Below are 141,955 nucleotides of genomic sequence, written 5' to 3'. Positions count from 1 at the left end.
TCATGGCACATCTGACTATATACAGTCCACTGGACAGGAAAAAAAGATATATATTTGGATGCTGTTTAGGCCAGCAGAGAAGGCCTTGCTGGACCTGACGGCCCACCACCTGTGGAAAACCTGTAGAAACTGAAATATATAGAGTTGTACAGTCAGTTTGAGCTCACAATCCTGAAAATTGTGATAATAATACAGAAAAGCTCTGAGAAACAGGCCAAGTTAAAGAGACAATCAAAAGATATTTTGATTGTATTTAAAATAACACATGAGCCTAAAAGAAAAAAATAAGCATGGGGAGTATTAAGGAGAACAAAGACTTAATGTAATCAATTGGTGCAAAAGCAGCTCGTGATGGTTTTGTGCATCTCAGCTGATCTGTCAGGGAGCGACGGGGACGCGTCATGGCACATCTGACTATATACAGTCCACTGGACAGGAAAAAAAGATATATATATTTGGATGCTGTTTAGGCCAGCAGAGAAGGCCTTGCTGGACCTGACGGCCCACCACCTGTGGAAAACCTGTAGAAACTGAAATATATAGAGTTGTACAGTCAGTTGGAACTCACGTGTGTGTGTGTGTGTGTGTGTGTGTGTGTGTTTGAAAGGGGAAATGGTCTGCAGCCTTCCTCCTTATCCATATTTTACATCTGACAGGATCTACGCACAGAGACTCACTAAACGCTCACAAAATGTACCGAGGTCTCTGGCACGCAGCTCTTGAGCTGTCATGGTAGTAACATCTAAGTAGCATTGAGTCACCGGCTCACGCCCACCGTGATGTAATATGGGGAGTGTGATTTTATTTCTGAATAAACTAATACTCCCACGTTGTGTCACATGGGGGTCACGTGACCTTTGCAAGTGTTCATTAGGATTAGCTGATTCCTTGTGACTTAAGTGGGAACACCTTGTGATGTGTTTCCCGCTCATCTCCACTTGAGAGCGAGCACCTCTCACGCACCAGCATCTGCTCATGAATTTAGAATGAATCTTTGGTTCACGATTAAGTGCTTTCTTTCACCTTCACATGACGGAAAAAAAAAGAAGGGTAGTGTTTTTTCACATATACAACTCAAGTAGTCAAAAAAGCAGGCCGCGCCCCAGGCCAGTTATGAGTGGACGTACGCTCCCAAGACTCACTACGGAAGGTGTTTAGGCCAGCAGAGAGGGCCTTGCTGGCTGTGATGGTTTTGTGCATCTCAGCTGATCTCTCAGGGAGCGACGGGGACGCGTCACGGCACATCTGACTATATACAGTCCACTGGACAGGAAAAAAAGATATATATCTTGATGATGTTCAGGCCAGCAGAGAAGGCCTTGCTGGCCCTGACGGCCCACCACCTGTAGAAAACCTGTAGAAACTGAAATATATAGAGTTGTACAGTCAGTTTGAGCTCACAATCCTGACAATTGTGATAATAATACAGAAAGGCTTTGGCTTTTCACACAAAAATGATATAAAACAGAACATTATTCATACGTATGCAGTGCCATAACTACCCCTGTTACGTTCATGACAAACCAAACCGTTTCCAAATCGGCTAAAAATTGAGCAAGTTATTAATATTACAAGTGCATGCACCACTAAAAACGTCTCTCTGATCTCTCAGGGGGCGACAGTGACGCGTTATTCCACGTCACTGGTTGGGATCGCGATTCTCTTACTTGGCCCAGCGGTTAGCACATCAGCACAGACTGTGGGGCCTCACTGCGCATGCGCACTCGCTCGGAGTTTTGGGAACGCGGGTTCGGTTCCCGATAAATATATAATAAAGGCTAGATGTCTCGTCCGCTTTGTGGAGGTGCGGTCCGATTTAGAAGCTTACTTTTGCCGCGATCCATATTCCCTCGCGCATGCTGTGGACACACATGGTTGGACAACTCAAGTTGGCAAAGCCAGTGTGTGCCAGTGGCGAAGGAACCCCTTTCGCGCCCGTGGCAGGCTTTGAAGCGTCGGTGTCGGGCGACCGCACCTTGCTCGGAAATATATAGACGTCATACTGGTTCCCGATAGAGACCATGGATTCATAATAAAGGCTAGGTCTCTCGTCTGCGTTTTCAACCGAGACCAAACGGTTTTGTTTTGTCCTCAACGTGCAACATGTAGTTATGGCTCAGCATACATAATATGAGTAATGGTTTTATGTTGTAAAAAAAAAAAAAAAGAAATTCTAAAAAAGGCACACGGTTTCCCTTTAGAAATGTGCATCAGGAAATGCTGCATGTTGAAATCCCCACCCTGTACAGAGATGTATGTATTGGTGATACTTATGAATGGGTATAACCATGGCTTTTCACACGAAAATGATAGTGAACAGAACATTATTCATACGTATGCAGTGCCACAAGTAGACCTGTTACGTTGATGACAAAGCAAACCGTTTCCAAATCGGCAAAAAATTGAGCAAGTTATTATTATTACAATACCACTAAAAACCCAATCAAGTCAGTAAGTAGTCAAAAAATGCAGTACGCGCCTGTTATGTTAGTGGACGTGCGGAACGATCCAGAGGCGTAGTTGCAACGCTCCATTTACCCTCACACACCTATTGGCCACTAGGTGTGTGAGCGAACGGTCACGTGCAGACTACGAGACCGCCGCACCACACTGGGAACTACGCTGGGGCGCCATCCGCTAAATGAACTTGGAACTCGAGAGGTATTTAAAGCCCTCTGGGCAAGTCCTTGTCTCAGTCAAGGTGCAGTACATTTTTGGGGGGCGATTTTGACGTCTGGGAGACTGTGCTTGGCTCGGTGACGCCCCAGAAGCCGTTTTCCAACTTGCAAATTGCTTTAGCTTTTACGTTATTGGGTCTGAAAGAGGCCAAAACTGCCCCAGATGCATTGTGGGTAATCTCCAAAACCGCTGCGGAATATGAAATATCAAGACATATTCATAAAAAAAGTCACTTGTATCATTGTATGTGCTGATTGGTGGGATGACCCTAGGGCTACGTCACATTTGTCTTAGCCACAGGGCTCATTATACCACTGATTAGGTGTTCTACTTGTCGACAGGACACACCGGCCAATCGAGCTCTGTCATTTTGAACCATCACGTTGTGGCGAGTGGAATTCTAGGACGGAGTGGAATTCGGATGGATGCAGGGTTCAAGCAAGAGCAGGTGCAGTACCGTTTTCGGCCAGCATGGCGTGCCAATGGGTAGGTGGCGCCGTTCCAAACTATATGGATAGATATATTACACGGTACTTTCTGTGAGGGTAACGGAAATAAGTTTGTTTAACTTTTATCCACAAAACAATTCTGTTTTGTAATTGTGGAATTTGCACTGCAACACAAGCTACAGCACATGTAATTTGGCAAAATAACACACATAACATATAGCATATTACACATCTCATGAACACCAACAAGATGTTTGTCTTTTTCATTTTAAGTGGACCAAATCGCTTATATTAAAAGTAAACTAATGAAAATTGCTGCTGTGATTTGATTCTTTTAATAAAGCATGTAACTTGATGATCCAAGGTTTTGAACAGGTGTGATGTGTGTGGTCACAGCGCGCACATCTGATGTTGCTCACAGTGGTCCTCCGTGTGCTCAGGGTGCATTTGGTGTGCCCAGACACGTGAAAAATCAGAGGGAACATTGCTGGCAACCTGACCCAAGAGGGATTTTAAATAGCGGACTTATCCTGAAGAAGCGGAATACTCTTCAGTCGTAAAGGAAGACTCACTACGGAAGGTGTTTAGACCAGAAGAGAGGGCCTTGCTGGCCCTGACGGCCCACCACCTGTAGAAAACCTGTAGAAACTGAAATATATAGAGTTGTACAGTCAGTTTGAACTCACAATCCTGACAATTGTGATAATAATACAGAAAAGCTCTGAGAAACAAGCCAAGATAAAGAGACAATCAATATGATTGTATTTAAAATAACACGTGAGCCTAAAAGAAAAAATAAATATGAGGAGGATTACGGAGAACAAAGACTTAATGTAATCAATTGGTGCAAAAGCAGCTCGTGATGGTTTTGTGCATCTCAGCTGATCTCTCAGGGAGCGACGGGGACGCGTCATGGCACATCTGACTATATACAGTCCACTGGACAGGAAAAAAAGATATATATATTTGGATGCTGTTTAGGCCAGCAGAGAAGGCCTTGCTGGACCTGACGGCCCACCACCTGTGGAAAACCTGTAGAAACTGAAATATATAGAGTTGTACAGTCAGTTGGAACTCACGTGTGTGTGTGTGTGTGTGTGTGTGTGTGTGTTTGAAAGGGGAAATGGTCTGCAGCCTTCCTCCTTATCCATATTTTACATCTGACAGGATCTACGCACAGAGACTCACTAAACGCTCACAAAATGTACCGAGGTCTCTGGCACGCAGCTCTTGAGCTGTCATGGTAGTAACATCTAAGTAGCATTGAGTCACCGGCTCACGCCCACCGTGATGTAATATGGGGAGTGTGATTTTATTTCTGAATAAACTAATACTCCCACGTTGTGTCACATGGGGGTCACGTGACCTTTGCAAGTGTTCATTAGGATTAGCTGATTCCTTGTGACTTAAGTGGGAACACCTTGTGATGTGTTTCCCGCTCATCTCCACTTGAGAGCGAGCACCTCTCACGCACCAGCATCTGCTCATGAATTTAGAATGAATCTTTGGTTCACGATTAAGTGCTTTCTTTCACCTTCACATGACGGAAAAAAAAAGAAGGGTAGTGTTTTTTCACATATACAACTCAAGTAGTCAAAAAAGCAGGCCGCGCCCCAGGCCAGTTATGAGTGGACGTACGCTCCCAAGACTCACTACGGAAGGTGTTTAGGCCAGCAGAGAGGGCCTTGCTGGCTGTGATGGTTTTGTGCATCTCAGCTGATCTCTCAGGGAGCGACGGGGACGCGTCACGGCACATCTGACTATATACAGTCCACTGGACAGGAAAAAAAGATATATATCTTGATGATGTTCAGGCCAGCAGAGAAGGCCTTGCTGGCCCTGACGGCCCACCACCTGTAGAAAACCTGTAGAAACTGAAATATATAGAGTTGTACAGTCAGTTTGAGCTCACAATCCTGACAATTGTGATAATAATACAGAAAGGCTTTGGCTTTTCACACAAAAATGATATAAAACAGAACATTATTCATACGTATGCAGTGCCATAACTACCCCTGTTACGTTCATGACAAACCAAACCGTTTCCAAATCGGCTAAAAATTGAGCAAGTTATTAATATTACAAGTGCATGCACCACTAAAAACGTCTCTCTGATCTCTCAGGGGGCGACAGTGACGCGTTATTCCACGTCACTGGTTGGGATCGCGATTCTCTTACTTGGCCCAGCGGTTAGCACATCAGCACAGACTGTGGGGCCTCACTGCGCATGCGCACTCGCTCGGAGTTTTGGGAACGCGGGTTCGGTTCCCGATAAATATATAATAAAGGCTAGATGTCTCGTCCGCTTTGTGGAGGTGCGGTCCGATTTAGAAGCTTACTTTTGCCGCGATCCATATTCCCTCGCGCATGCTGTGGACACACATGGTTGGACAACTCAAGTTGGCAAAGCCAGTGTGTGCCAGTGGCGAAGGAACCCCTTTCGCGCCCGTGGCAGGCTTTGAAGCGTCGGTGTCGGGCGACCGCACCTTGCTCGGAAATATATAGACGTCATACTGGTTCCCGATAGAGACCATGGATTCATAATAAAGGCTAGGTCTCTCGTCTGCGTTTTCAACCGAGACCAAACGGTTTTGTTTTGTCCTCAACGTGCAACATGTAGTTATGGCTCAGCATACATAATATGAGTAATGGTTTTATGTTGTAAAAAAAAAAAAAAAGAAATTCTAAAAAAGGCACACGGTTTCCCTTTAGAAATGTGCATCAGGAAATGCTGCATGTTGAAATCCCCACCCTGTACAGAGATGTATGTATTGGTGATACTTATGAATGGGTATAACCATGGCTTTTCACACGAAAATGATAGTGAACAGAACATTATTCATACGTATGCAGTGCCACAAGTAGACCTGTTACGTTGATGACAAAGCAAACCGTTTCCAAATCGGCAAAAAATTGAGCAAGTTATTATTATTACAATACCACTAAAAACCCAATCAAGTCAGTAAGTAGTCAAAAAATGCAGTACGCGCCTGTTATGTTAGTGGACGTGCGGAACGATCCAGAGGCGTAGTTGCAACGCTCCATTTACCCTCACACACCTATTGGCCACTAGGTGTGTGAGCGAACGGTCACGTGCAGACTACGAGACCGCCGCACCACACTGGGAACTACGCTGGGGCGCCATCCGCTAAATGAACTTGGAACTCGAGAGGTATTTAAAGCCCTCTGGGCAAGTCCTTGTCTCAGTCAAGGTGCAGTACATTTTTGGGGGGCGATTTTGACGTCTGGGAGACTGTGCTTGGCTCGGTGACGCCCCAGAAGCCGTTTTCCAACTTGCAAATTGCTTTAGCTTTTACGTTATTGGGTCTGAAAGAGGCCAAAACTGCCCCAGATGCATTGTGGGTAATCTCCAAAACCGCTGCGGAGTGTGAAATATCAAGACATATTCATAAAAAAAGTCACTTGTATCATTGTATGTGCTGATTGGTGGGATGACCCTAGGGCTACGTCACATTTGTCTTAGCCACAGGGCTCATTACACCACTGATTAGGTGTTCTACTTGTCGACAGGACACACCGGCCAATCGAGCTCTGTCATTTTGAACCATCACGTTGTGGCGAGTGGAATTCTAGGACGGAGTGGAATTCGGATGGATGCAGGGTTCAAGCAAGAGCAGGTGCAGTACCGTTTTCGGCCAGCATGGCGTGCCAATGGGTAGGTGGCGCCGTTCCAAAGTATATGGATAGATATATTACACGGTACTTTCTGTGAGGGTAACGGAAATAAGTTTGTTTAACTTTTATCCACAAAACAATTCTGTTTTGTAATTGTGGAATTTGCACTGCAACACAAGCTACAGCACATGTAATTTGGCAAAATAACACACATAACATATAGCATACTACACATCTCATGAACACCAACAAGATGTTTGTCTTTTTCATTTTAAGTGGACCAAATCGCTTATATTAAAAGTAAACTAATGAAAATTGCTGCTGTGATTTGATTCTTTTAATAAAGCATGTAACTTGATGATCCAAGGTTTTGAACAGGTGTGATGTGTGTGGTCACAGCGCGCACATCTGATGTTGCTCACAGTGGTCCTCCGTGTGCTCAGGGTGCATTTGGTGTGCCCAGACACGTGAAAAATCAGAGGGAACATTGCTGGCAACCTGACCCAAGAGGGATTTTAAATAGCGGACTTATCCTGAAGAAGCGGAATACTCTTCAGTCGTAAAGGAAGACTCACTACGGAAGGTGTTTAGACCAGAAGAGAGGGCCTTGCTGGCCCTGACGGCCCACCACCTGTAGAAAACCTGTAGAAACTGAAATATATAGAGTTGTACAGTCAGTTTGAACTCACAATCCTGACAATTGTGATAATAATACAGAAAAGCTCTGAGAAACAAGCCAAGATAAAGAGACAATCAATATGATTGTATTTAAAATAACACGTGAGCCTAAAAGAAAAAATAAATATGAGGAGGATTACGGAGAACAAAGACTTAATGTAATCAATTGGTGCAAAAGCAGCTCGTGATGGTTTTGTGCATCTCAGCTGATCTCTCAGGGAGCGACGGGGACGCGTCATGGCACATCTGACTATATACAGTCCACTGGACAGGAAAAAAAGATATATATTTGGATGCTGTTTAGGCCAGCAGAGAAGGCCTTGCTGGACCTGACGGCCCACCACCTGTGGAAAACCTGTAGAAACTGAAATATATAGAGTTGTACAGTCAGTTTGAGCTCACAATCCTGAAAATTGTGATAATAATACAGAAAAGCTCTGAGAAACAGGCCAAGTTAAAGAGACAATCAAAAGATATTTTGATTGTATTTAAAATAACACATGAGCCTAAAAGAAAAAAATAAGCATGGGGAGTATTAAGGAGAACAAAGACTTAATGTAATCAATTGGTGCAAAAGCAGCTCGTGATGGTTTTGTGCATCTCAGCTGATCTGTCAGGGAGCGACGGGGACGCGTCATGGCACATCTGACTATATACAGTCCACTGGACAGGAAAAAAAGATATATATATTTGGATGCTGTTTAGGCCAGCAGAGAAGGCCTTGCTGGACCTGACGGCCCACCACCTGTGGAAAACCTGTAGAAACTGAAATATATAGAGTTGTACAGTCAGTTGGAACTCACGTGTGTGTGTGTGTGTGTGTGTGTGTGTGTGTTTGAAAGGGGAAATGGTCTGCAGCCTTCCTCCTTATCCATATTTTACATCTGACAGGATCTACGCACAGAGACTCACTAAACGCTCACAAAATGTACCGAGGTCTCTGGCACGCAGCTCTTGAGCTGTCATGGTAGTAACATCTAAGTAGCATTGAGTCACCGGCTCACGCCCACCGTGATGTAATATGGGGAGTGTGATTTTATTTCTGAATAAACTAATACTCCCACGTTGTGTCACATGGGGGTCACGTGACCTTTGCAAGTGTTCATTAGGATTAGCTGATTCCTTGTGACTTAAGTGGGAACACCTTGTGATGTGTTTCCCGCTCATCTCCACTTGAGAGCGAGCACCTCTCACGCACCAGCATCTGCTCATGAATTTAGAATGAATCTTTGGTTCACGATTAAGTGCTTTCTTTCACCTTCACATGACGGAAAAAAAAAGAAGGGTAGTGTTTTTTCACATATACAACTCAAGTAGTCAAAAAAGCAGGCCGCGCCCCAGGCCAGTTATGAGTGGACGTACGCTCCCAAGACTCACTACGGAAGGTGTTTAGGCCAGCAGAGAGGGCCTTGCTGGCTGTGATGGTTTTGTGCATCTCAGCTGATCTCTCAGGGAGCGACGGGGACGCGTCACGGCACATCTGACTATATACAGTCCACTGGACAGGAAAAAAAGATATATATCTTGATGATGTTCAGGCCAGCAGAGAAGGCCTTGCTGGCCCTGACGGCCCACCACCTGTAGAAAACCTGTAGAAACTGAAATATATAGAGTTGTACAGTCAGTTTGAGCTCACAATCCTGACAATTGTGATAATAATACAGAAAGGCTTTGGCTTTTCACACAAAAATGATATAAAACAGAACATTATTCATACGTATGCAGTGCCATAACTACCCCTGTTACGTTCATGACAAACCAAACCGTTTCCAAATCGGCTAAAAATTGAGCAAGTTATTAATATTACAAGTGCATGCACCACTAAAAACGTCTCTCTGATCTCTCAGGGGGCGACAGTGACGCGTTATTCCACGTCACTGGTTGGGATCGCGATTCTCTTACTTGGCCCAGCGGTTAGCACATCAGCACAGACTGTGGGGCCTCACTGCGCATGCGCACTCGCTCGGAGTTTTGGGAACGCGGGTTCGGTTCCCGATAAATATATAATAAAGGCTAGATGTCTCGTCCGCTTTGTGGAGGTGCGGTCCGATTTAGAAGCTTACTTTTGCCGCGATCCATATTCCCTCGCGCATGCTGTGGACACACATGGTTGGACAACTCAAGTTGGCAAAGCCAGTGTGTGCCAGTGGCGAAGGAACCCCTTTCGCGCCCGTGGCAGGCTTTGAAGCGTCGGTGTCGGGCGACCGCACCTTGCTCGGAAATATATAGACGTCATACTGGTTCCCGATAGAGACCATGGATTCATAATAAAGGCTAGGTCTCTCGTCTGCGTTTTCAACCGAGACCAAACGGTTTTGTTTTGTCCTCAACGTGCAACATGTAGTTATGGCTCAGCATACATAATATGAGTAATGGTTTTATGTTGTAAAAAAAAAAAAAAAGAAATTCTAAAAAAGGCACACGGTTTCCCTTTAGAAATGTGCATCAGGAAATGCTGCATGTTGAAATCCCCACCCTGTACAGAGATGTATGTATTGGTGATACTTATGAATGGGTATAACCATGGCTTTTCACACGAAAATGATAGTGAACAGAACATTATTCATACGTATGCAGTGCCACAAGTAGACCTGTTACGTTGATGACAAAGCAAACCGTTTCCAAATCGGCAAAAAATTGAGCAAGTTATTATTATTACAATACCACTAAAAACCCAATCAAGTAGTCAAAAAATGCAGTACGCGCCTGTTATGTTAGTGGACGTGCGGAACGATCCAGAGGCGTAGTTGCTAACGCTCCATTTACCCTCACACACCTATTGGCCACTAGGTGTGTGAGCGAACGGTCACGTGCAGACTACGAGACCGCCGCACCACACTGGGAACTACGCTGGGGCGCCATCCGCTAAATGAACTTGGAACTCGAGAGGTATTTAAAGCCCTCTGGGCAAGTCCTTGTCTCAGTCAAGGTGCAGTACATTTTTGGGGGGCGATTTTGACGTCTGGGAGACTGTGCTTGGCTCGGTGACGCCCCAGAAGCCGTTTTCCAACTTGCAAATTGCTTTAGCTTTTACGTTATTGGGTCTGAAAGAGGCCAAAACTGCCCCAGATGCATTGTGGGTAATCTCCAAAACCGCTGCGGAATATGAAATATCAAGACATATTCATAAAAAAAGTCACTTGTATCATTGTATGTGCTGATTGGTGGGATGACCCTAGGGCTACGTCACATTTGTCTTAGCCACAGGGCTCATTATACCACTGATTAGGTGTTCTACTTGTCGACAGGACACACCGGCCAATCGAGCTCTGTCATTTTGAACCATCACGTTGTGGCGAGTGGAATTCTAGGACGGAGTGGAATTCGGATGGATGCAGGGTTCAAGCAAGAGCAGGTGCAGTACCGTTTTCGGCCAGCATGGCGTGCCAATGGGTAGGTGGCGCCGTTCCAAACTATATGGATAGATATATTACACGGTACTTTCTGTGAGGGTAACGGAAATAAGTTTGTTTAACTTTTATCCACAAAACAATTCTGTTTTGTAATTGTGGAATTTGCACTGCAACACAAGCTACAGCACATGTAATTTGGCAAAATAACACACATAACATATAGCATATTACACATCTCATGAACACCAACAAGATGTTTGTCTTTTTCATTTTAAGTGGACCAAATCGCTTATATTAAAAGTAAACTAATGAAAATTGCTGCTGTGATTTGATTCTTTTAATAAAGCATGTAACTTGATGATCCAAGGTTTTGAACAGGTGTGATGTGTGTGGTCACAGCGCGCACATCTGATGTTGCTCACAGTGGTCCTCCGTGTGCTCAGGGTGCATTTGGTGTGCCCAGACACGTGAAAAATCAGAGGGAACATTGCTGGCAACCTGACCCAAGAGGGATTTTAAATAGCGGACTTATCCTGAAGAAGCGGAATACTCTTCAGTCGTAAAGGAAGACTCACTACGGAAGGTGTTTAGACCAGAAGAGAGGGCCTTGCTGGCCCTGACGGCCCACCACCTGTAGAAAACCTGTAGAAACTGAAATATATAGAGTTGTACAGTCAGTTTGAACTCACAATCCTGACAATTGTGATAATAATACAGAAAAGCTCTGAGAAACAAGCCAAGATAAAGAGACAATCAATATGATTGTATTTAAAATAACACGTGAGCCTAAAAGAAAAAATAAATATGAGGAGGATTACGGAGAACAAAGACTTAATGTAATCAATTGGTGCAAAAGCAGCTCGTGATGGTTTTGTGCATCTCAGCTGATCTCTCAGGGAGCGACGGGGACGCGTCATGGCACATCTGACTATATACAGTCCACTGGACAGGAAAAAAAGATATATATATTTGGATGCTGTTTAGGCCAGCAGAGAAGGCCTTGCTGGACCTGACGGCCCACCACCTGTGGAAAACCTGTAGAAACTGAAATATATAGAGTTGTACAGTCAGTTGGAACTCACGTGTGTGTGTGTGTGTGTGTGTGTGTGTGTGTGTTTGAAAGGGGAAATGGTCTGCAGCCTTCCTCCTTATCCATATTTTACATCTGACAGGATCTACGCACAGAGACTCACTAAACGCTCACAAAATGTACCGAGGTCTCTGGCACGCAGCTCTTGAGCTGTCATGGTAGTAACATCTAAGTAGCATTGAGTCACCGGCTCACGCCCACCGTGATGTAATATGGGGAGTGTGATTTTATTTCTGAATAAACTAATACTCCCACGTTGTGTCACATGGGGGTCACGTGACCTTTGCAAGTGTTCATTAGGATTAGCTGATTCCTTGTGACTTAAGTGGGAACACCTTGTGATGTGTTTCCCGCTCATCTCCACTTGAGAGCGAGCACCTCTCACGCACCAGCATCTGCTCATGAATTTAGAATGAATCTTTGGTTCACGATTAAGTGCTTTCTTTCACCTTCACATGACGGAAAAAAAAAGAAGGGTAGTGTTTTTTCACATATACAACTCAAGTAGTCAAAAAAGCAGGCCGCGCCCCAGGCCAGTTATGAGTGGACGTACGCTCCCAAGACTCACTACGGAAGGTGTTTAGGCCAGCAGAGAGGGCCTTGCTGGCTGTGATGGTTTTGTGCATCTCAGCTGATCTCTCAGGGAGCGACGGGGACGCGTCACGGCACATCTGACTATATACAGTCCACTGGACAGGAAAAAAAGATATATATCTTGATGATGTTCAGGCCAGCAGAGAAGGCCTTGCTGGCCCTGACGGCCCACCACCTGTAGAAAACCTGTAGAAACTGAAATATATAGAGTTGTACAGTCAGTTTGAGCTCACAATCCTGACAATTGTGATAATAATACAGAAAGGCTTTGGCTTTTCACACAAAAATGATATAAAACAGAACATTATTCATACGTATGCAGTGCCATAACTACCCCTGTTACGTTCATGACAAACCAAACCGTTTCCAAATCGGCTAAAAATTGAGCAAGTTATTAATATTACAAGTGCATGCACCACTAAAAACGTCTCTCTGATCTCTCAGGGGGCGACAGTGACGCGTTATTCCACGTCACTGGTTGGGATCGCGATTCTCTTACTTGGCCCAGCGGTTAGCACATCAGCACAGACTGTGGGGCCTCACTGCGCATGCGCACTCGCTCGGAGTTTTGGGAACGCGGGTTCGGTTCCCGATAAATATATAATAAAGGCTAGATGTCTCGTCCGCTTTGTGGAGGTGCGGTCCGATTTAGAAGCTTACTTTTGCCGCGATCCATATTCCCTCGCGCATGCTGTGGACACACATGGTTGGACAACTCAAGTTGGCAAAGCCAGTGTGTGCCAGTGGCGAAGGAACCCCTTTCGCGCCCGTGGCAGGCTTTGAAGCGTCGGTGTCGGGCGACCGCACCTTGCTCGGAAATATATAGACGTCATACTGGTTCCCGATAGAGACCATGGATTCATAATAAAGGCTAGGTCTCTCGTCTGCGTTTTCAACCGAGACCAAACGGTTTTGTTTTGTCCTCAACGTGCAACATGTAGTTATGGCTCAGCATACATAATATGAGTAATGGTTTTATGTTGTAAAAAAAAAAAAAAAAGAAATTCTAAAAAAGGCACACGGTTTCCCTTTAGAAATGTGCATCAGGAAATGCTGCATGTTGAAATCCCCACCCTGTACAGAGATGTATGTATTGGTGATACTTATGAATGGGTATAACCATGGCTTTTCACACGAAAATGATAGTGAACAGAACATTATTCATACGTATGCAGTGCCACAAGTAGACCTGTTACGTTGATGACAAAGCAAACCGTTTCCAAATCGGCAAAAAATTGAGCAAGTTATTATTATTACAATACCACTAAAAACCCAATCAAGTAGTCAAAAAATGCAGTACGCGCCTGTTATGTTAGTGGACGTGCGGAACGATCCAGAGGCGTAGTTGCAACGCTCCATTTACCCTCACACACCTATTGGCCACTAGGTGTGTGAGCGAACGGTCACGTGCAGACTACGAGACCGCCGCACCACACTGGGAACTACGCTGGGGCGCCATCCGCTAAATGAACTTGGAACTCGAGAGGTATTTAAAGCCCTCTGGGCAAGTCCTTGTCTCAGTCAAGGTGCAGTACATTTTTGGGGGGCGATTTTGACGTCTGGGAGACTGTGCTTGGCTCGGTGACGCCCCAGAAGCCGTTTTCCAACTTGCAAATTGCTTTAGCTTTTACGTTATTGGGTCTGAAAGAGGCCAAAACTGCCCCAGATGCATTGTGGGTAATCTCCAAAACCGCTGCGGAATATGAAATATCAAGACATATTCATAAAAAAAGTCACTTGTATCATTGTATGTGCTGATTGGTGGGATGACCCTAGGGCTACGTCACATTTGTCTTAGCCACAGGGCTCATTATACCACTGATTAGGTGTTCTACTTGTCGACAGGACACACCGGCCAATCGAGCTCTGTCATTTTGAACCATCACGTTGTGGCGAGTGGAATTCTAGGACGGAGTGGAATTCGGATGGATGCAGGGTTCAAGCAAGAGCAGGTGCAGTACCGTTTTCGGCCAGCATGGCGTGCCAATGGGTAGGTGGCGCCGTTCCAAACTATATGGATAGATATATTACACGGTACTTTCTGTGAGGGTAACGGAAATAAGTTTGTTTAACTTTTATCCACAAAACAATTCTGTTTTGTAATTGTGGAATTTGCACTGCAACACAAGCTACAGCACATGTAATTTGGCAAAATAACACACATAACATATAGCATATTACACATCTCATGAACACCAACAAGATGTTTGTCTTTTTCATTTTAAGTGGACCAAATCGCTTATATTAAAAGTAAACTAATGAAAATTGCTGCTGTGATTTGATTCTTTTAATAAAGCATGTAACTTGATGATCCAAGGTTTTGAACAGGTGTGATGTGTGTGGTCACAGCGCGCACATCTGATGTTGCTCACAGTGGTCCTCCGTGTGCTCAGGGTGCATTTGGTGTGCCCAGACACGTGAAAAATCAGAGGGAACATTGCTGGCAACCTGACCCAAGAGGGATTTTAAATAGCGGACTTATCCTGAAGAAGCGGAATACTCTTCAGTCGTAAAGGAAGACTCACTACGGAAGGTGTTTAGACCAGAAGAGAGGGCCTTGCTGGCCCTGACGGCCCACCACCTGTAGAAAACCTGTAGAAACTGAAATATATAGAGTTGTACAGTCAGTTTGAACTCACAATCCTGACAATTGTGATAATAATACAGAAAAGCTCTGAGAAACAAGCCAAGATAAAGAGACAATCAATATGATTGTATTTAAAATAACACGTGAGCCTAAAAGAAAAAATAAATATGAGGAGGATTACGGAGAACAAAGACTTAATGTAATCAATTGGTGCAAAAGCAGCTCGTGATGGTTTTGTGCATCTCAGCTGATCTCTCAGGGAGCGACGGGGACGCGTCATGGCACATCTGACTATATACAGTCCACTGGACAGGAAAAAAAGATATATATATTTGGATGCTGTTTAGGCCAGCAGAGAAGGCCTTGCTGGACCTGACGGCCCACCACCTGTGGAAAACCTGTAGAAACTGAAATATATAGAGTTGTACAGTCAGTTGGAACTCACGTGTGTGTGTGTGTGTGTGTGTGTGTGTGTGTTTGAAAGGGGAAATGGTCTGCAGCCTTCCTCCTTATCCATATTTTACATCTGACAGGATCTACGCACAGAGACTCACTAAACGCTCACAAAATGTACCGAGGTCTCTGGCACGCAGCTCTTGAGCTGTCATGGTAGTAACATCTAAGTAGCATTGAGTCACCGGCTCACGCCCACCGTGATGTAATATGGGGAGTGTGATTTTATTTCTGAATAAACTAATACTCCCACGTTGTGTCACATGGGGGTCACGTGACCTTTGCAAGTGTTCATTAGGATTAGCTGATTCCTTGTGACTTAAGTGGGAACACCTTGTGATGTGTTTCCCGCTCATCTCCACTTGAGAGCGAGCACCTCTCACGCACCAGCATCTGCTCATGAATTTAGAATGAATCTTTGGTTCACGATTAAGTGCTTTCTTTCACCTTCACATGACGGAAAAAAAAAGAAGGGTAGTGTTTTTTCACATATACAACTCAAGTAGTCAAAAAAGCAGGCCGCGCCCCAGGCCAGTTATGAGTGGACGTACGCTCCCAAGACTCACTACGGAAGGTGTTTAGGCCAGCAGAGAGGGCCTTGCTGGCTGTGATGGTTTTGTGCATCTCAGCTGATCTCTCAGGGAGCGACGGGGACGCGTCACGGCACATCTGACTATATACAGTCCACTGGACAGGAAAAAAAGATATATATCTTGATGATGTTCAGGCCAGCAGAGAAGGCCTTGCTGGCCCTGACGGCCCACCACCTGTAGAAAACCTGTAGAAACTGAAATATATAGAGTTGTACAGTCAGTTTGAGCTCACAATCCTGACAATTGTGATAATAATACAGAAAGGCTTTGGCTTTTCACACAAAAATGATATAAAACAGAACATTATTCATACGTATGCAGTGCCATAACTACCCCTGTTACGTTCATGACAAACCAAACCGTTTCCAAATCGGCTAAAAATTGAGCAAGTTATTAATATTACAAGTGCATGCACCACTAAAAACGTCTCTCTGATCTCTCAGGGGGCGACAGTGACGCGTTATTCCACGTCACTGGTTGGGATCGCGATTCTCTTACTTGGCCCAGCGGTTAGCACATCAGCACAGACTGTGGGGCCTCACTGCGCATGCGCACTCGCTCGGAGTTTTGGGAACGCGGGTTCGGTTCCCGATAAATATATAATAAAGGCTAGATGTCTCGTCCGCTTTGTGGAGGTGCGGTCCGATTTAGAAGCTTACTTTTGCCGCGATCCATATTCCCTCGCGCATGCTGTGGACACACATGGTTGGACAACTCAAGTTGGCAAAGCCAGTGTGTGCCAGTGGCGAAGGAACCCCTTTCGCGCCCGTGGCAGGCTTTGAAGCGTCGGTGTCGGGCGACCGCACCTTGCTCGGAAATATATAGACGTCATACTGGTTCCCGATAGAGACCATGGATTCATAATAAAGGCTAGGTCTCTCGTCTGCGTTTTCAACCGAGACCAAACGGTTTTGTTTTGTCCTCAACGTGCAACATGTAGTTATGGCTCAGCATACATAATATGAGTAATGGTTTTATGTTGTAAAAAAAAAAAAAAAAGAAATTCTAAAAAAGGCACACGGTTTCCCTTTAGAAATGTGCATCAGGAAATGCTGCATGTTGAAATCCCCACCCTGTACAGAGATGTATGTATTGGTGATACTTATGAATGGGTATAACCATGGCTTTTCACACGAAAATGATAGTGAACAGAACATTATTCATACGTATGCAGTGCCACAAGTAGACCTGTTACGTTGATGACAAAGCAAACCGTTTCCAAATCGGCAAAAAATTGAGCAAGTTATTATTATTACAATACCACTAAAAACCCAATCAAGTAGTCAAAAAATGCAGTACGCGCCTGTTATGTTAGTGGACGTGCGGAACGATCCAGAGGCGTAGTTGCAACGCTCCATTTACCCTCACACACCTATTGGCCACTAGGTGTGTGAGCGAACGGTCACGTGCAGACTACGAGACCGCCGCACCACACTGGGAACTACGCTGGGGCGCCATCCGCTAAATGAACTTGGAACTCGAGAGGTATTTAAAGCCCTCTGGGCAAGTCCTTGTCTCAGTCAAGGTGCAGTACATTTTTGGGGGGCGATTTTGACGTCTGGGAGACTGTGCTTGGCTCGGTGACGCCCCAGAAGCCGTTTTCCAACTTGCAAATTGCTTTAGCTTTTACGTTATTGGGTCTGAAAGAGGCCAAAACTGCCCCAGATGCATTGTGGGTAATCTCCAAAACCGCTGCGGAGTGTGAAATATCAAGACATATTCATAAAAAAAGTCACTTGTATCATTGTATGTGCTGATTGGTGGGATGACCCTAGGGCTACGTCACATTTGTCTTAGCCACAGGGCTCATTACACCACTGATTAGGTGTTCTACTTGTCGACAGGACACACCGGCCAATCGAGCTCTGTCATTTTGAACCATCACGTTGTGGCGAGTGGAATTCTAGGACGGAGTGGAATTCGGATGGATGCAGGGTTCAAGCAAGAGCAGGTGCAGTACCGTTTTCGGCCAGCATGGCGTGCCAATGGGTAGGTGGCGCCGTTCCAAACTATATGGATAGATATATTACACGGTACTTTCTGTGAGGGTAACGGAAATAAGTTTGTTTAACTTTTATCCACAAAACAATTCTGTTTTGTAATTGTGGAATTTGCACTGCAACACAAGCTACAGCACATGTAATTTGGCAAAATAACACACATAACATATAGCATACTACACATCTCATGAACACCAACAAGATGTTTGTCTTTTTCATTTTAAGTGGACCAAATCGCTTATATTAAAAGTAAACTAATGAAAATTGCTGCTGTGATTTGATTCTTTTAATAAAGCATGTAACTTGATGATCCAAGGTTTTGAACAGGTGTGATGTGTGTGGTCACAGCGCGCACATCTGATGTTGCTCACAGTGGTCCTCCGTGTGCTCAGGGTGCATTTGGTGTGCCCAGACACGTGAAAAATCAGAGGGAACATTGCTGGCAACCTGACCCAAGAGGGATTTTAAATAGCGGACTTATCCTGAAGAAGCGGAATACTCTTCAGTCGTAAAGGAAGACTCACTACGGAAGGTGTTTAGACCAGAAGAGAGGGCCTTGCTGGCCCTGACGGCCCACCACCTGTAGAAAACCTGTAGAAACTGAAATATATAGAGTTGTACAGTCAGTTTGAACTCACAATCCTGACAATTGTGATAATAATACAGAAAAGCTCTGAGAAACAAGCCAAGATAAAGAGACAATCAATATGATTGTATTTAAAATAACACGTGAGCCTAAAAGAAAAAATAAATATGAGGAGGATTACGGAGAACAAAGACTTAATGTAATCAATTGGTGCAAAAGCAGCTCGTGATGGTTTTGTGCATCTCAGCTGATCTCTCAGGGAGCGACGGGGACGCGTCATGGCACATCTGACTATATACAGTCCACTGGACAGGAAAAAAAGATATATATTTGGATGCTGTTTAGGCCAGCAGAGAAGGCCTTGCTGGACCTGACGGCCCACCACCTGTGGAAAACCTGTAGAAACTGAAATATATAGAGTTGTACAGTCAGTTTGAGCTCACAATCCTGAAAATTGTGATAATAATACAGAAAAGCTCTGAGAAACAGGCCAAGTTAAAGAGACAATCAAAAGATATTTTGATTGTATTTAAAATAACACATGAGCCTAAAAGAAAAAAATAAGCATGGGGAGTATTAAGGAGAACAAAGACTTAATGTAATCAATTGGTGCAAAAGCAGCTCGTGATGGTTTTGTGCATCTCAGCTGATCTCTCAGGGAGCGACGGGGACGCGTCATGGCACATCTGACTATATACAGTCCACTGGACAGGAAAAAAAGATATATATATTTGGATGCTGTTTAGGCCAGCAGAGAAGGCCTTGCTGGACCTGACGGCCCACCACCTGTGGAAAACCTGTAGAAACTGAAATATATAGAGTTGTACAGTCAGTTGGAACTCACGTGTGTGTGTGTGTGTGTGTGTGTGTGTGTGTTTGAAAGGGGAAATGGTCTGCAGCCTTCCTCCTTATCCATATTTTACATCTGACAGGATCTACGCACAGAGACTCACTAAACGCTCACAAAATGTACCGAGGTCTCTGGCACGCAGCTCTTGAGCTGTCATGGTAGTAACATCTAAGTAGCATTGAGTCACCGGCTCACGCCCACCGTGATGTAATATGGGGAGTGTGATTTTATTTCTGAATAAACTAATACTCCCACGTTGTGTCACATGGGGGTCACGTGACCTTTGCAAGTGTTCATTAGGATTAGCTGATTCCTTGTGACTTAAGTGGGAACACCTTGTGATGTGTTTCCCGCTCATCTCCACTTGAGAGCGAGCACCTCTCACGCACCAGCATCTGCTCATGAATTTAGAATGAATCTTTGGTTCACGATTAAGTGCTTTCTTTCACCTTCACATGACGGAAAAAAAAAGAAGGGTAGTGTTTTTTCACATATACAACTCAAGTAGTCAAAAAAGCAGGCCGCGCCCCAGGCCAGTTATGAGTGGACGTACGCTCCCAAGACTCACTACGGAAGGTGTTTAGGCCAGCAGAGAGGGCCTTGCTGGCTGTGATGGTTTTGTGCATCTCAGCTGATCTCTCAGGGAGCGACGGGGACGCGTCACGGCACATCTGACTATATACAGTCCACTGGACAGGAAAAAAAGATATATATCTTGATGATGTTCAGGCCAGCAGAGAAGGCCTTGCTGGCCCTGACGGCCCACCACCTGTAGAAAACCTGTAGAAACTGAAATATATAGAGTTGTACAGTCACTTTGAGCTCACAATCCTGACAATTGTGATAATAATACAGAAAGGCTTTGGCTTTTCACACAAAAATGATATAAAACAGAACATTATTCATACGTATGCAGTGCCATAACTACCCCTGTTACGTTCATGACAAACCAAACCGTTTCCAAATCGGCTAAAAATTGAGCAAGTTATTAATATTACAAGTGCATGCACCACTAAAAACGTCTCTCTGATCTCTCAGGGGGCGACAGTGACGCGTTATTCCACGTCACTGGTTGGGATCGCGATTCTCTTACTTGGCCCAGCGGTTAGCACATCAGCACAGACTGTGGGGCCTCACTGCGCATGCGCACTCGCTCGGAGTTTTGGGAACGCGGGTTCGGTTCCCGATAAATATATAATAAAGGCTAGATGTCTCGTCCGCTTTGTGGAGGTGCGGTCCGATTTAGAAGCTTACTTTTGCCGCGATCCATATTCCCTCGCGCATGCTGTGGACACACATGGTTGGACAACTCAAGTTGGCAAAGCCAGTGTGTGCCAGTGGCGAAGGAACCCCTTTCGCGCCCGTGGCAGGCTTTGAAGCGTCGGTGTCGGGCGACCGCACCTTGCTCGGAAATATATAGACGTCATACTGGTTCCCGATAGAGACCATGGATTCATAATAAAGGCTAGGTCTCTCGTCTGCGTTTTCAACCGAGACCAAACGGTTTTGTTTTGTCCTCAACGTGCAACATGTAGTTATGGCTCAGCATACATAATATGAGTAATGGTTTTATGTTGTAAAAAAAAAAAAAAAAGAAATTCTAAAAAAGGCACACGGTTTCCCTTTAGAAATGTGCATCAGGAAATGCTGCATGTTGAAATCCCCACCCTGTACAGAGATGTATGTATTGGTGATACTTATGAATGGGTATAACCATGGCTTTTCACACGAAAATGATAGTGAACAGAACATTATTCATACGTATGCAGTGCCACAAGTAGACCTGTTACGTTGATGACAAAGCAAACCGTTTCCAAATCGGCAAAAAATTGAGCAAGTTATTATTATTACAATACCACTAAAAACCCAATCAAGTAGTCAAAAAATGCAGTACGCGCCTGTTATGTTAGTGGACGTGCGGAACGATCCAGAGGCGTAGTTGCAACGCTCCATTTACCCTCACACACCTATTGGCCACTAGGTGTGTGAGCGAACGGTCACGTGCAGACTACGAGACCGCCGCACCACACTGGGAACTACGCTGGGGCGCCATCCGCTAAATGAACTTGGAACTCGAGAGGTATTTAAAGCCCTCTGGGCAAGTCCTTGTCTCAGTCAAGGTGCAGTACATTTTTGGGGGGCGATTTTGACGTCTGGGAGACTGTGCTTGGCTCGGTGACGCCCCAGAAGCCGTTTTCCAACTTGCAAATTGCTTTAGCTTTTACGTTATTGGGTCTGAAAGAGGCCAAAACTGCCCCAGATGCATTGTGGGTAATCTCCAAAACCGCTGCGGAGTGTGAAATATCAAGACATATTCATAAAAAAAGTCACTTGTATCATTGTATGTGCTGATTGGTGGGATGACCCTAGGGCTACGTCACATTTGTCTTAGCCACAGGGCTCATTACACCACTGATTAGGTGTTCTACTTGTCGACAGGACACACCGGCCAATCGAGCTCTGTCATTTTGAACCATCACGTTGTGGCGAGTGGAATTCTAGGACGGAGTGGAATTCGGATGGATGCAGGGTTCAAGCAAGAGCAGGTGCAGTACCGTTTTCGGCCAGCATGGCGTGCCAATGGGTAGGTGGCGCCGTTCCAAAGTATATGGATAGATATATTACACGGTACTTTCTGTGAGGGTAACGGAAATAAGTTTGTTTAACTTTTATCCACAAAACAATTCTGTTTTGTAATTGTGGAATTTGCACTGCAACACAAGCTACAGCACATGTAATTTGGCAAAATAACACACATAACATATAGCATACTACACATCTCATGAACACCAACAAGATGTTTGTCTTTTTCATTTTAAGTGGACCAAATCGCTTATATTAAAAGTAAACTAATGAAAATTGCTGCTGTGATTTGATTCTTTTAATAAAGCATGTAACTTGATGATCCAAGGTTTTGAACAGGTGTGATGTGTGTGGTCACAGCGCGCACATCTGATGTTGCTCACAGTGGTCCTCCGTGTGCTCAGGGTGCATTTGGTGTGCCCAGACACGTGAAAAATCAGAGGGAACATTGCTGGCAACCTGACCCAAGAGGGATTTTAAATAGCGGACTTATCCTGAAGAAGCGGAATACTCTTCAGTCGTAAAGGAAGACTCACTACGGAAGGTGTTTAGACCAGAAGAGAGGGCCTTGCTGGCCCTGACGGCCCACCACCTGTAGAAAACCTGTAGAAACTGAAATATATAGAGTTGTACAGTCAGTTTGAACTCACAATCCTGACAATTGTGATAATAATACAGAAAAGCTCTGAGAAACAAGCCAAGATAAAGAGACAATCAATATGATTGTATTTAAAATAACACGTGAGCCTAAAAGAAAAAATAAATATGAGGAGGATTACGGAGAACAAAGACTTAATGTAATCAATTGGTGCAAAAGCAGCTCGTGATGGTTTTGTGCATCTCAGCTGATCTCTCAGGGAGCGACGGGGACGCGTCATGGCACATCTGACTATATACAGTCCACTGGACAGGAAAAAAAGATATATATTTGGATGCTGTTTAGGCCAGCAGAGAAGGCCTTGCTGGACCTGACGGCCCACCACCTGTGGAAAACCTGTAGAAACTGAAATATATAGAGTTGTACAGTCAGTTTGAGCTCACAATCCTGAAAATTGTGATAATAATACAGAAAAGCTCTGAGAAACAGGCCAAGTTAAAGAGACAATCAAAAGATATTTTGATTGTATTTAAAATAACACATGAGCCTAAAAGAAAAAAATAAGCATGGGGAGTATTAAGGAGAACAAAGACTTAATGTAATCAATTGGTGCAAAAGCAGCTCGTGATGGTTTTGTGCATCTCAGCTGATCTCTCAGGGAGCGACGGGGACGCGTCATGGCACATCTGACTATATACAGTCCACTGGACAGGAAAAAAAGATATATATATTTGGATGCTGTTTAGGCCAGCAGAGAAGGCCTTGCTGGACCTGACGGCCCACCACCTGTGGAAAACCTGTAGAAACTGAAATATATAGAGTTGTACAGTCAGTTGGAACTCACGTGTGTGTGTGTGTGTGTGTGTGTGTGTGTGTTTGAAAGGGGAAATGGTCTGCAGCCTTCCTCCTTATCCATATTTTACATCTGACAGGATCTACGCACAGAGACTCACTAAACGCTCACAAAATGTACCGAGGTCTCTGGCACGCAGCTCTTGAGCTGTCATGGTAGTAACATCTAAGTAGCATTGAGTCACCGGCTCACGCCCACCGTGATGTAATATGGGGAGTGTGATTTTATTTCTGAATAAACTAATACTCCCACGTTGTGTCACATGGGGGTCACGTGACCTTTGCAAGTGTTCATTAGGATTAGCTGATTCCTTGTGACTTAAGTGGGAACACCTTGTGATGTGTTTCCCGCTCATCTCCACTTGAGAGCGAGCACCTCTCACGCACCAGCATCTGCTCATGAATTTAGAATGAATCTTTGGTTCACGATTAAGTGCTTTCTTTCACCTTCACATGACGGAAAAAAAAAGAAGGGTAGTGTTTTTTCACATATACAACTCAAGTAGTCAAAAAAGCAGGCCGCGCCCCAGGCCAGTTATGAGTGGACGTACGCTCCCAAGACTCACTACGGAAGGTGTTTAGGCCAGCAGAGAGGGCCTTGCTGGCTGTGATGGTTTTGTGCATCTCAGCTGATCTCTCAGGGAGCGACGGGGACGCGTCACGGCACATCTGACTATATACAGTCCACTGGACAGGAAAAAAAGATATATATCTTGATGATGTTCAGGCCAGCAGAGAAGGCCTTGCTGGCCCTGACGGCCCACCACCTGTAGAAAACCTGTAGAAACTGAAATATATAGAGTTGTACAGTCACTTTGAGCTCACAATCCTGACAATTGTGATAATAATACAGAAAGGCTTTGGCTTTTCACACAAAAATGATATAAAACAGAACATTATTCATACGTATGCAGTGCCATAACTACCCCTGTTACGTTCATGACAAACCAAACCGTTTCCAAATCGGCTAAAAATTGAGCAAGTTATTAATATTACAAGTGCATGCACCACTAAAAACGTCTCTCTGATCTCTCAGGGGGCGACAGTGACGCGTTATTCCACGTCACTGGTTGGGATCGCGATTCTCTTACTTGGCCCAGCGGTTAGCACATCAGCACAGACTGTGGGGCCTCACTGCGCATGCGCACTCGCTCGGAGTTTTGGGAACGCGGGTTCGGTTCCCGATAAATATATAATAAAGGCTAGATGTCTCGTCCGCTTTGTGGAGGTGCGGTCCGATTTAGAAGCTTACTTTTGCCGCGATCCATATTCCCTCGCGCATGCTGTGGACACACATGGTTGGACAACTCAAGTTGGCAAAGCCAGTGTGTGCCAGTGGCGAAGGAACCCCTTTCGCGCCCGTGGCAGGCTTTGAAGCGTCGGTGTCGGGCGACCGCACCTTGCTCGGAAATATATAGACGTCATACTGGTTCCCGATAGAGACCATGGATTCATAATAAAGGCTAGGTCTCTCGTCTGCGTTTTCAACCGAGACCAAACGGTTTTGTTTTGTCCTCAACGTGCAACATGTAGTTATGGCTCAGCATACATAATATGAGTAATGGTTTTATGTTGTAAAAAAAAAAAAAAAGAAATTCTAAAAAAGGCACACGGTTTCCCTTTAGAAATGTGCATCAGGAAATGCTGCATGTTGAAATCCCCACCCTGTACAGAGATGTATGTATTGGTGATACTTATGAATGGGTATAACCATGGCTTTTCACACGAAAATGATAGTGAACAGAACATTATTCATACGTATGCAGTGCCACAAGTAGACCTGTTACGTTGATGACAAAGCAAACCGTTTCCAAATCGGCAAAAAATTGAGCAAGTTATTATTATTACAATACCACTAAAAACCCAATCAAGTCAGTAAGTAGTCAAAAAATGCAGTACGCGCCTGTTATGTTAGTGGACGTGCGGAACGATCCAGAGGCGTAGTTGCAACGCTCCATTTACCCTCACACACCTATTGGCCACTAGGTGTGTGAGCGAACGGTCACGTGCAGACTACGAGACCGCCGCACCACACTGGGAACTACGCTGGGGCGCCATCCGCTAAATGAACTTGGAACTCGAGAGGTATTTAAAGCCCTCTGGGCAAGTCCTTGTCTCAGTCAAGGTGCAGTACATTTTTGGGGGGCGATTTTGACGTCTGGGAGACTGTGCTTGGCTCGGTGACGCCCCAGAAGCCGTTTTCCAACTTGCAAATTGCTTTAGCTTTTACGTTATTGGGTCTGAAAGAGGCCAAAACTGCCCCAGATGCATTGTGGGTAATCTCCAAAACCGCTGCGGAGTGTGAAATATCAAGACATATTCATAAAAAAAGTCACTTGTATCATTGTATGTGCTGATTGGTGGGATGACCCTAGGGCTACGTCACATTTGTCTTAGCCACAGGGCTCATTACACCACTGATTAGGTGTTCTACTTGTCGACAGGACACACCGGCCAATCGAGCTCTGTCATTTTGAACCATCACGTTGTGGCGAGTGGAATTCTAGGACGGAGTGGAATTCGGATGGATGCAGGGTTCAAGCAAGAGCAGGTGCAGTACCGTTTTCGGCCAGCATGGCGTGCCAATGGGTAGGTGGCGCCGTTCCAAAGTATATGGATAGATATATTACACGGTACTTTCTGTGAGGGTAACGGAAATAAGTTTGTTTAACTTTTATCCACAAAACAATTCTGTTTTGTAATTGTGGAATTTGCACTGCAACACAAGCTACAGCACATGTAATTTGGCAAAATAACACACATAACATATAGCATACTACACATCTCATGAACACCAACAAGATGTTTGTCTTTTTCATTTTAAGTGGACCAAATCGCTTATATTAAAAGTAAACTAATGAAAATTGCTGCTGTGATTTGATTCTTTTAATAAAGCATGTAACTTGATGATCCAAGGTTTTGAACAGGTGTGATGTGTGTGGTCACAGCGCGCACATCTGATGTTGCTCACAGTGGTCCTCCGTGTGCTCAGGGTGCATTTGGTGTGCCCAGACACGTGAAAAATCAGAGGGAACATTGCTGGCAACCTGACCCAAGAGGGATTTTAAATAGCGGACTTATCCTGAAGAAGCGGAATACTCTTCAGTCGTAAAGGAAGACTCACTACGGAAGGTGTTTAGACCAGAAGAGAGGGCCTTGCTGGCCCTGACGGCCCACCACCTGTAGAAAACCTGTAGAAACTGAAATATATAGAGTTGTACAGTCAGTTTGAACTCACACAGCTCTGAGAAACAGGCCAAGTTAAAGAGACAATCAAAAGATATTTTGATTGTATTTAAAATAACACATGAGCCTAAAAGAAAAAAATAAGCATGGGGAGTATTAAGGAGAACAAAGACTTAATGTAATCAATTGGTGCAAAAGCAGCTCGTGATGGTTTTGTGCATCTCAGCTGATCTCTCAGGGAGCGACGGGGACGCGTCATGGCACATCTGACTATATACAGTCCACTGGACAGGAAAAAAAGATATATATATTTGGATGCTGTTTAGGCCAGCAGAGAAGGCCTTGCTGGACCTGACGGCCCACCACCTGTGGAAAACCTGTAGAAACTGAAATATATAGAGTTGTACAGTCAGTTGGAACTCACGTGTGTGTGTGTGTGTGTGTGTGTGTGTGTGTTTGAAAGGGGAAATGGTCTGCAGCCTTCCTCCTTATCCATATTTTACATCTGACAGGATCTACGCACAGAGACTCACTAAACGCTCACAAAATGTACCGAGGTCTCTGGCACGCAGCTCTTGAGCTGTCATGGTAGTAACATCTAAGTAGCATTGAGTCACCGGCTCACGCCCACCGTGATGTAATATGGGGAGTGTGATTTTATTTCTGAATAAACTAATACTCCCACGTTGTGTCACATGGGGGTCACGTGACCTTTGCAAGTGTTCATTAGGATTAGCTGATTCCTTGTGACTTAAGTGGGAACACCTTGTGATGTGTTTCCCGCTCATCTCCACTTGAGAGCGAGCACCTCTCACGCACCAGCATCTGCTCATGAATTTAGAATGAATCTTTGGTTCACGATTAAGTGCTTTCTTTCACCTTCACATGACGGAAAAAAAAAGAAGGGTAGTGTTTTTTCACATATACAACTCAAGTAGTCAAAAAAGCAGGCCGCGCCCCAGGCCAGTTATGAGTGGACGTACGCTCCCAAGACTCACTACGGAAGGTGTTTAGGCCAGCAGAGAGGGCCTTGCTGGCTGTGATGGTTTTGTGCATCTCAGCTGATCTCTCAGGGAGCGACGGGGACGCGTCACGGCACATCTGACTATATACAGTCCACTGGACAGAAAAAAAAGATATATATCTTGATGATGTTCAGGCCAGCAGAGAAGGCCTTGCTGGCCCTGACGGCCCACCACCTGTAGAAAACCTGTAGAAACTGAAATATATAGAGTTGTACAGTCAGTTTGAGCTCACAATCCTGACAATTGTGATAATAATACAGAAAGGCTTTGGCTTTTCACACAAAAATGATATAAAACAGAACATTATTCATACGTATGCAGTGCCATAACTACCCCTGTTACGTTCATGACAAACCAAACCGTTTCCAAATCGGCTAAAAATTGAGCAAGTTATTAATATTACAAGTGCATGCACCACTAAAAACGTCTCTCTGATCTCTCAGGGGGCGACAGTGACGCGTTATTCCACGTCACTGGTTGGGATCGCGATTCTCTTACTTGGCCCAGCGGTTAGCACATCAGCACAGACTGTGGGGCCTCACTGCGCATGCGCACTCGCTCGGAGTTTTGGGAACGCGGGTTCGGTTCCCGATAAATATATAATAAAGGCTAGATGTCTCGTCCGCTTTGTGGAGGTGCGGTCCGATTTAGAAGCTTACTTTTGCCGCGATCCATATTCCCTCGCGCATGCTGTGGACACACATGGTTGGACAACTCAAGTTGGCAAAGCCAGTGTGTGCCAGTGGCGAAGGAACCCCTTTCGCGCCCGTGGCAGGCTTTGAAGCGTCGGTGTCGGGCGACCGCACCTTGCTCGGAAATATATAGACGTCATACTGGTTCCCGATAGAGACCATGGATTCATAATAAAGGCTAGGTCTCTCGTCTGCGTTTTCAACCGAGACCAAACGGTTTTGTTTTGTCCTCAACGTGCAACATGTAGTTATGGCTCAGCATACATAATATGAGTAATGGTTTTATGTTGTAAAAAAAAAAAAAAAGAAATTCTAAAAAAGGCACACGGTTTCCCTTTAGAAATGTGCATCAGGAAATGCTGCATGTTGAAATCCCCACCCTGTACAGAGATGTATGTATTGGTGATACTTATGAATGGGTATAACCATGGCTTTTCACACGAAAATGATAGTGAACAGAACATTATTCATACGTATGCAGTGCCACAAGTAGACCTGTTACGTTGATGACAAAGCAAACCGTTTCCAAATCGGCAAAAAATTGAGCAAGTTATTATTATTACAATACCACTAAAAACCCAATCAAGTCAGTAAGTAGTCAAAAAATGCAGTACGCGCCTGTTATGTTAGTGGACGTGCGGAACGATCCAGAGGCGTAGTTGCAACGCTCCATTTACCCTCACACACCTATTGGCCACTAGGTGTGTGAGCGAACGGTCACGTGCAGACTACGAGACCGCCGCACCACACTGGGAACTACGCTGGGGCGCCATCCGCTAAATGAACTTGGAACTCGAGAGGTATTTAAAGCCCTCTGGGCAAGTCCTTGTCTCAGTCAAGGTGCAGTACATTTTTGGGGGGCGATTTTGACGTCTGGGAGACTGTGCTTGGCTCGGTGACGCCCCAGAAGCCGTTTTCCAACTTGCAAATTGCTTTAGCTTTTACGTTATTGGGTCTGAAAGAGGCCAAAACTGCCCCAGATGCATTGTGGGTAATCTCCAAAACCGCTGCGGAGTGTGAAATATCAAGACATATTCATAAAAAAAGTCACTTGTATCATTGTATGTGCTGATTGGTGGGATGACCCTAGGGCTACGTCACATTTGTCTTAGCCACAGGGCTCATTACACCACTGATTAGGTGTTCTACTTGTCGACAGGACACACCGGCCAATCGAGCTCTGTCATTTTGAACCATCACGTTGTGGCGAGTGGAATTCTAGGACGGAGTGGAATTCGGATGGATGCAGGGTTCAAGCAAGAGCAGGTGCAGTACCGTTTTCGGCCAGCATGGCGTGCCAATGGGTAGGTGGCGCCGTTCCAAAGTATATGGATAGATATATTACACGGTACTTTCTGTGAGGGTAACGGAAATAAGTTTGTTTAACTTTTATCCACAAAACAATTCTGTTTTGTAATTGTGGAATTTGCACTGCAACACAAGCTACAGCACATGTAATTTGGCAAAATAACACACATAACATATAGCATACTACACATCTCATGAACACCAACAAGATGTTTGTCTTTTTCATTTTAAGTGGACCAAATCGCTTATATTAAAAGTAAACTAATGAAAATTGCTGCTGTGATTTGATTCTTTTAATAAAGCATGTAACTTGATGATCCAAGGTTTTGAACAGGTGTGATGTGTGTGGTCACAGCGCGCACATCTGATGTTGCTCACAGTGGTCCTCCGTGTGCTCAGGGTGCATTTGGTGTGCCCAGACACGTGAAAAATCAGAGGGAACATTGCTGGCAACCTGACCCAAGAGGGATTTTAAATAGCGGACTTATCCTGAAGAAGCGGAATACTCTTCAGTCGTAAAGGAAGACTCACTACGGAAGGTGTTTAGACCAGAAGAGAGGGCCTTGCTGGCCCTGACGGCCCACCACCTGTAGAAAACCTGTAGAAACTGAAATATATAGAGTTGTACAGTCAGTTTGAACTCACACAGCTCTGAGAAACAGGCCAAGTTAAAGAGACAATCAAAAGATATTTTGATTGTATTTAAAATAACACATGAGCCTAAAAGAAAAAAATAAGCATGGGGAGTATTAAGGAGAACAAAGACTTAATGTAATCAATTGGTGCAAAAGCAGCTCGTGATGGTTTTGTGCATCTCAGCTGATCTCTCAGGGAGCGACGGGGACGCGTCATGGCACATCTGACTATATACAGTCCACTGGACAGGAAAAAAAGATATATATATTTGGATGCTGTTTAGGCCAGCAGAGAAGGCCTTGCTGGACCTGACGGCCCACCACCTGTGGAAAACCTGTAGAAACTGAAATATATAGAGTTGTACAGTCAGTTGGAACTCACGTGTGTGTGTGTGTGTGTGTGTGTGTGTGTGTTTGAAAGGGGAAATGGTCTGCAGCCTTCCTCCTTATCCATATTTTACATCTGACAGGATCTACGCACAGAGACTCACTAAACGCTCACAAAATGTACCGAGGTCTCTGGCACGCAGCTCTTGAGCTGTCATGGTAGTAACATCTAAGTAGCATTGAGTCACCGGCTCACGCCCACCGTGATGTAATATGGGGAGTGTGATTTTATTTCTGAATAAACTAATACTCCCACGTTGTGTCACATGGGGGTCACGTGACCTTTGCAAGTGTTCATTAGGATTAGCTGATTCCTTGTGACTTAAGTGGGAACACCTTGTGATGTGTTTCCCGCTCATCTCCACTTGAGAGCGAGCACCTCTCACGCACCAGCATCTGCTCATGAATTTAGAATGAATCTTTGGTTCACGATTAAGTGCTTTCTTTCACCTTCACATGACGGAAAAAAAAAGAAGGGTAGTGTTTTTTCACATATACAACTCAAGTAGTCAAAAAAGCAGGCCGCGCCCCAGGCCAGTTATGAGTGGACGTACGCTCCCAAGACTCACTACGGAAGGTGTTTAGGCCAGCAGAGAGGGCCTTGCTGGCTGTGATGGTTTTGTGCATCTCAGCTGATCTCTCAGGGAGCGACGGGGACGCGTCACGGCACATCTGACTATATACAGTCCACTGGACAGGAAAAAAAGATATATATCTTGATGATGTTCAGGCCAGCAGAGAAGGCCTTGCTGGCCCTGACGGCCCACCACCTGTAGAAAACCTGTAGAAACTGAAATATATAGAGTTGTACAGTCAGTTTGAGCTCACAATCCTGACAATTGTGATAATAATACAGAAAGGCTTTGGCTTTTCACACAAAAATGATATAAAACAGAACATTATTCATACGTATGCAGTGCCATAACTACCCCTGTTACGTTCATGACAAACCAAACCGTTTCCAAATCGGCTAAAAATTGAGCAAGTTATTAATATTACAAGTGCATGCACCACTAAAAACGTCTCTCTGATCTCTCAGGGGGCGACAGTGACGCGTTATTCCACGTCACTGGTTGGGATCGCGATTCTCTTACTTGGCCCAGCGGTTAGCACATCAGCACAGACTGTGGGGCCTCACTGCGCATGCGCACTCGCTCGGAGTTTTGGGAACGCGGGTTCGGTTCCCGATAAATATATAATAAAGGCTAGATGTCTCGTCCGCTTTGTGGAGGTGCGGTCCGATTTAGAAGCTTACTTTTGCCGCGATCCATATTCCCTCGCGCATGCTGTGGACACACATGGTTGGACAACTCAAGTTGGCAAAGCCAGTGTGTGCCAGTGGCGAAGGAACCCCTTTCGCGCCCGTGGCAGGCTTTGAAGCGTCGGTGTCGGGCGACCGCACCTTGCTCGGAAATATATAGACGTCATACTGGTTCCCGATAGAGACCATGGATTCATAATAAAGGCTAGGTCTCTCGTCTGCGTTTTCAACCGAGACCAAACGGTTTTGTTTTGTCCTCAACGTGCAACATGTAGTTATGGCTCAGCATACATAATATGAGTAATGGTTTTATGTTGTAAAAAAAAAAAAAAAGAAATTCTAAAAAAGGCACACGGTTTCCCTTTAGAAATGTGCATCAGGAAATGCTGCATGTTGAAATCCCCACCCTGTACAGAGATGTATGTATTGGTGATACTTATGAATGGGTATAACCATGGCTTTTCACACGAAAATGATAGTGAACAGAACATTATTCATACGTATGCAGTGCCACAAGTAGACCTGTTACGTTGATGACAAAGCAAACCGTTTCCAAATCGGCAAAAAATTGAGCAAGTTATTATTATTACAATACCACTAAAAACCCAATCAAGTCAGTAAGTAGTCAAAAAATGCAGTACGCGCCTGTTATGTTAGTGGACGTGCGGAACGATCCAGAGGCGTAGTTGCAACGCTCCATTTACCCTCACACACCTATTGGCCACTAGGTGTGTGAGCGAACGGTCACGTGCAGACTACGAGACCGCCGCACCACACTGGGAACTACGCTGGGGCGCCATCCGCTAAATGAACTTGGAACTCGAGAGGTATTTAAAGCCCTCTGGGCAAGTCCTTGTCTCAGTCAAGGTGCAGTACATTTTTGGGGGGCGATTTTGACGTCTGGGAGACTGTGCTTGGCTCGGTGACGCCCCAGAAGCCGTTTTCCAACTTGCAAATTGCTTTAGCTTTTACGTTATTGGGTCTGAAAGAGGCCAAAACTGCCCCAGATGCATTGTGGGTAATCTCCAAAACCGCTGCGGAGTGTGAAATATCAAGACATATTCATAAAAAAAGTCACTTGTATCATTGTATGTGCTGATTGGTGGGATGACCCTAGGGCTACGTCACATTTGTCTTAGCCACAGGGCTCATTACACCACTGATTAGGTGTTCTACTTGTCGACAGGACACACCGGCCAATCGAGCTCTGTCATTTTGAACCATCACGTTGTGGCGAGTGGAATTCTAGGACGGAGTGGAATTCGGATGGATGCAGGGTTCAAGCAAGAGCAGGTGCAGTACCGTTTTCGGCCAGCATGGCGTGCCAATGGGTAGGTGGCGCCGTTCCAAAGTATATGGATAGATATATTACACGGTACTTTCTGTGAGGGTAACGGAAATAAGTTTGTTTAACTTTTATCCACAAAACAATTCTGTTTTGTAATTGTGGAATTTGCACTGCAACACAAGCTACAGCACATGTAATTTGGCAAAATAACACACATAACATATAGCATACTACACATCTCATGAACACCAACAAGATGTTTGTCTTTTTCATTTTAAGTGGACCAAATCGCTTATATTAAAAGTAAACTAATGAAAATTGCTGCTGTGATTTGATTCTTTTAATAAAGCATGTAACTTGATGATCCAAGGTTTTGAACAGGTGTGATGTGTGTGGTCACAGCGCGCACATCTGATGTTGCTCACAGTGGTCCTCCGTGTGCTCAGGGTGCATTTGGTGTGCCCAGACACGTGAAAAATCAGAGGGAACATTGCTGGCAACCTGACCCAAGAGGGATTTTAAATAGCGGACTTATCCTGAAGAAGCGGAATACTCTTCAGTCGTAAAGGAAGACTCACTACGGAAGGTGTTTAGACCAGAAGAGAGGGCCTTGCTGGCCCTGACGGCCCACCACCTGTAGAAAACCTGTAGAAACTGAAATATATAGAGTTGTACAGTCAGTTTGAACTCACACAGCTCTGAGAAACAGGCCAAGTTAAAGAGACAATCAAAAGATATTTTGATTGTATTTAAAATAACACATGAGCCTAAAAGAAAAAAATAAGCATGGGGAGTATTAAGGAGAACAAAGACTTAATGTAATCAATTGGTGCAAAAGCAGCTCGTGATGGTTTTGTGCATCTCAGCTGATCTCTCAGGGAGCGACGGGGACGCGTCATGGCACATCTGACTATATACAGTCCACTGGACAGGAAAAAAAGATATATATATTTGGATGCTGTTTAGGCCAGCAGAGAAGGCCTTGCTGGACCTGACGGCCCACCACCTGTGGAAAACCTGTAGAAACTGAAATATATAGAGTTGTACAGTCAGTTGGAACTCACGTGTGTGTGTGTGTGTGTGTGTGTGTGTGTGTTTGAAAGGGGAAATGGTCTGCAGCCTTCCTCCTTATCCATATTTTACATCTGACAGGATCTACGCACAGAGACTCACTAAACGCTCACAAAATGTACCGAGGTCTCTGGCACGCAGCTCTTGAGCTGTCATGGTAGTAACATCTAAGTAGCATTGAGTCACCGGCTCACGCCCACCGTGATGTAATATGGGGAGTGTGATTTTATTTCTGAATAAACTAATACTCCCACGTTGTGTCACATGGGGGTCACGTGACCTTTGCAAGTGTTCATTAGAATTAGCTGATTCCTTGTGACTTAAGTGGGAACACCTTGTGATGTGTTTCCCGCTCATCTCCACTTGAGAGCGAGCACCTCTCACGCACCAGCATCTGCTCATGAATTTAGAATGAATCTTTGGTTCACGATTAAGTGCTTTCTTTCACCTTCACATGACGGAAAAAAAAAGAAGGGTAGTGTTTTTTCACATATACAACTCAAGTAGTCAAAAAAGCAGGCCGCGCCCCAGGCCAGTTATGAGTGGACGTACGCTCCCAAGACTCACTACGGAAGGTGTTTAGGCCAGCAGAGAGGGCCTTGCTGGCTGTGATGGTTTTGTGCATCTCAGCTGATCTCTCAGGGAGCGACGGGGACGCGTCACGGCACATCTGACTATATACAGTCCACTGGACAGAAAAAAAAGATATATATCTTGATGATGTTCAGGCCAGCAGAGAAGGCCTTGCTGGCCCTGACGGCCCACCACCTGTAGAAAACCTGTAGAAACTGAAATATATAGAGTTGTACAGTCAGTTTGAGCTCACAATCCTGACAATTGTGATAATAATACAGAAAGGCTTTGGCTTTTCACACAAAAATGATATAAAACAGAACATTATTCATACGTATGCAGTGCCATAACTACCCCTGTTACGTTCATGACAAACCAAACCGTTTCCAAATCGGCTAAAAATTGAGCAAGTTATTAATATTACAAGTGCATGCACCACTAAAAACGTCTCTCTGATCTCTCAGGGGGCGACAGTGACGCGTTATTCCACGTCACTGGTTGGGATCGCGATTCTCTTACTTGGCCCAGCGGTTAGCACATCAGCACAGACTGTGGGGCCTCACTGCGCATGCGCACTCGCTCGGAGTTTTGGGAACGCGGGTTCGGTTCCCGATAAATATATAATAAAGGCTAGATGTCTCGTCCGCTTTGTGGAGGTGCGGTCCGATTTAGAAGCTTACTTTTGCCGCGATCCATATTCCCTCGCGCATGCTGTGGACACACATGGTTGGACAACTCAAGTTGGCAAAGCCAGTGTGTGCCAGTGGCGAAGGAACCCCTTTCGCGCCCGTGGCAGGCTTTGAAGCGTCGGTGTCGGGCGACCGCACCTTGCTCGGAAATATATAGACGTCATACTGGTTCCCGATAGAGACCATGGATTCATAATAAAGGCTAGGTCTCTCGTCTGCGTTTTCAACCGAGACCAAACGGTTTTGTTTTGTCCTCAACGTGCAACATGTAGTTATGGCTCAGCATACATAATATGAGTAATGGTTTTATGTTGTAAAAAAAAAAAAAAAGAAATTCTAAAAAAGGCACACGGTTTCCCTTTAGAAATGTGCATCAGGAAATGCTGCATGTTGAAATCCCCACCCTGTACAGAGATGTATGTATTGGTGATACTTATGAATGGGTATAACCATGGCTTTTCACACGAAAATGATAGTGAACAGAACATTATTCATACGTATGCAGTGCCACAAGTAGACCTGTTACGTTGATGACAAAGCAAACCGTTTCCAAATCGGCAAAAAATTGAGCAAGTTATTATTATTACAATACCACTAAAAACCCAATCAAGTCAGTAAGTAGTCAAAAAATGCAGTACGCGCCTGTTATGTTAGTGGACGTGCGGAACGATCCAGAGGCGTAGTTGCAACGCTCCATTTACCCTCACACACCTATTGGCCACTAGGTGTGTGAGCGAACGGTCACGTGCAGACTACGAGACCGCCGCACCACACTGGGAACTACGCTGGGGCGCCATCCGCTAAATGAACTTGGAACTCGAGAGGTATTTAAAGCCCTCTGGGCAAGTCCTTGTCTCAGTCAAGGTGCAGTACATTTTTGGGGGGCGATTTTGACGTCTGGGAGACTGTGCTTGGCTCGGTGACGCCCCAGAAGCCGTTTTCCAACTTGCAAATTGCTTTAGCTTTTACGTTATTGGGTCTGAAAGAGGCCAAAACTGCCCCAGATGCATTGTGGGTAATCTCCAAAACCGCTGCGGAGTGTGAAATATCAAGACATATTCATAAAAAAAGTCACTTGTATCATTGTATGTGCTGATTGGTGGGATGACCCTAGGGCTACGTCACATTTGTCTTAGCCACAGGGCTCATTACACCACTGATTAGGTGTTCTACTTGTCGACAGGACACACCGGCCAATCGAGCTCTGTCATTTTGAACCATCACGTTGTGGCGAGTGGAATTCTAGGACGGAGTGGAATTCGGATGGATGCAGGGTTCAAGCAAGAGCAGGTGCAGTACCGTTTTCGGCCAGCATGGCGTGCCAATGGGTAGGTGGCGCCGTTCCAAAGTATATGGATAGATATATTACACGGTACTTTCTGTGAGGGTAACGGAAATAAGTTTGTTTAACTTTTATCCACAAAACAATTCTGTTTTGTAATTGTGGAATTTGCACTGCAACACAAGCTACAGCACATGTAATTTGGCAAAATAACACACATAACATATAGCATACTACACATCTCATGAACACCAACAAGATGTTTGTCTTTTTCATTTTAAGTGGACCAAATCGCTTATATTAAAAGTAAACTAATGAAAATTGCTGCTGTGATTTGATTCTTTTAATAAAGCATGTAACTTGATGATCCAAGGTTTTGAACAGGTGTGATGTGTGTGGTCACAGCGCGCACATCTGATGTTGCTCACAGTGGTCCTCCGTGTGCTCAGGGTGCATTTGGTGTGCCCAGACACGTGAAAAATCAGAGGGAACATTGCTGGCAACCTGACCCAAGAGGGATTTTAAATAGCGGACTTATCCTGAAGAAGCGGAATACTCTTCAGTCGTAAAGGAAGACTCACTACGGAAGGTGTTTAGACCAGAAGAGAGGGCCTTGCTGGCCCTGACGGCCCACCACCTGTAGAAAACCTGTAGAAACTGAAATATATAGAGTTGTACAGTCAGTTTGAACTCACACAGCTCTGAGAAACAGGCCAAGTTAAAGAGACAATCAAAAGATATTTTGATTGTATTTAAAATAACACATGAGCCTAAAAGAAAAAAATAAGCATGGGGAGTATTAAGGAGAACAAAGACTTAATGTAATCAATTGGTGCAAAAGCAGCTCGTGATGGTTTTGTGCATCTCAGCTGATCTCTCAGGGAGCGACGGGGACGCGTCATGGCACATCTGACTATATACAGTCCACTGGACAGGAAAAAAAGATATATATATTTGGATGCTGTTTAGGCCAGCAGAGAAGGCCTTGCTGGACCTGACGGCCCACCACCTGTGGAAAACCTGTAGAAACTGAAATATATAGAGTTGTACAGTCAGTTGGAACTCACGTGTGTGTGTGTGTGTGTGTGTGTGTGTGTGTTTGAAAGGGGAAATGGTCTGCAGCCTTCCTCCTTATCCATATTTTACATCTGACAGGATCTACGCACAGAGACTCACTAAACGCTCACAAAATGTACCGAGGTCTCTGGCACGCAGCTCTTGAGCTGTCATGGTAGTAACATCTAAGTAGCATTGAGTCACCGGCTCACGCCCACCGTGATGTAATATGGGGAGTGTGATTTTATTTCTGAATAAACTAATACTCCCACGTTGTGTCACATGGGGGTCACGTGACCTTTGCAAGTGTTCATTAGGATTAGCTGATTCCTTGTGACTTAAGTGGGAACACCTTGTGATGTGTTTCCCGCTCATCTCCACTTGAGAGCGAGCACCTCTCACGCACCAGCATCTGCTCATGAATTTAGAATGAATCTTTGGTTCACGATTAAGTGCTTTCTTTCACCTTCACATGACGGAAAAAAAAAGAAGGGTAGTGTTTTTTCACATATACAACTCAAGTAGTCAAAAAAGCAGGCCGCGCCCCAGGCCAGTTATGAGTGGACGTACGCTCCCAAGACTCACTACGGAAGGTGTTTAGGCCAGCAGAGAGGGCCTTGCTGGCTGTGATGGTTTTGTGCATCTCAGCTGATCTCTCAGGGAGCGACGGGGACGCGTCACGGCACATCTGACTATATACAGTCCACTGGACAGGAAAAAAAGATATATATCTTGATGATGTTCAGGCCAGCAGAGAAGGCCTTGCTGGCCCTGACGGCCCACCACCTGTAGAAAACCTGTAGAAACTGAAATATATAGAGTTGTACAGTCAGTTTGAGCTCACAATCCTGACAATTGTGATAATAATACAGAAAGGCTTTGGCTTTTCACACAAAAATGATATAAAACAGAACATTATTCATACGTATGCAGTGCCATAACTACCCCTGTTACGTTCATGACAAACCAAACCGTTTCCAAATCGGCTAAAAATTGAGCAAGTTATTAATATTACAAGTGCATGCACCACTAAAAACGTCTCTCTGATCTCTCAGGGGGCGACAGTGACGCGTTATTCCACGTCACTGGTTGGGATCGCGATTCTCTTACTTGGCCCAGCGGTTAGCACATCAGCACAGACTGTGGGGCCTCACTGCGCATGCGCACTCGCTCGGAGTTTTGGGAACGCGGGTTCGGTTCCCGATAAATATATAATAAAGGCTAGATGTCTCGTCCGCTTTGTGGAGGTGCGGTCCGATTTAGAAGCTTACTTTTGCCGCGATCCATATTCCCTCGCGCATGCTGTGGACACACATGGTTGGACAACTCAAGTTGGCAAAGCCAGTGTGTGCCAGTGGCGAAGGAACCCCTTTCGCGCCCGTGGCAGGCTTTGAAGCGTCGGTGTCGGGCGACCGCACCTTGCTCGGAAATATATAGACGTCATACTGGTTCCCGATAGAGACCATGGATTCATAATAAAGGCTAGGTCTCTCGTCTGCGTTTTCAACCGAGACCAAACGGTTTTGTTTTGTCCTCAACGTGCAACATGTAGTTATGGCTCAGCATACATAATATGAGTAATGGTTTTATGTTGTAAAAAAAAAAAAAAAGAAATTCTAAAAAAGGCACACGGTTTCCCTTTAGAAATGTGCATCAGGAAATGCTGCATGTTGAAATCCCCACCCTGTACAGAGATGTATGTATTGGTGATACTTATGAATGGGTATAACCATGGCTTTTCACACGAAAATGATAGTGAACAGAACATTATTCATACGTATGCAGTGCCACAAGTAGACCTGTTACGTTGATGACAAAGCAAACCGTTTCCAAATCGGCAAAAAATTGAGCAAGTTATTATTATTACAATACCACTAAAAACCCAATCAAGTCAGTAAGTAGTCAAAAAATGCAGTACGCGCCTGTTATGTTAGTGGACGTGCGGAACGATCCAGAGGCGTAGTTGCAACGCTCCATTTACCCTCACACACCTATTGGCCACTAGGTGTGTGAGCGAACGGTCACGTGCAGACTACGAGACCGCCGCACCACACTGGGAACTACGCTGGGGCGCCATCCGCTAAATGAACTTGGAACTCGAGAGGTATTTAAAGCCCTCTGGGCAAGTCCTTGTCTCAGTCAAGGTGCAGTACATTTTTGGGGGGCGATTTTGACGTCTGGGAGACTGTGCTTGGCTCGGTGACGCCCCAGAAGCCGTTTTCCAACTTGCAAATTGCTTTAGCTTTTACGTTATTGGGTCTGAAAGAGGCCAAAACTGCCCCAGATGCATTGTGGGTAATCTCCAAAACCGCTGCGGAGTGTGAAATATCAAGACATATTCATAAAAAAAGTCACTTGTATCATTGTATGTGCTGATTGGTGGGATGACCCTAGGGCTACGTCACATTTGTCTTAGCCACAGGGCTCATTACACCACTGATTAGGTGTTCTACTTGTCGACAGGACACACCGGCCAATCGAGCTCTGTCATTTTGAACCATCACGTTGTGGCGAGTGGAATTCTAGGACGGAGTGGAATTCGGATGGATGCAGGGTTCAAGCAAGAGCAGGTGCAGTACCGTTTTCGGCCAGCATGGCGTGCCAATGGGTAGGTGGCGCCGTTCCAAAGTATATGGATAGATATATTACACGGTACTTTCTGTGAGGGTAACGGAAATAAGTTTGTTTAACTTTTATCCACAAAACAATTCTGTTTTGTAATTGTGGAATTTGCACTGCAACACAAGCTACAGCACATGTAATTTGGCAAAATAACACACATAACATATAGCATACTACACATCTCATGAACACCAACAAGATGTTTGTCTTTTTCATTTTAAGTGGACCAAATCGCTTATATTAAAAGTAAACTAATGAAAATTGCTGCTGTGATTTGATTCTTTTAATAAAGCATGTAACTTGATGATCCAAGGTTTTGAACAGGTGTGATGTGTGTGGTCACAGCGCGCACATCTGATGTTGCTCACAGTGGTCCTCCGTGTGCTCAGGGTGCATTTGGTGTGCCCAGACACGTGAAAAATCAGAGGGAACATTGCTGGCAACCTGACCCAAGAGGGATTTTAAATAGCGGACTTATCCTGAAGAAGCGGAATACTCTTCAGTCGTAAAGGAAGACTCACTACGGAAGGTGTTTAGACCAGAAGAGAGGGCCTTGCTGGCCCTGACGGCCCACCACCTGTAGAAAACCTGTAGAAACTGAAATATATAGAGTTGTACAGTCAGTTTGAACTCACACAGCTCTGAGAAACAGGCCAAGTTAAAGAGACAATCAAAAGATATTTTGATTGTATTTAAAATAACACATGAGCCTAAAAGAAAAAAATAAGCATGGGGAGTATTAAGGAGAACAAAGACTTAATGTAATCAATTGGTGCAAAAGCAGCTCGTGATGGTTTTGTGCATCTCAGCTGATCTCTCAGGGAGCGACGGGGACGCGTCATGGCACATCTGACTATATACAGTCCACTGGACAGGAAAAAAAGATATATATATTTGGATGCTGTTTAGGCCAGCAGAGAAGGCCTTGCTGGACCTGACGGCCCACCACCTGTGGAAAACCTGTAGAAACTGAAATATATAGAGTTGTACAGTCAGTTGGAACTCACGTGTGTGTGTGTGTGTGTGTGTGTGTGTGTGTTTGAAAGGGGAAATGGTCTGCAGCCTTCCTCCTTATCCATATTTTACATCTGACAGGATCTACGCACAGAGACTCACTAAACGCTCACAAAATGTACCGAGGTCTCTGGCACGCAGCTCTTGAGCTGTCATGGTAGTAACATCTAAGTAGCATTGAGTCACCGGCTCACGCCCACCGTGATGTAATATGGGGAGTGTGATTTTATTTCTGAATAAACTAATACTCCCACGTTGTGTCACATGGGGGTCACGTGACCTTTGCAAGTGTTCATTAGGATTAGCTGATTCCTTGTGACTTAAGTGGGAACACCTTGTGATGTGTTTCCCGCTCATCTCCACTTGAGAGCGAGCACCTCTCACGCACCAGCATCTGCTCATGAATTTAGAATGAATCTTTGGTTCACGATTAAGTGCTTTCTTTCACCTTCACATGACGGAAAAAAAAAGAAGGGTAGTGTTTTTTCACATATACAACTCAAGTAGTCAAAAAAGCAGGCCGCGCCCCAGGCCAGTTATGAGTGGACGTACGCTCCCAAGACTCACTACGGAAGGTGTTTAGGCCAGCAGAGAGGGCCTTGCTGGCTGTGATGGTTTTGTGCATCTCAGCTGATCTCTCAGGGAGCGACGGGGACGCGTCACGGCACATCTGACTATATACAGTCCACTGGACAGAAAAAAAAGATATATATCTTGATGATGTTCAGGCCAGCAGAGAAGGCCTTGCTGGCCCTGACGGCCCACCACCTGTAGAAAACCTGTAGAAACTGAAATATATAGAGTTGTACAGTCAGTTTGAGCTCACAATCCTGACAATTGTGATAATAATACAGAAAGGCTTTGGCTTTTCACACAAAAATGATATAAAACAGAACATTATTCATACGTATGCAGTGCCATAACTACCCCTGTTACGTTCATGACAAACCAAACCGTTTCCAAATCGGCTAAAAATTGAGCAAGTTATTAATATTACAAGTGCATGCACCACTAAAAACGTCTCTCTGATCTCTCAGGGGGCGACAGTGACGCGTTATTCCACGTCACTGGTTGGGATCGCGATTCTCTTACTTGGCCCAGCGGTTAGCACATCAGCACAGACTGTGGGGCCTCACTGCGCATGCGCACTCGCTCGGAGTTTTGGGAACGCGGGTTCGGTTCCCGATAAATATATAATAAAGGCTAGATGTCTCGTCCGCTTTGTGGAGGTGCGGTCCGATTTAGAAGCTTACTTTTGCCGCGATCCATATTCCCTCGCGCATGCTGTGGACACACATGGTTGGACAACTCAAGTTGGCAAAGCCAGTGTGTGCCAGTGGCGAAGGAACCCCTTTCGCGCCCGTGGCAGGCTTTGAAGCGTCGGTGTCGGGCGACCGCACCTTGCTCGGAAATATATAGACGTCATACTGGTTCCCGATAGAGACCATGGATTCATAATAAAGGCTAGGTCTCTCGTCTGCGTTTTCAACCGAGACCAAACGGTTTTGTTTTGTCCTCAACGTGCAACATGTAGTTATGGCTCAGCATACATAATATGAGTAATGGTTTTATGTTGTAAAAAAAAAAAAAAAGAAATTCTAAAAAAGGCACACGGTTTCCCTTTAGAAATGTGCATCAGGAAATGCTGCATGTTGAAATCCCCACCCTGTACAGAGATGTATGTATTGGTGATACTTATGAATGGGTATAACCATGGCTTTTCACACGAAAATGATAGTGAACAGAACATTATTCATACGTATGCAGTGCCACAAGTAGACCTGTTACGTTGATGACAAAGCAAACCGTTTCCAAATCGGCAAAAAATTGAGCAAGTTATTATTATTACAATACCACTAAAAACCCAATCAAGTCAGTAAGTAGTCAAAAAATGCAGTACGCGCCTGTTATGTTAGTGGACGTGCGGAACGATCCAGAGGCGTAGTTGCAACGCTCCATTTACCCTCACACACCTATTGGCCACTAGGTGTGTGAGCGAACGGTCACGTGCAGACTACGAGACCGCCGCACCACACTGGGAACTACGCTGGGGCGCCATCCGCTAAATGAACTTGGAACTCGAGAGGTATTTAAAGCCCTCTGGGCAAGTCCTTGTCTCAGTCAAGGTGCAGTACATTTTTGGGGGGCGATTTTGACGTCTGGGAGACTGTGCTTGGCTCGGTGACGCCCCAGAAGCCGTTTTCCAACTTGCAAATTGCTTTAGCTTTTACGTTATTGGGTCTGAAAGAGGCCAAAACTGCCCCAGATGCATTGTGGGTAATCTCCAAAACCGCTGCGGAGTGTGAAATATCAAGACATATTCATAAAAAAAGTCACTTGTATCATTGTATGTGCTGATTGGTGGGATGACCCTAGGGCTACGTCACATTTGTCTTAGCCACAGGGCTCATTACACCACTGATTAGGTGTTCTACTTGTCGACAGGACACACCGGCCAATCGAGCTCTGTCATTTTGAACCATCACGTTGTGGCGAGTGGAATTCTAGGACGGAGTGGAATTCGGATGGATGCAGGGTTCAAGCAAGAGCAGGTGCAGTACCGTTTTCGGCCAGCATGGCGTGCCAATGGGTAGGTGGCGCCGTTCCAAAGTATATGGATAGATATATTACACGGTACTTTCTGTGAGGGTAACGGAAATAAGTTTGTTTAACTTTTATCCACAAAACAATTCTGTTTTGTAATTGTGGAATTTGCACTGCAACACAAGCTACAGCACATGTAATTTGGCAAAATAACACACATAACATATAGCATACTACACATCTCATGAACACCAACAAGATGTTTGTCTTTTTCATTTTAAGTGGACCAAATCGCTTATATTAAAAGTAAACTAATGAAAATTGCTGCTGTGATTTGATTCTTTTAATAAAGCATGTAACTTGATGATCCAAGGTTTTGAACAGGTGTGATGTGTGTGGTCACAGCGCGCACATCTGATGTTGCTCACAGTGGTCCTCCGTGTGCTCAGGGTGCATTTGGTGTGCCCAGACACGTGAAAAATCAGAGGGAACATTGCTGGCAACCTGACCCAAGAGGGATTTTAAATAGCGGACTTATCCTGAAGAAGCGGAATACTCTTCAGTCGTAAAGGAAGACTCACTACGGAAGGTGTTTAGACCAGAAGAGAGGGCCTTGCTGGCCCTGACGGCCCACCACCTGTAGAAAACCTGTAGAAACTGAAATATATAGAGTTGTACAGTCAGTTTGAACTCACAATCCTGACAATTGTGATAATAATACAGAAAAGCTCTGAGAAACAAGCCAAGATAAAGAGACAATCAATATGATTGTATTTAAAATAACACGTGAGCCTAAAAGAAAAAATAAATATGAGGAGGATTACGGAGAACAAAGACTTAATGTAATCAATTGGTGCAAAAGCAGCTCGTGATGGTTTTGTGCATCTCAGCTGATCTCTCAGGGAGCGACGGGGACGCGTCATGGCACATCTGACTATATACAGTCCACTGGACAGGAAAAAAAGATATATATTTGGATGCTGTTTAGGCCAGCAGAGAAGGCCTTGCTGGACCTGACGGCCCACCACCTGTGGAAAACCTGTAGAAACTGAAATATATAGAGTTGTACAGTCAGTTGGAACTCACGTGTGTGTGTGTGTGTGTGTGTGTGTGTGTTTGAAAGGGGAAATGGTCTGCAGCCTTCCTCCTTATCCATATTTTACATCTGACAGGATCTACGCACAGAGACTCACTAAACGCTCACAAAATGTACCGAGGTCTCTGGCACGCAGCTCTTGAGCTGTCATGGTAGTAACATCTAAGTAGCATTGAGTCACCGGCTCACGCCCACCGTGATGTAATATGGGGAGTGTGATTTTATTTCTGAATAAACTAATACTCCCACGTTGTGTCACATGGGGGTCACGTGACCTTTGCAAGTGTTCATTAGGATTAGCTGATTCCTTGTGACTTAAGTGGGAACACCTTGTGATGTGTTTCCCGCTCATCTCCACTTGAGAGCGAGCACCTCTCACGCACCAGCATCTGCTCATGAATTTAGAATGAATCTTTGGTTCACGATTAAGTGCTTTCTTTCACCTTCACATGACGGAAAAAAAAAAAGAAGGGTAGTGTTTTTTCACATATACAACTTAAGTAGTCAAAAAAGCAGGCCGCGCCCCAGGCCAGTTATGAGTGGACGTACGCTCCCAAGACTCACTACGGAAGGTGTTTAGGCCAGCAGAGAGGGCCTTGCTGGCTGTGATGGTTTTGTGCATCTCAGCTGATCTCTCAGGGAGCGACGGGGACGCGTCACGGCACATCTGACTATATACAGTCCACTGGACAGGAAAAAAAGATATATATCTTGATGATGTTCAGGCCAGCAGAGAAGGCCTTGCTGGCCCTGACGGCCCACCACCTGTAGAAAACCTGTAGAAACTGAAATATATAGAGTTGTACAGTCAGTTTGAGCTCACAATCCTGACAATTGTGATAATAATACAGAAAGGCTTTGGCTTTTCACACAAAAATGATATAAAACAGAACATTATTCATACGTATGCAGTGCCATAACTACCCCTGTTACGTTCATGACAAACCAAACCGTTTCCAAATCGGCTAAAAATTGAGCAAGTTATTAATATTACAAGTGCATGCACCACTAAAAACGTCTCTCTGATCTCTCAGGGGGCGACAGTGACGCGTTATTCCACGTCACTGGTTGGGATCGCGATTCTCTTACTTGGCCCAGCGGTTAGCACATCAGCACAGACTGTGGGGCCTCACTGCGCATGCGCACTCGCTCGGAGTTTTGGGATCGCGGGTTCGGTTCCCGATAAATATATAATAAAGGCTAGATGTCTCGTCCGCTTTGTGGAGGTGCGGTCCGATTTAGAAGCTTACTTTTGCCGCGATCCATATTCCCTCGCGCATGCTGTGGACACACATGGTTGGACAACTCAAGTTGGCAAAGCCAGTGTGTGCCAGTGGCGAAGGAACCCCTTTCGCGCCCGTGGCAGGCTTTGAAGCGTCGGTGTCGGGCGACCGCACCTTGCTCGGAAATATATAGACGTCATACTGGTTCCCGATAGAGACCATGGATTCATAATAAAGGCTAGGTCTCTCGTCTGCGTTTTCAACCGAGACCAAACGGTTTTGTTTTGTCCTCAACGTGCAACATGTAGTTATGGCTCAGCATACATAATATGAGTAATGGTTTTATGTTGTAAAAAAAAAAAAAAAGAAATTCTAAAAAAGGCACACGGTTTCCCTTTAGAAATGTGCATCAGGAAATGCTGCATGTTGAAATCCCCACCCTGTACAGAGATGTATGTATTGGTGATACTTATGAATGGGTATAACCATGGCTTTTCACACGAAAATGATAGTGAACAGAACATTATTCATACGTATGCAGTGCCACAAGTAGACCTGTTACGTTGATGACAAAGCAAACCGTTTCCAAATCGGCAAAAAATTGAGCAAGTTATTATTATTACAATACCACTAAAAACCCAATCAAGTCAGTAAGTAGTCAAAAAATGCAGTACGCGCCTGTTATGTTAGTGGACGTGCGGAACGATCCAGAGGCGTAGTTGCAACGCTCCATTTACCCTCACACACCTATTGGCCACTAGGTGTGTGAGCGAACGGTCACGTGCAGACTACGAGACCGCCGCACCACACTGGGAACTACGCTGGGGCGCCATCCGCTAAATGAACTTGGAACTCGAGAGGTATTTAAAGCCCTCTGGGCAAGTCCTTGTCTCAGTCAAGGTGCAGTACATTTTTGGGGGGCGATTTTGACGTCTGGGAGACTGTGCTTGGCTCGGTGACGCCCCAGAAGCCGTTTTCCAACTTGCAAATTGCTTTAGCTTTTACGTTATTGGGTCTGAAAGAGGCCAAAACTGCCCCAGATGCATTGTGGGTAATCTCCAAAACCGCTGCGGAGTGTGAAATATCAAGACATATTCATAAAAAAAGTCACTTGTATCATTGTATGTGCTGATTGGTGGGATGACCCTAGGGCTACGTCACATTTGTCTTAGCCACAGGGCTCATTACACCACTGATTAGGTGTTCTACTTGTCGACAGGACACACCGGCCAATCGAGCTCTGTCATTTTGAACCATCACGTTGTGGCGAGTGGAATTCTAGGACGGAGTGGAATTCGGATGGATGCAGGGTTCAAGCAAGAGCAGGTGCAGTACCGTTTTCGGCCAGCATGGCGTGCCAATGGGTAGGTGGCGCCGTTCCAAAGTATATGGATAGATATATTACACGGTACTTTCTGTGAGGGTAACGGAAATAAGTTTGTTTAACTTTTATCCACAAAACAATTCTGTTTTGTAATTGTGGAATTTGCACTGCAACACAAGCTACAGCACATGTAATTTGGCAAAATAACACACATAACATATAGCATACTACACATCTCATGAACACCAACAAGATGTTTGTCTTTTTCATTTTAAGTGGACCAAATCGCTTATATTAAAAGTAAACTAATGAAAATTGCTGCTGTGATTTGATTCTTTTAATAAAGCATGTAACTTGATGATCCAAGGTTTTGAACAGGTGTGATGTGTGTGGTCACAGCGCGCACATCTGATGTTGCTCACAGTGGTCCTCCGTGTGCTCAGGGTGCATTTGGTGTGCCCAGACACGTGAAAAATCAGAGGGAACATTGCTGGCAACCTGACCCAAGAGGGATTTTAAATAGCGGACTTATCCTGAAGAAGCGGAATACTCTTCAGTCGTAAAGGAAGACTCACTACGGAAGGTGTTTAGACCAGAAGAGAGGGCCTTGCTGGCCCTGACGGCCCACCACCTGTAGAAAACCTGTAGAAACTGAAATATATAGAGTTGTACAGTCAGTTTGAACTCACAATCCTGACAATTGTGATAATAATACAGAAAAGCTCTGAGAAACAAGCCAAGATAAAGAGACAATCAATATGATTGTATTTAAAATAACACGTGAGCCTAAAAGAAAAAATAAATATGAGGAGGATTACGGAGAACAAAGACTTAATGTAATCAATTGGTGCAAAAGCAGCTCGTGATGGTTTTGTGCATCTCAGCTGATCTCTCAGGGAGCGACGGGGACGCGTCATGGCACATCTGACTATATACAGTCCACTGGACAGGAAAAAAAGATATATATTTGGATGCTGTTTAGGCCAGCAGAGAAGGCCTTGCTGGACCTGACGGCCCACCACCTGTGGAAAACCTGTAGAAACTGAAATATATAGAGTTGTACAGTCAGTTGGAACTCACGTGTGTGTGTGTGTGTGTGTGTGTGTGTGTTTGAAAGGGGAAATGGTCTGCAGCCTTCCTCCTTATCCATATTTTACATCTGACAGGATCTACGCACAGAGACTCACTAAACGCTCACAAAATGTACCGAGGTCTCTGGCACGCAGCTCTTGAGCTGTCATGGTAGTAACATCTAAGTAGCATTGAGTCACCGGCTCACGCCCACCGTGATGTAATATGGGGAGTGTGATTTTATTTCTGAATAAACTAATACTCCCACGTTGTGTCACATGGGGGTCACGTGACCTTTGCAAGTGTTCATTAGGATTAGCTGATTCCTTGTGACTTAAGTGGGAACACCTTGTGATGTGTTTCCCGCTCATCTCCACTTGAGAGCGAGCACCTCTCACGCACCAGCATCTGCTCATGAATTTAGAATGAATCTTTGGTTCACGATTAAGTGCTTTCTTTCACCTTCACATGACGGAAAAAAAAAAAGAAGGGTAGTGTTTTTTCACATATACAACTTAAGTAGTCAAAAAAGCAGGCCGCGCCCCAGGCCAGTTATGAGTGGACGTACGCTCCCAAGACTCACTACGGAAGGTGTTTAGGCCAGCAGAGAGGGCCTTGCTGGCTGTGATGGTTTTGTGCATCTCAGCTGATCTCTCAGGGAGCGACGGGGACGCGTCACGGCACATCTGACTATATACAGTCCACTGGACAGGAAAAAAAGATATATATCTTGATGATGTTCAGGCCAGCAGAGAAGGCCTTGCTGGCCCTGACGGCCCACCACCTGTAGAAAACCTGTAGAAACTGAAATATATAGAGTTGTACAGTCAGTTTGAGCTCACAATCCTGACAATTGTGATAATAATACAGAAAGGCTTTGGCTTTTCACACAAAAATGATATAAAACAGAACATTATTCATACGTATGCAGTGCCATAACTACCCCTGTTACGTTCATGACAAACCAAACCGTTTCCAAATCGGCTAAAAATTGAGCAAGTTATTAATATTACAAGTGCATGCACCACTAAAAACGTCTCTCTGATCTCTCAGGGGGCGACAGTGACGCGTTATTCCACGTCACTGGTTGGGATCGCGATTCTCTTACTTGGCCCAGCGGTTAGCACATCAGCACAGACTGTGGGGCCTCACTGCGCATGCGCACTCGCTCGGAGTTTTGGGATCGCGGGTTCGGTTCCCGATAAATATATAATAAAGGCTAGATGTCTCGTCCGCTTTGTGGAGGTGCGGTCCGATTTAGAAGCTTACTTTTGCCGCGATCCATATTCCCTCGCGCATGCTGTGGACACACATGGTTGGACAACTCAAGTTGGCAAAGCCAGTGTGTGCCAGTGGCGAAGGAACCCCTTTCGCGCCCGTGGCAGGCTTTGAAGCGTCGGTGTCGGGCGACCGCACCTTGCTCGGAAATATATAGACGTCATACTGGTTCCCGATAGAGACCATGGATTCATAATAAAGGCTAGGTCTCTCGTCTGCGTTTTCAACCGAGACCAAACGGTTTTGTTTTGTCCTCAACGTGCAACATGTAGTTATGGCTCAGCATACATAATATGAGTAATGGTTTTATGTTGTAAAAAAAAAAAAAAAGAAATTCTAAAAAAGGCACACGGTTTCCCTTTAGAAATGTGCATCAGGAAATGCTGCATGTTGAAATCCCCACCCTGTACAGAGATGTATGTATTGGTGATACTTATGAATGGGTATAACCATGGCTTTTCACACGAAAATGATAGTGAACAGAACATTATTCATACGTATGCAGTGCCACAAGTAGACCTGTTACGTTGATGACAAAGCAAACCGTTTCCAAATCGGCAAAAAATTGAGCAAGTTATTATTATTACAATACCACTAAAAACCCAATCAAGTCAGTAAGTAGTCAAAAAATGCAGTACGCGCCTGTTATGTTAGTGGACGTGCGGAACGATCCAGAGGCGTAGTTGCAACGCTCCATTTACCCTCACACACCTATTGGCCACTAGGTGTGTGAGCGAACGGTCACGTGCAGACTACGAGACCGCCGCACCACACTGGGAACTACGCTGGGGCGCCGTCCGCTAAATGAACTTGGAACTCGAGAGGTATTTAAAGCCCTCTGGGCAAGTCCTTGTCTCAGTCAAGGTGCAGTACATTTTTGGGGGGCGATTTTGACGTCTGGGAGACTGTGCTTGGCTCGGTGACGCCCCAGAAGCCGTTTTCCAACTTGCAAATTGCTTTAGCTTTTACGTTATTGGGTCTGAAAGAGGCCAAAACTGCCCCAGATGCATTGTGGGTAATCTCCAAAACCGCTGCGGAGTATGAAATATCAAGACATATTCATAAAAAAAGTCACTTGTATCATTGTATGTGCTGATTGGTGGGATGACCCTAGGGCTACGTCACATTTGTCTTAGCCACAGGGCTCATTATACCACTGATTAGGTGTTCTACTTGTCGACAGGACACACCGGCCAATCGAGCTCTGTCATTTTGAACCATCACGTTGTGGCGAGTGGAATTCTAGGACGGAGTGGAATTCGGATGGATGCAGGGTTCAAGCAAGAGCAGGTGCAGTACCGTTTTCGGCCAGCATGGCGTGCCAATGGGTAGGTGGCGCCGTTCCAAAGTATATGGATAGATATATTACACGGTACTTTCTGTGAGGGTAACGGAAATAAGTTTGTTTAACTTTTATCCACAAAACAATTCTGTTTTGTAATTGTGGAATTTGCACTGCAACACAAGCTACAGCACATGTAATTTGGCAAAATAACACACATAACATATAGCATATTACACATCTCATGAACACCAACAAGATGTTTGTCTTTTTCATTTTAAGTGGACCAAATCGCTTATATTAAAAGTAAACTAATGAAAATTGCTGCTGTGATTTGATTCTTTTAATAAAGCATGTAACTTGATGATCCAAGGTTTTGAACAGGTGTGATGTGTGTGGTCACAGCGCGCACATCTGATGTTGCTCACAGTGGTCCTCCGTGTGCTCAGGGTGCATTTGGTGTGCCCAGACACGTGAAAAATCAGAGGGAACATTGCTGGCAACCTGACCCAAGAGGGATTTTAAATAGCGGACTTATCCTGAAGAAGCGGAATACTCTTCAGTCGTAAAGGAAGACTCACTACGGAAGGTGTTTAGACCAGAAGAGAGGGCCTTGCTGGCCCTGACGGCCCACCACCTGTAGAAAACCTGTAGAAACTGAAATATATAGAGTTGTACAGTCAGTTTGAACTCACACAGCTCTGAGAAACAGGCCAAGTTAAAGAGACAATCAAAAGATATTTTGATTGTATTTAAAATAACACATGAGCCTAAAAGAAAAAAATAAGCATGGGGAGTATTAAGGAGAACAAAGACTTAATGTAATCAATTGGTGCAAAAGCAGCTCGTGTTGGTTTTGTGCATCTCAGCTGATCTCTCAGGGAGCGACGGGGACGCGTCATGGCACATCTGACTATATACAGTCCACTGGACAGGAAAAAAATATATTTATTTGGATGATGTTTAGGCCAGCAGAGAAGGCCTTGCTGGCCCTGACGGCCCACCACCTGTAGAAAACCTGTAGAAACTGAAATATATAGAGTTGTACAGTCAGTTTGAACTCACAATCCTCACCTCACGATTGTGATAATAATACAGAAAGGCTTTGGCTTTTCACACAAAAATGATATAAAACAGAACATTATTCATACGTATGCAGTGCCATAACTACCCCTGTTACGTTCATGACAAACCAAACCGTTTCCAAATCGGCTAAAAATTGAGCTAAAAAAATTTATTAAGTTATTAATATTAGTGCATGCACCACTAAAAACGTCTCTCTGATCGCTCAGGGGGCGACAGTGACGCGTTATTCCACGTCACTGGTTGGGATCGCGATTCTCTTACTTGGCCCAGCGGTTAGCACATCAGCACAGACTGTGGGGCCTCACTGCGCATAGGCACTCGCTCGGCGATTTGAGGACGCGGGTTTGGTTCCCGATAGAAACCATTGACTTATAATTAAGGCTAGATAGACGTTTGTGTTCCACTTCCGCACATGGCGGCAGTCTTGGTACGTTCACCCTTTATATTGTGTTGGTACTTACTCAGTTTTCAACCGTGCTTGGTTTGTTCTAAACGTCAGCGATGTGGTTATACAACTTTTTTGGTAACTATTTTTTGTTTTGCAATAAATGGTAAATATCACCTATAAATTAGTATTTCTGGGGATGGTTGCTGAAATTGATTTGATAGCCCATTGTAATGCAATCTTAGGTTTGCTGCCCCTTTAGCTGGCTCGTTGTTGTTCTTTGCCATCAGGCACAGGTGGGAGTGATGTTTCGACGCAGACACACAAAATATTTTCCAGCGATGATTGTTGTTGAGGTTTGTAGTTTATTGCAGGCAATTGCATAAACAGATGAACATACCGGTTTAACGTGCTCCTATTGATAGTGGTCTGTCTTCGTGGTCTGGTGAGAACTGTCTGGTGCTACTGTGCCCTCGCTTTCTGTCACCTACGTCCCTTATGTACATGTGCACCTAATCACCGCCACCTAGTGTCCAAAGTGTCAATATAAATACAGTCTAACAAAGAAAATATACTTTGCCAACAACAACCCATAAGGGCCCCTACACCCATGAAATCTTCCACTAGCCGCCACTGACGTAAAGAACATGCTGAGGAATGATAACTAGTGTACCAACTTGTCTCAGGTAATAAATGCTGCCGAAAGGATTCTTAATAAATAAAAAACTGCAGCCTCAGCAATCTTTGAAATTAGACACCTTCACTTGAGAATTCCTATGTTATTATATATATATATATATATATAGTGAGCAAACCTGTAGAAACTGTGCGCTTCTCGTCTCGTGTAATACCGGCACCTCCCAGAGGGGTGGAGCTTAACCCCTCCCCACTGTCGGCAGCATAAATCGGTCCTGTCGCGGTGTGATCGTCACAGAGCCGAGTGACCGCTGTTACCGGATTAACCGATCGGATCAATCTGCCGGTGCAGCGGCGGTGTTCAGGTGGGGATCAGTCTCCGTTACCGCCGGGTTTTCTAATCTTCAACCTTCGAGGTCGTTTCGTGCGCTCTCCCGCTCGCACGCACGCAGCCTCCGTTGCAGACACGTCGTGCATGGCTGTTGTTGACTCTGTCAAGTGTTTTGCTCGAAGCTTCTTTTCCCTGCAGATTTCTCGTTTATTCCCTGCCATAGTTTATCGTCTTACAATGAGCCCAAAACTCGAATTGTTCTGTTCCTGCAGAATCCATGGCGAGTTCATGGTGGCTCTTACTTTATGGTTGTCAGGTTCTCGGATGTTCTGCTGTAAAAATCGCATTAGCATTTGTGATACAAACACGTTCAATATATAGAGTTATACAGCTAGTTTAAACTCACAATCCCGACAATTGTGATAATAATACAGAAAGCCTATGAGAAACAAGCCAAGTTAGAGAGACAATCAATATGATTGTATTTAATATAACACATACGCCTAAAATATAAAGATAAGCATGAGGTGTATTGAGGAGAACTAAGACTTGATGTAATGTATTGACGCAAAGCAGTTGGTGATGGTTTTGTGTATCTCAGCTGATCTCTCAGGGAGCGATGGTGTTGTATTGTGGATCTGCTTCACCTTTGCCTCTTTGCTTCTGTTACTCCAGCCAGTCACAGACTCTGGAGCAGCTCTTCTCTCCCTTCACTATGACTGAGGAAAAAGGGAAATTTGAAAAAAGAGGGAAATTTGACTTTGCCATTGACCGCGGTGGCACCTTCACCGATGTGTTTGCCCGGCTGCCCGATGGTCGAGAGAGGGTCCTGAAGCTGCTGTCCCGGGACCCCCAGAACTACAAAGACGCTCCCACCGAGGGGATCCGCAGAGTCCTGGAAGAGGCAACGTGACGGAAACAATGATTTTCTGAAATATTAGCTAGCCCTTTGTAGTTAATTTTCTCTTGCTGTTAAGAAAGCAGACTTGAATTTGAAATCCCAAATGCCAGCCTTTGCCCTTTGAATGTCTTATCTGTTACTCAATGAAAATTTCAGGTCACACTTTCAACACTATGAAATGTGCATTACTCCATTCAAGATGCATTCATCTCGATGAAGCTGATTTTAAATTTATATTTATTTAATCTTGGACCGTATATGATGTGTGTTTGATAGGAAACCGGGCGTCCCTTTCCCCGCGATCAGCCCGTTGACACGTCCCTGATTGGTTGGATCCGAATGGGCACGACCGTGGCAACCAACGCGCTGCTGGAGAGGGAGGGAGAAAGGACGGCGCTGCTAGTCACGCTGGGCTTCAAGGATTTGTTGCACATAGGCACGCAGGCCAGGCCCAAACTGTTTGACTTGGTTTGTGATGCTCGTTTTCTTTATTTCACACCCACAGATATGTACAAAGATGTTTGGTATTAAAAGGTGAAGCGAGTACAGGCGCGTTTAAGCATGTGACACGTCAACTGAAAAGCTTAAGAAGGGAGCTGATCTGCCAGGTCAGTTCAATGATGTGGTGTTAATGAGTAGCCCGGGGACGGTTCTTGTCTCTCTGCGACACAGGGTTTAGACATTATTTAGTGGTACAGATACAGGGGCGGTTCATGGAGTTTGCCCCCTTCCACACCAGTCGTACCATTTAATGGTCGAAATGGTCACTTATCTATGAAGCTGATGATTTGCTGTCAGAAATCCCCCATGTGTGTGCACGTTGCACTGTGTTGCATCCATTCTTATCACCATTGGCATTGCCATCAGATGTTGTCGGCAAGCCTGCTTTTGAACTTGCATGCCTCGTGTGTGTGTGTGTGTGTGTGTGTGTGTGTGTGTGTGCGTGTGCGTGTGCGCAGGAGGTGACCGTCCCTAAAGTGCTGTACGAAGAAGTGATAGAGGTGGATGAGCGGGTCGTTCTCAGGCAAGATGGCTGCCAGCTGCCCAGAAAAGATCCCAGACGTATTGTCACTGGTGGGAAACACAATTATGTACTTAATCGTCATCTTTTTCGTACTCTCCCCTACCCACAAATCTCCTGCTGTAGTTCGCCCACAATAAGAATATGTCAGTGCGGATGGGAATACCACAAAGGAAATGGACCGTATTATTTATTTATTTTTTAATTATATAAGGAGGAATGTAAGCTCTAGAGTCTTCTGGCACACACATGAGAGCATTGCCCAATGTGTAACATCATTTTATCTAATCCTTGTGTGCCAGGCAGCACTGGGGATTCTCTGGAGGTGTGGAGGGAGCTCGATCTTGAGCGGGTGGAAAAAGACCTGAGGGGAGTTCTGTCTCGCGGGATCACCAGTCTTGCCGTCCTTCTGCTACACTCGTACACGTCAGTAGTGCATCTGTTGTTGTTTTCTACCTCTGTGCAAGAGAAGTGTGTTTATGCAAGGTTGTCCTCTATTTTGTCCGGTAGCTTTCTCTCCTTGCCAGGCCATCTCCCCGAGCCAATATCACATTTAAACTTATTTTTATTAAGTAATTCAATTGTGCAACTCTTGCTCTTAGTCTCCCTGTCTCAGTGGGAGCCGTGATATGCTGCGCATGTCAGAGGTGACTGGTGTCCAATAGCCTGTTTCTTCATTGTGCGTGTAACCCATTCACTTTAGTGGTTGAAAGTTCATGCTTAATCCCATGCATACCTCTAAATCTATTTAAATCATTAAAATGCTTTGCCTCTAATTCCGTTCAGGAACCTTCAGGAAACCAGCTGTTAACCAACCGTCCTACTTCACAGATAGAGCTCTGAAGTGATAGGAAAACACAATCGACTGTGTAAGAGCTGTATTAAGGTTTGACTTCCATTCAAGCTCCGCCTCATTTCTCTCCCCACCCTCTTTTGTTTCCCTCCTTCAGTTGGTCCGATCATGAGAAAGCGGTGGGCCGCCTGGCGCGTCGCCTGGGCTTCACCCAGGTGTCTCTGTCCAGCGAGGTCATGCCCATGGTGAGGGCGGTGCCTCGGGGCTACACAGTCTGCGCCGACGCCTACCTCACACCCAAAATTCATCAGTATTTAAAAGGCTTCACCTCTGGGTTCAAGGCTGGACTGAAGGTGTGTTTTTATTTCATTCATTTACTTTTGAACTGACACAAAATACCACCATTTTCTTTCATGAGTTGCTTCGTGCAGTAAAATCCTATCCTATCCTATCACGTTCCCTCCTGAACCTACGGATCACAGACAGGATTTTCCAGATGTTCCAGTGGCTCGTTGTCGTTTATAAACCCACTGAACTCTGTCCTCAGCATGTGGACGTCCTGTTTATGCAGTCGGATGGCGGTCTGACTCCCATGGAGCAGTTCTGCGGTTCGAGGGCTGTTCTATCCGGCCCGGCGGGAGGGGTGGTGGGGTACGCCATCACTTCATACAGTGAAATGGAGAAAAAACCTGTGATTGGCTTTGACATGGGTGGTAAGTAGGGGGAATATTGTTCGCAACAAATACACAGGTCACAGACTATATGTGATGATCTTCTTGCCGTTGTTTTGTTGTACTTTCTCTCCAGGAACATCCACTGATGTCAGTCGCTACGCCGGCCAGTACGAACACGTGTTTGAGGCTACCACTGCCGGAGTAACGCTGCAAGCACCGCAGTTGGACATCAACACTGTGGCTGCAGGTGGAGGATCACGCCTGTTCTTTAGGTCGGTCAGTCGGTCTTGACCCATATGCTTGCATAACTTTAACTTTTGGGAAATTCTACCAAATTTCAGCATAAAAGTCTGTTTACGGGTCTTTGGAAGGAATGCTGTAAATATGAATGACAACCTCTTAAAAAGATGTATCTGCATATGTGTCTGAAAGCCAAATGGTTGCCTCGATGACTGTTGATCACTACCGTCAAAAGTGGGACGGGTTTTAAGGTTTGAGGTTTGATAATGGCCCAATACAAGAGTGAGTATCGTTCCCGGATCCAGTTGTTGTTGGTTCAAGTTTAATCTCAAATCAATCAGAATTAAGTAATGTTAAGGGTTCGGAAAGCCCTCGAGGGAGGCCCCACTCCTTTGTTCTCGTCCCGGCCGGAAACGAGGAATCGAATGAGTCAATTTGCTTGAAATCAAAAAGTATTTAATGACTAAACAACGTAATAAGGATTACAATTACAAAGTGAAATACAAAGCGAACAGTAAAATATTTCGCAAAACAGAATTTTCTGAGCAAGTCTAAAGTGACTTATCAAAGCGGCTGCAGGAAAATTCTAACAGTCCTTTCCCCGCTTTGGTCCTTTGAAAACTCTTGAGGTGTGTCTTCTTGGGTGCATTTGAATGTCATTGGCTTCTCCTTCAAAGTGTCCCCTCCTGAACTGTCCTCTTCACGTCGAGGTGTGAAGCTGTAGCCTGAAACCTCTCTGTCCCTCACATTCCAATGCATTCAATGTAGATACATTTGGCTTTATGGCTCAATGAGTGAATTTAACAAAGCATGCATAGTTTAAGTCTTCATCTTATAACTAGTACACCTTAATTACAACACATCATTAATGATCACCGTTCATCACACTTCATCATAAGATCTAAGACAGTTCATGTGTTCCAATTCTCAAGACATTTGCCTCAATCGGCGGTCTTGCATTAAGTTGTTCATTTACTACCTGACAGGAGAAAAAACTCTCAAAAAAAACTTTTTGGGGAGAAAATTGGGAGAAATCCATAAAGGACGGCAACTAGCATCCGTCCCCAGGTTTTAACATCACATTGTGACAGAATGTTAATGTGTACAGTGTTTATATGATTTAAATGACTATAAATTGTGTTTGATTCAAATTGCATTCACTTCATCTAACATGCTAATGTAATAACTAATATCTAACATCACACAAACTATAATTCTAACACTAAACATTATTACACATACTATAAATTCTATTACTAGGCATTCACTTCTACTTAAAACCCCAACAGTAATACATTTTTTTCATCGTAACCGTTTTCTCTCCTTCCTTTTTACTTTGCTCTCAGATCAGGGATGTTTGTGGTCGGACCAGAGTCTGCAGGTGCACATCCAGGACCGGCCTGTTACAGGAAAGGTAACTGACATCATTAGTCCCTTTTTTATTTATGTTTTAAAATGTCCATATTCTCTCAATGCATTGTTGAAATGTATGTTTTTCCGCAGCCTGGTAGAGGGTAAACTATAGATTTGTTGTCCACCTTTTAGTCCCTCTATAAATCATATCCAACCTCCATGTAGTCAGACACAAATGCACGCACAGAGCTGGGAGTTTTGTTTTCTTATGTCCCGCTACAGCACCACTTCTATAGATTTATAATCTGCTAGCATGTTCTCTGTAGTCGAGTTGAGTAACTCCCTTTCATACAACAAATCTCCTGCTTTCACATTTTGCATTTCAGTTACAAAACATGTTTAATTCAGTTAAATGTGTGTACTTAAGTATGGAAAAGAAACGGATTGACTCCCTGTGGGATTTTCCTAGGCGGCCCTCTGACTGTCACCGATGCTAACTTAGCGCTGGGTCGACTCCTCCCTTCCTTCTTCCCAAGGATCTTTGGGCCAGGGGAGGACGAACCGCTGTCAATGGAAGAAACCATGAAACATTTCCGTCATCTGAGCCAGGAGATCAACCTATTCTTGTCTTCTAACCAATCACAAGTAGAGTTTCAAATCATCTTAGTAATCCTGTTCAGGAGTTCTTAATAATGAAGCTAAAATGTGTTTTTCACGCTTTTCCTCCGCAGGCTGGCGCAAATGGAGCCAAACACCCACCCAGCAGCAAGTCAGGGATGAGCGTGGAGGAGGTTGCCATGGGATTCATTCGAGTTGCAAATGAGGCCATGTGCCGGCCAATCAGAGCTCTGACACAGGTCTCCAGCTTTTAACAGTCTCCGATACATCTTTGTGAAAATAGTAACGCTGATTGTTTGGTAGTTAAATGTTTTAATCCTTGTTTCTTTTCCGTTGCCCTCTCGCTCCTCCCCCGTAGGCTAAGGGCCACGATACATCCCAGCATGTGTTGGCGTGTTTCGGTGGTGCAGGTGGCCAACACGCCTGTGCCATCGCCCGAGCCCTGGGGATGAAGACGGTCTTCATTCACAAGTAAGGGCGATGATTTTTTTTTTTGTTTCCCAGTTGTGTGTGTAGGCTGTAATGTGTGTGTCTGTGCGTCGCAGATACAGCGGCGTGCTGTCGGCCTACGGCCTGGCTCTAGCCGACGTGGTGGAGGAGGTGCAGGAGCCGTGCTCGTTGCAGTACGAGCGCGGCTCTTTCGGGGAGCTGGACCGGCGGGTGGAGCAGCTCTCGAAGCGCTGCCTGGATACGCTTTGCGCGCGCGGCTTCACCAGGTCAGCACCACGTTTTTGCGGGTGACTCTCGTGCCTCTCGGATGAAGGCGTGTAAATACTCACAAGGTCATGTTCTTTACTATCCTTTTTAGCGGTCAGATAACCACCGAGGTCTTCCTTCACCTGCGTTACAAGGGCACGGACTGCGCTCTCATGGTCACCGCTGCCGGTTACCCCGCCGACGCCAAGTCGTGTCTTGCCGGAGACTTCCGCGGGGCCTTCACCGAGCGGTTAGCTCGCCCTCTTTCCTCGTTGGCTCGATGATTTGCTGATTGATTCGTCAACAGAACTGTTCACTTCACACGCATTTACACTTTTGCTCCTGTGTTCCTTTTTTTGGCCTTTCAGTTATCTGAAGGAGTTTGGATTCACCATCCCAGACAGAGCGATCATTGTTGATGACATCAGAGTGAGGGGTTGTGGGAAATCTGGTATCAAGTCAGTGTTCAAAACAAAGACGGCGCTCGGACAAGGCAAACCAGTCAAGGTACACAGGCCTTCTCACACAGTGAATATTAAGATGGATAATAGTGGAAATTCAAAGTAATGAAACTTCAAAATGCTACCTTGTGGCACTCTGTCCTTCTTCCTAGATGACCAAGTGTTACTTTGAGGAGGGTTACCTGGACACCAGTGTGTATCTGTGGGAGGAGCTGCCACGTGGTCACAGCATCTGGGGACCAGCCATCATTATTGACAAAAACAGGCAGGCATTTCCCCTCACTGCCATTATCAGCTTTCCAATCGATGTCAATGAAACATTTTGTTAGTGCTGTAACGAATCAATCAGGTCAATATCCCGGCATATTTAAATGGATCGGTTTCTTAACCTTATCACCTCGCCTCAATTTCATGAGTCACATACTCTCAATTAAACTCATTGAATGTGTCGGATAGATATTTAGTACAGTAAATGTAGCCGACAGAGCTGGAGAATCTCCCTACTTTTAAATTTGTTTCAGTCAACATTAAGTATCTGACTATTTCTCAGACAGAGAGAGTGAATACAGGTATATTCAAGTGAACCCCAAAATACGAGTATGAATATGATACTTTTTTTTCTTCTACCCTCTCCTCCTTCAGCACCATCCTGGTGGAGCCGAGCTGTGAGGCCCGTCTAACAGAAGGGGGCGACGTTTGTATGACTGTGAGCTCCGACCCTCACTGCGCCCTGGGCACTGAGCTCAACACCGTGCAGCTCTCCATCTTCTCCCACCGCTTCATGAGCATAGCAGGTACACCAACGGCCAGAGCTGAGGCGAGAGGGTGGAGAGGAGACCGGAGTTAAGCGGTGTTGGCCAGTGATTGTGGGTCATTATATTTGTAATGCTAAGTTGGGTACCCCCCCATCTCCTCCTCTACAGAACAGATGGGTAGAGTCCTGCAAAGAACCTCCATCTCCACCAACATCAAGGAACGTCTCGACTTCTCCTGCGCAGTGTTCGGACCAGACGGGGGTTTAGTTTCCAATGCACCCCATATACCTGTCCACCTGGGGGCCATGCAGGAGACCGTCCAGTACCAGGTGCAGGAAGTGTACTGTTTTGTTTTTTTTGGGGGGTGGGATGAACCTCACAGTGAAAACAAAGGATCTTCGCTTTCCTCTTTCATCTGCAGATCAGATCATTGGGGACCGAGCTGAAAGAAGGCGATGTGATTTTGAGCAACCACCCGTGTGCCGGGGGCAGCCACCTGCCCGACCTCACAGTCATCACGCCGGTCGGTCCCTCCCACTGATGTCTCCCTTCTCTCCTCATCACTTAAGGCTTCATTTTCACCACTTGGCTTTTTCACTTTACTCCGTTGTCTGTTGCCCTTTTCCTCCCAGGTGTTTAGGAAAGGAGTGAGCAGACCAGTGTTCTTTGTCGCCAGCAGAGGGCACCACGCCGACATTGGAGGCATCACACCGGGCTCCATGCCGCCCCACTCCACCTCCCTGCAGCAGGAGGGGGCCGTCTTCGTTTCATTTAAACTCGTCACCGGTGGCGTCTTTCAGGAAGAGGGTAAGAGAGGAGGACACAACCCAGGCATCGGTGTGAAGGACAGATGAAGTGAGGGAAGGCAGATCTCTGTCTGATCTGCTGTCTCGATAAAAAACAAATGTATATTTGGGAGTGTTATCTATACGCGACACATATTGGGAAACATAACTGCGTAATTTTCCAAATCATAAAAAATGTCCTAATGTTGAAGAACTGCCATGTTTGGAAGCTTTCAAAATAATAACCTTCATTTCGCATTCACCTAACTTTCTTCAAGCTTTTCTCTTTTCCTGTCTCCTTTTCCAAACTCCATTCCTCTCGTGCTTGTTCCCTCTGTATCTATTAGCTCTGACTGCAGCTCTGATGGCTCCGGCCCAGTACCCAGACTCCTCTGGGACTCGTAATCTCCACGACAACCTGTCAGACCTGCGGGCCCAGGTGGCGGCCAATCAGAGAGGCAGCCAGCTGGTGGGGGAGTTGATTGACAGCTACGGGTTAGCTGTGGTCCAGGCCTACATGGGATACATTCAGGTAACTGTGGCTACATGCGAATTGTGTGTAAGTGAACAAGCAAATACTGTAATACTGCGGCCTTTGGGTTAATGTTTCAGAGTAATGCGGAGCTGGCAGTGAGGGACATGCTCAAAGACTTTGCACGTCGTCGACGGCAACAGACCGGTTCTTTGGAGGTGGAGTCGGAGGATTTCATGGATGACGGGACGGCCATCAGACTGCGGGTTCAGATTAATGAGGAAGAGGTGGGGCGGGGAGGACCTCCTCGTGATAATCCAAACATTTTGTCTCGCCCAATAAACAAACGTCACATAAATAAAACCTTCGCAGGGAAGTGCGGCGTTTGACTTCACGGGGACGGGAACAGAGGTTTGGGGCAACTGCAACGCTCCGCGCGCCATCACGCTCTCTGCCCTCATCTACTGCCTGCGCTGCATGGTGGGACAAGACATTCCCCTTAATCAGGTAAGCAAGCTTATTCTGGGTTTAGGGCACATGTTTGAAGTTACTCGCTCGTCATCCTCGCTGCATTTTAGAAATGAATCCTCTTTTCATATAATTTGTAGAATTAAGGTGTACCCTTTTCTTATTTCCAGGGATGCCTTGCACCAATCAAAATCATCATTCCCCCTGGATCAATCCTCCAGCCTTCCCAGAATGCCGCTGTGGTGGGAGGAAATGTACTCACATCCCAGAGAGTGGTTGACGTCATATTTAGGGCATTTGAGGTGTGCGCTGCTTCACAGGTGAGAAAATCTGTATTTGAACATTAAAACAATCCATATTAACTCTCCTGAAGCGTCATGTTATTTATATATATATATATATATATATATTTTTTTTTTGTCATTCCTATTCCCATCAGGGCTGCATGAACAACATTTCATTTGGCAATGACAGTGTAGGTTACTATGAGACCGTTGCCGGCGGAGCAGGGGCGGGGCCAGGCTGGAACGGGAGGAGTGGCGTTCACAGTCACATGACCAACACCCGCATCACTGATCCCGAGATCCTGGAGAAGAGGTCAGACACGAGACACAAGTTTTAGTTGAACAAAAGAACAATTGTGTGCAATGCTAATATGATGGATGTCATTGAATGTGGTGCTCAGGTATCCCGTCATCTTAGAGCACTTCTCTCTGCGGCCCGGCTCAGGAGGTGCAGGAAAGTACTGCGGTGGAGACGGTGTGGTGCGGAAACTTCTGTTCAGGAACCAAGTGGTGCTGTCTGTACTGACGGAGAGGCGATCCACCCGTCCCTACGGCCTCATGGGTAAACTTTGAGGTCTTTTTAGGGGTGGGGGTTGAAGTAATAGCTGTTTGCTAGTGGTGTCACTTTCTTTTTTATTTTGTTTAGTCATTTACTAACTTCTCTCTGCTGGTTAGGGGGTGAGGACGGGGCAGCAGGCCTGAACCTGCTTCACAGAGCAGACGGTCGAGTCCTCAACCTGGGGGCCAAAACCAGTGTCAGCCTTCAGCCCGGGGTAACACGCATCTGTGAAATTACTGCTACTGAGTGAATTTTGTTATGTTTTGCGTGACTAAAGGTTGTATAACGTAACTGAAAGTGAACTTCTCCAGGCAACTTCAGACATATTCGTATGTGAAACCATATTTTTATGAGTAGTAAATAGTGTCCCATGTCTCGATGAAAAGGGTCAGATAAATCTGGCCTGATGGGAGTTTTGTAAATTTCTTTTGTGCACAACTTTAAAATTGAAATATGGTCAAGCAGTCTGAAAGTAATCGGAAAACATCCTTTAAGGTTTCAGGAGGCAACTGTTGGTAAGAAAACTGAATAGACAGCTGAATCCCCTCTCTGTATGTGTCTCCTGCGACAGGACATGTTCTGCCTCTACACCCCTGGGGGAGGAGGGTACGGAGGAGAGGGGGACACAAACCGACGACCCGAGACCAAGCGCAGGCGCCTGAACGAGTCCTTCCCCGAGAGGGGCAGTGTCTTTGAATACCGAATGGCACAAGAGGGTGTGTGAAAATAAATTGAGGAGACGGAGAGCCGGCGCACAGGCTAGAGGAGAAGTAACGTGGTGGGCAAATAACTCCACTAGAGGTGGAGATGGAAAGCACAGAGTGGGGCACTTTGTCAAAGATGGATTGATTCTAGAGATAAAGGGAGAGCGTGGTAACAGCATTACACTGGGAGGAATAAACAAGAGATTACTCGTACCAACAACTATCATTAAAGTCAACATCACTAGAATAGAGATTATTAAAATACTGGTCTGCAGAATGTTTGCTAACATTTATATTAAAGGAGTACGCCATAGGATGTTTTGCTCTGTTTAATGTAACATTCAACCCATTAGTTTAAATGTCTTTTTGTTATTTAGGAAAATCTGAGTAGCTTTCTGCAGGTTTTACAGTCACGTTCTCTTAACACGTATGCCGCTAAACATTTCATTTCATGGAGACATCAAATTAACACATAGTGTGTATATTTTCCTACTGAAATGCTTTTAACTGAATGAAATCCAGCCTGACTATGCCAGAAAGTAGCCAAACATGTGAAGCAGCTGCTAATCTGTTTTAACTGGAACAACCACTTCTCTAAATCCACAACGCCACAATGTGGTTCCTGGTCTTCTGTTATTTGAACAACAAATAAACCCCATTTGTACTATTTCCATCGTGTTCTTTGTGCATCTTTAAAAAAAAGTTTCTCTGATACGTTTTTGCCGCTTTGGAGGAAATGTGCCGGTACAGTAAAGCGAAGCGAAGATTGATCGAATCCTCAGTGTAACATTTGTCCCGCGTCACGCTCAGTCTACCACACCGGGTGAGTCACATTATGTAATGTCCCTCTTTTCACTTTTGTCCCTTTGTTAACGGGTCGTTTGGTCGAGTTGTTTGTCGGCACTTTCCTCATTATGTAAGCAGTTGGTAATTGAAACAGGTGAGCTGTTCAAATCATTTAAATGCCACTTTACTGCCTCAGAGGTTGTTGTTTTTTTAGGTTGGGGACTTGGGAGCAGTTAAAATGCACACAAAAAAAACTGCAGAGGCCCGGTGTGGCTGCCAGTCATTCATGTATATTCATGAAAGCAGTTTTGAGATGCAACACATAGTGGTCGTGTGTTCGGGGGAAGGGGCACATGTCCCGGTTGAACTGGTGCCCCCCCCTTCCCTCCTGGTCAGGAATGATCAGGGAGGAGAGCAGGACGGATGGTGAGGGAGTGCAGGCATGCGTAGGCAGCTGATAAAGAGATAGTGGAAGCAGCGGGAGGCCGATGGTTGTCGGACTGTTGATGTTAATCAGCTGGCAGTGTGTGCATGTTTGTGTGCTGGAAACTCGGCTGCAGATGTCATGGGCCGGGGATCAAAGATGGTTTTCCTTCTTTTCGAGAACAGAATTCCTGTGGTAAAACAATCCATCATACTGAGAGGATTTGAGACTCACCCCCTGCTGCGTGGGACAATCTCCATCTTTAGGCTGATAGTCAGCTTTGGGTTATGGGTGTGTGTTCTCTCATTATGGGAGAATGCAAGACGGGGAGAGGGCGAGAAAACAAGCATGAATCAAGAGAGGCCTTCCAGAATAGCATGTCATTAGCAAGGTTCTGCACCCCCGGTGTTTGTGGCTTTCACTGGAGAAGAAGATTGGGGTTCAGCTATTAGCTCGGTATTAGTTGTAAAAAAGTGCAATTGAAACATTAATTTTTGTTGAAGACTCATCTGAACTTAAATGTTTTTTTTCTTCTCACTTTTAATACTTAAAATCAATTGCTTTATTTGAAGGACTTTGATGTATAATTAGTACATTGGCGTATTGTAGCTTTTACTAGTACTTTTCACCTTAAGGAGATACGGATTGATGCTATTCAGGAGTTTTTCTAATTCTACTTCATGTCAAAGGATAGGTTCTCATTTGAAATTGGCCACATACATTAAAACAAATGAAGGACTATTTTGCACTGAATCCACAATTCTTGTTTTGTGAATCTATAGATTCGTGGTAAAATAAAGACAGCTGTTAGTCCAGTTGTGGTTGCGTAGCTCTTCTACCACCAAGCTTTAAAGACACACAAGGACTTAGAAACCATCTGAACAAACATACTAAAACCAAGTAACATAGAAATGATACATTTATAAAAGGAATCCAAGATTTACAAATGCACATTATAAAAAGACAAAGTTCTGCCGTTTTAGTTGACTCATTTTCCAATGCAATACAGAGCAGCCCATTTAAAAACAAACATTTTATTTCACACCCTGCTCGACTCCATAAGCTTATTTTTATATTTAAACTTCTGAGCTGCTTACACTCCAGCTCAGTCCTGTAAAAACACTGGTAAAAAAAAAATGGTAGAAAACTTTTACCTGAAAAGGCACACGCAGATATTAATACGCATTTTACTTTGGATGACCATAATAACGACATAAAATAGTGCAAACAACCGACAGTGCAAAAGCCACAAGAAACGTTTCTTGGACCGTTTAAAACCCGAGGTAGATATTTGTGGTGGTTGATCGTCTCCAGTGTCCTGAGTTTTTTTTACATTACAAAACCAAAAACATGAAGATGCGACAATTACAGGGCTAACGTGCAGTATCACTATCTGTTTAATCTCCTTGGGACCGATACAGACGGTCTAAACTTGACCAACATTGGAGGTATGTGTCCTGTATATTTAACCATCTGAACAAACACACTAAAACTCAAATAAAACATGTGTGTACACATTGTCAGTGTGTCTGTGGGCACAGAGCAAAGAAAAAAAAATCATTAAATGATGTTATTCACCTAACCATTCTATATTCTTCTTAGAAAGCAGGATACACCAAAAGTAAAATATTGCATTTGATACTTTGTTGCTCATAATAACTGTATCCACGATCCAACCATGTGTAAACTTCAAGATTGAATCCAACCATACATTCAGCCATCACAGGTGGAAGACGACATACAAATTGTGTAAGAAAGCAAATTCATGCAAATATCTAAAACAGTGCAAACACGGTTGACAGTGCAAAGAGCCAGCCGTGTAGCACACTGCATTTCCCTGAAAGCCTGAGGTAGATCTTATGTTGCCCTTTGTGGTACATTTCTTTCCAATAAAGAGAGTTTAAAATGTTGTCCTCAAAAAAAGAAAATAACATGAACCCATCACTTATACACGCTGTAGTTCAGCGCTGATTTTGCATATTAAACATTGAGCCGGAGGAAGTGAAACTCGATTCAGCAGGACCTGCAGCAGAAATGTGTTTCCCTCGCATCGTAGTGTGATATGAGTGACAGCATGAGGCCACAAGTCAGTGTTTCAGTCCAGTCAGAATTGAGAATACCTGTTTAAGGGAGGGCCATTTGGTAGTGTGTACTGACTGGGTGCTTGATGATGCTGGTGAGAGTTATGATTGGTTGGTACCAACAAGTCAAACACACTCTTATTCGGAGGCACAGATTGCAACATGTTGTCCAGATCCATTATGAGGGGAGGTGCTTGGACCGAAACTCGTCCGCTAGGGAGTATGGGCCAGTAGGTATGCCCTAAGAAGTGACTTGGTGCTACAGGAGAGCTACCGTAGCCATAAAGGGGAAGTCCGCCATGCAGCGGCATCAGAGGCCCTCCGTTGAACCGCATGCTGGGTGGGGCAACTGCATTTGGCGGTGCATACTTGGCGTAGGAGGTAGGGAGCTCCCATGGATGTGCAACCATCTCCCGTCGGGCTGACTTTTGCAGCGGCGCTCTGTAGTCCTCGTATCCGTCCGACCCAGCTTCCCCATCAAGAGGAACGCGCTTCCCGGACAGGGAGGTGCCTTTCCACTCCTCATCGGATGAGGAGGTGGAGGGCGGGCTGGCCGAGCTGGCCGAGGCACTGCGGGCAGAGGAGGCGTAGCGAGCCCGAAGAGGCGGCGAAGGCCGAGTGCGCTCCGCCTTGCCCCAGCAGTCCCTGGTAGACGCGTCCACGTCCCCGGAGGCACTGGTTGGTCGCAGGCTGTGCAGCAGAGAGTCGATGGCGAAGGACGAGTCCAGCTTGGGTTGGAACATGTCCTCCTGCGGCGGGGAGGGGGGTTTTGAGCACATGGTGGGCAGGGGGACGGGAGGGGCAGGTGGAGGCTCCGATTCTGGCTGGTGTCCCTGCAAGATATAAGGGGCGAGATCCTGGGCAAAGATGGTTTCATCTTGACGCGAAACAGCAGTGTTCTGCCTCTTGAGGAGCTCCAGAGGAACGCGGCTCAGCTCCACTGCCCAGAAGTTGCCTTTGCCCTGAGGCTTCGTTGGGTCCTTCAGCACCTACAGGTGGAGGGAGGGACGAGAGTGGGATGAGCACTTAGGCTGAAAAAACCTAGTCTAATGAAACCTACTTTCAGTGTTAACATCACAATAACAGCGGATAAAATCTCGAGACTGGTTTGGAGGTTCAAACTAAAGCCTTCAGAGTGTATTTCCACAAGCAAAGCTTAATGCAAATGTGAAGCCTGTATTTTGTGAACTGTCCATCAAGACCTCTGACAGAAATAAATGGAGAGTTAAACATGGAATTGTTTAGCAGTTTCAACATACCTTCACAAAACAGTCATAAGAGGAGAGGTTGTGTCGCACAGAATCCCGCCAACCCTTGTAGTTTCCTTTGAAGAATGGGAAGAGAGTACTGATCTCCTTGAGGATCTGGAAATAAAACAAGAATGTCAGTCCGGAAGATGTTTGTCTTTACTGTATTTCAGTTTAGTATGCTATACAATCTAAATGCACATTATCATGATGACTAATAATAGTAGCTTTAAAAGTTAGAAACTAAACCGGATGTATCTTTCACTTCAGTTGTCCCAGAATTTTAAAAAACACGAGAAGTTGTATTGCCAGTACTTTTATAGTATTTCAACTAAAATGGGATTTCACTACGCACTGCACATCCCCATGTTATCACCTTCCTGATACAGATTAGTGTCTGGTTTCACTGCAGTCAAACCTTATCAAAGCAAACCAAGAATGGTAGGGGTGATAGTCACTCAAGTGTCACGGCAGGCTGCTGTTTTGTGTCACTTTATGAACTGTACATCCTGTCAGCGTTACATCGACATAGTAAATAGAAAGGTTTATCTTTTGGATCAGTAACCATCTGATTCTAAATAGTGTGCCTACGGAAATATACTGTAGAGTATTTCATTTGAGATGCATTTAAATGATATACTGCCGAAATAAGCACGCACCGTGCGTAAAACACAACCTCTAACCAAATCGCCTTTCACTGGTTACTCAAACACATGCAATGTTCACGTATTCTTACCTCGGATAACGTCAGTTTCTTCTCTGGGGTCCTCTGGATGACCATAGCAATCATAGCGAGGTACGAGTACGGTGGTTTTGGGTACCGCTGGTAGTTCTTTTTCTTCCCACCGCTGCTGCTACACTTCTCCCGTTCGCTGTTCCACGAGTCCGCGCTAATAGTTTCCTGCGTGAAGTGGGCATCTTGAGGACTCTGGCAGGATGAGCCCGCCAGTGCGACTGAATCCATGAACGCCGTGGCGCTGGTGAGATGTTCGTGGCCAGCTGTGGGTTTCTCCACGCGCGACAACTGCTGGGGAACCATCTGAGCCAGGTGTGGAGGCCACTGTTGGACTGCGGAGTTCCGCGCTACACCCCTGGCCGGAAAACTCTGCTGCGCATTTCTGTGGAAGTCAAGTTGATGGCTGTGATGTTCTCCCAGGTGGGACAGAGCGGGTTGTGCAAAGAGGGTCTGCTCCGGCCAGTGCTTTGTCATGCTGATCCTCCGGAGGGGAAGATCGGCCCGCACGTTCGGGCAGGAGCACAGAGAGGGGGAGGGAGGTCAAAGAGTCTGTCCTTAACTCCTGGCAGACTGCTGGCTCCAGGCTGACTCTATTTGAAGAGCAAACAATTAACAGTTTCATGTAAATCCCGCTGCGTAATCGAGGAGGGAATGACGCGTTATCTGAGAGCCGAATGACTGATCGCCCCGGGGGGCTGGGGAGGGTCTGTGTAAGAGGAGGGGCGAGAGAAAGACAGTAGACCTGTAAATAACCCTTATGATAATATCAACAGGCCACTTACAACGCAGATATTCCGAGTTTGCTCTTGGAATCAGTCCTTAGAAGACTTACGCACGCGGGGCCTAAACTATTAAGCCCGCGTATGATTTAGGCAAAGCTCTTAAAACAAACATCGCCGTTTATTTTGAAGAACTACAGAAACGATGGTAATATGTTGATTTCACCACGGCCATTGAAGCCATTGACCATGTTGTGAAGGCTAATTCAAACCATAAAAGACTTTTCTATCGAGAGTGAGTGACACTTTGGTGATGAGGAGGAAAGTAAAGCTCGGTGGGGGATGGGTGGGGTTGAGAGGGAGAATTTCGATTGAAGCTTAAACGCAATCAACAGTTTTTGGTGAGCAATATACAAAAGAAATGTCTAATATACAAACGTCGAAACATGAATGAAATCATGAGTCCTTAATTCATTTCAACAGGCAATGTCAAAGTGATGTAAATATTTGATTTGGTAGAGAATAGCTTTTACATTGCGAGGAATAGAATGGAAGGTTGCATTGCAGGCAGTTATAGGTCACCCTAAATCCAGAAAGGAAGTTATGCACCTGTAAACTCTTAAAAAAAGAGCTTTTTCAATTTAAACGACAATGTACAAATTGTGTATAAATTATTTGGAGCCATGGTGGTGCGTCTCTGATAGCGCACAATATTCGAGGGGTGTTTTGCGCACAGTAGGGTGTCCCTGTGACCACGCAGGACGTCATTCAGTGTTGAATGACTTAGTTTCGGGAATGCATGTCTTTTGTTCATGTTAACGTAGTGCTAATGTGCAAAAGCTTTCTTCCCAGCAAGACAGTGAAAACAAGTTGGATTAGGTGGAACCCCGTTGGAGTCCAGCCCAAAAGAGCTGCTTAGCATGTGAGGAAATACGGGGGGGGGCATTCAACACCATTTGTGGGTTTTCTGGCGCTTACAAGCTGCTAAGTGTCGTCGTTGAGTCGGACATTCACACCTTAAACAGGAGCAAACGTGTTGCATCGAAATATCTCTGAAACAAAAACGGATACACTCATTCCAGGAATCAACAACCTCTATATTATACGCATCGGGAACTGGAGGTTTAACGTTTTTAATTTCAGTAATTGTATAGTATAAATACATTTACATCACTCGATGCAAGGCAACTCTTGCAGCAGAGGAACGTACCACCCAGATTTGTCACAAGAAAGACAGGGAAACAAAGGAATAGCAAACAAGTCGATTTTCACACCGTAAGACGTTTCCAAACTGGTATCACACCATTTACATGTGCTTCCAAATCCACAATTCACTGTCAATGAACCTGCAGCCAGCCCGAATCCCCTTTATATAAATGACACAAAATAGCATCTGGTCATTTTTAGCTTTGATTTTGATTTAGAAACTCTCTATATAGAGGGATAGCAGAAATAAAGAGGGATTTATTGTGTTCCAAAATGATTAGCCTGTGTGTGAAACTCACCATGTAGATTTGCGAGTTTTGTCATTTTTGCATTAAAACCGATAAAGTGAGAACTTGTTATCCAGGTCAGATGGCTTCCCTGCCACGGTGAGCTCCAAACAGCCTTCACCTGCTGCGATTTGCATTAGCCCTTTTCTTCTCTGGTTCCCACGAGCACTGTTGCCCAGCCATAACGTTTGGCCCCCTCTAGTGGTTTCATCCCAAAAAATCAATGAGAAACTTGAACCCCATAACAAATCACTCAAGTAGCCTGCTCAGTTCAGAAAGTGGATTTGATGGAGAACTTTCTTTCTCTCAGTGACTTGGACAAATAAACATGCACGGGGGTTGAAATGTCTGATTTAAATACAAACTGTCTCTTCCTGTCTGCCAGAGTGCCAGTCAATAGGTTACGCCTGGATTAGTGAGCTACGCATGAGAAGAATGGGAAGCCATAGGAATAGGATAGCATCCGAGACAAGGCGGTTCACATGGGCCGATTGTGTCTGGACAAATCCCTCCTAAGCTGCCCTGGGATGCCTCCTGAAACTGAGATGGAGAGGATGAACGAAGTTTAGCTCTTTGTGAAAGAGACCAAAAAAACCAGAGGAAGTCTTCATTGTGCTGTCTCAGCTTTACTACTTCAAGAGTCTTATTTTCCCTCTGTGTCTCTATTATTTCGTTTTTATTTTACTATTAATTTACCGGGACAATACACAACACATGCCATGCATCAGGTTCTCTGGACAGAGGCCTCCAGGGATGTGCAGCTTGACAAAGTACATCTCCATGTTAAAAGTCTAAAGACAAAACTACAGCAAACCTTTTTCTACATAAGTTTTCTTAACTATTTTCTTTCACATTGTATGCAAATGTTACTTTAAACATTGTAAAAGTACTGCATTCTATATTATCTTGAGGTCCAGAGACAGTGGCTAATGCTCCCAAGCTGTTTCCTCACAGCGCCCCAGAGTGTCGCTGATGTGGTTGACCAGTTTATTTCACAGGTCAGCAGATCTCAGGGTCATTGGCGTCCGTCTGTGTGGTGGTATTAACAACTGATCCTCACCCAACCTTTCGATTCAGAAGCCTGTGCGTCAAATGTATATTCGTTATAGGTATTTCTCAGAAGCATCTGTTCAGGCTGGAGTTGCGAACATTGTTATGTAGGATCTCACCAGGCAAAAACACACTGACAGTTTAATCTGAAAAAAAACAGAAGCGCATTCATGCTTGTCAAACCAGATGAACAGTATAATGTCTTACATTAACTCTGTGACGAACACATGTTTAGGCACGTAAACACACCCTATAGTCCTCTCACCAAACAAGGCCCAGATGCTTTTTTCACTGTCACACTACTGGTTTGTTCTCCTTTCTCAGGTGCACTTATCTGTAAAAAAAAGGAAATTATGTTACAACAATGACCTTATTTTTGTAACATTCCATAATTAGCAGTGTCTGATATTTATTCAGTAAAACTTTCTTAGTAAAGTGCTCTGTGGTTGGATATGGTTGCCATGCCAGCTACATCGGGCCCCTGATGTTGGACCACTGACAGCTAAGGTAAAGAAGTCTTTTTTTTATCCCTAACTCATCATTATTGCTATTTGCCCGATTATTATCTCCCTCACCCTGAGAAATTGAGCAACACCGTGTCTTCTTCTACTTCTCTTCACTACTGCTATTCATTATGTCCTGCCTTGGCAACAGCAATTTCGGATGCTGGTTTGGTTCCATCCGACACACTACTCCGTAAACTAAATTGTGCTTCACTCTGGGGAAAACTTTGTCGTTCGCCATTTATCGCTGTCGCATTTCAAGGGCCACACACACACACAAACACAAACACACACACACACACACACACACACACACACACACACACACACACACACACTCTGGTTGTGTAAAGTTCGATGGAAACTAAAGTGTAACTACTGGACGCAAGTGGACACTTTGATTGAAAAGCGGGCTCGGTCGCCCCCTAGTGGGCGTGTCCTGCGGGAGGAGAGAGAGAGTGAGAGAGAGACCCAGAGAGAGCGCAGGTCCGGTTGTTATGGTGACGCGTTTCTCCTCGAAAGGGGACAGCGGCTGATTCGGTTACACCGCGGCAGACCTGCGCGGCGGCTCCAGCTGACAGGTAAGGCGTCGACGACCTGTGTTCTACCCCCGTTCACGTCGGTATCGTTCAACCTTTTGCTCGGCTTAATTATTCGAGTCGGTTTCAACCGAAAGTGTCGCGTGGGCCGCGGAAACTTCTTTAATGCACTCAAAAAGACCAGCGCAACTGCGTGAGCGTTAACGCCGGTTAGCGGATAATTAAGCTAACCCGAGGCTAAGGTAACGTTAGCATGACACAACACCTGAGACAGTCGACTTTATCGCTGCTCAACAAGTCCTCTCACTGGCTTTTTTGTGTGTTGTTGTTGCACCACGACGGCCCCCCGGTTCGGACGGACTCGCCGCTGTTTACTTTATCCGCACCCAGACGCGATGGACGAAGCCAGGTTAGCTTGAACGAACTGTTTACCTCACCTGTCAGACGAGCCACCTGTTGAGCCTGTCTGCGGACCGCTATGTAGGTCGGTGTTAGCTAATCCGCCGCTCACGGGTAATCCCACGATCACACGAGAAGAAAGCTCTCGGTGGCTTCTTGATTTTGCTTCTTCATATCTAACGTGAGATAATCTGATTAAACAAGTGCAGAGTTGTGTTATTGTTATCATGTACATAGAACATCTGAATGACTTTTCTACCTCGAGCTGCAGATACAGTCCTGATGTTAATCTAAATTGTTTGTGAGCAGGTTATAATTTCATTCATTTCTGCGAGGCTTGGTTGCTGTTGTTTGTCCTGTATGGCACATAGCTGGCAGATTATTTGCTAATGAAAAATGATAGTTCGCTGCCACCCTAATATTGAGATATGACGTTTGTCTTGGCGATTGTTTTACCGACTACATAATGTACTGATAAGTAAATTATTGACCTGAAAAGATGTCCTGTCATCAGTTCTTGCTAAAACCTCATAAGAAGTTTTCCTCATAAGTGTGTTCGAAGTTCTGTACAATAGCGTTTCCTTGCTGTGTATTGTCAAATATTTGCAGGTTTCACAAGATTAACTTGCCCCTTGATTCACAGCATCACACACACACATGCCCTAGAGGATCTAGAAGGATCATAAAAGTTTAGATTTAATTTCACCACTGTGCGTAGGTGTGTATTTTAGTGGACCGTAACCTCGGTGATCATTCACTAAATTCAGATCCAAAGGGTCCATCCACCATTGTGGCAACAATGGGATCTTTCAACTGAACGTGGACTTTATTAGAAACTTTGGATGAATGAATGAAGACCGGAATCCAGTGCATGACTGGAGTTAATCATTACAAACCTGTTTCTTTAACATCCTATTGCACCTTTCTTCTTCATGATAAGACTTTTTCAAGAGCAAACTGTATCTACCAAGGTTTGTCTCTCTGTAACATTCCTTATATCGAGCACGGCTCCCCCTCATTTGTTCTCACCGAGGCATTTCTCGACCTTCACCTCTGTGCATTTTTCAACGCGACATATACGTATGTCTCATCCCACAGGCGCCATTTAAGGAGTCTTTATTCCCGTGATCCTTCCCCACCTCGCCTTTGTGTGTCGACCCTACTTCCTGCTTAGGAGCTGTCGGAGGAGTTAAAAGTAGGCTAGTCCGTCTCCTCCCCGTCCTTCCTTTTCGTACCCTGCTCTATTGCTCTCGCATTCTTTCCTCCACATCCTCTGGCCTTCTCCGTCCATATCCTGTCCTACAGAGAAAAACGCAGGGACACAAATCTCAAATATATATGAGATTCTCTCTCTCTACTCTGTGGTGTTACTGATATTTCTGTGTAATTACAGTACCACTTTGGACACACTTTGTCATTGAATTGAATGAGAAAATGTCTCAATAGTTTGAGTGGTACTGTATGTGGAGCAGCTTAAAGCTTGACACATGACAGGCCTTAATGTGCCCCCCCTGCCCCCTCCCTCCACTCACTCACATTCTGTGCTTCCCATGAGGGTTGCAACCATGCACATTATTTTTGTCCTCAAAATGTCAGAAAGTAGAAAAGTAACGACACAGCCTGGGGTTTCTTCTTCAGATGCTTCATTCCAAAGACTAATAATACAAGGACCACCTCCTTTTGTTTTGAAGTAGTACAGTACCAGTTGAAAAACGACCTTTCTGGTCATTATGCAGGCGGTTTAGGGGACCCGGCATCGTTTCAGAGGGCAGACGGGATAGTTGCAGAGTCATCGTGCTGCTTTGTTTCAGCAGATCACATCAAATCTCCCACTGGGCTGGTGGTCGTACACAACAGCTGAGCAATGTCATCCCACGATGGCAAACCTTTAATGATGCCCTCAGCGCTGGTGGCCAGATGTAAGGCTGAGCAGGAGTTTTAGCTTTTTGTAAGTCCAGTCACAAGCTTCCTCTCGGTGAATGTAGGAGCTTGTGTTTTCCATACTGCCCCATTCATTCCAGCTGTTGAATGAAAGTGTATGTTCCTCAGCAGCCCATCCTGTTCGGTCGTTAAGACAGAAAAAGGGACATTTTTTCCCATCGCACAAAATGTGTACTTGTATTTGCCAGTGTGTGCGCGAGTGCGCGCTGCCATGCCAGAGTTTGCAAAATACCGGTGATCTCACCGCGTCTTTTCCCGTCCGTCTGGGTTCTGCCTGACTCACAGAATCACAAGGTGCTCTTACACAGTTTACCCGACCGGGGCGAATGAGACGCCAGCCCAAGTTAGGTCTCTGCGTGCACTGACAGCAGACCACGAGTTCGTTAGGAAAACCGGCCGAGCTCAATGGGCAGAACACCGAGGGAGGAATCAGGTAAGAGCACAGAATAGTTGGTGTTCATTTTGTATGTATTTACTTTTTTCAATATTGAAGCTATTTCCACCTTAAATAACCACTTTGCTTGATGTATGTGTTGATTAATTTACATGGTAGGTTAGTTACTTTGTTAATGGTAAACTTGTTGTTTTAATACGGGTCTTTTCGGCCCTATTTATGAGAAATGAATCGCAATGTAAGCCATTGCTATTTCTAAATCGGAGGCGTGTCGTTCTCGGTGCTGCTTGTTGTGTTCTCTTTTTTACACAACACAACCTGGTTTTCACTTTGTTTAGTTCCTTCTAAATTCTGGCCCACAATTCCAACCCCACGAGGCTACTTTGAGACTCCTCTCCCCTCTAAAGCGCACACTGGACCTAAAGGTTATAGTTAAGAGAGAGTCCATTTCAAAATAAGCACCCGGTGTGATGTAAACACTCGTGTTAAGTATAGGTTTAAGCCCGAAAGGAGGAGCGGGGAGTGACACGCAGCCTTTCAAGGCTATATTTGTTCTCGACTATATAAGCATAAAATATGCCAAGCATCTCAGTACCTTTTATCATTCAGCCCCTTTTCCCTTCTCTTCAGCTCAGTTATTCACCTACGGTGATGTAGATCATTACCATAAACATCTTTAAAGTATTTGGTCACGTGTGTGTCTCTCTGTGTGTGTGTGTGTGGGGGGAGGAGCCAGTAAACATAGAGCTGTCTTCATTCCTTCAAGATCCTGCACTGATTGGCTTTGTCTGAGATTTGAGCTCTGCCAAGAAGCCTTGTGTGTGTGTGTTTGTGTGTGTGTGTGTCACTTTGCATCTGTGTGTCAAAGTTGTATCACAGTAGGATTTCTGTTTGTCTGGGCTGCATTCAATACAATCCTCACATGCACAGTATAAGAGGCCGACAGGTGAGGCCCGGTGCTGCTTGGTCAGGGTGGAAACACAGTCAGCGTGTGGCCCAAACCTCCTTTTGTACATTTTGAGTCAGAGCGTACATCGTTTTCTCTGGAGTAAGAGCGCTAAAGCACAAAACATTTCACCCAAAAAAGGGTGACGGGAAAGCTGTAGTTTTGATTGTTGTTAGCGAGTTAACCAGTTGTAAGATGGTTGTTAGCCATGATGTGTTAAAGTGTTGCGTGTGCACAAGCACAAGCTGTGTGCAGACCCCACATTGGCCATCACTGTAACCTCGATAGTGTGTGTTGAGTGGGCGGTTATTGTGAGGCATATTTGTTTTGTTCTTAATGTTGTTATTTATGCTGGCCTAACGATGTGTTTCCTGTCTGTTCCTTGCTCATTTTGTGTTAAGTTAACAAATTCTTCATCAATGCAATTCAACTTTCAAATCCAGTTCTCCTCTCTTGGTTTCTTTTCCAGTTTTGCCCATTGGAATAACATTGTGACAACCAACCCCATCACAGGGATGTTTATAATGGTCACAATGTTATTTTGGGGTTGTCACAATGTGTCAGTGTCTTTGATCGTTAATTAGCTCTTTGTTACAATAAGTTGGTAAATGGGAGGGATTGAAATATGCTTTGACGATGAGCAATTTCAATTTCTCATTCAACTCTAACAGAATGTTAAGTTATGTTACAAAGCAAAAGAAGATGATGTTACAGAGTCTATGGCAGCGTAAGGCCCATCAAACTATAACCCTAAGTGGCTATAATTCCTGACCCTGACATGTGTCATCAAATTGAAGCTGAAAGAACATTTAATCAGGCTTGTTTGTCATAGAAATGTTATCTGAAATGTCAATGCCATCCAGTCAAACAATACTACGAAAAACATTTATTGAGCTTCCGATTTGCACAAATGCAACAGATGATTGAAGAGGTTGGATTGTAACATGCCCGTTTCCCCCCCACACCCTTTTTTAATGCTTTAAAACTAAAAATAATGTCCAACTCATTTGGAATTTGAGTCAAATGCAGTCGTGCATAATAATGCTTGGAAAATGACTTTCATTTGTGAGCCACCCAATGCTAATGTTTAAGATTGGGATCTTTTAATCCTCTGATCTTTCAGATTGTGTTAGGTATTACCCCCCTAATGCAGCAGTCGCGTTAAGGATTTCCCTCTGTTCCTCCATTCCTTTCTCCTTTTAAAGCCCCTTAAAATGCCACAAAACACGCTCCCTGTTTCCAATTCACCAAAAACCGATCACCATTTTTCCTTGAGTTTCTTTTTTCTCCTGTGTTCCTTTTAACAGGAACGTGGACTTTTTATTCAAAAGGAGGAAGGATTGTTAAAAAAAGCCCCCCCATGGATTATCGGCATTATAAATGAACCATGTCTGTGGTTTCCAATGCCGCGTTCATGTGTGTATTGTTTGAGTGAATGGTCATCGTAGTGGCCTGAAGTCAATGGGAGAGAATTAAGCTTATTAGCTCAGTCTAAGGAAATCCTTACATTGTAGCTTGTGACAAAGGGTGAAAGGTCAGGTATCCTAAAAATAGTAGGAAGGAATAGTAGTCGGTCCTCAAAGCCAGGCCAGGAGTTTAGTTAGCTAGGAAATGTTACTAATGCAAGCCAAGTCTAAAGTCCCATACAGCCCATAGTTTATGATACTTGGTACTCATACTGCAGATATTCCTCAAGCTATAATAGTGTGTCATAATGTTGTAATACTACTTTTGTATAGGTGACCCTTTACAAAGGATGCATACTTAGTAGTTATCCATGGCGGCAACACAGTAGTGTCTTCTTAAGCATGTTTTTATAGTGTAGTAACTGATTAATTAGCCATAGCTAAGCGTAACCGTCTTTTTACTCATGTATTGCTCTTTATAAAAGGTGCTTTATTAGAAAATGGTAGCTACCAGTTGCATTACCTTTCTGCCCCGTTTGCACCACCACAAAATGAATACAGGGAAATCTCTGGAAAAAACAATCTTAAAGCTCTTTATGGCTCATTGGGAAATAAACCAAAGAGGAACTTCTGAATCCATCACGTGGGCTGACTTGTGTGGCGATGGGGTTTACCCACCTTCTCGTGTAAGTGGCCGCTCGCTGCAGTGGCCCCCGAGGCCCGCAGACCACACGTCCCGTCAGTCGCTCTCCCTATCGCTATCTCACCGAGTGCCTCCAGTTGACCTTCCTCTCAGCCCTCACGGGCCTAAATAATAAATGACACGCCTGGAAAGAGCAGAGTGCACGTGAGCCCAGGTGAGTTACCCGGGACGTTAGCCGAAGGTAATGAGAGCGAGGGCGCGGCGGCTAGTACTCCCGCTGGATCCCGTCGCATAGCAGATATTTATCCGCTCCTCTGCTGGTCATGCCTCGGTCAGGAATCCCCCCCCCCCTCAGCCTCCTGTGTGTGTCGATGGCAGCATAGTGTGTGTGGTTGTGTGTGTGTGTGTGTGTCGGCTTGCAGGATGTGTCAATCATTAATGAAAGTCGTCCCACTGTCTCAGGTTCCCTTCGGGAGAGGGGCGGGAGAGGAGGGAGGAGGTGAAAGGAGCTCAGGGGTTAAAGATAACAGGGTTAGGAGAGCGCAGCGCCTACATTACTGTAACACAACCCCCCCATCCCTCTTTTCTCTTTCTCTCTCCCCCCCTTTTGCCTTCTTTCTCCCCTCTCCCTTCTCACAGTTGCCGAGAGAAGACGATGTTGTTGAGGGCGCAGTCCTCAAAAGCTTCGTTTCCAGCTCTGCTTTTCGGAAGGTCTTCCAAATAGTCCAGCAGCAACAACAACGACGACAACGAGGACAAGAAGTGGAGTTTGGAATAGTTGTCACTCACTATTATGTGGTACTTGAATCCTGTCAGTGAATGAGCTGAATGTTTACGGCCCTTGTTCCTCCTTCCTCGTTCCCTGCCGCCACATCCTCGCTATGGATTCTGTAAGACTTCCCCCTCGTTTGGATCCGAGTCTCGGACACAGTCACCACCACAAGCTTTGGCCGAGCATCCGGCCCGTAGAATAGTTTGCCATTCTTGCCCCCCCCCCCTCGCACACCCGTCTTCCCTTCGATGTACCCAGTTCCCAACAGTGGACATGGATGGAATGGCCGACAGTTGTTTCCAATCCACGGCTTGGATGATACTATTTGGGGCATCTTTCTTCCTCCCTTTTCCGACGGCGGGATAAGAGTTTCTTCATCTGGAAGATGAGGCACTGCAACAATTCTACGTGTTGGTTTCACTTGAAATCCCGGAGATATCCGTTTCGTGATGGCAGAATATAAGTTGTTTTGGGAGATCACACTTTGAGCATTCTCAGAGCTTGCTTGAGTTCTTTTTATTTATTCTTTCCCGTATTTACAGATGAACTGCATCTGTTTGTGAGCTCCCTCAGGCTCTAACGTAGGCCCGATCGGCCTCACAGGGAGTCTCTTATAGGAAGCTATATCAGAAGTCTGATAACCCCAAACTTTTATATTTGATATCCTTTCGGGCCAGAGAGAAACGAACCACAAGTTCCGTATTGTTGTGGCATGGCGGCAGAGCACGGCGAGCTACTGGCTGAAATGGCCACAGTCGGGCGTCTGAGCGCCACCGAGCGCCTGAAGCACGCCCAGAAGCGGCGCGCCCAGCAGCTGAAGGGATGGGCGCAGATGGAGAAGGATGGAGTGCGAGGGTCGAGGGCCAAGGCGGATAAGAAGAAGGCGCGCACCATCAAAGTCACTTTCCCCCAGTCCATCACGCTGCTGGATGCGACTGCACGCAATGACCTGGAGGAGGGTGAGTAGAAGCACGCACACAAACTCTCCCACCAATACAAGTGATTCAGAGCTTTAATAGTGATACCAGGTAGACCCGACTATGACCTCCACACTGGGCTCCTTCGGTGCTGTTGGCCTCACCTCACGTGAAGCGCATGGCTGCCAATGAGCATTGTTCTCCATAAAATGCAATTCAAAGGAAGTATATAATGCATCCTTCTTTCTGGGCAGCTCACATTTTTGGTTACGTTCTAGTCGTAATCTGAGAGGCATTTGGGCGATGCGATAATTCCCATGCAGGTTGAGGGCTAATTACAGTGGCACGGTTTCCAAGTCCATTGTTAGCACATTTCTGATTACTGTGCAACGCAATATAACGTTTATGTGGAGAGGACTGTGGTCAGGTGGTTATTCACAATGGTGTGTGTGTGTGTGTGTGTGTGTGTGTGTGTGTGTGTGTGTGTGTGTGTGTGTGTGTGTGTGTGTGTGTGTGTGTGTGTGTGTGTGTGTGTGTGTGTGTGTAGTGAGGGAGCTTCTTAACAGCGGTGTCAGCCCAGATTTGGTCAACGAGGATGGACTGACAGCCCTGCATCAGGTACACAAACGCACGCACACACAAAGAGCCAGTGACTACTACAAGACCCCCCCCCGCCCTCCTCTTCCCCTGCAAACACGACAACAGACATCTACACGACGTGTGTGTGTTGAAGTTGTGTGCGGTCACAGCTCCGGGCTCACTAAGTACTGTTTGCCTTTATTTTGTCTGAACTCTTAACTTATCTTGGGGCAGCCGTTTTGAGGAGCGAGGGCAGCTTGCTCCGGCTCGCATTCCTTCCCTGAACATTGACTCAGAACTGATTATTTTGAAAAGACCTTGAAGTACACAAATCTAAAGCTACAAAGAAAACCTTCACAGTTTGGTTGGGCATTTTCTCTCCCTTCCCATTTTGCTCTGTGTTGTTTACGTCTCTTTTTTGAGAATTTTGAGAAGAATTTAAAACGCTACCACAAATTCACGCGAGGGATATGTGTGCGCACAGAGGACTCTTTATAAAAGCAGTTGACTCTGCTCCGCTTGGAAAACTTGTGGAGTGTGTACACAGCAGAGGTCTGTGCCAAGCATGCAAATCCTTTTTTATTACTCAAACCGCTGTATTAGCAGCCATAAAAACAAAGCATTGAGAAATCCATTTCTTTTGTTGGCGTGTAGCACTTGTTTCCTGCCGTTTTCTGTGGCTGTTTTGTACTGTCTGCGCATATGTGCATCATATTTACATCTCCCTCTCTTTGCAGTGCTGCATAGATGATTTTGTGGAGACAGTGCAGTGCCTGCTGGATGCCGGTGCCTGCGTGAACGCCTGTGACAGCGAGCTGTGGACTCCGCTGCACGCTGCCGCCACCTGTGGACACACTGGATTGGTGCAACTCCTGATTCAGGCGTAAGTTCTCACATGAACTTCAGCCCCGCATTCACACAGCCTTTTATACGGTAGAGTGTTTTTACAGCTTAAAGGACCATTCAAAAAAACGTTTTTTATATAAACTAAATAAATGTGTGAATGCAGGATGGATATTTTCTTTCTGGACCAAACGGACTGAGAGCTTTCTCAGCGGAAGACTAGTTTACATAAACAATGCAAATACGGCTGCAGCCTGACATACAAAACACTTTGCATTCAATGAATATTCCGAGTTGCTGATCCAAGTGTGTCACAACTTGGCACTGTAATGGAATTGTCTTTATGGGTGTATTCTTGTGTGTGTGTGTGTGTGTGTGTGTGTGTGTGTGTGCTTCTAGTGGGGCCAACATGCTGGCTGTCAATGCGGACGGCAACATGCCCTATGACCTCTGTGAAGACGAGGCCACCCTTGAGTTGATGGAGACGGTTATGGCTGAACAGGGTCAGTGAGATGAGTCACGTCCAGCCCGTTGCTTATTTGTTATTTATTTGGCAGGGATAATGCAAATTACATATAGTCCACCATATATGGTTTAAGCTCCTTTTCCTTCTAAGCCAACACAATACACAATTGAAAAGTTTAAAAAAAAACATTGTAATATGAATAAAGAAAGGTCATTACTAAATTCCCACTTCAGCAATCCCATGAGGACAAACGGATGATTCATCAGTACGAATTAATTAGAATTGGTCCAGTTTGTTTTCTAGCATTTATTCATTTTCATACAAAGCTGAACGGGTCTCCATTTGAAACCAGGTGCACATACTAATGACCAGTCCCAAACGTGTGTGTGTGTGTGTGTGTGTGTGTGTGTGTGTGTGTGTGTGTGTGTGTGTGTGTGTGTGTGTGTGTGTGTGTGTGTGTGTGTGTGTGTGTGTGTGTGTGTGTGTGTGTGTGTGTGTGTAGGGATAACTCAGGATCGTATAGATGAATGTCGAGGAGCTAAAGAGGGGACCATGCTGGCTGACATCAAGGCCCTGGTTCAGAGCGGAGCGGACTTGAACTCACAGGACGCTAACGGAGCTACACTGGTGAGCAGAGGGACATCTGTTGTACACATAAAGAAATTAGGACGTGATAGACCAGGGATTCTCACCGTATTTTTAACCAACCAGCGTCGTAATCTCGGAGGGAAAACGCAAATAGTTTTTAGAAATTGTTTCCAATCAGCTAAGACGTGTGTTTAGCTTAATGTCTGAAATTTCAGCTGAAGTGCCCCTTGAAGTGCCTTCCTAACACTTGAATGACCTTGCTGAATGTCTCTCCCAGCTCCATATAGCGTCCGCTAACGGCTATGTGTCCGTGGCGGAGCTGCTGCTGGAGCACAGCGCTGCGGTGGAGGGTAAGGACTCTGACGGCTGGACGCCGCTACATGCCGCCTCCTGCTGGGGACAGGTAGGTGGCGCATGCAAAACCAAAAGAGAAGAAGCTTCCACCTTGTCTTGAAGGACCCCGCTAACAGGGCTGTTGGTGTTTTTGGTCCACAGATCCAAATGGTGGAACTGTTGGTGGCCAATGGAGCCAGTTTAGACACAAAGTCCGTCCTGGAGGAGACGCCAATGGGTGAGACCAGATAGACAAATGATATAAACAACAGTGCCTTTTCCTTTTTAACGATTTAATGCTAATCCACAGTCCAGCCTATAATAAAATATGAACTGATCATCATGACTGCCACTGAATTGCAGCCTCCTTGTCAGCATCTTCTCTTCCACTCCTTCCGGGGGCCTAACCTCTGCTGCGACCGACTTTTCAGACGTGTGCATGGACGAAGAGGTCAGAGCCAAACTGATGGACCTGAAGCACAAACACGACGCCATCATGAAGACCCGGGACCGGCAGAAGAGCACACTGCAAAGACGAGCCTCTAGCACCGGCAGCAGAGGGTGAGAGGGGACGCGATGCCAGAGGGAGCCCAAGGGGGAAATTAATCACCTGTTGGAGCAAATGAGCTTTACTGTTCTCTCGCTTGTCTCTACAGTAAGGTGGTGCGTCGCGTCAGTGTCAACGAGCGCTCCAGCCTGTACCGTCGGGAGCACCACAAAGAGGCCATAGTGTGGCAGGAGCGCGGCCGGCAGTCGGAGCCTCAGGACGACGACGAGGACAGACAAACGGACAACGAGCTGCACCAGCAGCACGCCGCCACGGTGAGCCGGATCAGCGGGAACACTGATGGAAACGTTCCTTGTTATCAAAGTCTGCCGTGAGTTATTTTCTATTCTCTAGCATTTTTGTTTTTCTTTCCAGGGTGCCGGTGGTGCCGCCGCTTCGGGCTTGGCGGAACTGGAGGCTGCCGACAGGAAAATAGGATCGAGCGTAGGCAACGGGGGGACCTCGATGTCCCTCTCCTCCTCGGTACCTGGAGAGCTGCTGAGCGGCGGGGGGCTCATGGAGCGCAGCGCCTCCTACCAGCTCAGCCCCGCGTCCGGAGCCGGGTCGGGTTCCACGGTAGGAGACGGGGCGGACAGTATGACTCGGGAGAGATCGCACCAGACACTGGCTGACCTGAAACGGCAGCGGGCGGCCGCCAAGCTCAATAAGTACCCGGCGCCTCCGCCGCCGCTTCCTCCCGCCTTGGAGGAGGAGCCCCCCGGAGCAGCGGTCGAGGTGGCGGACGCTCCGGCACGGGCGGAGTTCCAAGCGACCCCCGGCGCGCGGGAGGCGGCCCCCCTGAGCCAGGTGTACTTCACCCCAGCCAGCGGAGACCCTCCACTGCTGAAACTTCGAGCCCCCGAGGAGGAACAGTCTAACAATAAAGAGCCCTGCTGTGGACTCATGTAGACAGTCTGACACACACACATTGCCTGCAAAGTAGAGAAGATGTGCATTTTGCGGCGCAAAGTGACAAAAACTTGTTTGAAATGAATGAGACTGCAAGTTTAGGCCACATGCCAACGAGGGTTCCGCCTAAGCTGCATTTCAGAGAACTGAAGATGTTGGGTGTCTATCAAGTGTGCCCAAGTGGAGAAGCACAGGTTCCGATTTTGCAATAACAAGCAAATATTTGCTTTGCTTGGTTTTGGTATCATTATTTAACTTATCCCCTAGTGCACTGCTCAACTACTGTAGATCGACATTTCAATGAAAAGCCTTAATCGGGGGCCGAAGTTGAAAAGCCGTTCAGGATTATGTGTTTTACATTAAGAATGAGATTCTTTACCAAGTGCTATGAGGGTATGTGATACATTTACGTTTTAAGCCACCAGTTAGTCGCGGTTGAGAGATTGTTTGGTCATGATAGCTTCAAAGTATGATATACTATATTTACATTGAGAGAAAGATGAAAACACTGTTCCCTTGCTTGATTTCTTCTTCTTTTTTGGGGGGGGCTGAACATATGCTGAGACTTTTTCCATTGCACAGAAAAGCCTACATTTCATCATTTGATACAGTGCAATTTGTAAATCAACTGTTTGTCACTAAAATAATGTGATTATCTGTGTATTTAAAGCAGTGGAAAATTGACTCAGCCCCTCATCATCATTATTTTTATTATTATTATTTCTAGATTTCTATTTTTTGTCAGTATTTCTATTTTTCTACTCTGAATGGAATCACATTATTTATTCTATCTAATACTGAATAGTGCTGGTGGTGTACAGTGTACATTTTTTGTAAAGATAAATGTGTAATGTATCAATTTATCTTTTTGTTAAACCAAGTGAACTTGTCATATAATTATTTTTTTTTTGTCAAAGATTGGTGCCTTGTTTAGGTGGCAAATTTGATATATAGGTTTGCAATGCTTGCACAACGTCCCACGTGTAAATTTGGTGAGCAGTGGGATAAAAGGATATATTCCTCCAACTTGATGTGCTGTCAGTGCACGCTAAATTATATATTACAATTCAGTTTTGTTAGTGATTTTTACCGAGCCCTATCTAAAAAATCTATATATTAAAATGATTCTCAAATAATCTCAGTATTTTCCTTTATTTTACAGTGTATTTCTTAAATAGATTCAAGCATTACGTCACGGCTATCTATAAAAGCACGGAATCATTTATTTTAATTTTTTTTTTTAAATTGGGGGGGATGAGACATTATTCAGATCGAATAATGGACTCCTGTTTGGAAAAGCCAATCGCTCCAGACAACGACGGTGTCTCCCACTTGGGGTGAGCAGTTGCACATTAAAAACACTACGTTACAACACTCCCTCCCTCCCCCAAGCGCACATTAAGCACGCGGGGACTTCCACGTCGTGTGTGCGTGGCCGATGACAGCTGTGCGTGGATGTCCCGACATGAATAGAAGCCCAGAGAGAGGGGGAGAGGTTTCCTTTTATGCGATCTGTCTTTAAACAAAATTAAATGCTTAAAGACAAATTTACGTGGAGTGTCGCGTGACGCTTCCAAAAATACGCAGGCCTCGACCCAAGGTCACCGGAACATCACATGCGTGAATGTGAACCGTTCTGGGATTCAGATATCAAGTGTCTTTCCCGAGTCCCGTTCCAAGGGGGCGGGGGGCGCTCTTACACTTTTTTTTCTTCTCACACACAGGCAGCTCATTATGTGGCTCACTTTCTCTCGTCATAGAAAAAAGACATTCAGATGAAGAGTTTTTGCATAACTGCGTCTACAAATAATCCTGTCCTCGCTCGTAACGTGATTCCCTTCGCCGTTCCCAGATTCCCTGACTTCCTTCCAAAACTGTTTCGCATTTCTGTTTATTTGGGTGTGAGCTTCAGTTGAGTATATTTTTTATGTGTAAGCTAATTGCTATAAACATTGTACCAAAAATTAAGAAAAAATAGCTTCAATTTTGGAAACGTGCGGGTCTTGTGATAGAAATCCCCTTGTTCGCGCGGGTCACACGGTGGATTAAAGGAGCTCTGACAAAAAAAGCTCCCTCGTGGTTTCTTGCGACACCTTGTCGGTTTTGTAAAATGTCACAGATCTCGGAACGTCAAGTGGTCTTGTTTGTACAAGTCGGCAACTGTTTGCGTGAATAACAACAACAACATGGGGAGTTAACGTGTTGAACGCGGGAGTGGTTTTATATTGTTGTATTGGTACTTTTGTAACCACTGCCAAGAAACTTCTTAATCATCCAAAGCACACACTCCAAAAGTATTAACTTGCTTTTGCTCCTTTGTTTCTCTTACTCCACTCAAGTGTGCTATTGCTAAAAGTTATCTAGAGGTAAAAATAACAAAACCAAAACGAATCGGTCCCATCGACGTTGTTTTTATTTTTCTCCGACGACACGTAAACGCATCACGCCAAGTCAGTCAAGAAACTGCAGCCAACCAGGGCGAAGGGGGGCGTGGCGCCCGGCTGAAGGCGTGAGCGCGAGGCGAGCTCCCCTCCGCTCACTGACAGTAGAAGCGCGAGCGGGTTCGGTTCGCTCAAGTCTTTCCTTTTCCCGTTCAAGTCGGCGCAGACGGAGCGACGTAACGAGGATGTCACAGCACGCGGCGAACGGGCTGTCGGGCCGGGTGAAGCTGCTCAATGTGGACAACATGAACCCCAACGTGAAGCGGGTGGAGTACGCGGTGCGCGGGGCCATAGTGCAACGGGCCGTGCAGATAGAGAAGGAGCTCAAAGAGGTAAAGCCAAGTTGGAAATAAAGGTATAAAAAGCTGTTTTTTTTAATGGATTTAATGTTAGGTCACATGACAGAGGTGTTCCTACACGTGCTTTAATGCGCCTGCTGGGGTTATTGTCTGTATTCACAAAGCTAGAAGTTGATATAGGCACCTCCAAATTGTGTGTCTTTTAAGAAATTAGCTTTCTTTTTAAACTTAAAAAAAACAAACTGCAGTTGCTATTTACACGCAACAGTCGAAAGGGATCAAAACATGTTATTTAACTGCACTGATTCCTCCACATGATCAATAATGCTTGCCCTGCACGCTTCTTGCTGACTGGCTTCAGGACTGACCACACAGTTCCACTTTTTAAAAAAAGTCTCTACGTGTCAGCATTGCTGTTATGTACTCCAACTCGTATTACATTTCATATAAAAGGTTACGCAAGTCTTTGAAGTGGAGCGTAACGCGATCCTCTCTGCAGTTACGTACAATCTCCTCACGGGACGTCCCTACATGCCTCCCGGAGTTTGACTATTGCCACGGCCTGAGGTGACCTGGCAGGACGTGTAGATGGTAAAGGCTCATTATGTAAGACGAGAGGGTACATTCTCTATCCTCTTTTGTGTATCTGGCTTTCCCACCTCCCTCCTCCTCCTCCTCCTCACCCTGGGGGAGAGAGTCCATTTGACGAAGCTGCAGCTGTGAGGCCCCAACAGCGTCACCAACCTTTTCTCTGCGATGAGGTCCATTTGACAAGCGGCCCGAGTTCCACGGGAAAGTTCTCGGGTTCTTGGTAATCCACTGGTTTTTCACTCCTCTTGTAAAAGGACCCCCCCCCACACTCCTACTCCCCCGTGACCCTCCCAAAAACAAAGGTATTTGCCAGGAGTAACTGGAATCGTTTGCTGCAGCGCCATGAAGTGTTTCCCTACGCAGGTTTATTTCAGACCAATTCAAAGTCCAGGGGGGTTATAGAAGTTCAAACACGCACATATGAGTTTAGAAAAAAACTTTGAAACAATCAGAAATCTAAAATACAATATTCTTCAGAGCGGTCAAGAGGGTTTATTGTAGCTATCTTTGGGTCCGCTTCCTGTCAGATCCGTTACTGGAGCACTTTTAGTGATTGCTCAGCAGATTTTGTGTGTGTGTGTGTTGTGTGCGCCTGCGCCTGCACTGCTGTGAGGATTTTTGAGGACACTTACATATCGTCAGCCAGACATCTGGATTTTTTAGGCCTGAATCGAAAGAACAGGGAAAGAACCAGGTCTTATTCAGCTATGAGTTTGTTGCATCACAGAAAATGTCACATCCACCACTTCTATCAGTAAGTAGGATGTAAATTTAGGTCGGTCAGGCTCCATTCCAGCCGGTCGGTCTAAAGGGTTCCTCGGCCCGGCTCGCGGGTGTAATCAGTGCCTGGCGCTGAGCCCCCCCCCCCTCACCCCTCACCACAGAACAGCGGCCTCTTTGTTGCTGGAGAACAAGACGGGGAGTGAAACAGGGAACGTGCCGCATCCTCTTACCTAGATTTCAATCGGACTTCTACCCCATTTAACGTGCAGCCAAAGAATCTTGCAGGCCCTGTTCTTTCATGCGTGAGGTCACGTTACTGATAACGTGGACTAAATCGAAAGGGCAAACCTCTCCCTGTGCCCTTGGAGGCCTTTCCCTTGGTATTTGTGTAAGCAGCATTTTATCGCATGGTAGTTTGCTGTCACAACCTCCTCCGGTTAGTGATCGGCGGAGCCGTAATAAAGTGTACTTCGTTCTTATGTTCAGTGCTTTGCAGAAGGTATGAGCCCAAATGTCGGTTCCCATCCCGATAAACAGCCGCAGCAAACAGCCTGACTTTCCCCTTCAATAAAGAACAGATGCCCGCTAAATACAGATTCCAAATGTTATTAAATCACTCTTACGGTTTGGAAGAGGAGAGAAATTGAATGAAATAGACTCAAATATCTCAAACGATTAGATTAAGCCAGCGCAAAGACCCCAATTAACCCCCGTGTCTCGGGAAGACGTCGGCCTGTGATGGACGATTTGAAGCTCTTTCCGTTTATTTTTCCCTGTTTCTCGTGTGCACTAAATACTCCCCGTGAGGTTACAGCAGCACAGGGACGTTTCTCTAATCTTCTCATAAAGGCTTCAAGCGGGAAACAAGTTGGTTTCTTTTGCACACAAGACGCCTCTTTGTCGCCGCGTACGTGCATCTCCGGATTCCTTTCTGCTGCCGTGGATCTGTTGAGTGATTTAATATTCTGAGCTGCTTCTTTCCAGATGTCTGAAGAATGTCCCGAGTCCTGCAGCCGGTATCAATAAATCACATTGGCAGTATGAGGTTATTATTGTTATGACGCTTGTATTGTGAACCGGCTGTTAATAATAATTAATAATTAAATAAATGTTCTCCCTACTTTGCTCAAATGTCCCAACTGCACGGTTGAGTGGAGACACGCAAGAAGTTTCCAATGTATCCCAACGAACGTGCCTCCTTCCCATCGCTCATTGTTACGTTCTCACAAACGCGTCCTGTTCGTCAAGGAGCTGTCGCGACACGTAGAAGAATCCCGCGCTCTCGCTGCCTCGCTGCGCCGTCCGGTCTTGTTCTGTGGTGCATAATCTGTCGCCTCGGTTCTGTCTTCATCTCCCAAAGGGAGTCAAGAAACCTTTCGATGAGGTCATCAAGGCTAACATAGGCGACGCCCACGCCATGGGCCAGAAGCCCATCACATTTCTCAGACAGGTAGGAAAACTCACGAAGGCGGGGCTCATAGAGCCGGTTTTGCACATTTCATACAGCGTGGCCGTGAGACGCGTGTCCTCCTCTCTCAGGTCTTGGCCCTGTGCGCTTACCCCGAGCTCCTGGAGGACGACAAGTTCCCGGCGGACGCCAAGCAGAGAGCGCGGCGTATCCTCGAGGCCTGCGGAGGCCACAGTATAGGTCAGACGACTCCCGCCTCCTCCACCAACCACATCCACACATCCGTCAGCTCGATAGCAATCTGTTTGGACAGTCCGAACAATATTTAAACAGAGGAGGATCGATTGTGGCGCCTTTTTTTTGTCTTTATTTCAAAGTTCATGTTTTCACGTGTCCCAAGGGGCGTACAGCTCGAGCCAGGGCATCGAGTGCATCCGGCAGGACGTGGCGCGCTACATCGAGAAGAGGGACGGCGGAATCCCCTCCAACCCCGACAACATCTACCTCGCCACCGGAGCCAGCGACGCCATCGTGGTACGGGTTCCACTCTGCTGTCGTCTCTGCTCCGCGGCGCCGACACCCTGCAGGCTTTAGATTCACCTCGCTAATTATATACTCCACTGTACTTTGCCCATCGCGAACTGCGCTGCACCCATATATCTTAGTCACCGTCAGAACGCCATTGGATTCGGGTTTGTGAAACTGAAACAGGTGTGTTTGAGTGAGCAAAATGGGATCCTGGAAACGCCTACAACAACAGGAACTAACACGGAAGTGGTCTGGTGTACTTTGACAGGTGTTTGTACGCCTGGGGCTCAACTTAACAGAGATACAAAACACATTGAGGGCAGAGCGAACATGGGTGTGGTTCAAGCAAGGGCCCCTGACAGGGGGGACACAACTCCACACAGTAAACCCTGGATCTTCTATGAATAAATATGTTCTATTACTGGTTCATTCTGTCCCTCTCCTCCCTACGAATCCTAATCCCAGACCATGCTGAAGATGCTGGTGTGCGGCGAGGGCCGGGACCGCACAGGAGTAATGATCTCCATCCCCCAGTACCCGCTGTACTCGGCGGCACTGGCCGACCTGGCCGCCGTGCAGATCAGCTACTACCTGGACGAGGACAAGTGCTGGAGTCTGGACGTGGCGGAGCTCAAGAGGGCCGTCGACGCGGCCAGGCAGCACTGCAATCCGCGCGTCCTCTGCATCATCAACCCAGGAAACCCCACCGGTACGTCCGCCGATGGGGCTTTCTGTGCGTCAGTCGCTGCTATTTGTATTTGTACTTTTGTTGTGTGTGTATATATGCGTGAACAAACTCTGGTTGTCTGACAGGTCAGGTCCAGAGCAGACAGTGCATTGAAGATGTGATCCGATTCGCTAAAGACGAGCGTCTCTTCCTCATGGCTGATGAAGTAATTCACCACAACACTTCTTTAATTCTTCTTTAATAATTTTTTACTCCCCTGCGGTTCGTTCAGGGTAACCGAACAACATTTTGTGGTTAAATTTCATTCACACCACTATTGATGCCGCCAGCTGCTTTACTGTTGTTCCTTAAAGCACCACCATGACCTATGACCTCATCCATTTAGGTAGAAAGACCATCATGTATGTATTTGTCATCCTTAACAACAGATTTGAACATTTAGTAAAAATCAATCTGACTTAATGAAATTGGTGACTTGCTTGCTTAATCCATAACATGTAATGAATTTAGATCCAGTATTTACTGTAGTTTTCTATGAGCTCATTATCCCGTCGTGGCGTCAGTCATCCTTTTTCAGCCTTTGGAGATGTGCTGCACATTTCAGTATGAACGTGGTGTTTTTCCTCCCTTGCAGGTCTACCAGGACAACGTGTATGCAGAGGGCTGTAAGTTTCACTCCTTCAAAAGGGTGTTGTTTGAGATGGGACCAGAGTACTCCACCGCAGTGGAGATGGCCTCCTTCCACTCCACCTCCAAATGCTACATGGGAGAGTGAGTAGCAAGACGCGTGTTTGACACTTTATTATTAGTAATAATACTTGTAGTTATCACCTCTTACAAACCAATACTTTTGTCAGGTGTGGATTCCGTGGGGGCTACATGGAGGTGATCAACATGGACCCCGAGGTGAAGGCTCAACTCACCAAGTTGGTGTCAGTGCGCCTGTGCCCTCCGGTTCCTGGACAAGCTCTCCTGGACCTGGTGGTGAACCCCCCGCAGCCCGACGAGCCCTCCTACCACCAGTTCACGAAGGTCTGAGGAACACCTCACACACACACACACACACACACATCGGCCCCCTTAAGCACCGCAGCATGTCCTCCGTGCTCAGAGAGCCTGTATTGAGTGCTGCAGATGCAAGTTTCATGACATATTATACCATTGTTTTCTGAACACTGTTACTAAACTATTATAATTTGAAACATACTCTACTGCGACTTTTTTAATATAACCTACAATTACGGCTGTAATATACAGCACCACATTGAAGCGGATATAATTAGTAAATATTAGTAATTATTTTCAGGATAGATTTATTATGGCATTGATATTTATGCACCATCATTTCTCTCTCGCTTCTCCTTCAGGAGCGGGCGGCGGTTTTGGCAACTTTAGCAGAGAAGGCTCGGCTGACGGAGCAAATCTTCAACACAGTACCTGGAATCACCTGTAACCCCGTGCAGGGGGCCATGTACACCTTCCCCCGGATCGCTCTACCGCAGAAGGCCATCGACAAGGCAACGGTCTGCTATGCACACTCACCATACGTCACTAATGAGCCTCGTTCTTGTCTGTGTGGACGTCTTAAAACGCATGTGTGTGTGTGTCCATGTCTAGGAGGAAGGCCTCGCCCCGGACATGTTGTATTGCATGAGGCTGCTGGAGGAGGAGGGCATCTGCCTGGTGCCAGGTAGTGGCTTTGGTCAGAGAGAGGGAACCTTCCACTTCAGGTTCGTACCATCTACTCCCCTTAAATCAATGATGGAAAATAGGGAACCTACTGCAAGCAGTGTGACTACTTATTGTGGCTTTTTCTGTGCTGATCTTCAAAAAGGTATATTTTTTTGGACTGCTTCCACTGCATAAGTGCACGGTTGTAATTGGCTACACATCCTTTGCTTCCAGGATGACCATCCTTCCTCCCACTGAGAAGCTGAAGATCGTGCTGCAAAAGATCCGTGATTTCCACGTGCGCTTTACACAAGAGTTCTCATAATCATCGTGTGGTGAACCACCTGATGCGTACCAGTATATTCAAGTGCCTTTGATACGAAAGCAATAAGTCTTAATGTCACCTACAGCTGTATTCATCCAAGATCAGATTTTTACAGATTTGTATTAGTGAAGACTGCTATTGAAAAATGTGATGTCCATGTGTAGGTACAGATGCATTTGCACTTAAAGTTGCCCGGCCAGATTTAATGCACAAGTGTAAGTAGTATTGTGTGATTGCTGAGGTCTGCTGGGGCAAATCAAGAATAAGAAGGCCTGTATGATATCTGTAATACTAATATTTACATTGTGATTAAACAGATTTGTAAAAGACTTTCTGAAAATTGGTTATTAGTGACAAAGTGCTCTGGCCCATCATTTTTGGTTTTATTGAAAAAAAAAGAAAAACTGGAATCTTCCAATAGTTCTTACATGCTTTTAGATACAGAAGAACGCTGGATCTTTTAGCACAAACAAACTTAAAGGATGATTGGTCATTGCAATTATAACAGCAACTCAGTAACTTCCCAGTGACCTCCCACCTCACATTTAATAGTTCATAGAGACATTTTCAAAGTTCCTCTCTCTTCTGCGACAGCTTCGTGCTGTGCTTTTCCAAGAACTTGCTGAAGCCCTCGACTGTTCTGTCTCCACCTTCAAATTTGATGGGGTTCTGCTTGTTGTTGCTCGGCGCCAAGTATATCGTAGGGAAGCCTTCAGTCGCGTAGTGCTCGTTGGGCACGTCGTTGGCGGTGGCGTCCATCTTGGCGATCACCAGGTTCTTCTCCCCCTTGTACTTCTTGCCCAGAGCCAAATATTCGGGCTCCAGTTTCTTACAGTGGCCACACCAGGGAGCATAAAACTCAATGAGGACGTCCTTCTCTTTATCCATGACGATGTCGTCGAAGGTCTTTCCCACCACAACCTTCACGGGCCCTTTGTTGTTCTTTGGCACCGGCGCAGACTTTATGATGGGGTTGAGCTTTCCTATGAACACGACAGAAATTCAAAATGTTGAGGGCCAGTAACATGAGTGTGACCCAATAATAAAATTAAGCATATAAGCAAAAAATATATTCAAAACTTTAAAAAAAAGACCTTTTTTGAAAGCCTTAACAAATTCCCTCAGCACGTCGGCATCAAACTCCTCCGGCTCCATCGCAAACTTTTTGCCTCCTTCTGCCAGGATTCCAACATTAATGTCCTCGCCGCTGTCGCTCAGGCCGAGGCCCTTCAGCTCGTCGGCGTAATCCTCCTCATCGCCAATCGCAAATGTGTATTCTGGGAAATCCTTTGCCACCTCGAGCACCTTGGACCTCCAGAACTGTGTAGCTAAAATGGAATAGAGAAATATTACTATAGTTTGAAGAAAAAGTTATAGACATAATACTTTTTTCAGTAAAGTCAGCCAGCGTACAGTCAGTTCAAATATTGAGTCTTAGTAGTTATAAAGGTCATCGGGTGGAATGGGAAAAGAATAGTATAGCATGTTGAAAAATGGTCAAAACACCACAGTAAGATATACTACATATCAAAAAGTCATTAAGCAATATTGACCGTTAAGAGGTGCAAAAAGTGAGTATAGTATTTAAGATTTTGAGTAATGTAGAGGAAAATGTCACATGAAGGCAAAGCAGTTTGTCAAACAAGTCCTATTATAGCATGTCAGAAATATAAGTACAGTATTTTAAAAAAGGCCAAAGTCATAATATAGTACGGCAATATAAAATGGCTGAAAAAGCAATAGAAAAGTCCAGATATGTTGTAAAGGCAATTAAGTAGTCATAGTATAGCATGTTATAAAACTACTTGTGTAGCATGTTGAAACTGTCTTTTATAGTAGTTTTCCACCGTAATTAATGTGATGAAAAAGGTAAGGAGTCATGTATGTTAAAATTAAATAATGTCTAAGAATAACAATGGTCCAAAGAAATTCACACATGCAAAGACAGTATTTCAAAAATGCCATAAAAGGTTCTAGCAATTCATAAAAATGTCATAATGCACAGTCATACAAACTTAATGGACAAATAACCTTAATGAAAACAAGCCCCGAGATGTAATAATTTTTCCTCACAGATTCCCCATTTTGCTGCATTAAGTAAAACATTTCCCCCCCTTTAGATGTCAGACCTTTCTTGTAGTCAAAGCTGAAGTCCACTCCATAGTACACAACCACCAGGGGGCGCTTGGAGTAGCGCTTGGCATCATTGCTCGGTTTCCTGTGGCCCACCAGAGGAATTGCATGTTTCTTGAAGAACTCCTGCACTTCTGACACCAGCGTAGAGTCCTAGGAGACAAAAGTCAGTGAATACCTCAAGACTTCAATAAGTAAAGTAAATTGAGTGTTATACACTACACACATGCACTGGATAAAACAATTAAAGATCCTGGAAAGTACCTTTACTTTAAGGATGTGAGACGCTGGCTCGTACTTTGAGGCGAACCGTTCGGGCTGAACCAAGACGATCTGACCCGGCGACGCTTTGAGCAGTTTGGCCACCTCGGAGCTGAAGGTGTGAAGGAAGGTGAAGTCTTCCCTCAGCGTATTAGCTGCCAAAAAAAAGAAGGCAAAGAAAGAAAAACAAACAAACAGCGGTCACGCGCACGCACGGTAAACATTAACTTCGCCACGTTGAACACACCACTCGGGCTACTTACAGGCTTCCGTGTAGAGCGCGTAGGCTGCGTCCTCGTCGCTGGAGAACACGCCGACTATGACGGCGTCGTCGCCGTCCTTGATGAGCTCCTGCACTTGTTTCACCGCCTGCACCTGCTTGGAGGGAGGGCCTGCCTGCGCGACCATGTAGTCAACGATGCCTAGAGGGGGAGAGAGAGGATGAAAAGTGATGAACAGAAATAACAAGTATGGATTCATTCATATAAAAAAGGTAGGTCAGGTAGTGTTGGCCCACCGCGGTGCTCTCTGGGGCCATTGTACTCAAACGCTTTGCCCTTCCTGAAGATCTTTATGGAGGGAAAGCCCGTAACTTCAAAACGGGAGGCGAGCTCGTTCTCCGCGGTGCCGTCCACCTTGGCCAGCGGAATTGGAGGAGAGCGCAGGCTCAACTCCTTGGCTGCCTTCTCGTACTCCGGAGCCAAACTCTTACAGTGTCCGCACCTGAGGAAGGGGATTCAGAACAGCAAAATCATCGACCGGGGTTTTATTCTGAAGTCCCTTTTCTTGCCCAAAGGAACTGCCATTAACAGTGCAAACACTAGTTCATACAGCTCCTTACTGACCACGGAGCGTAGAACTCCACCAGGATGATGTCCGCGTCGTTGACAGTCTCGTCAAAGTTGTCCTTGGTGAGCACCAGCGTTGCCTCAGGAGGGGGCTTCCAATCTGGGTGAGCCACCTCTTTCACCCGTTCCACAATAGCTGCAGAAAAATATTATTTTTTAAAGCATTCAGCATAAAGACGCCAATTAATTTCCCCCATAAAAAGTGGTCCGGTTTGGTTTAAAAGGGTTGCGATGATGAGTCATAGGCATCCCTACCCTTCTCTGTCCTCGGGCCGTCGTAGTCCACGGGCTGCCCGTTTTTAATGATCTTTATGGTGGGGTACCCAGTCACTTCAAACCTGCCCGCTATCTCCTTGGCTACCGTGGCATCCACCTTGGCAACAGGTATGGGCGGGTCATTCTCCTTTAGAGTCTGGGCGATTTTCTCGTACTCCGGGGCAAACTGTTTACAGTGGCCACACCTGAAAAGGATACGGGAAGAACAAAATATATATTACACATTTGGAAAAGTTAGCAGAGATGTGGGAAGTAAGTGAACATCCCAGAGGACGGGTGGACTCACCACGGGGCATAAAACTCCACCAGCACAGTGTCTTTGCCTTCCATGAAAGGGTCGTAGTTGCTGTTGGTGAAGATCAGCACCCCATTCTCTTCTTTCACCTCCGTGCTTCCTTCATCTCCCTGCCCCTCTTCCTCCTCATACTCATCGTCACTGTCTTCTTCCTCAGCATCCTTCTTCTCCTCCTCTGCAACATCTGACGAGAATGGACAGGAAACGAGTTCACGCGCAGGGATAGTTTGAGTTTGAGTTTGAACGGAACACGTAGCAAAAGATGGAGGAATGTCTCCGGCTCGTCAGGTTCGCGGCATATTAGCGCACGTGGAGGTTCTGATGACGTTACGTGTTAGCTCACCTGTGCCGTTAGCTTGGATGCTAACAGCGCCGGCAGATTAGCCAATCAGTAAGTTAGCTTAGTTCGCGTGACGATATCGAGCAAGAAACACACAGAAAACCGCGGCGTCGTTGTACGCGTATAACACGTCGGGTTCTATTTACATGTGAGGTTGTAAACAAAACAAAAAAAATGAACAAAAACTTTCCCAACGTACCTTCTTCACATCGGCTGAGAGTTGCAAAATGTGCAACGCCGAGCAGCAGCAGCAGCAGAGCGACCTTCTTCTTCATTGTCCTGATGAGACGCGGCCCGTTAACGACCAAGCGCTTCTCGCGGGTATGCGGCTAAATACGTGAGCGAACACCGCTGATGAATATCATCAAAGCTCCGTCGGCTTAACGGACCCGCTGTCCGGATCAATACTGTCCTGTGTGGCTGTGGAAGGCAGCGGCTTTGCGGTTTCATACAAACTAATCACTGCCGGAAGCAGTTCGCCGCACCGCCCCCGTCTGCCGCTTGTCTGAGTTGCCACGCTGTGATTGGAGGACCGTCCGTGGAGGAGGACCAATCAGGATTCGCCACTCAACTGCACGTTGGGGGAATGCTATTGGATGCGCGTATCGATCGTTTCCCTGGGAGCGTCCTGGAACGCGTCCGTGCGGACACGGGGGGTGAAGACGCTACAGCTTTACGACGTGTGCTAGATTGAATCACAGTTTGAGGGAAGCTGAGAGAAACGACACATTTTCACCTCGTAGGACGCACAAACAATGAATACTCGTCACAATCCAGTCTGCAAAGCCTGAGGGTTAAGATTTGAGATGTTTTGATAATAAATTAGTCCATACCTGAAGGTATATCATTAAACTATTACTATTATAAAGATAAAAGGAGATCTTGACAATATATATGCAACTCAAATATGCATTTAAGAAAATAACTTATGAATTGACAAGTTACTCAGTTAAAGGATCTGTTTATTTGGTGTACAACTCAATGATAACCTGTCAGCTCTTATGATGGACAAAACATTCAACTACACAAGTTATGAACAACTAGTGATGCCATTTTTGCAACAAATATTATTTTTCAAATTGGTTGAGGTAATCCTGGGCAATTCAAAGGGGGTGAATAACAAAGATTGGCACACAGTAAAATACAATAAATCTTAATATAATAATACACATATTATATGTACGAAATATATACTTCTATATATTGCTTGCTGTGCCCCATCCACAGCTGTTATCTCAATAAGAACCCTCCTGTTGACCTGGCTCTACACTCCTAGGCTTCTGGTGGACTAGAACCTCTACCATCAACTCTGCACATGTGGCCTGAGTTTTTATCAAGCAGCTACTGTCATTTGTTTTGGTCGTTCTGTTAACTTGCTCCTCCGGAACATCTTTTGTCCAAGCGCTAACCCGTGATGTTGACTGGTAGTTCTGTGCTTTTACATTTCGGCCTTTTGTGTTTTCTTTGGCAACGGTTTCAGATCGCAGTGACGCTTGCCATTGCACATCATCATCTGATGAGGAGTCGTCCCCCCTCTGACCTCTCTGCAGGATATCCGGTTCAAGCCTGGACCTGGTAAAGAGATGTCACACAGGAAAGACATCAGCCATCTTCTTTCTTTTTTAACAATTTACATATTTCCAGTTGACTGTGATTTATGATACTCAAATGTTGCGTAAGAAAAGTGGCATGACCTAAGTAGACGATTGATGTTATTACCTGAGCAGGTGAGGTGCTGCTATCTCTCCATGGCCACTGACAGTTCTGTTACCACTCGGATGCGCCTGTTTAAAATAATGTATTGTATGTGAGAGCAACTCTGTACAGCATGCAGGCACTGCATGCGTGCGTGTCATTTTTTCATGATCTCTGTGTCTGGCTCACCTGTGTGTCCATGTTGGAGGGTCCCTGTGGGACGACGGGACTGTCCTCCTCCCTGTGGTGATGGGCTTTAGGGGGCAGAGTGCGGTGCAGACTGTCTGAGAAGGCATCCAGTCTGAACAGTAGTTCATCTACTAAGCTTTCAAACTCTTCAAAGTAATACGTCTGAAAAAACAGAGGGCGTGGTTAATGTAAACCCCACAAATATGAGCAGGTGGTGCAATATGTAATATTTAAGGTAGGATGAGAGGCTACAGGACTTATAGGAAAAATGTTCCTAACTTAAAGATTATACACAGGTGAAGCATTTTCTCAATAAAAGTAACTCTGTTTCATTGTTAACTTGACACTATTTTCAATCTTTTCCTCCACCTTCCCGTCCACAGGATTTTCATGCCACGCTCGTCTACGCTTCCCAATGAGCTCAAAGAGCGCGCGTCCGATGTAGTCGGCTAATTCCGCTACGGTGAAGACGTTCCCCCGGTTCTTCGATCTTTTGGCTCTTCTGACCAATGAGGACACCAAACCCATCACCTACGAGAAAGACAGATGGCTGGTCAAACACGTCGCTGACAGATTTCTACCTCTTCCGCCTGCAATTATTTCCAAATATAAAAAAATATATATGTTATATATTTACCACTGCTGTCCACAACAGAGAGGAAAGACAGAGAACTCCACGGTAAAGGACATGACAACCCGGGAGACGAAGGCCCCGAGGGGCCCTGAAGCCCCAGCAGCTACACAGCAGCGTCTGGAGGGAGCGCGGAAGTGAGCTGAAGGCCCAGGATCTGTGTACGAACAGGAGACTCCCGACGCAGGACAGCGCCACCATCAGGACAAGCCCCATAATCTACAACCGAACATTGGGACATTTATTTGTCTCTTCAGAGTCTAGTGTGCTTGCATCCTGGCCGTTTTGTGAGAAATACCCATGTAAACAAGTTTAACAGGGCCAAAACCCAGTTACAAACAGCATTCTAGCAGTCGCACACACTTTGATAGCTGTGACCTCTCAGCCATCGTTTAAAAACACAATGCCACTTGGAATGGAGACCTTTCCTAACCGGTGGGAATTCAACAATGAGCGTACCGTCGGCCAGAACAGGCTGGAGAGGGACCGGGGCAGAAGGGTCGCAGAGGAGGACGAGGTCCCGATAACTCTCAACACAGTCACAGCCTTCGTGGTGAGAAGAAGGACCGTAATGCCACGCAGAGTACGAATATTCTGCAGAGACAGAGAACTTATTTGTCATTGCTGTTATTTTTTAAAACCCTCATTATAATCTCTAAAATGACTTATCTATCTGTTAGTCATATGTAAAGTAATTTATCCCATTTTATTTACGTTAAGTACTCAGATTTATCTATTTGAACATGGGGTTATTTTATTTCCTAACACTAAATACTTATTTTCCTTGTCTCACTTGTTCCACGGTAGCCAGGAGGCTGACGTCCACGTGTCCCCTGTAGTTGTGTCTCTGCAGCAGCTCCACAACCTCCAAGATAAGGACCGAGTGATAGATGTAATAAACATAGTGCAGTAAAGACACTGTCAGCAAACTGACCTGAAAAAAAGAGACGGAGAGAAAGTGAGGACATTTTCTGCAGCAGTAAAAGTATTATCGGGTTGATTTTACACACTAAAGCTGAAAGTATGCTGTGTGCTTTGACCGCCAAACTTCACAGGTGTGTTGGTTTAAGAGCCACAGGTTACTTTACCCTTCAAGCTCGGTCATGGTGATCTTGTTTGCATTGGTTTTGGAGCCGAGTCAGTGTGTGTGCCTGTGCAGCTACAAGCTGTGAGCCTTATAAGTCTAAATATTTTGTGTTATTATTGTGTTGATAGTCATAGTTTTGTCTGTGTGTGTGTTTATGCATATGTGGAAGACTCACTTCCAGACAGTTAAAAGGTGTCCTCCAGTATCCCGTCAGGCCTTGCTGTCCTATAGCGTACACGTGATCCCAGAATTGCAGCAGGGACAAGACAAGGAAGAGGAGCTGGAGAGGAGGAAGAAAACTCATGAGGAAGCCCAAAAGCCAAGGTTGCTGTTCGCCCTGCAAACATCTCGCTTTATTTTTGGAAATTGTCATTATGTCCTGGCAGGAATCCACAAATGAAATGCCTTGATAAAAGCATATATATATGAATAATGTGCAGACTTGGTCAGGCTGTTAGCTTCAATTAGCGCTGGTCACTAAAAATGTCATTGTTGGTTGTTTATGTTCATTATTAGCTTTAAAGCTTTTGGGGAAATAAAACTGACCTAAAACCTCATGCGATGTTGTGATCAATAATAATCCAATGTCAATGTTGTTCAGTGCAAAGTTGTGTTGGTTTTTATTCTAAAAAAAAAACTCGATCAACAATAGTTTGCAGTGTAAACTCGTATCCGGACTCAGCTCCTTCAGCTGTTTAGTGTCTTCATGATGGTGTTGAAGACCAGTATTTTTCACGGGAAAAAGAAGTCATTTTTTGAAGTCAGTCGCATTTTTTTTTACCTGGCACACCATGACAACATAGTCCCACGCAGCCGGAGTGTGATACACTCTGGCCGAGCGGATTTCGACAGAGGGCAGCAGAACACCGGCGGGGCTCTGCTCAGAGAGCACCGTCACGCTGGTGAACAGGTTGGCCGCAGGGCTGAGCAAGGTGAACTGGACAGAGACAGTCTGTCTGCACAGCCAGCCCTCTGAATACAGGAACCTCAGTTTGGACGCAGCGTCCGACCTGCGGAGGAGAAGACGGCAACTGAATGATCACGGTGACAATATCAAAGAAAATGCAGTCGGCGGAGATCGTATTAGGAAAAACTTGAATGGTAATTTCTGCTGTGGGGCCGTTTCTTACTTTGTGTGGCCTAAGCCAACAGTGGTACTTGGTCCCAAGTAGCAGTCCAAGTGACCACATGTCTTTGGAGGCGTTGCCGTAGGAACTAAGACCTGAGTAGTCATAGATTGTCCAATTACACAGTAGAAAAAAGAAAAAACGAATCATAAATAAAATAAAATACTTCTAGTAACACAATGGCAGCTTTAATAAATATACTGTCGATAAATAATCTCTAAATGTAATCAATTCTAAATCTTGAAAGATTTAAAAAATAATAATCACTGCACCACGAGAGTATATCCAGGAGAAACAGTGCACTCTGCAGGGGGAGTTGGTGCAGAGGAACAATCTGTCTCAAGAGGACAGATTAGTTGCTTGACAGTATTGCATTGGATCACTGAAGAAATGTGTGCTTGCTTACTTTTACAGTTATAGATTTGATGTTGTTTAGGTACTATGGAAAACTATTAACAACCTTTGTTTTCAATGGGTGCCGAATCTCATTATTGTCCCCCGTTATCTTTTTTGTTCACCCATTTCAAAAGAAAATCACAATACATTACAGGAACTGAAAATATCATGCCAGATACTTAAATAAGTTGTTTTGTCAACTTATATCCTAACAGTGTTAGTAACATTGTAACGGCATGTCTCCTCTTGTTACCTACCTGGCCGTGAAATGAGTCGGACATTTCTGTCTTCCACAGGATCGGCTCTCCAATCAAGATGTGTGACTGTTGGTGAATATTCGGTGGTGTTTAATAATGATTAATTCATGCTAGATTCAAATGTCAGAAGTAGATTTCTTCAGTGGGTTTAATGGACCTGCATATACGGGGGAAACTTCCATGCAGTGGTGAGTGACAGCAGAACGTTTGTAGCTTACCTCGGTCGTGGTTGACGCATTCTTGTACAGTAAACCAAGGAGACGGCTCTGTGCCCACTTCCACCAGTGCTCGTGCTTTTGTATGGACATAAATGCATCATCGCCACTGTTGAAAGGCGAAGTGTGACGTTTGGAGTGTGTCAGACAGGAATAAGTACAAAGAAACATCTGCATCTTACCGTATGAACCATTTTCTGACGGCTTTATTGAGGTGGGAATGATCGGTGAACGAAGTCCCATAACTTGTGCACAGCACCAGGAGAAGCATGCAGCCACAGAGTGACACCTCCCTGGATGGAAAGAAGAGAGGAACTCATTCCTTTGACAACTTGGATCCTTATATACACACACACACACACACACATAGACACACACGTGTGTGCATACCTGAGAGTAATATGGAGAAGTGTCTCCCTTCTTTTCTTGCTACACGTCTTCCTCAGCTCTGCTGCAGTCGGCGGGCGCACCAGACGGAGGTAGCGGGCTCGCCGCCGATCTCCAAGCAGCTGTTGATCAGAGTAAGCAACTCTGTAAGTGTTGTGTTTTTAAATGAAGCGAGTAGAGGGGAAGAGGATAGAGCGGTCTGGTCACCCCACCTTCTCCAGGTACGAGCCTCTTCCTTGTGGAAAGGCAGACGTGCCGACCTGCTCTGCTGGTTGCTTGCCGCCGTTGTGGCTCCACAAATTCGCGGTGTCCTTCTCAAGCTCTCTCACACTGGAGAAGCTGTGAAAGTCAGATCTTTTCCTGTGCCAAAAGGAAACGATCACTGCTGCTGTAATAATCTGCGGAAGAGGGATAACAAACCAAAAAGTATTTCTGAGTGTTTTCCATTTCTTTCTACTTTAGAATTCAGTTGTTTTGTGAAATATAGTTTACAAAAGTTAACTGGAATTGCTTTACCACAGCTGGTTGGATGAGAAAGAAACAAAACATCAGGGAGAAGAAAAGAGAGTGCATCCAAAGCAGAACCTTGCTGCTGTTGAACCTGATCCATAAAAAGGCAGAGACATACACTCATAACGTGAGATCAAATTCATGCTTCAATACGTTAGTATTATCGATACACCACTGGCTTCACATGCGACAAATCATACATATTCATGATCATCGATCACAGGTATTCTACCTCAATCCAAGCACTGCAGAAAGCACAAGGCAGAAGAGGGACAACAGCAGACAAAGGCTCCAGGCCAGATAATGAGACCACTGAGATAGCGGCCGCGGTGCTCTCCCTTCCACACTGTCCATGTGTTCTGCAGGCCTCACTGCCCGCTGATTGTGGTCTTCCTCGTAACTGCAGTCCGTCAAAAACTTCCCCCGATGTTCCTCGTCCTTCTGAATGGCAAGACTTCCATCCCTGGTACCGGAGAAAAGAGCTCTCTGGGATCCAGGAAACCTGCTGTTTCCACTTAAAATAGCCAACTCTTTTTCCCAGGGTGCTCCATCCACATTTTTCCTCTCTGTAATCAGCAACACATTTTGAAGCGTTGGTCTCGAGTCCTCCTTTCTTGGGACTACATCGGATTGGACTACAGGTTTATTACCTGTGCTTTTATTTTCCAGAATGGTGGTGGACACTGGCAGCATCTCTGTGCCCTTCAAACACAAGGAGAATGGTCGGATGGGCATGAAACATGCGAGAACAAAAAGAGAGACAGGGAAAGAGAAAACAAGAAGATGGGGAAAAAAAGGTGTAACCTGGTATTTGTTGGTCCAGGTTTCCTGCGCCCACTGCTGAAGACTGTTCCAATACAGCTGTGGCTCGAATGCACTGTCATGTAACGAATGGGCATCTGTGAAGAAACAAGAAAAGAGCAGCAGAAAATCCTATAGGGTTAAGCAGATTCCACAATTATGTAGGATTCAGATGATGATTTATTGCATATTCATGTTAAAAAATCCATGTTCATGTTAAACTCCATTTAAGTACGAACCTCCAGAAGGGTCCTTTTCCGTCCGTCGACCCTCCGTGTGCTGGACCACCGACCCCATCGGCTTGAGCTTGCGCAGTCGGAACAGGAAAGATGTCAATGCTGCTGCAGGCAACGCTGCCGCCACACTCAACACTCCCGTCGTCAGAGAAACCGCCGACAGGTCCACGAGGCCCAGCTCAAACGGCAACTGCAAAACATGTGACCGGAAACATCAGCGTTAAGGGAAAGACGCTTCGGATCGGTCATCCCGCACCAAGTGTCGCACTCCGAAGCTTTTCTTGACCTACCCGATCATTCATCTTTGATATGATTACTGTGTTGACGCACGCGTATCCCGACAGGAGCAGGAGGCTCACGCTAAGTCTCTGAGTGTGCGTGAACGAGTTCGGCCGGGGGCAGCTGCACAAAGACATCCAGATGTGGTAGTCGGCCAAGTAGTCAGATAGCTTGAGACGCAACATCTGCAAGTATACAGGTGGAGATCAAGGCAACGTGGGAGAAAAGATTAAAAGAGGATTTTCCTCTAACACAGCGTTCACACGTGTGCCTTAATGCTGTACCTTAGAAAAGCTCATTCCATGAGTGCAAACTCTGAGCATCTTATCCACCCGGCCGTCATCTTTGTTCACAGCCAACCAGCACTGACCCACAAAGAGCCAAGCTCGTCCTTCCACATGCCCACTTCTCACCTGTTTTGAAAGTAGACGCCAAAAAAGAAACTTGATGCTCAAGTGAAAGTCCTCACAGAAATGAAGAAATGACACCTGTTGCAAGCACTCAAAATGTGGAATTTACCTGGGATACCTCCACTTGCTTCAGGTACCAGTTGGGGGAGGGTCCAGAGTTGTCGTGCCAGATGTGAACCCCCCACACTGGACCCAGACTGTCTGCGGCGCTGTGGGGTCCGAGACAGAGAACAGACTGAAGGGTTAATAAATGAGCAAAGCAGCCATAAAGCTATAAAGTATTATACATGTACTGCAGAACATTGTTGGAATTCAGTCTACTGAGTTTATGTGCAAGACAAAACAACGAACACCTTAGTTTTTGAATGATATTTGGATTACCTTAATATAAAGGTGTCTTGAGAGTTCCTCCTGAACAGGTTGCATCCTGGGACTTGAAGTTCTCTTGTCTGTGAGACCCCATTTTTACCATGGAGCACTATGTAAACCTGATAAAGATGTGGAAACGATTTCCCAAACACACTACTACAAGTAACGACTTTTCATGAGACCATCTTTTAGTTTAGTCAATTAGTTTAGGTCTAAGCGCTGTGACGCATGCTGGTGATCTCACCTTTGCACTCATGCGCGCTGTAGAGCGCGGCCCTGTGTGGATTGTCACAGCATAGAGGTATGGGTCACATGGAGAGTTGTCAGAAAGAAAGTGTGCCCTCCGATTCACCTCAGAGCCGACGTCAGCTCTCTGACACGCCACCAACCCCGGGATGTACAGGCATAGGCAGAGGACCAGCACACCCAGCACAGTCAGATCCCTGGACACACTAAGGCGACAGAGAGGGAGAGACAACTGTAGCAAATGTCTGCTTCTCAATTAACAAAGACCACTTACAAAAGAAGAACATGGAAAACCTTTATTTACGGTTACTTTGGACATTTTTTTCACATAGCATTGTTGTTCTGTATGTGTGGAACTGGATGACGTGGTCCAACTTTCAAGACGCAAATTACTGCCAAAAATACATCATCCAACTCTGAGGAGGGTTAAGTCACCTGAGGAACGGGTCCAGGTCGGTTGTGTCATGGCTGCTCGCGATTGGCTGCCGCAACACGGTCAGCGGCCTCAACTGGTGACAACTGAGACACGCCGCACACACCAATGAGCAAGCATTGATTCACTAGTGTTAACCGAAATACCTCACCGGGAAAGGTCTAAATACTCTCACGCCCACACGCAGACTTAAACCCTGCCTTACCTGCAGTTGACTGCAGCAGCCATGTCTGCTTGTTGTGTCCTGCAGTCGTCGGGAGTCCAGGCCCCCTGGTGGCCGTCCCAGGACAAACACAGGCTGCTGTCCACTGTGACACCGTAACTCACCTGTTCACTTAGGTGCTCGTGTCTGGGTGTTTTCCCAAAATTAGCATTTAGCAGAGCCAGGTGACCGATCCCTGCAGCTAGAAATTATAGCATTTCAGTAATGCATTTTGTTTTCTTGTTGAGTTATGCAGCCATATCTATGAATAGCATTGGAAATTAGCTCAAGCTAGATTTCTGTGATGCATGGCCCGAGAGCTGAAGATTGAGCTAAAAGATTGAATGAAGACATTGCTTACTGCTGAGGTAGGATGGTGGCAGAGTGAACCGTGTGGTGTTCCTCTCCCAGTGGTGAATCCTGTGCAGGTGGTGTACACTGGGAGTCGGCCTCTCAAACATCCTGCCACAACAAAGACTCTTGGTTTGGTTCTTTATCAAAATCTTGCTTTTTACCCAAGAAACTGATCAAAAGTATCACATTGCTGTACTATGTTGCTCTTACTACCTGATGAAATTGAGCACAAAACCTCACGCACCTGAAGAGCAGCATGATGGGAAACACCTTGTTGAGCGGCGGCGTGAACACCACGCTCAGCTGGATGGCCTGATCCAAGTGCTCCTGGGTAATGTTGAAGCTGTGGTAGTTGACCCTGCTCCGTAGGAGGACGTACTCGGGCACCGCGCTCTTCTGCAGAGTGGACGTGATCACATGGTCACCCAGTCTCATTTAACAAAGGGCTCCACCGCAGCGACACGGTGCAAACGGAGACAACTTGTAAACAGAAGCGAATAGAAAAGAAGAGATGTCGTACGATTCTCGGTGGTCCTCCCAGCGTGATGATCATCGGCTGAATGAGCGGGCGAACGGGGATCTTTCTCTTTGTGCTGCACTTGTAAAGACTGAGGTCCACCACCGGCCCGCTGGGCTGCTTTCCAGCCGAGCGGGTCTGGGCGTAAGGACTGTGGCTGAGCTCGGTCAGCACGCCGAGCACACACGGCCGGCGTGCTCCGCTCCCAGCGTCCCTGCTGCCGTGAACAAAAACACGCTGGACCAGGGAGTCGGGCAGGTGGAAGGCGGTTGAGCCGCTGCTGAGGACAGCGGAGGTTTGGTTTAGGGATGCGGCGTACAGGGCGATGAGACCAGTGCTGACTCTGTGCTCGTGGGCCTCATGGGTCAAAATGTACTTCTGAAAGAAAGGAAAAAAATAGCGTGAGGGGCTGAGGGATTAAAGGAGGTACAAATATGAGAAAACATGCAGGCTCACGAGTAGACATGAACAGGAACACCTTTGTGTTCTCTCACCAGCATCAGGTCTGAAGCAGTCTGGAGAATATCAGCTACGAGCTGCAGAGCCTTCTTTGTTGAAATTGGTGATCCTCGCTCCATGTGACTACCGCTGCGTGAATCCTGCATTTCATCATGTTGGTCCGAACCTAACGCCTGCGTAATGTCGGCACTGGCGGACATTTCAGGTCCGAAGTCATCGGTGATTAGAGCGGCTTGCAGGCAGTGTGACAGCAAGGCTACCAGGGTGTTCAGTGTCGTCTGAGAACACCAAGCTGGAGCACTGGAAAACTGTTTTGAGATGAGCCGGGTGTGGACGGTCACTCGTCTCGCACTCGCTAATGTCACCTTGACGAGATTGAAAGTTGCGTGAGAAATGATTTCTGTCTTTTGGCACGTATCCATCGGTGTCTCTTTGTCAAAAAGTCTGAAAGTCTTTCACCTACCTGGCTCGTAACTTCTAAAAGGTTTTTCAGAATGCAGATGTTGTCCACCAATGATGCCTGGGATCAAAACATTTTAAAATGCTGTAAAATGTCAGGGAAAGTGTTTCTACCTTTGAGGCGTGATTCTATTAATCTTCAGGTTTAGAATATATTCCGCGTGAGTACCTGTCCACTGCTCTCAAGCTCACACATTGTTCCGATGAGCACGTTGCGTGTGCGTCTCTGTGCGTGTGCGTTGGCCTTAGCGTCCAGGCTGAGTCTGTTGAGAATCCGGGAGAGAAGACTGACGTAGTTACGAATCTCCGCGCCGTTTCCAAGTCGCACCAGAGCCGAAAGATTCCTTAGACCCAACTCTGAACTGGAGAGAAAGAAATATTGCTGACACAACATTATACTGTATAAATAGTAAGACAGTAACTCGTTCAGATGTACTTTAAAAACTCCTGAGGCGTCACAGAGGTTGATTCATGGTCCGCATATATATATACAGAGAATCCCTCTAACAATACCCTGCAGACACAACCATAGTCCTGACTGTGTGCGATAGTTCGGTGATTCTTACAGCTCCAGGTCAGGATCACTGTCGGATGAATTCGGGGCGTCTCTGAAGAAGCTTGGTTGGACTTGGACGGTGACGGGACAAGGTTCAGAGGCCGCCCCGTCCATGCTGCTTTTGATCTCTGTGGAAATAGTTACTGCAGGAACAAAAAAAAGCAAATCCCGCAATGAATGAAAAGGCAAATCTCTGCCTTGGTTGTGCAATACAAAAAGGTATTATTCACTGTCCACGTGTGCAGGTTTACCTTTGTGGTCATCGTTTGGGTCCCCAGAAGGAAGGCTGAAGTAGTACTGGAAGTCTCTCCCCTCATACAGAGTCCTGGGAGGTCCACCTCCGACACGGACACTGTACTCGTACACTGAGTCCTTCAGCACACACACATTAAGGTGTGAACAGTTGCAATAGATTCAAACTGCGGTAAAAAGTTAGATGATCATGGTTTTTTTTTCTGTGTATGTTTAGTGATGAAAAAATGGAGAGGTAGTCATGAATGAGTGAACTAAAATATCAAAAAGCAAAGAGGGTTATTGCAGAGTCAAATTTGTTTCTTTCCTGTCAAACATCTTGGAAATAGCAGACAATGGAACCTTAATTACAGATGTCTATTAAACTATGGAAGGTTGAATAAGTAATAGAAGTAATCATGAGAGGGTGCTTTCGTGTTTACTTTATGACACAGCAAATACCTCTTTTCCTGAGGTGCAGAAGATGCTGAAGTGTGTGTATAACTCCCTCCCTCTGACTGGCTGCACCTGGCACGTCACACCTTTTGGAGCAGGGTTGGTCTTTAAGAATAGCTGAGTCCGGCCCAGAAAACTATCACGAGATTCTACGTTGAGAAAGGAAGCAATCACATCGACTTTTATCTGTTTAATATCCATCAATCTACCCACCGATCCAGGACACCAACCATCCATTGTATCGGTTCAATTATAACAACAAAGGATGTTAATTATGGGATTTTCTGTAGCAAATGTGGGGAGGACTGAGAAAGAAACTTTTAGGCGAAAAATGTCCGTTGTTATTGTGAAACTTACTGGCTGTGATCGCCAACATGTATCTGCTCCCAGGACTCAGACTGTATGGTCTGAAACTCAGCCAAGGGGAGGAAATGCCTGAGGGATGGAAGAAGAAAGAAAGGTGTCTAAAAACTCAAAAGGGTGCAGAGAAAGGAAACCTGTTTCTGTGGGTTTTCTGAATAATGCACCTGTGTAAGTGTAGGACTCAAAAAGACCTCTGTCCACTTCGTCTCTGGGTAAATCGAGCAAAACCGACTCCCGGATCGCAACTGATGGTCTGGAATGTATCAGGTTATTCCCCTCATCTTCATGTGAGGCTGGATCGTGAAAGGATTCATCTCCTGGACTGAAGCTCTCCCCGTCCATACCTGGAAATAACATGCAAGTGATTAACACACCACATCCCACATCAGTGATTATTAACATGGGAAAAGATGCACTTTACCTGTGGGTCTTCCTGCTGAAGCCCCTGGGTTTCCTTCCTCTGCGCTCATCAGGGGAACATCATAATCTGAATCTGGCATAGAAGCATCGTAAGGCAACATACAGGTTAACGCGAGAGGCTGAAAATCTGTGCAGACTTTGTACATGAACAAAGGGAATTGCTCAATTGTGTTATGAAGAGAAAAAAGACAATTTGACACGCGGCTATATTACTTAAGCTACCAAATGAAATAATCATTTGATTCTGTGACAGATGTTTTGGGATACTGCCAGATCTAAGAAGCTTCACAGACATCCACTTAGTTTTCCCTCACCTTGTTGACCTCCCATGTCCCCGCTTTCCAGAACAGGGAAAGAAAACTCCCAGTCAGCAGAGGAGTCAGATTCAATTGGGAATTCACTGATAACGCCAGCCTGGCGAAAGTGGTCTGCATATCGGGCGCCGCTGTTGTCAAAGGTAAGTTGCGGGTATTCAGTGGAGGAGTACAAAGGCCTTGGAGGATCGTACTCTCCCAGGAGGTGATAAAAGGGCTCCTCTCCTGGATTTAAAGAGGAAAAGCTGTTAAATAATTCATAAACCATCCACTTTACTCTAAGTTTGACCTTGCCCATTATATCGTGTTGATCTATCCTATTGATGGCCATGTCTTAAATTTCTTTCCTTTGTTTGTTTTTTCATTGTGAACATGGTAAACATTGAAAATTATTCATAACATTTTATTTCAATTTGTACTCATGTAAAGTAGATTTTTATTTCAAACAGCAACAGCTGCACTGGGCTTACCTGATCCTTCAGTGTTTACGTCTACTAGATATGAGACAGGCAAGGGCTCCGCTTCAATCAAATCTGAGCGAGGGGGAAAAGAAGGAAGTGAAGTTTACTGACACGGTGTTGCTTTCTGTATCTGTATGCACTTCTCCTTTTTACAGAGGCCACCACATGCAAAGCAGACAAGCCAGTGACATGTATTCACACACTGTGTGGGTGCATTGTGAAGCACCTGGGGCAGGTGGATAATGGGTGGAAGTCCCAGGAGTCAGAGGGGAAATGGCAGAACCCTCCACGATGCTAGACGGAGCACTGACATCCACTGTGTAACAAAACGGCACTAGAATAGAAAAGGATACAATTCAGGTGATTTGTTTTCTCAAAAACCAAATAATGTCCAAATGCATTTTTTTTTTACCTTGCGTGACAGGCTTGGATGACGCATTGACCAGGAATAGGCTCCAAGTGTACTGGATGTTTTTTGGAGAAACACTGCAGCCTTCACACGAGGCGCCGACAGAGAAGGACTCATGCCAGTTCACCCGCTCGCCCTGGCACTGAGGGCAGGAAACGGACACCTTCCTGGAGTGGAACATTTCAAATACATGGTAAAACTCTCAAGGTGCATCAAGGTACAGCAGACTGGAAAATGCTTCTAAAATTCTTTTTACTTTATAGCATCCAGATATCATCGGTCCTCAGTGATTTATTCATTTTTTAGAACTCTCACCCGATTGCATTTGGCGTTAAGGTGAGAAAGGTCTCTGATGAAGCTGAACGCTCTCCGCTGTGGACGGTGAACGAGAACTGGAACTGGTGAAAGGTGTGTTTTAGGAAACTAGCAGGGAACGCCAGCACGGGGGATGAAGTGGGAACATCGTGGTGGAAACAGGAGCTGGTGATGGAGCTGACCGGTTTACACGTCCAGCTGAAGCTGTTAAGCAAATAACAAAAACAAACATTGTTGAGATTGAATGCTTGTTTGAGTAACACCGTACACATGTGCATACATTGCACAGTTTCTGTACCTGACTGGGTTCACGGGGAAGTCTGGGTCGTAAGATCTCTGCCCGTCCAGGGTGACCACGGTGTCGTTCCGGTTGTTGATGAAGACATTGGTGCCGCCCCGGACGAAGGCAACAGGAGGGCTCGGTATCACCTGCACTCTCACGCTGTAGTTACTGTACACCACACTCCCGCCGACCTGAACCTGCAGAGCAATGGCCTTTAGAGTCTCGGTTCTGTGTGATCAGGAGCAGGACGAGAAGTCCCCCCCCCTCATCCCCCCCGGTGCATGTTTAAGGGTCTACGTGTGACGACTACCTACCCTCGCCATGGCGGTATACGTGTCGTAGTGCAGGAGATGGCTGGGCAGGATGAGGCTGCGTCTGTGTGTGCCTACATGAGGCAAAGGGAAAACCCGTCCTGCAGAGTCAAACAAGGTCCAGGTGTAGTTGAGGCCGCCGGAAAGGTCACAGTCAAGTTCCGTCTCAAAGGTCACCCCCAAGTGGACGACCTCGTGTCTTCGCACCTTGAAGAGAGGGATTAATTAGATGATGGTGGCAATGTAGATGTCATTTTATCAACGTAGCCATAGCACACGTAGGTTAAAGTCCCAAAATGCACCTGTAGTTTCAGAGGCCCCATGTTTTTCACTGGTGGAGGCTGACAATGCCGGTCCACCACAAAGACGTGACCACTTAGAGAGGCAGAACTGACCAGGTTAGACACAGTTACCTCCACTCTGAACTCTCCTGTCCTGCAGAGCGTAAAACACATAAGCACTAAATGTACAATGGCAAAAATACACATTTCATTTGCTTAACCTGAAGAAATAAATCATCTTTAAAAGTATACATTGGGTTCATAACAAATAATTGATAAACTAGCTTAACCTATCAATATTGATAGCCTATTTGACAGATCTGATTAGGATATATGTATTCTTTCAAATAATCACACATCCTCCTCAGGTTTCCTTCAAATTCAGTCAGATTTATGAATTTTATCAAGATTTTTCATTTTTAAAATGATGAATTTAATCTCACAAGCATTTCTGCTTTGGAACTTTATATTATATATGGGCTAGCACATACAGCAATACAATATCCCCATACCTGTATTAGAAGCATCCTATTTGAATTAACCGAAGCTCCCGCTAAGCTTATTAAACAACAATGCCAGTGAAGCTCGCCTGTGGAAAACGTGTTGCTCGGTGCTCCGTCCCAGCCTGGACGATCCGTCTCCAAAGCTCCAGAGGAAGGTGACATCAGTGCCCACATTGAGCCGGCAGCTCATCGTCACGGTTTGGTTCTGCAGGACGGAGGCCCGGAGGACCAGCCTGTTGAGCCTCACTGCTCTCTGCACTACCAGCGGGAACACATCGGAGGTGATGGAGGTCCGGCCCCTTGACATTACTACAACTACAGCATACCTACGTTGAAGAGAGGGGTGGTGTCAATACTTGTATTGTAGTTAAGTCCATGTACTGTTTTTCCTTTTATTCTTGACAGCGGCGTATCTACAAACTCTTCTGGAACTATTTTCAATGAGTAAAATGAAACCATGCACACAGTAAAAGAGACAAAGAAGCATGTAAATTGTATTTTGAAGACTTGGTCGCATACCTGCCAGGTTTGTGGTATCTTTCGGTGACGGTTCTTGAGGCGGTTCTCTTTGATCTCGAGTTCCCGAAGTGCCAGAGGAATTCCACAGGGTCCGGTACTTTAGCCATGGCCACAAAGGTTATATCGGTATTTGTGGGATACGCTTGCTTTTCTGCATAAATCCACACTGTTGGGAGACAAAACAAATATTTACATTGCAGCACAATTTGTATGTATTTATTCTTATTAGATTCCTTTTTACAATTAAGACTTGAATTAATGAAGGCACTCGCAATTGAAAAGGTAGTTCAAATGTAAACCATACATACTGTTTTTTTATATTCAATTATTGTTTATTTATTTATACAAAATGAACCAAAAGCCTGACCATAAGGAAGATCTAAGGGAGATAATAATGAGAATAAATATGAAACATAATGCAAAGCATACACTCTGAATTAAAAAGGAATCTAGTTTGGACACTTGTACTATTTAGAATGTGTTCATTGAAAATCATATATAGAAAAGAAGCATTCATCTACTTGATCATTCTGAAGCTGTCATTTTTTTTGACAGCGTTAAAAACAGAACCAAAGCCAGAAAATAAGGGTACAAATTAAGTTGTGTGTCATAAACAAAGATGAAAATGCTTCGACATTGACAAAAATCTTAGACATTTTCTTAATAATTACAAGCAAACAAATTCACACTTCCTTAAAATAAAAGATAAAGAGGTTCATGCAGCTCAGTGGTTGTTCATTAAAAACATTTTCTCACCTTTGTCATCCAGGTTGTGAACAGGACTTTGACTGCTGGGTGGTCCCCATGTTGGATTAACCATAACCTCTGGTGACAGTTTCCGGTTGCCCTCGACGCGCACTTTAACGCTTCTGTTCTGAGAAGACACTCGATTCTCCGCCCGAAGCTCAACCACAACTGTCCCGGCTTGGTCGAAAAGCGAAACCACCGTTGTTTCCTCTCCTGCAGCGTAGCTGCTGTTTCTGTGCAGCAGCGTCGTATTCACCAGCAGAGACACGGTCACATTTGAGCCTGCTGTGACGCTAAATGAAACCGGGTGTCTCTGATGTGCCGTGACCACGCTGGGAACGTTCAGTAATAACTCCCCAACTGGATCCTGAAGCAGGATGTGTGTGCAGAGCGAGGCCCGGCCGATCGGGTCCAAGGCCTTGGCCGTCACGTTGTAGCGGCCTGCTGCAGTAAGAGACACATTCACGCTCCAGTCTTCGGTTGTCCTGCTTATCCCAGCGTTATTATCCAAACTGAAAGTCCAAAGAACTCTCGACCTCGTTCGGCTGACAGGGCCGACGACCCGCAGGTGGACTTCTGTGTGCGTTGAAACTGCTGACTTCCAAGTCCGGGAGGAAATCAGCGCACGCGTGATTTCGTCCACCACAAAGGCTTGAGGCAGCAGGTGGGAGAGCGACACAGACGTTGGGTCAGAAGTGTAGAGAAGAGGCGCTCTGAGGCAACTTTCGTCGGTCTACAATTAATTGAAGAAACATGTGGGATTGAGGGTTCATTCAAAGGAATGGCAATACTTACATATTTGAAGCTGATAAAAGACATTGAAAGGATAATGAAAAAATAAATAACACATTATTTTTAGATTTTAACTCTTTAATATCACTTTCTATGAAAAATGATTTGTCATAAATCCAGTGAGAGGCTGGACTTTAAAGATAAGCAGGTTGTCCTTAACATTCCTGATTTATTGCAATGTAAAAACATTTTTAAACAGCTATTGGCTGTCATTTAGCTTTGTTGATCCATCTTGGTAAATTTTATAAGAACATGTACTTAATGAAAAATCAGAGACCTTGAGCCTTAAACGCTGACAACATTCAATGTAAAAGTGCTTCTCCGTCAGCGCCACTCACCACAGTGCTGATGGAACAGTCGGATGTGGGATTGCAAGCTGCCTTGACAACCTTCTTATCTTCCTCCTTTTTGTCGCGTGTAATCCACCGGAAAAACTCCTCCGCCACACCATCGGCCATGTGTGCCTGCAGCGTGACTGGGTCACCCAGGTACGCCTCCTCCACTGTCTCTCTGTTGGAGCCTCTTGGGCTCCTGGGGGAGACACCCAGGGGGCCGTGAGGCACAGAGACCACCATGCCGTCTGGAGAGGGCTGCAAGACGGAGAGGTGGAGGGTGGAGGAGGCTGTTGAGAGGGGGTTGGAGACGCTGACGTCTACACAAAACAATGACAGGGTAAATGAGAAAGAGGGTGAAAAAATAACAATGCATGTTTTTCCTTGATTCATTGTTCTCCATTTGACTAAATTTGCTTGGTCTAGTTAACTTACTGAGTTGATACTTTCCTGGCGTTGGCAAAATCCAATCAGATGACACAACAAAGGAGCCGTCATGCAACACATTGACGGGGCGTGATCTTTGACCCGTAGAGGTCGTTTCCCGAAACTCCACAGTGACGTAAGAGAGGTCCTGCTCTCCTAGACCCGGAATCCCTAAAAATCAGAAAAACTCCTTTAAAACAGAAAAGTAGAAACAATAATGCTACAAGGAATTAAATAAATATGTAGGTTTTAATCAAATACGTATTATTTTTCTCTGTGCGGAAATATATTCTTTCACATACAAACTCATTAACAGGCCCATTCTGGAGGAAATATTGGTCAGAACAATCTAAATAATAAGAATACTTTCTCAACCGTTATCATAAGCAGTTGTTTGTATGACATCATCATATTTACAAATTCTGTATATAAATGAAATTATTTCATAAATACAATATATATTTTGAAGGAATTATTGTTGATGATTTGTGTCCATATTACAGTCCGACTTCACTGGTAAACAAAGTATTATAGAAAATATGTTTTCCACTGAAGCTTAAGTAGCTTATTTATAGTTTATTTACAATCATTTGTATTAACATCTTTTATGCGAGGTGACTGTGACTGTTTTTCAAAAGTAAATTATTTTTGTAAAATCACTAAACCTTTCAAAGTTAAAATAGATGAAAACATTAACAATAACAACACTGTCTTTCTAAAATTCTGTTTCCTTTTTATCTTCTGTATCTGTATCTTCCTCTAATAATTTCAATAATAATAATAATTGATAATGATAAATACTATATAATTAAACAGAATTAACTGTATAGTACAACTCATTGAAGTAAAAACTATGAATAAGTTCTAAAATAAAAAATTGCACACGTAAACTAGGTTAAAAAAAGATTTTCACTCGTAAGTACTAGAGGAAACATCAAACGCCATCATTTGTAACCAAAAGAGTCGAGCCATGTGTGGAACTTGAAGAGTCCCATTTCCGAGAACTACACTTTGTGTTGAGCAGCAACCTGTGGGCTGTTTGGGGCGTCCAGCCAAGTTTCCAGAAACTTCCATGACAAAAGTCTTTCCCGCCTGCACATTGTCCGGAGACGTAGACAGACGAACGCTGTGCAGAAATGGTCCTTCAGTTCTGTAGAGGGCCACACATCCCTGTTCACCTCCAACAGGAAAGTAGGGGACACTGAGGAAAGGACAAGATTCACAAGTCAGACACACACACAAAAAAAAAAAACGTGGTACTGACGTAAATGTTTTACTCATGATGGCAGGAAGAACACAGCCGTCCTCGGTCACTGGTGGATCCAGGCATGAATCAGAGGAGCTGAAGTTACACTGAAGGACAAAGGAAAAGGCAGCAGTCCGTCTCACCTCTGTCTCTCTCCTCTGTCATCTTTTGTCCCTCCACTGGAAGATGTGTTGAAACAATCACTGGCCACAAAACCATGTTGCTGGTTGCCGCAGTAACAAGCCTCCGAGGTCAACGCTGCAACCTGGTACCTTCAACAACAAATACTGAAAGTTGATGAAATACTGTTCTGCAAATGCATCATCAAATGTTTTTCAGCAATAAGCCACATAGTTGAGAACAATAAAAAGATACTTGTCTGAGTTATGCAGAAGTGAACTAATATTTCTGACTGAGCAGACCAAGCACACATTGAATTCTATTGCAAACGATCTTGATTTTGGACACTAAAGAATTATTTTTTGATGTTTACTCTTTTGTTTGTCAACATCCTAGAATTAGGTAGGCTTGGTCTGGTGTTTGGAATTATATTGTATGTAATATTTGAGAATAAGAACATCAGCTACAAAAAAAAATGGGATCAGACTGAGTTTTTAGAAGAATTGTATATAATAATAATTATATATGTGTAAATTGCTCTACATTACTATCACAATTAGGAAAGTAACCGTGACTAATGACAAATTTAAAAAATGACACCGTGGATTTTCTCCGTAATTTGACAGAAATAGACACAAATCGACCTCAGACTAAATGCAAACGATTCAACGGGATATGTCCCAGCCACCCCCCCCCCCCCCCCCCCCCTTCCCCGCCAACGTACCCTTTCTCTAAGCAGCGAACGCAGCAAGAGGCCGGGTCAAGGTCACGGGCCCCCTCGGTCCTGTATAGGCTGCTGCTGGCGCGGACGCATCCAATGAACCACGGTGCGTCCTGGCGATCGGGAGGAAAAGCTGCCGCAGACCAGCGGGAGCAAAAAATCGGATGCAAGGAAAGGAGCGCGCAGAAGGAAGCAGCGAACATGTTCGATCCGCGAGGTGTCCGCGCGAAGGACGCAGCTGGAGCAATGAGAGCTGCGGGTGGGCTGAGCGGAGTGAGGATAGAGGAGGCAGGTGCGTTGACACCTCCGACTAGGTACATGCAGGTGTGAGGGGGGGGGGGGACAGAGGGGGACTGAATGTAAATGTATCTCACTGTGTGTGGGGGGCAGGATGGGTGTGACGGAGGCGGAAGCTCTTCATCGAGGCAACAAAAAGAGCAAATCACCTTCAAAGACGTGCGATAAATGAGTCCGCCTGAATTCGGTGGCCACGGTGTTGCGTATTTCTTCTCCGCTGGCGGAGTTCTTCTGTGTTTCAACATGACGTTTACATATTTAAATAAATGTGCATCCAGACTATACATGATTATGCTCTCTATCTCTCTCCACAAAGATCACCAGTCAATCACAAAATTGCAATGGGCAGTATAGGCTTTTACACGCATAGCTGTCCAAGCACAGGTAGCAAAGGATTAAAAATAAAAAAAATGAAAATGCCTGTTTCCCATTGTGGTCTAAGATACTTCTTTAAACACAAACATTGTAAAATGTTGTAACCTTGTAAGAAAACAAAAATATGGGAAAGTGCAATGATGGTGGTTTCTGTTAAATATTATATTTGATAGCCATTTTAATATTCATTAAACAGGCCTACGGTCCTCAAAAAGAAGGAAAAGTTTTTTCAGACATGTTTGTGAAACAAGTATGCGTCCTGCCACGAAGGAAATATTTAAAGCCTTATAGTATTTCCCTTTATGGACCAGCCTCTTGTCGCTATGAACGAGCAGCATATCACTGGGAAGCGAAACCAAACATATAATTGACTGCAGTGTGGACACGTCAATGTTAACTTTTTTTTGTCAACAACATTTCTTTTTCTGAATCTGGATTTTTTTTAAATCCTACAAATGAGTTAAAGCGGTGGATTAGTATATTAAATTGTCACGCTGCCCGGGTCCTGGTCGCCTCATATTTAACTAAATCAAGGACTTTCTTCAAAAGAAATGGAATGGAAAGCAGAAACACATGAACCCCACTAGCTGGGGTAAGTTTTTTTTAAACAAAGTTTATGAAAATTGAGATCATAAACTCCAGTGCGAATCCCTTTAACGTATTGGTATTTTTTTAAACACAACGGAACCGTCGGAAGGGCTTCGTCTGGGTCCAATTCACCCCGCGAGCACCTTCCTGGGGAGAAAACCAGAAGGGTCCTCGCTGCGCAGCTAACTTCCCCGGTCCACCTTAAAAGACTCTTCCGCTTCCCCAGACCTCCCCTTTAAGAGAAGCTCAGGCGCGTGCGTGCGGCCTGCAGGCGGCGCTGTGAGACCGCGCCATCTCCTCGCGCTGCCTTTTAGCAGCGAGAAACATCATAAAGGGACTCAAACCAGCTTTCTCTCTCCGTTTGTTACACACAATTCCGCAGATTTTGTTGATTTCGTTCCGTCTCTCCAATCGGGGACTCGCAGACGTCCCACGTTACAAGAAAATAATCAGACATTAGTGACGTACACGAACGCAAACACGTCTCCTCCCCCCCTAAAAACTAAAAAGCGGGATTTTTTTTATTCAACTGCATATATGAAATCTAATTAACGGGAGGGAGACCTATATTTCACTCACATATAACCTAATTACTAAATTGGGGTAATTGCAAATTAATTAATTTATGAAATACACAATGCAGTGTTGGGTGCGGGACCCCCGGAGCTCACAGACCTCCTGGTTCCCCGGATCACACTTGGAGGGGCATTTTATGACCAGACCTCCAAAATGAAGACTCAGCGCCGTGCCCCCCCCCCCCCCCCCTCCTCTCCCCTCCTCCCCCGGGCCCGTGAACTCGACTAACCTGCTTAATTCGTTAAGCGCGTGCTTTGCGTGCAACCTGTGCGCGCGGCGATACGACCGAGAAATGATTTGGTCAACGAAATCTCGACGCGTTGCGCCGCGCCACGACGGAGCGCCGCATACTGTGGAGACGGAGCGTTATGTAAGCGCCGCCTCGGAGCACAGCTGACCCTCCGGTGCACCGTGGAGGCTCTCGGGGTTGGAGCAGTATTGGAAATAGATTTAGTCCCATAAGCGTGTTGTGGTGGAGTGGAAAACCAGCCCGTCAACTCTGTGTACTTTGGATCAAATATTAACGCCTTTGTGAGGGCGGGGTGGGGGGTGAGGGGGGGGGGGGGGGGGGGGGGGGTAAAGAATGGGATAAATTGGGATGTGGTATGAACATATGTACTTAAAACCGATTTTTTTTTAAGTAAAAACGTAATATGTGTGTTTTTATCTGGTGGTAAGCAAGTGGTGACCATATGTGACCCCCCCCCCCCCTTTCTTGCATCTTCCGATCCGAGAATAAAGTACAGAGATATGTTTGTAGAAAATTATTTTAAAATGTAATTTACATGACCAATAGGCCTGATCTCATCTCATCCCTTGTCCCTCAACATTGTTAACAAAAGATCCAACAGCTCCAATATTCTTTTGAATCGTGGCGGTTTCACGAAAAGTCTCATTAAGTCATTGGTTTCTGAACATGTTCTAATTTGCTTTGTCATTAGTTTTTAATAGCTAAAAAACAAATGCAGGACACGTGAAACCTTCTGACCCGACAGCACTCTCTAAAGCAAGGATCAAACCAGTTCATTATAACAGATCATTTATAAATCGTGCCAGTAGGATGAAGCAGGTTCAGGTGTGGCCACAGAGGTTTTGAACAACTTAAATGTGACAAGAATCTGTGACACAAGCGCTCCATTTATCCACTGTGTGACATTTGAAACTTAAACATTTTTCTATTTGGAAGAAACCCTGGGAAGCATTCGCTGCACCCCGTTGCCAAAGCACAAATAAAACACGAAAGGCAGATTCATGGCATTGAGTACTCACCGAATAAGCGGAGACAACTCAATCCTCAACATAGAATATTAGCACATCAAATGAAACGAGTTGCTTTTGAGGGAATAATAATTGGAAAGGGCAGTTTGTTCAAATACATTTTAGTCTCATCGTCGTCTCACGTTTTAACAACCTTTAACTTTATTCTACTGTGTTTCCACAGACATATTTTTCTGCACTTGTAATTATACTGTGCATTTCAAATCGATCTGCAGAATCTAGATTGAATCTCAGACCTTAAAAGAACAGTTAAAAGCCAGCAACTAACTATAATGTTGCCCCCACTAATGCAACGCGTCTGTGACGCGTGGATCGTCATTAAAAATAAACGTGTCTCACTTGTAAAGCGCGGTCACGTGACGCTTTACGTAAGTGCGTTGCGTTAATGAATGATGCCTATAACACGCGGTGAAAGTCGCACATGAATTAACGCGTCATCCAATCATGCATTCACAAATCCGTTCGCCGGCATTATAAGCCTCGAGTCCAGGGAGGCGATTTGGAAACGCGGGTCACGATGGTTGGATGAACCGGAGGTAAGCTGCAGGTCTCGGGTCATTTCTGAGAGAGGTCACAAGAAGAATTATAAAGATACAAAAATAACTCAAATACGGTGACACAGTGCGACTTGTAGGACCCAAAGTTCCTCACGCCGTGGACATTCAAAAGATGGCGCTATTAGAATGCATTCATTAGTTGTGTAAAAGTATAAATTCGGGGTGATGCTTGGTGACCTTTGTACTTCAACGTATACATGAAAACAGCCATATTTAAAAGCCAGTTTCAGGCGCTCTTTGGCTGTTTTTTTGGCCCAGAGGGTGAGAAGCAGCTCAGATTACACTCCAAACAAGTCTCAATCAGGCCAAATTATTATCGAGGATTCACTGCAGCATGCAGATCGTATCGGATCAACAGGAGCATTTTTTGACAAAGATGGCTTGAGAGAGAAAAAAACATATTTAACAGGACACTTTCCAGCTAATATCTTAGCAAAACCCTTGTGAGCCATGCATCATCCAGCAAACAGATTGATGGGATAAAGAAACACCACGAAATAAAATAATAAAAAAGTAAAATCATTTTACATCACAATAATATTATGCTAATGATAAAGATTTGTTTTAATCCAAATAAGTCCCAATGAACCATGGAACTGTACAAAAAACAGAAAATAACTACAATACTGAGAAGCTCCCTGTATCTTTCTCGATGCAAATATGAATCAAACTAAGGAATTTAAAGTCACTATAGACATAATGGCCACATTTCAAATCAAGATAGTGATTCTGCCTTTTTGCAATACGAGACATAAAGAAGTAAGAGTTGAGAGAAAACCTTATCTAGCAGTTGCCCACCCCCTTACCACACACACACACACACACACACACACACACACACACACACACACACACATACAAACAAAAGTGGCCCATTATATTTTCCACGCACACAATCAGAGAAACTTCACTTGAAGAGCAGAAGAAAAGAAGCTGTTCCACTCCTATCTGGCTGACATACAGCCTCTAGTGCCTGCGTGCCCTGCAGCAAGGCAATATGTTCATCCATCTGACGTTTGACACATATCCCCGAACTGAGGTGAGAGAATCTGTCAACTTTGGCAATGGGGCAATTACATTGACATCAGTAATCAACAAGCTGAGGCCTGAATGGATGCAGACGTTTTTGTCACATTTATGTCAGAATTATTTCTGTTTCGTAAATAATGCAAATCATATTGATTCTTTATTTGTTCCTGTGTCAGCATTGGAGGAGGTTATCCGGTATGTGTGTGTGTGTGTGTGTGTGTGTGTGTCTTTTATCCCCAATCCAGCCTGGCCTCCCTGTCCTAACTCCCTGGTATGAAGGGTCAAAGGTCACCGCTGCTTGTGGCCGTGTTCAAATCCCTCTATAGTGTGTAATGTTCTCAACTGATCAGTGGTTTCATAAAAGGATCTAGTGTCCAGATATTAGTTTTCAAGCCGTGGAACATTTCAATCAGATGATTTAAAGGCGAAATACACATGTCGTCTAATCTTGTGCTCTGTGAAATTGCTTAGTTTTTTCATAGCAGATTATTTTAAATAAATCCCAATGGAGAGCGAAATATGCTTTTAAAAGGGTTACTGTGGTCTTTTTTCTCTCAATGGAAACAAAATACCTTTTGGTAGAAATTTGTACCGCATCTTTTAAGTCAACCTTTAAAAATGTCTACAGAACCTGTGACATGAAACATTTCAGAATAAAATATATTGTGAACGCTTGATGAGTTGTTGCATCAATAAGATAAAGTTGTAAATTAATGTGAAGATGTGTTTAAATAAAATTATGAGCCCAAACTATTTCTGCCAAAGTGCAAACAACAAAGAAACTGTGATTTATGTGTGTGAAGGAGAGCTTCAGTTTAAAAGAAAATTATTTATTGTTTCTAATCCAAAATAATCTCACCAATTCAGGTTGCCTCGCTAAATAGAGGATGTTTGTTTATATGTATTAATTAAACTCAATATATATATTACTTGTAATAATATAATTGATGAGAATGATATATACTGATAGTAAGTTATGGAGTTTCAACATGCTCATACATGCATGTTCAGTCATTCATGTGATGGGATTAGGCCAAAAAAATGAACAACAGGAATTTCAAACTTCAACTTTGTTTGTCTGAAATGTGGGTCACCACAAAATCACTTTACTACCAACATATATGTGTGGTTAAATTTGTCTGTGCCAGAATTCACTGTAACTGTTTCTATTTACGCTGCATGCTGTTCAATGAAAACATGTCTGTCACACTGCCAGTAATCTGTGACTTCTGATAAAGTTTAAAAAACATAAATAAATAAACCTGAGCCGTTTAGTTTTTTAGTAAAATAATTAATAATAAATATACATATTTTTAAATAACTTGCATTGTTTCTGATAGCATCTGCTCCTCAAGCCAGCATTAGAGCTTAAACCCCTTTTGAATGTGAGAAATGTGTAAATAGTTTTGTATAGGTCTTTAAACGACTCACTAGTTAAACCTGATGAATAATTCATAAATAAACCTCGGACGGGAGCCAGGGGCCATACGAGCACAATGCAGGCGACAGAAACCAGAGGCGAAGGGGAAGGAGGATAAAAACACAGTGTTTCTGTTTTAGGATGAACGGGATATCGGACGTCCCGGCGATGGAAACCCCTTTTCCTGTGATTCGGATCGGGGTTCATTCAGTCACTGACGTGATTGAATCGCGTGTTCAAAGCGTCTCTCGGTCCAACATGAGGCGGAATCTGGCTCTGTCCTGCCCCGCAGAAAAGCCTTTTACAAATGGAGTTGAGCTCCATGACCGAGCAGAAGCCCTAGTGCTGATTCAACCCCTACACACAAACACACACACACACACACACACACACACACACACACACACACACACACACACACACACACACACACACACACAGCAGTCCCTCTGGCCAGGGAAACCAAGCAGACATCAGCTCTGTGGGCTCCCTGTGTCTTTTTCGGCACTTTGGGGTCAGTTATTAACTCGAGAGCATTTGAATTTAATTAACACGTGGAGGCTCGAAATTCACTTCAGCAAAGACGTGGTGGCCGTATACATTTAAGTCAGAATAAACGCGTTCTGTTTGACTATGTGTATTCACAAGAATCACCTAAATTTGAATAATATTAATAGCACAACCAACTTTGGTATTGAGTCTGCTGCCTACACCATTTTTATTTAAATAGCATATTTAATGTGTTGATGGATCTGATATGCTTTAATCACATTTGAATAAGCGTTTAAAAATGCATGGTTTCCGTTTTTACCCTATTGTCCCTTTGATTATTAAATTGCTGTGAAAAAAGGAATATTTTAGAGAATACATAAATAGTCTTTGTGACGCCACGTAAAACCTGCAGCAGCGTTGTGTCCTCCGCGCACAGGCCGCCGTCCCTCCCTCTGTCCCCGTGTCTCTGCAGCGGCATGCCGGGTAAAACCCAGAGGCAGCGCTGTTTCCTCCTCGCTGCTAAAAGCCCCGATCGCAAGGATGGAGGCTCCAACGCACACACACAACCTCAATGTATGTGGAATGGCAGTTTTTTATAGCGTGACGTAAACTGACGGACATCGTCTGGTTAAAATACCTTTATTGTGATTTGTGCTTTTGTATCGCTGCAGTCTAAAGGTTGCATGAACATATCAATATTATGAGTCCATTACCTCTGCACTACTTATTTTAAAGTCGTGAAGGGCGCACCAGACTAGACTAGGGTGTAAAAGTGGCATCCCCATTTGCTGCAATTAAAAAAAATATGATGATGAACGATGATGGAAATAGTGCGACACAAGACGCTCTCGATAGTTCTTTTGTCAATGCTGATTAAACGACGGCCCTTTGTGTATCTCCAAACGCTATTTAGAGTCACAACTGTTGAAGCGCGAAACTGCTTTTGGCTCTTATGCCCGAAAAAAACCCCGTCAAATATTAACCAAGAGGGAAATACAGGAGTGCAGAGAAATTGTTGTCTCTGTAGATCTGTATCTTGTACAAACTCAAAGAGGGAAAAGCACATGTGTCCCACCGAGGAGCGCTCTCGCCTCTGAAGCCGTGAGTTTCTACTTCCAGATGGGGGGAGGGGGGGGGGGGGGGGGGGGTAAGTAGACTGCGACTCACAGCGGCATGTAAAACTCCGCGTGGAGTAATTTCATTACAGGACACCGCTTGTTTTATAACATGATACAAATTAATTTCCACAAATTCTCACATTTTAGCCCCCCCGCCCCCCCCCCCCCCGCCTACCCCCCTCTCTAGTCCGGATTGGGGAGACCATGCACCACGCTGGTCGGTTTGATGCACCGGGCCTTGGGATGAGGAGTCCTAAATAACGGCCCTGCGTGTTTTGTTTACGTGCTTTTATTGAATACTGAAAAGTATCTAATCACTTGCCTTCCGTCAATAGTGTTGGAAACAATTAAACGGATTTATTTGGAAAGGATAATAATGTAATAACAGCTTTTGTAATTGAATCCTTCATTTTAAAAAGGTTTGTTGTTGATGTGCGCTGCAACAATATGATGAGTGAGTGACCTTTTCGGACGGGGTGAGTGGCGGCCCAATACTTTACAGTCCAGAGGTTGAACATAAAAAGGACCTGACATCTTTTATCTGTCTCCTTATTTGATTGTCTCAAAGATCAATGCAAAGTGCTGAGCTCAGCGCGGACGTGTCTGTCTGTCAGCATTATCCATAACTACGTTTCCACAGATATCATGTTAGCTTCAGTAAACTGTGGGCCCTTTGTAAAAAAACAAACTAGAATACACTGTTTTCGGGCTCGTCTTGTTCACGTATACTTTCGTTATTAGAAAGTACCCCCCCCCCCCCCCCCCCCCCGTCCCCCCCGGGTCCAGCAGCAGCGGCCGAGTCGGGGCCAGACAGCGTGCCGGCCCAGGACCCGCTTATAGACGCCGGGGCCTCGGCCTGGACTTTACACCATGAGTCCCATTAATCGGGAAAACGTTGCGTCAAATCTGGCAGATGAACATTGTGTCTATTTTAGTTTTTAGCGCAGTGGTTGGATATTGCGGATGCGTAAATGTCTGCGGTTTGCCTTTCTGTTATTATTGCAGGCTGAGTAGGTCTACCACTGCTTCCGTCACACACACATACACACACACACACACACACACACACACACACACACACACACACACACACACACACACACTCCAGGGAAGGGATTCCCTCACGTTTATAGTTCAACTAAAGCGAAGATACTCTCCGAGGTGTAGCTATTTACCATATAGTCATTATAGGCTCTTTTGTTAGTTGAAATAGCCCACAACGTGGATACGCGCTTTGGGGGTCTGAAACAGTTCATCCTCAGGACGAAATCCTTATCTGTGATTTAATTAGAGAGTAGATAGGTCATATTTCCCTAAATGCCTTTAAACATTTATGAAATCAGTTGCAGAGCAAACGTGACATTTAAGATATTAACGGCAATTTCAATGATTAAACGCAGCTGTGTTCCTAAAAGGAAAGGGGGGAAAAAACCCTAAAACTCGTCCACAACAAATGATTACCTAACTCCAAAGAAAGAGAAATAGTCCATTAATTACACTCAGTTGCGTTTAATGAATGCTCAACAATTAAAATAAAAAAAGGAAAGGGAAAGTGCTTCAGAAATCCACCGTTCAAGTTTCCATTTTGAGTGCAGTTTTTCTATATATATATATATATATTTATATATATTCACAACAAAAATCAATGCACGAGAAACCCCAGAAAAATTCACAAAAATAAATATTCAGTGACTTCAAATTGCATGTAAAAAAAACATGACCTCAAGTATATTGTATCCAAAAAGTGAAGTAAATGAGCGAATGCGGAGGGCGAGGAGGGGAGTGGGCGCGCGCGCTGCTGCGCGAGGCGATCCTTCCATTGATAGCTTCACTCTCAGGGAGCTGCTATTTGTCCCACCGGCGGAAAGACCCCTTCCAACAGGCCGTTACCCACCATCTCCGTCCCTTCGGCCGGGCATTGTGAGCTCCCGCGTTAGAGAGGGCTGCGGCGTCACAGGGTGTGTGTGAGAGGGTGGGAGGTGGGGGGGGGGGGGGGGGGGGGGGCAGCATTACCCTGCACTGCGGGCGCAGGCTATTCTGCCTCTTCCTCCGCCGTGCAGCCTATGCTTTTGACATGCGGATTAAAGGTTGAAAGCTTCGCCAGCCACCCCCCCCCCCCCCCCTCTCTCTCTCTCTCTCTCTCTCTCTATCGCCCCCTCTGTGCAACCCCCTCCGCTTTACTGCAAGCCTGCTCTACAGCTTGTGTCACGGCTGCAAAAACAAGTCGGTTTAACAGGCTCATAATATAAGTTCAAGTTTGAATGGGCGCTCCGGCCTCACAACTATAAGGCCCACGGTGAGCTGGAGGAGGAGGGGGGGGGGGGGGGGGGGTGGTGGCTGCGCGGATGCAGTGGGGCTTTCATCGCGGGGCTAAAACACCTTCCATAAGTATCCTCACTGATTCAAGCAAAGTAAAAACTCACTTTTTTTTCTTCCTATTCAGTATTTTTACAATCGCATATTAAATCGCTTGTACAATCCTGTGAATGAATGCACCCTTTGCTGCTTGCGAGCGGGCTGACATCATTCACGGGCTTTGGGTTTGTTGTGACCTGGCTCGCCATAAGCTGGGCCTCTCTTTGTCGCAGACAGGGGGGGGAAAGCCTGCCAATTAGGAGAGCGCTTCCTGCGCAGCCATTAAAAACGTCCACGCGTTTACTTAAAACACCTACGGGTAGGTGCAGCGTCAATGTCTACATTTTGCTCGTGTTAAAGGGAGGGGGGGGGGGGGGGGGCACTGAGACGTCTGTTGCTGCATTTGGGGAGTAAATTGAGCAGCTCTGGGGCGTAAAGGGGGGGTAGGGTTCTACATTCATAGAGCGGCCATATTCATTAGAGATAATGAGATGGCGACGTGCGTGACAAGAAAGCAACAGGAGAAGACAGTATTGAGGGTGTCCAATACTATGAAGCAATTGACGTTTTTTTTTCTTCTTTTCCAGGTGAGATGAAGATGACTCCAGCTAAGAAGAACAGAACAATGCACAAGCTTGGCTTGGGAAAAGCAGATTATTAAATGATAGAAAAATCAGGAAGACCCATCGTGGCACGTTTCGTTGTTTCAGCGGCACCATTTCATAGGCTGGTCAGAGAACCCTGAAGCTGAAACGGGATCCTCAACAGTATCAAAGTGCAACGCATTTCAGCCTCCCACGAAATGTGTCCACGCTGTTCTGGTGTTGCCCCCCATCTCTCCTGGTCCCTCCGGACTGTGACTCCTGAATCCCATCCACATACTTCTTGGACGTTGTTATTATGTCTGTGTTGTCCTCTCTTTTTTTTTTTTTCGTCCAAATTCATGTTCGTGCTTTAAACGCAAATACAGACTGCCCCTGGCACAAATATGGTGCGCAGGAGAAATGGGTTGCCAAGTGGAATAGGAGAAGGAGGAGGCGAGGGGGCATGAATAGAGTCTGACGTGCTGTAAAGGTCTGAGCCTTATTCCTTTTTTTTGATTGTCTGGACACTGTGTTGTGTATGGGCCGGTGCACAGTCACACAAATGTAAACCAGAAACACTCGGATGCAGTAAAAAAAGAAGACTGGAAAAAAAAAAATCAAAAGCACTCTAGGAAAGAAGAGGAAGAAGAAAACAACAGATCCCAAACCACCAGGAACGTTCCTGTAAAATATAATAGAGGCTTAACTGTGAGAATGTATATAATAATAATTAAAAAAAACAGCATTAAACCAATTTTTAATAATTCTCTGAAACTGATCACTTGGACACATGAGGAAAACACAGCTTTGATATATACAATATACCAGATGGCACAGGATGGGAAATCCTGATTTTTCTTTTCTTTTTGATTAGCCAAGTGAAAACTCTCTCCCAGTTCCAGCTAGATTAAGAGCAGCCTCAGTACTCAAGTTTTTTGTTTGTTTTTCTTCAACACTTTTCCTCTTCCAGACAAAGCACAAACCCACTGAAACCCTGGAACCTACAATCCAACAGGTCGGGAACGGAGAAAATAGTCAAGTAAACACAATAAACGAGAAGCCATTGCGTTTTGAGGATCGATAGCTTATTCAAAACACACGTTTCTTTTTGTTTTTAATATAAGCATGAATCCACGAGCGGTGTCTCGCAGTGCAGTGGGCGTTTTTTTCGGAGCCTCCAAACGGGTTCTTGTGTGTTTTCGCTCAAAATAAAAAACAAAACAAAGCGGATTGTAAACCCATTCACAACAAAAAATAATACAAATAATCAGCAATAAAGTTGGGAAATCTCATTGGGACTAAAGATGGGTTGGAGATGGTAACGATGTGGACCTTTGTTTAGTGTGCGTGTTTTTTGTTTTTTTTTTGCTTTTAAAAAAACACCTCAGTATTTCCGAGTCCTCTGAGCGAGTGGGGGAGGGAAAATCTGGCCGCCCGGCTGCCACCTCCACACGGGGTGGGACGGAGGGGGAGGCCCGGGGCCCCTCAGGAGCGAGTTCAGGGAGTAAGCGGGGCACAGATCCCCGTCGCTGCCGACGACCAGCGACGGCGGGGAAGGGAAATTCGCAATCAGGCTGAAAGGCGTTTTTGCGGGCGACGCCGCGACGCGTTTGCGTCTGCTCGGTAAATCCTTCGCGGACACCTCCTCGCTGCTCGTGGGACGAGAACAAGACGGAGAAGGAGACGGGGAAGAAGCGGAGGAAGAGGAGGAAAAGGCAGCCTTGTCGAGCGTTGGTTTTGATTGCGTCCTGGGAACGCGAGGTTTCTTATTCCCGTGCACCCTGACCCTGCAGTTTTTGTTCCCCCCCTCCACGAGGCGCGGGTTGTCCTGCGCGCTCTTGTGCTCATGGGCGATGGGGGCCACGCCGGGGCTCTTCTCTGTGGCTTTAATCCCGCTGTGGAAAAAGTCCCCGTGTTTCACGGGATACGGGCCGCCGGTGCTTTCGGTCCCGTCTCCTCTACCGTCGACCGGAGTGGCCTGGCTCTGGCATTCGTATTCATCACAGCTCTCCTCCACTTTAACTTTCACGTTGTGGAGGTTGAAGGGCGGTGTCCTGGCCACCCGGCCCCCGTTGTCTGAGCAGGGGACGCCGGTCACGCAAAGCTCCTCCGGCTCGGTCTTTATTTTTTTCGGCGGAGAGGACGGGTTGAGGCTGCTCGCTCTCGCCTCCCTTTTGTCGCCACATCCGCGAACCGAGGCGTCTTTTACCCGGTCCCACTGCAGCCTCAGCCCCGGGTGATACACCGGTGTCCCGCAGGAGGGGTCACACGCCTTGTACCGGCCGGGTCCCCGCGAACAAGGGGCCGGCTCGTCCACGCGTTCGACCCTGTTTGCATCCGCCTCAAACGGCGTTTCCCGTTTGGACTCGGCGAACAACCTCTCCCCCACCACGGGGGCGTGAAATTTGGGTGGCTGTAAGGGTACAAAGTCCCGTCTAGTTTGCAGGCGCTTGAACTCGCACTTCTGTGCGCCGTCGCCGGTCTGCGTTGCGGCTGCATGGCCCGTGGTCCTGAGCGCTCTCCCCGGTGGATGCTGGTTGTTGTAGTGAAACGTCGGCTGCAGGACCAGAGGCGCCTTGCCAGCGTTGAGACCTTTGAGGACGGAACCCACCCTGGCCCGTCTGAACCGAATGCTCTGGACCGAAACGCGGCTGCACACGGAGCTCGAGTCGGACTGAGAGGAGCTCTCCTCCTCCTCCTCCTCCTCGTCCGTGCTGACCTCTGAACTCTCCGACTGCGTGTCATCGTCGTCCTCGCCCCCCTCTTCCTCCTCGGAGCTCGCGGAGTTGCTGGTGCTGGAGAGGCCGGAGCCGAAGTCAGAGTCCGGGTACGCCCGGTCCGAGTAGGTGCTGGACTCGGTGTCGCTACTGCAGCTTTCCGGGAATCCCGGCTGGTGGTGGTGGTGGTGGTGGTGATGGTGGTGCTGGTGGTGGTGGTGGTGGTGCGGTCTAGCGTCGAGGTACAAATCTGGACCGAGGTGGAAAGAAGCGAAAGAGGTCCCGTGACTTCCGGGTGTTTTGGGTTGTACGAGCAGCACCGGCGGGACGTGGTGGTGCGCGTGTCTGCTCCTGCTCCCCTCGCGCCTCCTCTTCCTTTTGGGAAGTAGGTCGATGGCTGAGCGCCTGGACTGAGCGGTGATGGCGGAATGACGCACGGCCGGCTGCCGGCTGAACGCGCTGCGGAAAATCGATTGCCTTTGGCTCAGAGTCACGCGGTTCCCTTCTATTTTCGCGGTTTCGTAGTTTTTAAAGTGTTTGTGACTGGACTTGGTCGCCGACCGGCACTCCTGCCCGGTGGGTTTGTTGTAAAATTGAGGTAGTTTGGAGTCGGCGAGGCGAGGCGTCAGCTCTCTCCCCCTGCCCGTTTGGTTGTGGAGCGTCAGCGTGTCCGGGACGCCGTGCAAACTAAACAAAACTTTTTCCTTCCACAGTTCGGCGTCGGCACCGAGGAGTCCCGGGGACGCGCTCTCGTCCCCGGGGGAACACGCCGCTTTCGCTTTCCTTTTGTTGGACTTCAACACCCGCTCCGTCTTGCAGGAGAAATACAGAGCCTCCACGTCCTCCCGCGATATCAGAGTGCACTTAGCCGCGTGGAAAGCTATAGAGTTTATTGCTTTGAGCTTCCGCAGCTCCTCCAGGTCACAGTGGTGCTTCTTCACCTTCAGGTGGTCCATGCGCTTGTGCACCGTGGTCCTGGGGATGTTCTTCAGCAGGTCGGTGAAAACCTGAGACAAAGCAAACATTTGCTTGCCTCTGATGAGCAGGTAGCCCAATTTCACTCCTTGCATTTCCTCAAAGCCACACTCCAGGTCTCCCATGTTTATGTATCCGCTCAAATGTATCAATCCATGTAGTCGCTCTCAGTGTGTTGAGGCTTTACCAGTAAATGGCACGGGCTCCAGAGTTTAAGGCACCCTGCTCATACCTTTAATCCATCCACGCTGCATGCTGCTGCGTCATGAAAAGGCAAACTTTGACATGCAAGACTTAAATGGAGCTGCCGGTGTCTAATAGGCTGACTGAGCTGACAGCATCCACCCGTCGCCTCTCGCCCCAGTTCGGCATGATGGAGGAATGCGGCCCGATGCGTCCACCAAGCCGGGGCTGCTGCTGCTACCTGCCTCTGCCGGCTCCACTCCCCTCTGGTCGGCAGCAGGACGAGGGGTAGGTGTACACCACTGCCTCAGCCAGAGGGATAAAATAGCGAGAAGAGAGAGAGAGAGAGAGAGGGAGAAGGGGAGGGAGGGAGGGAGAGGGAGTCGTGGGTAGGAGGGGAGGGAGATAGAGAGAGAGAGAGAGTCAGAGAGAAGCAGAATAAGAGCTAAAATGCAGCTGCTATTCCGGCCGCTGGTTAAGCCACAAATAAAAACGACACAGAGGGGAGGTGCGCCAGTCTGGAGACACCTTCATCAATTAATGCCCTCGGAGGCGACGCCCATTGGATGAAGCTGACAGGTGATGCAATAAAAATGGATATTCCATCCCCACCCTCTCGCACACCCATGCTGCCACAATAGTTTACACACACACACACACACGCGCGCGCGCTGCTGTTTAGGAGTAAATAATGCAGCTGACAAGTTCACATTTCATAAAAAATCTTCCCCGTTCCACAGGGAATGAGCAAAAACCTGAGCCTGCGAAGTGTCACGATAAGACCGGAATGCATTTATTGTTCCATTCACTTTGGGTCCATATCAAAATGCACGCGGGCAATAGTCAATATGCAATCGATTGTATGCTGGTAAAATGACTTGACACGTTTGGTATTTAAGGCATTTCGGTGTGTGTGTGTGTGTGTGTGTGTGTGTGTGTGTGTGTGTGTGTGTGTGTGTGTATGAACGCAGTGGAGCTTAAACAAAGACATTTGTTTTTTTTTTACAATAAGAGAGCTGCTTTTCCACGTTAAGGCTGCTCCTCTGACCAAGGCTCCACTCATCTGCTTTTGTTGGTTCTATCCTTCTGTCCATTTTCTTTCCCCTCGCTGGTATACTGCATGTGGACTTACTCATCCGTCATAGTACCGAGATATTTTCATTTGTATGACTATAACTTAAAAACGTCATCGACATTTCCAACGTTCTTAATACCTCTTTTGCCTTTACAACACGTGTGTGTATGTGTGTGTGTGTGTGTGTGTGTGTGTGTGTGTGTGTGTGTGTGTGTGTGTCTGGTTGGATACGTGCTGTTAAGCAGGGTGTAGCCATATTGTATTTGTAGCGGGCAATTGTTACTAATTGATGACCAAAATATACATTACCGTAAAATAGCAGACATCATATTTATTATATTACTGATAACCGTGTTAAATTGTAGCCTGTGTTAATCCCAGTAAAACAACGCGCACGCGATTGTAGAAGCTGAAAGTGCAGAGTCAGGGTTGCTTTTCCCTCAATATTTTCCTAGACAATATAAATGCTGCTAATAAACAATTCTATTTAGATCTCCGTTTTTTCTTTGTAACGGGACGTTGAAGCAGCCTACGATATATTATATAAATATACAATTACGATTATAGGTCTGTTAGAACACAAGTGAGAACTATGCTATTGTGGTAACAATATCTCACATTTGGAACCAATGTGGGGTCGCATTAGGTGACCCCACAGCGGATTTGTATGTCACCCACACATCTCCGTATTTTCCCATTTTTGCCTACGCGCACATGCTCATTGCATGCGCGCACTATACCATACCCGCAGAGATTTTTTCACGGAACATGCGCACGTGCACACGTACGGAGAAAGGACGCACACACTCACAGACAGATGCGCAGAAAAGGCGCACACGAGCCTATAAGCCACCACACATAACGTTCTCCAAATGATTAATATAATGACACTGCGTAGTATTATACAAGCCGGTTGTCAGAATCACCGGTTGGCCTTCAAAAGGGATGTTTGGACCGGCTATTGCGTTTGCCCCTGAGCCATATTTTTTCTCAAAGCTCCCCGCGTTATGTTCCGTCTTTGTTATCAAACACGTGAATCCCTTGTGGCCCGTTCCTCATGGGGCCATATACTCAAGACTGAGCATGCTCCTTTCCACAACGTTACACCCATTTGCCAGTTCTCACAGAGCATTCCCTGTTTTCAGATTAACACATCGACGTTACCTTGTTACAATAAAACAGCTGGTTGTACACGTACAGGCGCTGTTATTATAGCTCCTCGTCAAACCGCCGAATGGGATTGGAACGCGTACACAAAATCCACGCAGTATCGGGTCGGACCGACTGAGGTGGTGGTCACGGATTTACAGACAATACGACGAGGAAAGTGTGTGTGTGTGTGTGTGTGTGTGTGTGTGTGTGTGTGTGTGTGTGTGTGTGTCTATCAATATATGTACATGCACACAGACACGCACACCCCTAGCTGTCTGCAGGTATATCGTTGCGCGTAGCCGTGGCACAAGCGTGCCAAATGGATCGTTTGGGTCATTTGAAAAGGAAGTCCGGGGACTATGTTTTAACGGACGCATTGGTCGAACGTATTTTGGGAAATGACTAGCAGAGATGACTATAAATTATATTAAAGTAGTTAGTCGTCGATAGTTGCGTTTATATCCGTCAGGATAACCTGCAGGAAGCTGTTATGCACCGCAAAACTCGTGGTCATTTTGGGTTCGGTTCACGGTTGCAGTTGAAACACATGCGGGTTCATGCCTGTGTGTGCAGTGGATCTATGTAATAAACGCTGCACATTCCCCTTACCAATCAGTAAAACCCTGTTCAACTCCTGAAACCCTCACCAGCATTCTCGCTTTTCACGTGCTGGTTGAGGAGGCCCATGACAGCGTTCGTGGACGGGGAGTACGGAGGACTTTCCCGGATGCAGCAGAGTGAAGTGAGAGGGGGGGGGGGGGGGGGCAGCGTGTTGAGGGTCCGGATCCCACGGGGACAGTGCACCGGGTCCGGGAGATGCAGGACTGTCCAGGCTGGTTTCATCCCACGTCACGTCTATGCTTCTCTCTTGTTTAACCAAAATACTTAAAAAATAATAATTGTATTTTTTTTACCGGATTGTATGCAAATACTCTGGTGGATGTTGACGATTTGAAACAACGTAATCTACTGACCTAATGTGGTTCACATCCTGACCCTCCAGGCGCCCTTTATAGTGCATAATTGCCCTAATAACATTAATGCACCCTTTATCACGATATAATGCAACTGCACAGCAATTGAGGACGCTTGTTTGAGTTTATTAGGCCACTGCGACGTGGATCAATCAACACTTTAACAACACATGTTTTTAACACATCATTTCTCCGTGATTGGCACGTAGTCTATTGTTGATGTTCAAACCTTGAACTATTAAAAAAACATGCATGGTAATAATGATAATTATTATTATTTATATTGTTATTTGTATAATTATGAGAATATTTATTTCTTATTTAAAAATAATTCTGTCTGTATCAGGATCAATTCTCCATAACATCTGCCAGTGAAGTCTCTCCCACACCGGTGCTACAGACGTGATAAGTGCCCCATGATGACACCGTGGTTTTTAAATTGGAGCTCTCAGTTCATCCCAAATTCTGAATTGGGGGTCATGTTAAATAACCTAAAAAAAATACAATATTGCGATAATTACAACATTGTGTATAAATATATATACACAAATATCTCTATATATTTCCAATTGAGAATTGAGACCAGGGACGCTTTGTTGTGCAGATTGTGTGATGCACACACGGGGCACTTTATTCCTCCCTCTCCTGCGCCTTGGTCGGGACTGGAGGGGAGGAGACGAGACCGAGTGGCCGAGAGAGAGACTTCGGGCCCGGGGGAGGTTTCTTTCAGCAGCCCGAAACTTCGCTTAGCAGACTCATTCCACTTCTGCAAAGACGGGACGTGTTTTGAGGCGAGTAACAAAAGGAGAGGAAGCTCTGGAACTCACGTTAATCCGTAGCAAATGTTTAGGGCATGGAGTTGAGCCTATACGCATTGAGATGCTTTACATGAAAACTTATATTTTAGTTTAACGGTCAATACACATGCTGGATGTTCGCCTCGCGACCGCTGCTTTTGCAACTTTATTTTTACAACCACATCCGCGTGGAAGAGCCGTTTAATGGAGGGGGTGTTGGCGGATTACGGTAAAGACCCCGCGTACACAAACACGCACGCGCGAGTACATGATCAATGAACACACGTGACCAGCGTTTTTCAAAATCTAAACTACATTTCTAGCAGGGGTTAAATTATTTTACAAACTCCGAGTTTGGCCGTGCAGGAACACGCGGAATGTCTCCAAGCACCGTTTATAGAACACGCGGAAACCGTGTTAGTGGGACGAGGCAACGTGCAAACCGGTTCATTTGGACGGATTTGTAACTTTTTATAAACTCCCAGGTCATAAAAATACTTTAAAAAAAAGAAAGAAAAAGCGAACAGCCATCAAAGCGAACGTGTCGCTCCTGCAGCTCCGAGTCATTTGTTGCGCGTCGAGTTTTTTATGGAGACACTTTGGTCAAGGAGGCGCAGGCACTTGTAGAGCGTAGACCTTTTATGACACAAACCTATGGCCAAACAATGAATTCCTCTCCACCCCCGGGAGAATGTGATTTTACATGCAATCCGAGCCTGAAGTGTGTGCGGACAGTGGTGGGGGGAGGGCTTCTCTCTCACCTTTCACCCCGCCGTGTTTGTGTGTGTGTGTGTGTGTGTGTGTGTGTGTGTGTTAGTTCCTGGGCCCCATGTGCTATACTCGCCGATCAGAGAAGAGACCGTGGTTAAATACTGATGGGTCTGAATGCGGTGTGACCGTGGTGTGAACGTTATGGCTCGGGAGTGCTGAGTTCAATTCTGCGGCTCGGGTCAATTCGGTGTTTGCAAACTTTCATTTCACACTTTCCCACACAGGGGATCCCGGCGGCGGAGGAGAAAATACCTCACGTTCCTATTGGAATAGCTGATGGATATTTTCAGAAAACGGTTTCCGATTTGTCCCACGCATCACATCAAAAAAGATACGACGTGCTGAACAATTGTAAACACTTTTTATTTATATGTGACACGGCTCGGAATACATGGTCTGCAAAACCTTTACAGCTTGGATTACGTTTACCTGATAAAATTGCAATACACTTAAAGAAAGACATAGAGCATCAGCCCAGGAAATTACATACAAATACAAATGAATATATCTATACAGCCGTGTTTATGCCCTGTAATTGAATGCCCAAATAAATATCTAGCTCTAATTTAATGATGTTTTTATTGTGGTTGGTGCTTAAGAACAATCTTCAATAAAATGTCTTATCTCTGTTAATGTATAGATATGAATTCAAGGATGTTAGAAAAGGGACAAAGAACTTGTGTGTGTGCTGCTTACTCGCTGCTTTGTCTATGAAACAATGTCTCCATTGTTTTAATTTAAATACGCTGAGTTGGGCTTTATAGAAATAAGGGATCAAACATCTCACAGCTTATATTCTCTTGAAAAATGTGACACCTTTTATTTTGTGGAACAAAACTAGTTGACCACTTACATGACACCATGAGAAACAGTCCTCATTGACTTGAAAAGAAACATGTGGCATCAGTTTGAGAATCACTTCAAAATAAAAGTCCTAGCTGTCAATAGTCGTTTGTTGAAGCTTATGAGTTAAGTCTGTGACAAAATTCCTCACATGCTAAAGTTTTCTGCACAGTTCCACAGCCACACATACACACACACACACACACACACACACGTAATGTTTCAGAAAAGAATTTAGATTTTATTACTGGTTAAATGTTTCTTACAAATTATTCTCTCCTGGGTCTCTGAGAATGTTTAAATATAAAAAAATCGTAAGCGTTTATAGAGATTCCGTAGGGAAGGCAATCTATAGAGCAGTAGCCATTAGACAAAATGTTCAACATTTATTAATGTGCCATTATTAGAAGCAGCTAATGGTGCTGTTCAATGTTGTGTTTTCTCCCAGTGTGTTATAAACGTTCCCTATAATACACCACCAAACCATGACAATTCAAAAAGATAAATAAGAGTTTAAAAAGTATAACCATGTGCAAGAGGGTTAATCAAATCCTTCTGTCACAATCGTTTGGATATGGTTCTCTGAAAAGCTTATATACTGCAAAATGGGATGAATAACACAATCAGGTAGGCTGTTGTTTCTACTACTCTACGTTTTTTCCTCGTTTAGCTCAAACTTTACCACCATATTGTGCAAGTGAAATAAGCAGCTATACCTTTGACAATATACAACATTGTTTGCAAACCGTGGTATAAATCCTGCTCTAAAACGGCATGCTTCTTTAGTGGGTAAAATCTTATGTGACAAATTAATATGTTTTTCCAAACAGAACAAGGTCTGTTGCAGAAATGCTTGCGCAGCATGTTTAGATCTGCATCCAAGTACCAACTCAATGTACAGTATGAGCTTGTTTATAATTACAGATTGCCTTCAATCATATAAAACCTTGGAGGACTGAGGTCACAAATAGTTGTTGGAATCTGTGTCGCCGTGATTTTTTTGTCTTCTCTAACATCTCCAGCAACAGAGCGTGGTTCGTACAGACTTTGACTTTATCAAGTGCAAGTTGTAAAAAAATAATTTGCCATTTTCAGTGTGTCAGTAGCTATATGGGCCCCTCCGCAACCGCTGCCCACTCCTCTCGCCTCCCTTTGTTCTCTCCCGCTCTAATAGGTTTTCCCCTGCCACACACAATTCACTTTTTTTTTTCTCCTCTTCCCAAGCTCCCCATCCCTCCCACACCCCCTTTTAGTGCAGTGCCCAGTGTCGACTGGAGCATTTGAGCAATTTGAAATTAAAGCAAACAATGGGCAGGCACTCCCAGGGACCTCTCGCTCACCATATTACACGGAGGACGCTCGTGTGCTCTCGCGCATTATTGGCAAGTCATTACGTTTCTCTGGAAACCAAGAGCGGGCGCTTGCTCAGAGGAATCGGTGATGCAAGCAGCAGCTGAGTGCTTGGAATAGCATTCGTGTGTGCTTGTGTGTGTGTGTGCGCGCGCGCGCGCGTGTTCTGGAGCCTCCTTGGCAACAGGATGAAGATGCTGTCAAAACAAAACTGCATATTGACAAGTCTGATACGCATCCTGATATAGGATTCCCCAAGCCCATTTAGTAATTTTTGAAAGATAAAAAGGGTATTCATTCTTGAAATGAAAAGCCATGGAAATAGCGGTCTCTCAAGTCCACCGGCTCTACGCTCACTCGCCCTATAAATATTCTTCCAAAATTCTAAATCATGACGAAGTCGCTCGTTGAAAGACAGAACATATTTCAGTTACTTGAAAATGACCAATTCCAGCCAGCGGCTGTTGATAGAGGTGTAAATTATGATTGTCTCTCATTAAAGAAATTGTAATCAAAATTCCTCACAACCATTAGTTGTCAATGATTTCAAAACTGTTAAAACTGGTATTTTAAAGCTGCTGTTTGT

The 141,955-nt window shown here is 45.3% G+C and overlaps 6 protein-coding genes and 1 long non-coding RNA gene across 14 annotated transcripts; 3 read left to right on the top strand and 4 right to left on the bottom strand.

Annotated features, from left to right (window-relative positions):
• The first annotated feature begins 53,796 nt into the window (after positions 1–53,796).
• oplah (5-oxoprolinase, ATP-hydrolysing) lies at positions 53,797–65,379 on the top strand. Of its 5 annotated transcripts, none has more exons than XM_078095837.1 (28): positions 53,797–53,960; positions 54,602–54,830; positions 55,104–55,435; positions 55,787–55,901; positions 56,151–56,274; positions 56,799–56,994; positions 57,189–57,354; positions 57,449–57,587; positions 58,902–58,969; positions 59,378–59,553; positions 59,640–59,765; positions 59,885–59,997; positions 60,072–60,242; positions 60,335–60,472; positions 60,591–60,729; positions 60,836–60,948; positions 61,326–61,477; positions 61,607–61,767; positions 61,860–61,961; positions 62,071–62,245; positions 62,571–62,755; positions 62,836–62,982; positions 63,068–63,202; positions 63,334–63,483; positions 63,603–63,760; positions 63,849–64,009; positions 64,123–64,220; positions 64,578–65,379. In XM_078095837.1, exons 6-28 carry the CDS (start codon positions 56,878–56,880, stop codon positions 64,728–64,730), a joined length of 3,243 nt encoding a protein of 1,080 aa, XP_077951963.1. In that variant the 5' UTR covers positions 53,797–53,960; positions 54,602–54,830; positions 55,104–55,435; positions 55,787–55,901; positions 56,151–56,274; positions 56,799–56,877; the 3' UTR covers positions 64,731–65,379. The 5 variants fall into 5 exon arrangements, 4 of the variants coding, with proteins under 4 accessions (XP_077951963.1, XP_040023453.2, XP_040023452.2 ...); XM_040167519.2 differs by having other exon boundaries at positions 53,826–53,960; positions 54,602–54,835; positions 55,104–55,295; XR_005710473.2 differs by having other exon boundaries at positions 53,828–53,960; positions 55,104–55,295; positions 63,638–63,760.
• A 1,447-nt stretch (positions 65,380–66,826) lies between these two features.
• On the bottom strand, positions 66,827–72,305 carry foxh1 (forkhead box H1). Its single transcript, XM_040167936.2, has 4 exons — positions 72,209–72,305; positions 69,985–70,574; positions 69,261–69,365; positions 66,827–68,990 (listed from the first exon to the last, which is right to left on the bottom strand). Exons 2-4 carry the CDS (start codon positions 70,456–70,458, stop codon positions 68,025–68,027), a joined length of 1,545 nt encoding a protein of 514 aa, XP_040023870.2. The 5' UTR covers positions 70,459–70,574; positions 72,209–72,305; the 3' UTR covers positions 66,827–68,024.
• A 1,878-nt stretch (positions 72,306–74,183) lies between these two features.
• Positions 74,184–94,974, top strand: LOC120811493 (uncharacterized). Its single transcript, XM_040166873.2, has 22 exons — positions 74,184–74,330; positions 80,657–81,748; positions 82,254–82,324; positions 83,023–83,168; positions 83,528–83,631; positions 84,097–84,221; positions 84,460–84,585; positions 84,678–84,753; positions 84,947–85,076; positions 85,172–85,337; positions 85,438–85,968; positions 88,328–88,744; positions 91,386–91,475; positions 91,565–91,673; positions 91,834–91,967; positions 92,427–92,670; positions 92,775–92,854; positions 93,284–93,420; positions 93,507–93,681; positions 94,017–94,172; positions 94,267–94,379; positions 94,555–94,974. The coding sequence occupies exons 2-22, from the start codon at positions 81,502–81,504 to the stop codon at positions 94,643–94,645; spliced, it is 3,468 nt and encodes a 1,155-aa protein (XP_040022807.2). The 5' UTR covers positions 74,184–74,330; positions 80,657–81,501; the 3' UTR covers positions 94,646–94,974.
• Positions 94,975–95,007: 33 nt separating this feature from the next.
• On the bottom strand, positions 95,008–99,386 carry pdia4 (protein disulfide isomerase family A, member 4). Its single transcript, XM_040166870.2, has 10 exons — positions 98,998–99,386; positions 98,450–98,642; positions 98,143–98,348; positions 97,885–98,023; positions 97,557–97,762; positions 97,303–97,461; positions 97,043–97,194; positions 96,775–96,931; positions 95,740–95,973; positions 95,008–95,628 (listed from the first exon to the last, which is right to left on the bottom strand). Exons 1-10 carry the CDS (start codon positions 99,071–99,073, stop codon positions 95,213–95,215), a joined length of 1,938 nt encoding a protein of 645 aa, XP_040022804.2. The 5' UTR covers positions 99,074–99,386; the 3' UTR covers positions 95,008–95,212.
• On the top strand, positions 97,283–102,957 carry LOC144389999 (uncharacterized). The gene is made up of 3 exons (XR_013454054.1): positions 97,283–97,532; positions 100,279–100,373; positions 101,066–102,957. It is a non-coding gene; the product is annotated as an uncharacterized LOC144389999 (long non-coding RNA).
• On the bottom strand, positions 99,744–119,194 carry pkd1l1 (polycystin 1 like 1, transient receptor potential channel interacting). 4 transcript variants are annotated; one of them, XR_013454053.1, is made up of 53 exons: positions 118,805–119,194; positions 117,786–117,947; positions 117,357–117,670; positions 116,236–116,959; positions 115,480–115,645; positions 115,047–115,286; positions 114,479–114,611; positions 114,180–114,383; positions 113,881–114,062; positions 113,583–113,786; positions 113,271–113,434; positions 113,085–113,192; positions 112,868–112,930; positions 112,398–112,622; positions 112,085–112,156; positions 111,828–112,007; positions 111,658–111,735; positions 111,307–111,449; positions 110,865–110,985; positions 110,624–110,756; positions 110,227–110,419; positions 110,062–110,118; positions 109,634–109,963; positions 109,143–109,517; positions 108,867–109,018; positions 108,630–108,730; positions 108,272–108,470; positions 108,069–108,152; positions 107,632–107,839; positions 107,400–107,506; positions 107,128–107,227; positions 106,893–107,021; positions 106,620–106,793; positions 106,333–106,519; positions 106,097–106,191; positions 105,943–105,994; positions 105,525–105,858; positions 105,299–105,383; positions 104,995–105,180; positions 104,786–104,904; positions 104,578–104,688; positions 104,399–104,473; positions 104,181–104,246; positions 103,531–103,622; positions 103,182–103,410; positions 102,576–102,680; positions 102,107–102,247; positions 101,773–101,907; positions 101,320–101,532; positions 101,052–101,213; positions 100,683–100,844; positions 100,518–100,582; positions 99,744–100,370 (listed from the first exon to the last, which is right to left on the bottom strand). XR_013454053.1 is itself a non-coding variant. In XM_078095836.1 (53 exons), exons 1-53 carry the CDS (start codon positions 119,055–119,057, stop codon positions 100,034–100,036), a joined length of 9,060 nt encoding a protein of 3,019 aa, XP_077951962.1. In that variant the 5' UTR covers positions 119,058–119,186; the 3' UTR covers positions 99,744–100,033. The 4 variants fall into 4 exon arrangements, 2 of the variants coding, with proteins under 2 accessions (XP_077951962.1, XP_040022803.2); XM_078095836.1 differs by having other exon boundaries at positions 104,399–104,504; positions 118,805–119,186; XR_013454052.1 differs by having other exon boundaries at positions 105,525–105,994.
• Positions 119,195–130,786: 11,592 nt separating this feature from the next.
• Positions 130,787–135,193, bottom strand: skida1 (SKI/DACH domain containing 1). The gene has a single exon (XM_040166851.2). The coding sequence runs from the start codon at positions 134,347–134,349 to the stop codon at positions 131,917–131,919; it is 2,433 nt and encodes an 810-aa protein (XP_040022785.2). The 5' UTR covers positions 134,350–135,193; the 3' UTR covers positions 130,787–131,916.
• Positions 135,194–141,955: the final 6,762 nt, after the last annotated feature.

This window comes from Gasterosteus aculeatus, chromosome 21 (assembly GCF_964276395.1).
Source record: "Gasterosteus aculeatus chromosome 21, fGasAcu3.hap1.1, whole genome shotgun sequence".
NCBI lineage: Eukaryota > Metazoa > Chordata > Actinopteri > Perciformes > Gasterosteidae > Gasterosteus > Gasterosteus aculeatus.
This window is presented reverse-complemented; position numbering and strand designations above follow the sequence as displayed.

Bases quoted from the DNA above. Each gene is read 5' to 3' on its own strand.
- oplah (XM_040167518.2), top strand. From the start codon at position 54,642: ATGACTGAGGAAAAAGGGAAATTTGAAAAAAGAGGGAAATTTGACTTT. The intron at 56,995-57,188 runs GTGTGTTTTTAT...CTCTGTCCTCAG, and splicing joins GGTTCAAGGCTGGACTGAAG to CATGTGGACGTCCTGTTTAT. The intron at 60,949-61,325 runs GCAGGCATTTCC...CTCCTCCTTCAG, and splicing joins ATCATTATTGACAAAAACAG to CACCATCCTGGTGGAGCCGA.
- foxh1 (XM_040167936.2), bottom strand. From the start codon at position 70,458: ATGACAAAGCACTGGCCGGAGCAGACCCTCTTTGCACAACCCGCTCTG. The intron at 69,366-69,984 runs GTAAGAATACGT...TTTTATTTCCAG, and splicing joins AGAAACTGACGTTATCCGAG to ATCCTCAAGGAGATCAGTAC. The intron at 68,991-69,260 runs GTATGTTGAAAC...CTCCACCTGTAG, and splicing joins CTTATGACTGTTTTGTGAAG to GTGCTGAAGGACCCAACGAA.
- LOC120811493 (XM_040166873.2), top strand. From the start codon at position 81,502: ATGGCGGCAGAGCACGGCGAGCTACTGGCTGAAATGGCCACAGTCGGG. The intron at 83,632-84,096 runs GTCAGTGAGATG...GTGTGTGTGTAG, and splicing joins GACGGTTATGGCTGAACAGG to GGATAACTCAGGATCGTATA. The intron at 88,745-91,385 runs GTAAAGCCAAGT...CATCTCCCAAAG, and splicing joins TAGAGAAGGAGCTCAAAGAG to GGAGTCAAGAAACCTTTCGA.
- pdia4 (XM_040166870.2), bottom strand. From the start codon at position 99,073: ATGAAGAAGAAGGTCGCTCTGCTGCTGCTGCTGCTCGGCGTTGCACAT. The intron at 96,932-97,042 runs GTACTTTCCAGG...TTTGTCTCCTAG, and splicing joins CTCACATCCTTAAAGTAAAG to GACTCTACGCTGGTGTCAGA. The intron at 95,974-96,774 runs GTCTGACATCTA...ATTCCATTTTAG, and splicing joins CAGCTTTGACTACAAGAAAG to CTACACAGTTCTGGAGGTCC.
- pkd1l1 (XM_040166869.2), bottom strand. From the start codon at position 119,057: ATGAGTAAAACATTTACGTCAGTACCACGTTTTTTTTTTTTGTGTGTG. The intron at 108,153-108,271 runs GTAAGGCAGGGT...GGCGTGTCTCAG, and splicing joins GCTGCTGCAGTCAACTGCAG to TTGTCACCAGTTGAGGCCGC. The intron at 106,520-106,619 runs GTAGGTCAAGAA...CATGTTTTGCAG, and splicing joins TATCAAAGATGAATGATCGG to TTGCCGTTTGAGCTGGGCCT.
- skida1 (XM_040166851.2), bottom strand. From the start codon at position 134,349: ATGGGAGACCTGGAGTGTGGCTTTGAGGAAATGCAAGGAGTGAAATTG.